The following is a 144,179-nucleotide window of genomic DNA, read 5'->3' as shown; positions in this document are numbered from 1 at the left end:
GCCTTGGACAGGATGGGATCCCCAGGATTTACACTACTGTCTGCTCCCCATCCAAGAGCTCATTTCAAACTTGGCCACCGTTTCTATTTTAATCCCACACAGACATTTTTGGAAACACTTACTAAACCATTAACACATTTATATGAAAGGAAAGATGATGATTAGCATTTCCCCTCCCCCTAAATCCTTTCTTTTTGTGTCAATTTTTTGGCTCACGGGCTGCAGCAGAATGTGGTTACAGCCATGCATACAACTCCAGCGGGTGTGAATTCCTTCATGGCATAAACTTGAGTTACTTCTGCTTTGTTTTGCTCTTCCTCCATTTCTATGCACACTATTTCACCAACACTCCTGTGTTTGTAATAATATGAACATCATGAGCTTTACCCAAAGCTCAGAGGCCAATAAGGGAACTTCATCTGGGTTCAGCATGGGTTTTTTAACAGGCTGTGGTAATGATTCATTAAGACAGTTGATTTGCCTGGTCTGGCCCATATGTATATCCTTTCTACACCTTTTGAGATGTTTTTCTAAGTAAGAATGACTTCCAATACAAAGCAGCAGCAATTAGTGCATTTATTTATTTTACTGAAATTCACACCACAGCACTGGCAGTCTCTGATGGCCAAGGAGCAGAATAAATAAACACAGTCCACTTGAACTGCCCTAAATTTCTCCCATATGATGGGTCAGAGGAAAATCGAGGCTGCTCAGGGATCTCTGGCCACATGAGATCGTGTTATGTGGCTTCCAGGTGGGGTTTGAGCTTTTTTTGATTTTTTTTTGGCACTTAGAATTTCCCCAGCAGAAGTGCAGGCAGGCCATTGGGAATGGATTTCCATGAACAATGTTGTGTCACTCAGCTGCCTCCCATAGTCTGCTTTAAAGCTCCCCAGGTCCTGCAGGACATGGAGCTGGCACAGGCTCAGACCTTTGCTCCCACTGCAAAAGCTTGGCTTTCCTTAGGCTTCTGTCTACAAATGAAACATCTGATAAAACACTATCTACCCACAACACTCGATATTAGCACTTGCCTGAGAAGTCACTACTCTCTGCCACTTCCAGGAGAGGCACACCACACTCAAAAGTGTCACAGATGTTCATGCAAGACAAAAACCATAACTCTGACATGGAAGTTTCATCTGAATAGTCTCTTACAATCCTGAAACATCTTCATTGTTTCCAATTTCCCCCCTGAATTTGATGTACATCAACAGGAGAGTGGGAAAAGGTGTTTCCATATAAAGCCTGCTTCCTCTACTTTCTTCAGGGAAGAATCTAACAATTGCTGAGACAGCAGAGCCATCAGGATGGAGCAGGGAGAGTTACCATTCTCCTTATGGGTCTGTACAACACAGCAGAGCAAACCAATATATTGATTAACAGTTCAAGGCCTTTCCCTTGACTTACAGCAGCTACAAGAATAAATAAAAGCCAACTCATTTTGTAAAAAGCAGCTTTCAACATCTCTCATTTGCTCCTGGCCCTGGAGAGCCTAGGACTCCCCCCTGCATCTATTGAAAAGCTATTCCCATGCTGTTACCCTGGGTACTGTGAGGCTTCCCACCTTCCCCAAGGTCTGTTCCTTGACAATGGGTGAAATTTCACATGTGCCAGTGATCCTCAGAGCTGCACAGGCAAGGAAGGACCATTCCAGAAGCTGAACTCTGAGCAAGAGCTATAAAACTAAGGACCACACAAGAAATTGTAGCTTCTTCAGGTTTGGGGGGTTGAGAGATGGGTCAGCCAAGATGCTGGAGATCAGCTCTGTTTAGAGGAGAGGCAGTAAAGCAGCAGCAAGTGCTGCTGCAGACACGGCTGGCAGAACCTTGTCATAACACATCTCCTAGGCAGAAAGGAGCCAGGCTTCCACTGCTGTTCAGACAAAAAAAACATGGGGAGATGGGGCTGCATGGCCTCCAGGCACAGGTGAGGACCTGGATCACAGGGAGAAATCTCACGAGGTGGAGAACAAAGAGAGGCTGGATTTTGGAGGTGGAAGCCCTTGGTGTGTTACCTCCAGCTCCAGGTGGTCACCACATGAGCCAGGGAGAATGTGCCTGTGAGCAGAGCGATGACAGCGCCACAGCCACGAGCAATTTTCTCCAAGATGCACTTAGGCATCTGCTCTGGATTAACATTGTTTTACTGAAAATGAGCATTTGGGAGATATTTAGGCAGGTAAGTGGCTGCACCCGAGCATAAGGAAGAGGAAAGCAGATGTGGAGACACTTGACAAGTGGGATGAAGTCAGTGCCATCACCAGGACAAACTCCAGAGCAGTTTTTGGGCTGTGTCAGGGGGCATGAAGAGCAGCAGTGGCCCAGGTCAGCAGCACAGGATACAGTCACTGCAATAAAATGCTGAGTAGTGAGGAATTGCAAGAGTTTTGAAGAACTGCAATAAAAAGGCTGAAAGTTGTTGGTCTGCTGCAGCTAGAAACTGTGAACCCCAGGCTTTATCACTTGGAAAGAAGAGTCCTTTGTTTTTATGGCAGGAAAAGAGTGCACATGACTTGTTCTCTGTAGTTAAGAGATATTTGCCAGCTCAGCCTGGCTGGGAAGGGGTCATGAGCCAATGTACTCAGCCCTTGCTTGCCACAATGTTCTGCAATATCTGAGTTTATTTTTAAAGCCCTGTTAAAAAAGCCCAAATTAATAATTACGGCATTCAGTCTCAGATAATACCCAAATACAACCAATAACTGTGCAGATAAATGAACCAGACTCAGGTAGGGGACCGAACAGCTTCAAAGGCTGAGTGGTAGATACATGCAAACACCTAATAAATATGACAAAAAACCCATTAGACCAAGAGGAGCAGACTTGACCTTGAGGCCAAGGAAGCAGGAGGAAGCCACTCACGTGGCTGTGCAAAGGGGATGAGTCTGGACCCACAGAAGGGCACAGAATAGTGTGGCTTGGAAGGGACCTTAAAGACCATCTTGTTTCAATGCCCCTGCCATGGGCAGAGACAGCTTTCACCAGACCAGGCTGCTCAGAGCCCCTGAAGTTTTCACTACCAACTCCCCCCAGCAGTGACACCCCCAAAATGCAAAACCCAGCCTTACAAGCACATGTAGAGCCAGCTACTGCAGTGACAGTGGGTAGCTCCTGCATAATCCCCTACTGCCAGTTTCTGATTTCCCCAGCCTGAACCACTGGACATGGATGACAATCCCAGCCTGCTCTTTCCAGAGGCCAGAGTGCAGGGATTTCACATACATGTTCTAGTTCAGGCTTTCCTCTCATTTCTTTAAGAGACTTAATGCCTCCAATGCTTGGATTCCAGGGTTTTAATGGGTTTAGCTCTGTTTCCTCTTTTCCTGCTCTGCATCTAATACTTCAGTCCATAAATCTCTGCAAGCACACAGCACAAAAACAGATAAGGAAAGCTGTATAGCCATAAAACATGCTGGAAAGGACCAACATAAAACCCACCCAATACAAGGTTTATAACTGAGGGAAGAAGAGGCAAAGAAAGCCAGATTAAGCATTGCTGTCAAAGTTTAAGTAAAGGTGTTATATGACAGCTTAATTAAGCCACAATAGATCTTAATCAATGATATGTCACTCAGCTGATGGAAAAGCTTCAGAAGAGGAGATGAAAACAGGACAAGCTAAGTTTGGGATGTTTTCTGTATATACAGTGCAGAGATTTCCCCCTCCTCATCTCCCACACCCCTGTACACCTCTCCTCTTCCAGGGATGAACATTTAGAAGGGGTCTGATGGACCCATCTCCTTCCAGGGGTATGGAAATGCCCATCCCATTAACCATCCCCTGCTACAGCGTGCATGCAAAACCTCACAGCGCATCGCCCTCGGCATCTGTGCAATGATGACACAATTAACATGAATAACTATTCCACTCCATAGATTTAGTCCTTTTCCTCTGGGTAATTATGATCTTTCTTCCCCTCCCCAACACTCATTTCAAATCCTCGAGGGTAATATGCAGTCAGCTGATTTCACATTTATCTCGGTTCTATTTGTTTGACACATTTCAAGCAAGCTCCACAAAGCCAAAAACCTCCTGCTCGTTAATAACATTCACATCACCTCCTCCTTAGCTTCTTCAACATGCTGCTTTTATTTGGTCTAATTGCAACTCTCAGCGTGATTAATCACAACATTTTTGCGGGGAGCTGGGGAATTTGATATCCCTGTCCTCATATGGATCTGATCAGAGTCATGCTGAGAGTCCAGGCATGCTTCCTGCAGCCTCAGTGTAAAAGCTGAGTGTCAAACAGCCCTTCTTGGCCACTGCACACCAATTACTGGTGCTGCCATATTCACCAGGTCCCAAACATGGATGAAAAGTTGAAGGTAGATAATGTGATCACATCCTGGGAAATAAAGTTTTCCTCTTACAAAAGTCTCCTTTCAGGTAGGCTCTCTTCTTAATTAAACCTCCAGACCTTGACAGTCTACCAGGCTGATTCACAGAATCATTTAGGTTGGAAAAGACCTTTAAGATTATCAAGTCCAACCATAAAAAGTTAGCAGGGATTTTGGAAGTTTAAAGAACTAAAATTACACCCATGAAGGCCCACAATTGAAGGGGCTGAGTCTCTTTGGAGAGAGATTTCAGAGATGCTAAAAGGCACTATGAAGAACAAGCTCAGAATTCATCTGAGTTAATTTTTCTTACATGCAGAACGATAAGCATCGCCAAAACTCCTCAAACCCAAGTCTGATTCTCACAGTAGTTACAGCTTTGAAAATTCTTCCTTTTTTCCATTTTGCAGTGCTACTGAGAAAAAGTTTTAAAATCAGCAATCTTAGATTATCATCTTTGTCTTGTAGAATTCAGTGGCAAAGCTCCCATGGATTTTAAAGAAACATGAAGAGCATCAGTGTACATTTCTGAAGCATCATCTGGAGGTCACACATTAATATTTGATGATGACACAACCTTGCTTCCCACTGCACTGGTAGGAGCAGCACGACTGTGGTTTGCCTCTCCACTCTCCTGGCTCAATCTTTCCCAGGGAACAAGTGATGCAGTGTCTCACCCACTTTCCACCTTACAAGCCCCTCTTCCCACCCCAAAATCACCCAGGGAAAGGGCCCAGGCTGTTTCCTAGGAGTCAATTTTCCTTCCCCCTTTCCTCCCACCGAGGCAGACTGTCAGACCAGATGAAAATCACAGGGACACCAACAGCCTCTCCTACCCACTGCTCTCCCAGGCTGCATATTCTCCACATCATTTGCTTTGTAAAGCCCTTTAATTAATCGGTAAAGGCCCACTGATTATCACCTACTCAGAAAACACCATTTGAAAGCAGGGAATTAACTGCAGGCTCCAACTCTAACCCAGAGCTTCATCTTTTTCCCCATGATCTCCTACAAGTGCTATTCCCCTTTCAGTGCTTGACCAGATGTTATCACTTGGATGCTGAAAGGCTGGGAAAGCCAAGAGCTAAACACGGGATTGAGGATGGTGTGTGAAGGGGGAAAGGACCATTTGACAAGAGGCAGAGGATAAAGCAGGTCGTGTACCCCAGATCACACACACGGAGGGCTTTTGGGGTATCATGGACAGGATTTCATGGGCAGGGAGCTGTGATCTTCCCGTGCATGGAGCTGCCTGGTCACCCCACAAATCATCCCTGCTCCAGCCAGCAATCACTGACAGGGTGAAACCTGCACGACCACACCAGCAGAAGGTGACAAGTGTGTGATAACAGGATGTGATGCTCCTGAAATCCTCCACCTGAAATCTCTGGCTGTTTACTGAGCATTTTTCACACATGCACATCTGCAAGTCTCTGTAGCCCTGACAACAGGCTGCACACAAAACGGTGTCTCTGGGTGAAAGGTATTCACCCAGTGAAGGCCTCCCAAAAGAAAATGGGAATACAGGCTCTGAAAAGCCCCCCCAGAGCACAGGGCAGCCCTGCCAAAACCAACACCTCACAATTTCTCACTTTTCTCAGCTCGTCTCTGTGCCGATGCCTTTTCCATGTGCCCAGAGCCCAAACACCTCCCCACCCCCACTGGTGCCTGAACTGTGACAAACAGCCCTGGAAAAGCACTGCTGCTCTGAAATCACATCATTTTGTTTGTGTGTTCGAGTTCTTTTGGGAAAGAAATACTTTATTCCCCCAAATATTTAAAAAAACCCATCTAAGTCACCATTAGTATTCTAAAAGTCTGTTAAATTGCATTTGCACAGGTACACACGGTCATGCTCTGGGACCATTACTTGGGGAAATGCAAGCTTTATGGATTCTGTCTCATTTCTACCAAAATAAATTCAAAATATCTATAAATATGGTAATCAACATTGTCTGACTATGAGGAAAAAAGGGATCTGTAATTGCAATTTATTATCCAACCATACTCCTCCTCCAAGCTGCCCATTTGGATCTTGAGGCAGGTGATCCAGAGGGGTTGATGGAAGTTTTTGCATTCACATGGAGCACTGCAGGTCAGTGTCTGCACGAGGTTATCTCACCATCCCCATCCCTCATGGCAAAACACACACAGAGGGAAGGGGGAGAACCAGCCAAGGCTGGGAGTTTTCTCGCTGCTGTAACTTTACGCTGTGCACAGTCAGAAAATCTATCAAAGCAGCAGCCTGAGCAGCCTGCTTCAGCTTCTAATGTTGCTTAATATAGACTTCTGAGGAGTCTCTTCAGTTCAGACAGAGCTCACTCGAGAGCACAGCGTGAGCATTACACACACAGCTTTGGATCTCAGCAGTAGGCACAGACCAGCGCAGGGCCCAGCAGGATGGGCACCTCTGCCAGGCAAGTCCCTTGTCTGCCACCTCCCTCTGTCCCCAAAGGGCTCTGTCCCAAAGGAGGGGACACTCGTGTGGGAATGCAGAAGGTCCTTGCTCCTGCCACACACCACACACCCCTTTCTGCTGATTTTTCTCCTCTACTCACTCAACCAAGTGCATTCTCGGGTGAGTTGTGCCTGGAAAGGAGCACAGAGGTGGCAGCAGGACGAACAGCCCTTACAGCACAATGGTGGCAGATTGGGCACCAGGTGAAGGCACCAGATTTGCCCTGCATGCTGCTGGTCAAACAACCCAAACACATCCTAAAGAGACACCAGGAACCATCCTTCCCTGGATAAACAGCAGGGCCAGAACAGATACAGATCACTGAGAGCATTTCCTCATGGAAATGCACAGACCACACACCAAATTTAGCCTTCTTCAGCTCAGCATAAAAAGAACCCAAACAAAACAAAACACCCAACACCTCCTTCCTCACCAGCAGCAACCAGCCCACAGGGCTTCTGGCAGATCTGGGATGAGGAAGCCCATGAGCATCATCTGTGTTTCTCACTGATGGAGATGAGCACCATGCCCAGGGTGACACCAGCATGAGATGAAGTCACTCGTGGGAGGAAAGGATGCTGAGAGAGTAGAACAGTGAAAGGAGCAGAGTACACATGACCCTGTCAGCACAAATGGGGTGGAAACAGGCTGTTATCACCCATCCCAGCACACACCAGAGATTCTTGGGGTTTTATGGAATACAGGGACACAGGCTGTGTTGCCTACAAGTAGGAAAACAAGACAAAACTCCCACAGCAAAAGGAAAGCTCAAACCAAACCCCTCCGATTTTTCCGCACACGCCAGAACTTTTCCAAGCAGCAACAAACACGGGCACTTTTACACCAGTTTGGCCCAGCATTTCAACTGGAGTCCCGAGGGAGCCTGCATTGTTTGCTCCATCCTGGCACACGTTCAGACCATCCATCCACCGTGACTCACCTCCCGCCTCTTCTCTTCCTGGCGAGTTCAAAGGAAGTTGCATCTTCCCCACGATTAGCACACCAGGCAATCCTTTCTGTGCAGCTCCCACTCTTATCTGTAGCTCATTTCCTAAAAACAAGAAGGAGGGGTGGGGGTGGGGGGGGGGGAAGGAAAAACCCATCAGCAAACTACAGTCTGGTTGTTCTCTATTATCCTTAAAATATTAACTAGACAGTGACATACTGGAGTACTTGCAGCATGAAACCTGCTGCGATTGGGGATAACTGGGACATTACCGAGGGCTATGAATCAACTCAACTGCAGAGGCTTCAAGCCCTTTTGCTAGGCAGAAGTGAAATATGCTCCCTTACAACCAAGTGACCATTTCAGTATTTTTCCCGGTTATCTCCGGAACATTTATTAGATTAGGGGGTTTTATTTATGGACTCTGAAACTGTGCTGTTTCCCACTGAAGCGTTTGTTATCTGTTTAATGTTCCTTTTGTTCTTCTGGACATTTGCATTTATTTATTGTGATTCATTGCTGCGCAGGTACCAGGCTCAAATACCTACAGTTTTAAGTACATTCCCAACACACACATCTTTGCCATTTAAAATATCTTTCCTCTAACAGCCTCTCCAGAGCCAGAATATCTCCATTCCCAGGTGAAATCTGAGATCATAGGATCAAAACTGCTTCCACATGACGGGTAACAGTAACCTTCCATAAGCACTTGTGCAACCCTATGCAAGTTACTTCATAGTTTGGCACATTTATGGGAAAGTCAGAACTTGTTACAGCTGCTTTATTTAATGTAAGGCTTCATAAATAGGGCTTGTTTCTCCAGAGCCATATACATATATATATACATATAAATATATATATATATATATATATACACACACACATATATATATGTAAATAATTGGGATGTTATTTATCCCCCACATAGGCCCAGCCCATCCAAAGCTGGCATTGCTAGCAGGCAAATTTCACCTGTTCCTCTGACCATCATCAAAGTTTACAATTTGCCCCTGTGCCTCCAAGTGATTTGAATTTAGGACTGAAAGCAGATTTTTTTGCCCATAGCCAAGCCCTCAAATCCAGATGCAATTTTTCCATGAACTGATTTGTTTAACACTGATGCAAAGCAAAGCCCAAGCTGCAGGCTGGGGATCTGGGCCGTCTGCAGGACCAGGGCCTGAGCAAACAGAGAGCCCACTGTGCTCCTGCCAGAAACAAAAATGAGCATGGAGCAAGTTGCCAAAGGAAACCAGGCATGAAGAGTGTCTCCACCCCAAAATAGCAGATTTCAGCTTTTGCTGGATGAGTGTGTAATGTAGCTCTGAGCATTGGTCACCAACTCCACAGTGCTCAGCAGCTTTCCTTGGAACAGAGGTGGTGAGTGCATTTGCACTCTTATCTTCAGACTTCCTTTGGTGCCAAAGGTGCTGCACTTCTTATAATGTATATTTAACATTTCAGAGATATTTTTAATGCCTCTCTCAATTAAAAGAAATATGGAAGCAAGTAATACATTAGTAAAGGCAACATTTACTACATGGGATTTGCATGCTTTCATGGAATTTGGGTATAAACTCGAGGGACCCTTGAAATCAAAGTTCTTTTAATTAATTAATTCAACCAGTTGATTCGGAGCGGGCCTGCAAAGCAGCTGGAAATTCAATATATCAGGGCTCTTTTGAAGAGTTTTTTTTTCCCTGACATGACTACCTGTGGTTCAACAGATGCTCATTTGAAAAAAACAAGCAGGAAAAGGAAGACACAAAAAGAGCATTTTTTCCCCTCCCCCCAGCCCCGACTCCAACAGCAGGGGAAAGACAACACAAGGACATGGATTTCCAGGAAACTGGGGTGTGCTGGAGGCTGTTGGTCACCACTCACCAACAGGAAAGGCATCTGGGGCAGACAGGGATGCAGGAGGATTCCCTGCAGGGTGAGGCTGGAAAGGGACACACCAGGAGAGCATTCAGAGAGCTGACAGCACGAGGTAGGACTGAGACAGCAGCCTCTGCCTTATGCTAACATCTCCAAGGCATATTATCTACCAAGAATTCCACCTGGAAAACCACTAATAAAGTAAGTCAGGCTATTCCCCAGCAGGGGAATTAGAGCTAATCAGTGAAGGGATGTTTTCCCTGCCCCTTTCAGGCTGCAAGCACAGGCAGAAGATGCTCACTGGAAGTTTTCCCTTCAACACTGAGCTGGTCTCTGAACAAAAAACTGCAGTTCCTCTAATTTCTGTGGCTCTGAGCACCACCCATGGCCTGAGGAGCTGCTGCCCTGACATCAGCCAGTGATGAATTAACCACCAGGAGCTGAGCAGTGGCACTGGGGACCCTAAGTGAGCAGGACACCACAGCAGAGGCACATTAAACCTTAGCGCTTAGTAGCCACCATCCACTTCCCAGAGGACACATCTCCTGCTTTTCAGGCTCTCTCTAGAGCTGCTCCTATCTCCAGCAGCACACCAGGCACTCAGCAGGGCACCTGCTATAAACAAACCCACCCTCAGCTCTGATGATACCGGCTCTGCCTTTGTTGACTCTAAATTCTGCTTTTGAAGACAGCAAGGGAAGAAAACAAGAAGATGCAATCCTGGCTGCCACTCTACAACCATCCTTTTTTTTTTTTTATTTTCCCCTGGCTTATCTCATTTCACATATGTAAAGAACTACAGGCAAGACATCTCTGGAAGTAAACAGGCACCAGAACATCCGTATCCCATCCAAATCAGTGCCCAGCACAGGCAGTTGTCATTCAGTCAGCAGCAAGTTTTTAATCCCTGTCTGAAGCAGAGAAGTTGGAGACAACTTTTGACACTAAGAATCAGGGGGATCTGCTGAGAAGCTTTAGCTCTGTCATGACTGGTGGCTTTGGGATCAGTGCACAGCCCAAGTCCAGTCTGGGAAAGCACTGCTGGTCCTTCAGCATCTCCTGAGCAGGAATGTCACCACCATCTTTCTGACAAGTCCCCAGAGCGGGCATAAAGTCCTCCACTTGAAAAAGAATTTTTTAAAAATAGCCACAATTAAAACAAGGGATCTGCTTTTGAGCCCACATAAAAAAAGAGCAGCTTTTACAATGGTTTTACAGAGAGACCTGCAGGAGGAAGGGTGGGACTGAAGTTGTCAAAGGTGCAGGTGGTGAAGAAAGGAGCCCGGAAATGAACTGTTCTCCATGTTCAACATTTCTCCAATCATTTTCATATTAGCATATCTCTAAGTGCATATAATTTTCACATCAAAGGGTAATTTTTTAGGTATTTAAAAAAAAATAAAAACAACAAAAAAAAAAAACCCTAGGATTGAAGTAGAGGATAATTTCTTTCCTGAAGTCTTTCAAGCAGCTCCTCTCTATGACATGACAGTAAAATTACAGAGGAGACAAGTGTTTAGAAAACTCTTCCCTGGAATTCAGATTATTGTTCAAGCATACAGTAAAAGAGGTTCAGCCAAACTGCTACAGGAAACGTAAAGAAAGTCCTGGGAGCACCAGTCTTACAATTTCTTTGCTCAGGAGCAATCTGCATCCTCTGCACATTGTTTAGGGGCTGAAATAATCAGCATTTCTGAGCTTGTGGTGGGGAAGGGGAACTGGAGATGAGTCTGAACCCTTCTTGTCTCTCACCAGTCCTTAGCCAGGGTGATCCCCATGGAAAAACCATGAGTAACTCTATCCTTTTCCCTCTACACTGTTCATCCTTTGCTCTGCAGTCTAAAAGGCTCTTTTTCTCCTGTGAATCCAGAGAGGAGCAGCACTGATGAGCACCAAGCACTTCTCTCCAACCCTCACTAGACCTTTGCAGGGCCCCTTTTCCTCTCCCCTGCCTCTTGCAGCAGCTCAAAGCTGGTCCTGGTGCTCTGTTCCAGCAATCTCAGGAACCAGGCTCGGGCAGGAGCTCTCCTTTAATGAGATTTTATTAAAAGACTCTATTACAAATAGCCACTTAAGCAAGTGAACCTTTGGAGCCTTCAGTCCATGATGTCAGTGCTGTGGCTGGATGTTTCCTGGGAGTACTAAACCTGATGCTAATATAGTGCTGTTCTATATGACAGCTATAAAACTGCTTGAGCGTACCAGGCAGGAGGCCAGCAGGGCTTTTTGTGGCTATCAGGGCTTGGCTAAAGGTCTCCTGCAACAAGGCAAGAAGAAGCAGAGCCCTAGGCAGGGATTCAGCTTTCCCCCACCTCCTTTGCAAGGCTGAAAAACCCCCTGAGGCTGGAAAAATCCACATAGCAGAGGCTCCTCAGCAAAGTCTTTGCATCCTACCCAGATCTCCTGGGGCTGGAGAGATGATCCCTCTCTGGCCCTGCCTGTGGGGCCCCCAGGGCTGCTCTGCATCATCACCCACATGGGATACACCACACCTCCTCTCCCTCTGCATCCCAGCATTTCCCTAAACCCAGCGGGTTTATTTTCACCCCCAGTGGCACCATTGTCACCAGCCTGGTTTTCAGTCTGCCCTGCACTTCTCTCAGGGAGCAGAGCTGCCTGCCCTCCCCACACAGGCATCCCTGGGGCTCCACGTGTCCCCTGGCAGCTGCCAGCCCACAGCAAACCTCCTGTTTGCAAATCACACCCAAGATACACGAGGAATGCCAGCGATGTTTGCCAACGGCAGCCGGTATTAAAGCTAACAGCAGAACTGGTCTGACCCACCTGTCAGCCGGGGAGAGATAAGCAGAGGGCATAATAATACACATTAATCACGTTTTAATCTGCGGTTTTCCACCAATAGGTGGCACCAGCAAATTTTGGATGTGCTACAACATGGTGCATCTGTTCCTTTGCCACGAGGCATTCAGCCCATGGCGGGGCAGGGAAGATGGATGGACCATCTATTGCCATGGCAGCATCCAGCCCTGGACGGAGGCTCTTTTTCCTTGGAGGAGGGAAAGGTTAAAACTCTCACAAGCCAATTTTTCCTTCCCCAGATAAACTTATTTTTAGGAATAAATCTAACTTGAGTGAGTCTTTCAGGGAATATGAGTGTGGAAGACGTATGCAAATAGATCAGAAAAAATTGCTTGAAATGGAAGCACATACTAAACCTGTGTATTACAACACGCAGCAAAAACACAATTTAACGCACAAACCCCAAAACTTCTTGTAACTGAGGCTGCCACTCATGTGAAAACGTCTAAATCACAGTCTAACACAGATTAAATATATCATATAAATATGTTACCTTGACTAGAGCATCCTGAAGATGAAAACATCACACCACACATGTGCCTGAGACACACGTGCTCGATCTCTGTACACGCAACAAAGGAGAAGTAACCCCAGCACACCTTCACAGGAAAAACTTCCTGGAGCCAAGGAAGGCTGGAAACAGCCTGAGAAGCAAACTCCCATCAGCTGTGCCACACAACTACAGGTGCACAGCATCCAACCACTTCAGCTTACAACTCCACGCAGCTGAATTCAGCCCGTATAAATTATTAAAGAGTCTGCAGAACATTACACAGTTCATGTAGTTAATGATTATAGTTCAGTGTCTAGGTCAGATATAATTAGATGTTACATTAAAATAGCTTCACAGAGCCATTTATTCTGATTTAATTACTTAAAATGATAATATAATGAGCAGTGCTTTCAAAGAAAAAAAGAAATCTTTTAATGAGCCCATTTTAAGTTAATATAAGGCAAATTAATCATTTAACAAAATGCGGTGAAAAGACAAGTTCATATTTTAAAATATGTTGTGCCTTTGTCAAGGAGGCTTGTTTATTACCATGCTGGGAGAGACACAGAAATAGGCTGCTCTTGAAACCACATCACATCCCACTGTACATCTGGAACATCTTTAAACCATATTTTCTTCCTTCCCCAGATATACCTGCGACGTCAAAGCCCTTTGAAATACAACCCGAGCAGCAGATTTATGACCATGAAACTGTGTCTTTATTCCAATGTGAAGCAGAGCGATAGCCGTGCAGAGCAGTCACCCGAGGAGGTGAGCTCCTGATGAAGGGTTAATCGTGGCTTGCTTCATTAATCATTCATTTGCTGGCTCAGAAAATTAGCTTTCACTTGTTTGTTTGCTCAAGAAGCGATAAGCCCATTCCCTCGCTGGTTCATCTATTTTCTTCCCTTCGCATTGTTTTAGAGATTTTAATCCTTTCCAATTTTTGTAATCAGTCATTTTGGTCTTTTAGCAGGAGTGTTTCCAAGCGTGCAGCAATTACTGGAGTGAAAGCAGGCAGCTCTCTGCAGGGAAGGAGCAGGCTCTGGTTCACAACCCTGCCAGCAACCACATCCCTGCTCTCCTTGTCCCCCAGGCCACCTCACACAGACCCCGAGCAAAGGTGTCCCCACAGCCAGGGCCAGAGCCAGAGCCAGCCCATTTCTCTGCAAACAGGACTCCCTGCACTTCCACAGGCATTTAAATAAACATTTATATAGCTACTGAGAGCAAGTCAAGATGTACTGAGTGGTTTGCAGGTCGTCTCCCAACCACCACCTCTTCTATCCTAACCTGGAACTGCAGCCTCACTAAGCCAGCAAGAAAAACCTGGAGATATTTGTGGAGGAGGTAAAAGGGATCCTACACCCCAGGCTGATTTCTTTCTCATGACACAAACCTGTCTCAACGAAATGTTTTCAAATATTTCCATAGCATCACCTGCAGAACGCATGGTCTTCGAGCCCAGGCATCGCTTGGATACCTCAGTGAGGGAGCAGAGCCTGACTGTCACATGGCAGCTGCACTCCTCCCACCAGGAACAGAAATAATTTGGGGCTCCACAGCTCTTCCTCAGCGCGTTGCCTCTGTTCCCAATTAGGCAAAGCCGACGGCTTTCAGCTGCGGCGCTTCCTCAGCAGCAGCACGGGGAGCAGAGCGTGGTGCTATGACAACACTGTGGGTGCCATCCATCTCACAGGTGGCACAGGCAGCCTTGGGTGCACCCACCCGTGACCTCCCCGGCCCCTCCCTCCCAATTACTGGGGCTTAGGTAGGCTGCATCTGGGATATCACTCTCCCTTTGCTTTTTTTTTTAACCCTTATTTAATCTTTGTTCACAGCCCAACCCACCCAGGTTTGGAGCAGCAAAGCCACCGTGGCCAGTTGCCCACATTTGCTTGTGGCAGTGGACCAAAGCAGGATGTGTGCAGCCCAGCGTGGCCTCAAACCCCACTCGCTGCTGCTTCCCCTTTTCTAGTCAGAAACCTGGGTCTTTTGAAGCAAAGCACAACATCTCTGAGCCGCGAGGCCCCAGCGTGAGGCTCGTGTCACACAGTCATTAATAAGGCTTTCCAGACAAATCTGACTGGAGAGATAATAAGCTTAAACAATTAGAAAAAATAATAATAATACAAAAAATCTGTGATGAGGTATTTTGTCGTCCTATTCGCTGTAATTATTTTCTAAATGTAGATCATTTTATACGATGCAGGCAGCAGTGTTCCAGAGCTAATCAGGCCATATGTTTCCACATTTTGAAAAGAAAACTAATTAAAAAGAAATGAAAAATGAAAAAGAAGGGGAAAAAAAGAGAAGGTTTGTAAGGAGGACTGGTAGGTTTGGGTCGGAGAGGAGCGGTGAAGGAATCTTTCAGGAATGTATACATTCACTCCGCTCGGCTCTGCGTTTTGTTTTCAGAATTGTTTCTGGCAGAAACCTAAAGAAAAATATGAACCAGATGTACAAGGAAATAGTTTCTTCATCAGAACGAGAAGAATAGCTCTCTGTCTGCCAGCAGACTTGGAGTCTTTAGGTTTTACCAAGGTGATGTTAAAAATACCCTTCAATGATGGGTTCTCCCTCAGCAGTGCTGGGGGCAACTGGGAACAGGGAGAGCATCTCTGGGAAGGGAAATGTCCCAGGAGAGCATCTGTGAGTCCTCACGAGAGCATCTGTGACTCCCAGGTGCCCTCAGGTCTGGAGTGAGTGGTGGCACATTGTGGTGCCTGCAGGGACCCTGCAGCCCCAGCAGTGCTGGGCAGGCAGCCAGGGCAGGCAGGGCACCTGGCAGGAGGCTGCTGTGGCTGGTTTGGGTTTTTCCAACCACTCCAGAGGATTTACTGTGCCAGGAGCTCAGTCCTGAGCCAGAGCCTTGGGGCATTGGGGCTGCACGGGTCCCAGCTTTCCGTAAGGGTTTGGGGAAAGACCAGCTGGGGTGGGGAAGAGCAGGTTTGAAAGTCTCATCCAAGAACAGCCCATGGCAGGAGGGAGGTGGGAAGAGCTCAGGAACACCCTGCCTGCCCCTTGGCAGAAGAGATGGGAGTCCAAGTGGTTTTTCATTCATTGCCCCCCTCTTTCATTTGCCACATGGAGCAAATCCCCTCCAGCTGCTCCTTTCTCCTCTACTCCAAGGCTGCCAGCACAGGATCTGGGGGGATGGCTGATGCCCCAGCCCTGGTCTGGCCCTGCAGGGTGAATCCTCCAAGCCCTCCTCCCCTGGGCATCTGCACCAACACAGATCCTTCCCCATCATGCTGGAAAGCACAGAAAGGTCCCAGAAGCTGGTCAGCAGCTTCATCACAGCATCTTAGCAGAAGTGTGAGGAGAGCAGGGACTGAGACCAAGTGGTGGGGAGAAGAAATAGTGACAAATTATCCCTCTGCTCCAAATTACTGACTTGTGAGGAAACTAGCCATGGGCAAGAGGTCCTGAATGCTGAAGTGTTTCCATGCCTCATCCTGGGGCTGGGGCTGTGCCTGAAGATTTGCTCCTCTCCTTCTGTGTCCCTGGGGCACCACGGGGTCCTGCTAGGAGAAGGAGGATCCACCACAGAGGGTGACCTTCCTGCAGACACCCTGGGGTCCCACACTGTCCCCCATGGGTGCTGCAGGGGCACAGCCACCTCTCCAACCCAGCAGGGCTCCCACAGGCATCCCCAGGTCGCTGAGCTTGGAATGGGAGTTCAATTGGAAATTAAATAGAATAGGAGCAGAGCAAGAGAGAGCAACCAGGGAACTTTAATCTCATTAAATACACCTCGAGGCTTAAAGTAATTTTGCCAAGAGGAGTCTTTTTCTTGCCTTTAACCTTGCTCCAGCCTCCCTGCACCAAGGAGCAGCCTTCACAAGGACTTGTGCTTCTCTGCTTCAGGCAGGTCAGAAATCTCTCTGAATCCTCCTGTGTGCTGGATTTGAAAGAGGGTGGGAAAAAAGTGCACTGATCTACTGAAGCCAGCCTATTTTGAGGGAACCACGTCAGCTTTGATGAACAGGATTTCTGAAGAGGATCTCCAGCAGCAGTAGCAGGCGGTGGCTCTTCTGTAGGCGTTTGTTGTCCACAGCAGATGAATTTCTGTCTCTCAACAGTTTTTAATTCCAGTAGAAAAAGTTTTCCAAGGTTTCGTAATTAAAGGTAAGGAAACCCAAGGCCTCACTACAGTAGTATTACAGGATCTTTGTTTCCTGGCCAGCACTACTTTAAAACAAACAAATGCTGCAAGCTCTTGGAGTTGGCTCAGCAAGTTGGCTTAGTCCTCATAGGCACTAGCTAATACAAAGAGCAAGAAGTTCAGTTTTTCTGCACTGAAAAAAAACCAGTTTCATCTGTTTGAAAGCCAGCAGCATCAGCTTCCCAGGTCTATCACAACTCCCCATAAATTAAAAAAGCTCAGTTATATTTCACAAAGCATCTAAAGCAGCTGAGATTTCACATGGGACACCCAGGAGAGAATTTTAACAGCGCATGTTTCATGGTGATTGGCAAATTATCAGGTCATTGCTCCAACTTCCACAAACATCAGCAGCCAAAAGCAATAAAAATACAGGTTTTGGTCTCAGGAGCCTTCAAACTGTTTTCCAGAGTTCGACTGCATGACAAGATGCTCACTACAACACTGCAGAAGCACTGAGCTGCTTAATTAGAATAACACAGATGCAGTTCAGTTTTTAAGTCAATCAGAACAACAAATATAGAACCAACAGACTTGCACAAGAATTAACCAAACATTTTTCTTGCTTTTTGTTTTAAATGCAGTTTTTCTATTTTGTCAGTTAGTAGCCCTGAAGATTCACATTTCTTCTTTGGCCAAAGGGCATCACTGTAGGTGGCCACTCTTCAGTTTACCTGGAATTTGTCTCATTCAGTGGTCTCAGCACTAGGAAAAAGCTCCCACACACATTTCTTCCAGCTCTCCCATCTGACAGGCGAGCCAGCATTCATACAGGGCGGATATCTCCAACCTCAACATTTCCCTGACAACGATATCAAGAAAAAAACTCCAGGGGTTTTGTTAATAGAGAGGAACTTCAAACATCCTTTATTCCCGGATTTAAGCGGGCTGTAATCCTATAGGGTTGATTTTTCTCTCACTGGTGAGAACACATACCAACGAGACGTTTCCTGAAACACTCACAACTGCTACTGATGCCTTTTTTTTTTTTTTAACCTTGCTCGAAAAACTTCAAGATCCTCACAGCAACCAGCAGCCAGGCACTCCCTCTCCTTTCTCCCCCAGCTTTGGGAAGGCTGCAGCCTGCACTGGAGGCAACAGAGCACAAGCCTGAGTTGTGTTGTGCCCCGAAAAGAACAGCTGGATGCAGCCCATCTGCTAGAGGAGACTCCAGATGCAGACAGAGCCTCCTGCTCTCCCTGCTCGGTGGTTTGTACCTCTCTCTGGCTCTGCCCTGCCTGCTCCTGCCCTGCTGCTGTGCTCTCCCGGGGCTGAGCAGCACTGCCGAGGGGATAAGGGGCTGCGATTAGGCGCTGCAATTCCCTGCTCGTGTGGGCTGGCAGAAAATTACTGCTCAGCCGGAGAGGAAAATAACATCTTATTTACTGTCTCTCCTGGGACTCGTCTGAGGGCTGAGCAAGTGCTGACTCACAGGCTGCGGAGAGGTGCCGAAATGCAAAGCCCAGCTGCGAGCTGGGAGCTCTCCTCAGCGCTGGCAGAGCCCCACACCAGTACCTGCACCTGTACTGGCACCAGTACCCACACAGCCACCCCTCCTGGCTGTCCCACCGACCAGGATGGGCACCTCCTGCCACCTCAGGCAGCCCAAGGCCCTTTGTGACTGTCCCTCCACAGGCAGCAGGAGTGGGGCTGGCTCAGCAGAGGAGCAGGGGGTGGCAGGGACAGATTAGGAGCCATCGCACACTCCCACCCCACAGAGCTGCCAGGAGAGCCAGGAGCTTTAAAAAAGGACTCTGCCTCCCCATTTCACTTTCCTGCTGGAAACATCTGGTCTGCTTGGCACCTATGCTGCAGCAAATATAGCAGAGCATCTTGCTCACGGGCACGGTGCCACCGCGACAGATGGGTACGAGCACAGGCAGCCAAGAGACCTTGTATCAGCATCAAGTGTGTTTGCTAAGGGCAGGATTCGCAGCCAGAAATGTCAAAATGGCTGAGTTTCCGTGCCTGGAGATACCGGGGAGGCGAGACTGTGCTAAACCAGCTCTGGGCAGGATTAGCTCTGGAATGGTGGGGGGAAGCTCGTTTCTGCAGCTACACAGCATAAGTTTCTGGTCGCGTGGAGCTGGATTAACTTCTGGCTTGGGGATGTTCCCGCTGCCTCATTTCCAGGCGAGAGAGCCCACAGATCGTCCTGGAGCTGGCGGGACACCAGCGAGGCGAGAAAGCCATAATCCCATAGCCGGGAGGGACACGGGCAACAAATTTGTCTTTGCGGAATGGGCTAAGAGACCTGCTCTCAATTAACCCCAGGTCAGCTCGGCAGGCACAGGGCGGTGCCAGCACGTCCCCGCTGCTCACACCCTCTCAGCCCCGGGCAAAGCTACGCCTGGCTTCGGCGGGCCGGCCGCTGCCTTCATTTTCCGTCAGGGAAAGAGCAAAGGACTAATTGCACTAATTAGCGTTGCCCTCATTTCACAGCAATTTTCGGGAGCTCGGCGGAGCGCTGAGCCCCGTGGCGGGTCGGGAAGCGCGGAGGGAATGAGGAGGAGAAGATGTGCGGCAGGGAAGGTGCGGGATGGGCTGTTCCCGGTCACTCCGGGTGGCACATGTCCTCGGAGCGGCCACCGCGACCCTGCCAGCACAGCGCCAGCGGCAGGAGCGCGCCCGAGCATCCTGCATCCCGCAGCTCCTGCATCCCGCAGCATCCTGAATCCCGCAGCTCCTGCATCCCGCAGCTCCTGCATCCCGCAGCATCCTGCACCACCCAGCTCCTGCGTCCCCTGAGAATCCTGAATCCCGCAGCTCCTGCATCCCGCAGCCCCCAGGACCTCTTCCCACCGGGATCCGGAGGGGAACGGAGCAGGGCGGTCACAGGGAGCGAGTGCCCGAGCCACGCTCCCCGCCGGGCACTGCCTGCCCTTCGCCCGCTGCACAAGTGATTGACTGACTCGGCCGTTATGGCAAAAACAAACACCCTCCGTAGAAAAATCTCGGCTTTCTAATCCCAAAGACTCTTCCTGTGGGAAAACGTGGTTGGTTACTTGGAGTGGGACAGAGAGGCATGGGATGAGCTACTCAGAGAGGTTGGGGGGAAATGAGGAGCAGGGCAGGGATGTTTTTTCTCCCGCACTGGTACAGCCTGCCTAGCTCTTTCCTCAGCTGGTGCTTTAAGGAAAAAGTAATGCAACACACGCCCGGAATGGGAAAGGAAGGAGAATTGGCAGGAACCAGCACGTCTGCACTTGTTTTAAATTTTTATATTTATTAAAATACTCTGGAAGTCTCTTGCATTCCAGCAGCCTTTGGAATGGCACTGAAAGAAGTTACATACTGGGGAATGCTTGATTTCCAGCAGCTCCAGACAAACACATCTCCTGAAGGGACCAGTAAGGATGGGCACAGGAATGACTTATCCATGCTTAACCCCATCTGTGAAACGTTCATATTCTCCAGTCTGAGCCCTTCTGGCAGAGGCAGGAGTCAGCAGCAAGTTGGCCTCAAGTCTAACCATGAGGGTGCTTGGATTGAGGTGTTTACAGAAACATGCAGCACCTCCAGGAGCTCTGACATCCTCCAGCAAATGGCTGATCTAAGAAGGATCATAAAGAAAGTAATTAAATACTGAAATGCCACTTGAAAAGACAAGAGATGGAGACAGCTGGCAGTGCCCTGACCCTCTCTGTGGTGCCAAGAAACAGCACAGACCACAGCAAACTCTGGTGAAGAAGGCAAATGCTGCCCAGACAGCACAGTTTTGTGAAAAAAAGAAGTGTAACCAGCTTCCAAATCTGCTCTGAGCCCCTGAACAGGACACCAGAGAGGCACAGGAGAGATATTTCAAAAATCTGGGAGCAAACTCGCTGCCCAGCACCAGTTTTTACCTCTGGGGTCTCTTTCCCCGCAGTGATGCTCATCCTCACTGCCAGGGCACAGGCTGCTCCCTTCACCCCCTAAGCACTAGAGCCTCAGACCTCCAAAATATGGGGATGTTTTTGCCTCCAGCAGCTTGGAATCCACCCAGTGCTGCAGCCGGCAGCAGGGATTGCTGCTGGCTGGATGGGCAGAGCCAAGGCTGGCACAGGGACAGTGGCTGTGGGCACTGCCAGCAGCAGCACCAGGGGCTGAGACCTGCAGACATCTATTTTCACTGGTGCCAGATGGGGCCAGGGGGTGGCTGAGGAAATCAGCTCGGGATCAAAGCAGTGTATTGATGTGAAACCCGCTGGGAAAGTGACCACCCTCCAAAAAATGTTGTTTTGGAAGAAATTCAAGGTGGATCCAAGGGAAAGAGGGAAGATGCAAGTGAAAAAAATGACAGAAAAGAGCAGGAGCTCTCCTGGGCAGGTGAGAAGGAGAGAATGGAGGGAGGGTGAAGTCTGTGCAAATACTGGATGAGGAAGGAATGTTTTGCACAGAGCAGGGTAAGACTGTCCTTACTTGAACCATACAGTTCCTCAAGACCCTCTGATTTGTGACAGTCACATTTTAAAATCTGGAATTCCACCTGGAATGCAAATTCAATGTTCATTTTAAAAGCACCTGGCAGCTTTGAGGACACAAGAGCAAACAAAAGACCTGGCTGCAGGTAGAAAGGGAAATGCACCTTTTGCCTTTCATTTTGGGGACAAAACTCAGATCTGCAGGTCCAGATAGCTGAATTCCTTAGATACACACAGCTGGTTTATACACACCCTGCAGCTCTGGCTGACTGACAAAACTCACTGTGAATGTCTTGAAGTGTCATAAAATACAGAAAGTGTGTATCTGATAACCATGTCCTACAACGAGGACATCCTACAACACAGACATCCTTTATCCCCCTGCAATTACCTTCATGCAGCTCTGTCTTATTCAGCAGCTCTGTGGTCTCCAGACTTTGGAGATTTACCTCTTTACATTTACTTTTTTCCTTTTTTTTTTTTTTCAGTTATGAATATTACAGCTTCTGAGATAAAAAGAGGCTGGGAAGAAAGAGAACTCTTTACCTGTGAGGAATGAACAAGAGAAATAAGAGGACACAAAAAAACCCCAGAGTTTCTCCACATACTTTCTTTGCATCCTTTGTATTCCCCAAGCTGCAATGAAAGTGGTTAATCACAAAACCCTGGTCCAGGACATAGTTCCACAAGGTATCACAATAAGTCTGTGGTGCTCATGGAGCCAACAAATTAAGAGCATCTAGCAAAGATCTAAAATTTATTGCTGGTTACCAGAACAGACCCAAACATGCTGCTGTTAAAAAAAAAAATTAAGGAGAGGCCTGGAAGTGGCTATAATCCCCCCAGCTCAGTGGAAAAGGAATCTAACTCAGCTTCCTCCTGGTGCTAATAATTAGAAGGACTTGTGAGCCTGAGGGGGAAATCAGGTTGTTTACAATTTAGCCTTTACCAGATGAATTCAAATCTATCTGAAGCCAGCAGAGATTTGCCAGGAGGGGTTTGCCTGCTGCTGGGCAGGTTCTCTGTGTTGTCCATGGCAGCAGGAGTGCCCCTTGGACTGAGACAGAAAATGGCTTTCAAAGGATTAAAAAGTGGAAAACAGGCTGAATTAGCCCAAGAAGAAGATCAATATCTGTACACAGCACCTGAATTTATACCAAAGCTCTGCCTGCAGATAAAGAGGGAGACTGGAGTGTCATTCCTGTGTGTGCAATGGAATCACCATGGATGGAATAATCACTGCCCCTCCAGCCAGCTAACTGCCTTTCTGGGAAAGAGGCAGAGGTGAAAACTGCATTGCCTGTTTTAATTCTTCCCTCCCACTTCTGGAGCTTTGTACTGTTTTGTCCTAAATGACACAATATGGGGCTTTGATCAGACAGGCCCTAGGTGAGCTCTTCCCTGAAGATGACAGTTAATGCCAGCTGAAGGGCTGCCCAAAAAGGCTCCTTTGGAAAAGCTCTTTCTGCAGCTAACCTCTCCTCCAATTTAGTGCTTTACATCTGAAATTTTGAAGCCAATTTTCTTTTTACTGGAGCTTTAATGAAAGGAGCAAATTATTTATAATGGCAGTTGTTACTCAGGGAAGAGGCAAGTGAAGCTCTCAGGACTTTTGCCCTAGACCTCATGTCACTTTTTTGCTCTGTTTGAGCAGCAGAGGCACATTTTTTACTCCAGTGGCTCATTTATGCCACGCAAATTAGCACAAAGCCTTCTGACAGCAGTGGAGACTGGGGGGTCACCTTGGTGAGCAGGAGGCATGTGGGATGGTCTCACACAGCTCTGGATGGTCTACAAATGGCCCTTGAGAGCAGCACCACTGGCCCCCATTCCAGTGGGGTTTTCCTCCTTGTCACCACACAGCCCTGCTGGAATTCTGCCTCGTTCCCTGGCTCCAGGCACTTTCTGGTCCTGCTCCATCCTACAGTCCAGGCGTCCAACCCCAGCCAGTGCCTCTGCAGCTCTGGCCCCCAGGCTGACCAAAATGTCTCATTTAATCCATTAGCAGCTTCTAAAATAAAGGTATTTGGGAGCATGAGCAGCTGAGAGTAGAGAATACCCATTGCCTGTGCTTGGGGAGGTGATGAATGCTCCTGGGTTCACCCAAAGAAAGTGACTGAGCCACTGGAGGGGTGTGGTGAGCCTCCAAACATTTCAGCTGCTGTGAAAAGTTTGATTATTATTTTAATTAACTCTGTCCAAGCACTGTCTGGGTCCTGAGAGGGCTGGCCAAGACCTGAGCACACATTTTCTCTCTCACTTGTAACAGCAGCACAAGACCCCTTGCAAAAAAATGGATAGTAAAGCAACCCAAAATGGCAAATTTTTAAAACTTCTGATTTCCATAACAGTCTGTTTATTTTATTAGCTGAGAACTGACAGTAGGGTGAACATTGTTTGAGTCAACTGACACATATAGGTGAAAAAATCCCCTGTGACTTAGGAAAGGGGTCTGAGAAGAGAAAGGCAGGGAGGTGGGAAACGACTTATTGCTTTGCAATAAAGCTTTTAAAGAAAAGAGAAAGGGGTGGGGAGAGGAGGAAAGAAAAGAGCAGCAGGAGGCCATCTAACAAAGCAGATTCTGCCCAAATTGCCAGTGAGAGGCCCACAAGTCAGTGGGGGCTCACGATGGGGGAAGAAAGCTCCAGCAGCCCCGAGGATATTGTGAGAGGTGAAGAAAGTGCTTTGCAAAGTGGGAACAGCCTGCCCTGTCACTAGGGTCCTTTCTTTGTTTTCTCAGCTCTGCAAATCACTGTCTGGATGGTATTTCATAAAGGCAGCCCTTGCCTGGTGGGATGGGCAGGAGCTAGTGTCCTACAGCATCTGCATCCCCTTCTGCTCTGAAATCATTTCAGGACAGCTGCACTCGAAGTTTCTCACCACAATTTTCCCTTTGGACCAGTGGATGTTGAACAAATCTTCATGGCAGAGACAATATCTTGTCTGAATGTCACATCCATATTAGTAAAAAGGCTTTGACTAAACCAACAAGCAAATGCTTCTTGAAAAGCCCCACCAGTTTCTCCTTGCTCAGCGCAAACCTGCAGGATGCTCCAAAGCTCACTGCTGAGGCTGTGCATGAGAGAACAGCCACTGCTCTGACAGACCCTGTGTTAAAAGTAAAACATGTCACTTTTTGGAGCAGTGCCTCACTTTACCAGCCAGTCAAACGGGCAGTAAAAGCTGCCCCACAGACTCCCCATTTCTTGCAGGTGGATGTAAATCCCTGTGACTGGAAAGGACCCCCAGGCAGGACCAGGCTCTGCAGGACAACACCGCCAGGGGACACTTTGAAGTCATGTCCTTTCTTCCCTTTCAGGGGGCGATTTATAGAGGCACTTGCTTCCATGAGATTGATGGACAAAAGGGCTGGATCAGCTACTGTATAGTCAGGGGTGAAAGCCTGGATCTGTCAAGGTCAGTGGCAAAATTCCCATTGACTTCCATGAGGGCAGGAATTCCACCCTGCTCTCTGCTTCGCTGGATGCACTTTCACGTGGAAACCTTGTGTCAAAGCCAGACAGATGTTAAATTCAGCTTTTCCTTCAGCATACACACCACAGGGACCCGCTGAACAAGGCTCTTCAAAGAATCCAGGCTTGCAGTCCCCACACACGTGTGCACACATGAACACACACGCCCTTTCCCAAAGGGTTTGATATCCTGCAGAGCTGCAGGAAAACACAATTTGTGAAAGGAAAGCAGTAAACATTAGCCCAGGCTTGAGCAGCAGTGACCTGCCTTCCTGCCGACGAGCTCCATAGGTTTTATGTGTTAGTTTACTCTGGTGAATAATAAAACATTCGGTACTTGATGGGATTTATCAACCCCTCTGTCCAGGAGAGCACACATCTCCCAGAGACAGAGCAGCAGCATCCTCAGTCACACAGCTGCTGCTCAGGACCTTGTGCAAGGCACTGTGCACACACTGCTGAAGGAGAATCACCCTGTGTTTGCTGCCATTGATAAGAGATTTTGAGATGCCAGATGCTGATGTGAAGCTAAACCAGGTGAGGTTTGAAGGAGCTGCTGTGTGTCCCAGAGGCAGCCTGGTTCCAGGACAGACAAGGCTCAGCCAACTGCGGCACAGCAGGACAGTGCCTGTCACCCAGCCCTGGGAGCCATGCCCATTCCAAGGACCAGGCAGCAAAATCCCAAGTTCACAGAGACTTTGCTGGAGAATTACCTGCTCAAGCTACTCTCTGCCTGTGCTTTTTTACTGACCATATGGTGTCCAGATACACTCCCCCCATGCAAGCACTCATCAGCCCCACACTTATCTGCATCCTGGCCTGTGCTTAGTAGGCATTTTCGAGATGTCACTGGAAGAAACATCTCACACGTGTGCTTCAGCATCCATGGTGTGTGAGAAGCTCCAGGTCCACCAATGTGCTTCCTCCTTCCCCCGTGCTTTTCGTGCGTTTTGCCAAGTAAGCGGTTTTGGACTTCAGTTCTCCTTCACAAACACTTCTTTATGAGCTCATGTGAATACTCAGGAGAGATGCAGTCAGACAGCATGGGAAAGTGGAATTTTCTGCTTCCAGAGGAGATAGCACGTTCCCCAGCAGCAAGCCTGCTCAGGGGATGAGTGGCACAGAAAAGTCTCTTGGACATACCGGCAGAGAAGGGAGCAGTTTTTTCTCTCATTGTCCCATTAAGCCTGTGATGAGGAAGGAGGCAACTCTCCTTCACCATTCCTACTCTCTGAGCCATCCTGCATGGATAGAAACCTTGTGATCAGGTCTTACAGGATGACCAGAGCAGCTTCTGTACATGGAATTTTGCTGAGGGCAGGGAGGAGGGCAGGGGGAGGCAAGAAACCAATGAAGAACAAACCTGTTAGATTTGAAATTCACACAGGATGTCCAGGACCCCTCAAGCTGGACCCTGCAGCAGTTTTGTTTTTCTGCTCATACTGCAGGGCATCCTTGGCACCCCAGGAAGATATCAAGCTCTTGCTGCTGGCAGCAAAGCCCATCCCAGGAGTTGGAGAGACTTTGAAAATCAATTTACAGGCACTGAAGTTTCTGAGCATCTATTGCAGGGCTAAATCCAATGAGTGGGCTGGGTAGCACTCACAAGCTGTGCCTTTCCAGACAGGTCTTCATCAAATGCACAGCCTGTAAAAGGGAAAGCTCTGGGCAGAGAGTTCTGCTAGGCTTGGAGCAAAGCACACTCCAGCCAGATTTGGGTTCAAATTACGTTTTCTAATGTACCACTAGAGATTTTGGCTCTGTTGTTACTGTTCAAAAGGATTTGTAATGGAATGGAGGTTTAATCTGTTATTGATTATTGCATTATTAGAAAAATAAAAATAAAGTCAGTCTCTTTGAAGGACAAAGTAATATATTTTAAAAAACCCCAAAGTTTCATAGTAAACCTTAAAAGTCTTTACTGCTCTTCCCTCTCCCCACTACAAATCTTATCACCAGAGACAAAATTTTACTCCTGTGCTGGTTTATATCTCATAATTTTATCCTGTAGCTGTCCACTACAGCCCCAGCATCACCTACTTTATCTCCCCTTGTCACCTGCCAGCATTCCCCTCTACTTGCATCTGCCTGGGGCCACATCTTCTGCTCCTCCAGGATTCTCCACCTTCAGTCACCAGCTGGAGTTCCTTTTACCCTATTTTCCACCCCAAAAAAACCCCCCAGCCTGAGTCATATATATGTAGAAAACTAATTTTTAACTATGGCTATGAACTATCAGATAAAATCCCCCTAGCCTGGAGACATTTAAAATTCTTTGGGGAAATGACTTTATGCCCAATAACACGGTGTTGCATGACATGGTTTAGTGCTTTGGAACTGTGAAATGGTGAAGACAAAAGGTTGGAGCACCAAACCAAGCCAACTCTGATGCAGTTTTGGAGGCAGGGAGAGGGATGAAGAGAAATCCAGAGAGAATCTACCCACAGGAGGAGGTGGAAGGAGGCAGCATTCCAGCTCAGAGGATGCTCCAAAAATGGGCTGCAGAGCCCTGTCTTGCTCCAGGTGTGGAAAAGGGTCAGGTCCACCTGGCCATGCAAGGCCAGGGATGCTCAGCCAGCTCAGCCCTGTGCTCCCCCACCAGCCAGGCTCTGTGCAGCTCACATTTTGGAGTGAATTTTCACAAGCAACTCAATATTAAACCCAGGGGTCTTTGGTATGATGTGAGTATTGGGGTTCATATCATTAAAAAAATGACACAGTGTATACAAAACAATCAAGCCAACAGTGTTGGAACCTTACCTGTTGGTATCCTTTGTATTTTGTTATTTTAACCACAAATCTAAGGCTACCTAAAAAATCTAAATGCTGCTTTAACAGAGGTTTTATTTTGCATCTTGTACAATTAAGCCTCTCAACAGTGATTTGGGATAAGAGAACATTGGAGATCAAAGTCGTGCAGCTACATTTTCCCTCATCACCTAAGTACCATGAACAAAACTGTGCAGATCACAGAAACCTCATTTAAGGTGAAAAATCCTGTTAGCTGTAATCTGTAGATTCTTAACAGATGTTGTGCTGGAGCCAGCAGCTCCACGCTATGGCATCTATTGTGGAACAACAGTATTTAGTCATGAGGCATTTCTTTCATAGCACATTAAGATGCTTGTACCCCGGGGAAAAAAATAAATAATTTAATTTATAATACATTTAAACGCAACCTTGGACCTGGAGCTGTTAAAAACCGAGCTTGTCACAAAGGCATCTAACTACAGGGCTGTCAAACACCTTCCTGCCTCCCTGTGGGCTGAGAAACCCAGTCCTGGCTGGGGAAGGCAGACTGGGAATGCTGTGAGTCACAGCAATAACGTCACCTCCCTCTGGCCACACAGCCAGAGCAGGGACAGGCAGGAGCACAGGCACAGCTCTCACAGGCTGCTGCTCCTGGATCCCAGTGTGCCAGCTGTGACTGAGCTCTGGCTGCAGCTCCTGTAGATGCTGGAGAGGAGCACCAGAGATGCCTGGGATGTCAAAAAAGCAATTGGCTTAAAGATGTTGATGTAAAAAACCCACAACAATTTAAGTGAGTAGGTTTCTGGCCAGCTGTGAGAAGCGACACGTTTCAGTCAGTCTGTCAGCTGGAGGAAAGTTAAAAAACACTAGAATTAGTATTTTTGTGATGGGGCCATGCTTTCCTAGTCACTCCAGACAACAGAGAGCCTTTAGAATCTTCATTCTTAGAAATGAAGAAACTCCCAAGTGCCACAAATAGCGGAATACTCCTGAGAAGCACATCCTCAGCTCTGACACACAGCGTGCTGGAGCTGATTTCACATCCCTGAAATCCTTCCTTAGGGATGCTCCAGCAGCAGCAGTGCCTGTGCCATCCATCAGAGGCTGCACCCTTGCTTGTTCCCTCTCATTCTCTGTGTTTCAGTCCCCTGGGTGGACCCTGGACCTTCCCCCCAGCCGAATTCCCAAGGCTCCCTGGCTGCAGAGCTGAGCTCCATCCTGCAGGAACAGCACTGAGACACAGATCTTGCTATGCTCCGTGGCTGATAAGCAGCACTCACTTTTAAGATCTCATAAATCACAATGTCAGGCAGCTTTTACGGTCTAATTGAGCCTGGAGTCCTTCAATAATAAGCCCTTGAGAAGTGGGGGCAAAAAGAGTTTCCCAAACTCGAGCTCAGAGGAGGTTTTTACCCTTGCCAAAGATTTTTGCCTCCAAGGCACTCTTTGCTGAGCAGACCCAGCAGAACAGCAACCCCAGGCAGCAGTGATGAGGTGTCAGGTGAGTGTGTCAGGTAAGTGCATGCAGAAGGAACAATGCTCACCACAGTGGAGAGAATAAGTCACCCAAAGGCCAGAGAGATAAAGCAAATCCTGCTCTGGATGTCTTCTCAGCCTCATGTCTCCGGTTTGTGGAAATGAAACATTGCAGCCTGTTAACTCCCCGCAGCCTGGAGAGGGATGGGATCTTATCCCTCAGCAGAGAGGGGATTTACAAGAGGCAGATTACAGGACTGTCTGCTGGGAGTTTGGAGCTCTGCCTTGAGGAGTTGTTGAACTAAGCAAACTCCAGGATGTCTCTGCCACTCTCCACTCTGGTGTAATTCCATGAGGAGAAAAAATCCCATCTTCACATGACCATGCTCACCTGCAGCCACATACCCATCCCCAGCCTGAAGCAATGAGCTCAACAGACAGGCTACCCCCTGTCCCTGGGGGAATCATCCCCAGGAAGGATTTGTGACATCCACAGCAACATGACCTCCTCATCTTCTCTTACAGCCAGACCAGGCTTCACCTCCCATCCACCACGAGTCATCACAGTGATCCAGGAAATTACCTTCCTCCCAAATATGCTCATTAAGCTCTTTACTTAGATAAGGCAGATTGCACTCCTTCGCTTTTCACAGACTTTAAATCAGTTCTGGTGGTTCTGTACACTTTTAAGCATAATTAACTTCCATTTTAAAATCACAGACACTGAAGCTCAACAGTTCATAGCTGATTGACAGCTACAACAAAATCCAGCAGCAATGACCTCTCAGCACCTTCCAAAGAGATCTCAGGAGATGCTCACCTTGGCAAAGGCACTTCCTGGCACAGTGACCACTGTTCTGGATGATCCTGAATTTCCTGCACAAATTAGGATGGACATCACTGTAGACTAAAGTATCCCTTCTAAGGCCCTGCAAGAAGTTATAGTTAGGGGGAAATAGAGGTGGGGGAAGAAGACAAGCTGAATGAACAGAGCAATTGTGTGGAAGTGTGTAAGCAAGTAAGCAGAGGTGCTAGGTTTAAAATGAAGCACACCTTTAAATACTCAATCGGTTAATTGTTAATGTTTGCTTGAAGCATTCTGTTAATTAGTCCATGAATGGCTTCTTTCATCATCTGTAATAAAGGATTTCTCAATCCCAGCATCTTAATTATTTGCCTTCATATTGAATCATTGCAGTGCAGACAGAAAAATTTCTTTCTTAAATAACAAGTCTTTCTCTCTCTCTTCCCCCCCTGCAATATGTAAGTTTGTTTGTCATTCATTGTTCCTTGTCCAAGACTGAATACTTAATGGAACAGTGTTAGGAGTTTTAGACATGAATTTAGGAAATTCAGATTTAAGGGGACACAGAAATATGAACATGGATACCTGAAGAAGGAGAGTATTTTTTCTGTCTTGTGCCTGCATGTTTGGAGGTAAATTTCATTATTTGACCGTTTGCCTGTGAAAATCAGCAGAATTCCTGCAGGTAGAAAAGTCTGCTGCAGAGATAGACTGAAACTGAGCAGTCCAGAAAGCAGAGGCATGGGAATATGGAGGAGTTGGGAAGTGCCACTTGTACCCTGATTATTCTTTCCTTGACATCAGCTCAACACCAGAAGGCAACACAAACATTCAGGCTCTGCAATTAAATCTCTCTCTTAATTTGTCTCCTCCTGAGGAAATGCTTCTCCAGCTGTTAACAGCTGTGTCAGAGTGCCGAGGGCTGAGCCAGGCTCCTGCCAGCACCTCGGGATGCTCGTGTTGGATTTCCAAAAATCCAATTCTTCCATGGACTTTGGTGAAGTCAGTGTGCAAGGGAAGCCTCTGGTCAGACCTCTCCAAACCCCCCAAGCTCAGGCTTGGAAGGAAAGCTCAGCTCAGGCCAGCAAATCTGCTCCCATTCCAGGGAAACCATCCTCGTAACTTCGTGCACATCGAGGAGCAGCAGCATCGATGGCTCTTCTGAGACACATTTAAGGCTGGCCTTGGGCCCAGGGATTTTGCAATCCACTTCTGTTCTGCCTTGAAATATGTTCCCTCAGTAGATATTTACATCATTCTTTTATTCCAGCTTAGGTGCAATCCACAAGGAATACATCCTCTCCTTCCTACCATCCCTCCTCCTTCCTGCCCGCTCAGTCCGCACATTACTCAGAGCCCTGGGTAAAGCTCTTTTCCATGCTAAATATGCATCCAACCACTTAATGAGCTTTGGCCAGCTCGCCAGGAGTTTTGACAGGCCTGTTGAACCGGTGCCAAGCAGAGATGAATGTTTGGCTTGGACCAGCACAATGCTCTGTTTGTCTCATTGTTGCATTGGAAGTGTTAGCAAACTAATGTGACAGGATGGAGACGCATACAACTGAAAAATGACTGAAAATGTAATTCCGTGTCAGCACTGACTCCTGAAGGATTATTTGTCTCCGGTGACTTTCAGGGAACTTTTCTTTGCAGGCTCAGTATAAAGACAGGTCTGTGTGCTGGGGGAAAGCGATCAATTAGTTTTAACCCAGATGTAAGGAGCTGCCCTCTGCTCTTGCTTCCTAAGATTTACTGTAACTCAACCAGGCACTCTACCACAATTATTTTGTTTTACTTATTTTTTTCCTTTCCAAAAAACCCATGTATTTGTCTGCTTGCACAGCCCTGTAAGAGCCTGGACTGTGCTGTGCTCCTGGTGGGGGACAGGCTCCTGCAAATCCCATAGCAGGGACCCTCTGGGTCTACAGTTCAAGAGAAATTCCTGCATGAGAGCAAATGGTGTTTAATCCCAGCCAGAACCAGTGCTTCAAGAGCAGAGCCATGGACCATTCACCATGGACCATTACAGAATTAGACAGAGTACAAGGAGTGAAGAATGATCCTTACCTTTCATTTTCTGGCATTTTACTGTACACAGAGAAACCTGTGGACCTGGATGCCATTTAAACCATTGAGTACTTTTGGGATCTGGCTCCTCACTCCTTCTTCTGGGTTTGGTTGGGGTTTTTTTCTCTCTCTCTTTTGTTAGTTTTGGAGCTGATCTTCATTCTTCTCTCTGCAGCACCATTTTTTCCTTTACATCAGGTAAAGGATGCAATCTTTAAAAAAGCAGAGTTATAGTCAGCCTCATGTTATTCTTCCCCATCAGGAAGACAGGGTCACCCAGGAATCTGTTCAGATTTACCTCACAGTGTGTGTCCTCTCCAGACAGGGAGGAGAAGGTTTCCCAAGCAGCAGTGAGTGACATCCCTGCTCATGGCAGAGGATTGGAACCAGATGATCTTTAAGGTTCCTCCCAACCCAAACCATTTTATAATCCTGATAAACATATATATGTTGCTTTCGAATCTTAAAAAGCTTTATAAATCTGGACCATCAGAGTAGATGACATGGTTCATGTGCAATGAAGGTGGATCCCACCCCCAGAATTATGAACTGTCCCTTTACCCACCCACCTACAGAAATACACAGCTTCACTGGCCATTTTATAGTTTGTTTCTTTCACTTTTATAGCCAACATTGCACTGATAAATATAGCTGTTTAACCAAAGTCAATGTACTGGAGGCAGCAAAGAGATAAACCATGAACATTTATTTGGGTTCCTGCTGCAACAGTGTAAATACTCAAGTTCATTATAAAAATAATATAAAATTGTCTTTGTAGTGTTATGCTGGCTTTGCAAATTCTTTTAATTATATCTATATTTTCAACTGCTTGGATGTCAGAAAGAGATGAGCTGGTGCTAAACATGTCCAGTCTGTTGGGGTTTCATTCAGCTCTTTGTATCACCGAAGGATTTTTCAAATCCTCGGGTCTTCTTACCTTGTCAGGGGCTATTATTTTTTTATTCACATGACAGTTTACTAGCAACAGAAAGTATAAATATATATTTTACTCCTAGGAAAATTGCTAGGATCCCTGTCTGAAACTCTCAAAGGGACTGCCAGGGTTGTCAGGTTGTCTTTTGGAGAATTCCACATGCTGAGTGTGGTTGTAGCTCTTTGGGGATGAAGACTTGGACAGCACAAAGAGGATCCACAATAACCCCCCAGAAAGGACTACAAACACAGAATAGGATTTCATGAAAATTCTTGTTTCCATTTTATAACCTCCTGGTCCACTTCTGTGGACCTTTTCTATGCTCTTCTAATGAAAGCTGATTCCCAGGAGCCACGTGTTTCTGCTGGAGGCTTTGGAGCACAGGAAAAAGTCCTATTGCATGAACAGGACAGTGATGGAAAATTTTAACAGCACTGATTGTTTAGGTTTTCTTCCCTTTTTCAAAATGAAACACTTTCAAAATCAAGCTATTTTTTTCCACTGGCTGCTTTGTGAGCACGTTTTTTCACCTGGTTCCAATCTAGACTTGCAGTGCAAAGAGGGAGAGCATCCAGCACACTTCCAGCACAGCAGGGCTCACTTTTCCCAAATTCCCCACCAAATCCTTTGGCTTATCACAGAGGAGCACAGAATAAATGTGACTCAATACCCAACACAAACCCTCCAAGGCACAGAGAAGCTTGGAGGGGTGGTAGCAAAAGGCCCTCTCTCCAGACTGGTGGTTCAGAGCCTGGAAGGCACTGGAACTTCTTTCTCCCTGCTGATTTCTCAACGGATTTACTCCAAACAAGATGGCAATTGGGGTCCAGCCCTGCTGAAGAAATGACTCCTTCAGCAGCAGCCCAGCAAAATATCACAGAAGCACAGGATTGGCAGGGCAGAGGAGGTGCAGAGCATCACCAGCACCCCTGGAGCAGCAGGGGATTTGCTGAAATGTGTGGGTGATGCAGCATGGAGAGCTGCAGCACACACAGGGCTCGGTGCTTTCTGCAGCTCCTCAGAGGGAGGAGCACCAAAACCACCCCAAAGTCAAACATCCATCAATGGCACAAACCACAAACCCTCGTGGCCAGCAGAAATCGGAATTCCTGGAGGGAAAGAGCAAAGTTTAGATAAACCAAGCCCCTTCTGGCTGCTCTGAATTCCAGAGCCTGGGACCCAAGACACAATTCCTGCCCAGCTCTGCAGCCCTCTCCCCCAGCTTATCAAACCCCGTCTTGAAACAATTTCGTCCTTGAACAGATTTGTTAAGCAGTGCAATATGAAGATCAAGGAATAAAGATGAGGAAAAGCAAAATTAGATTAAGGCTGTAGATAGCGTTTGAGTATAACTAATGCCAAATAGCCAGAGGGCAACATGTCAACAATTTAATGGGGCAAAACGTAAAATAATGTTTTCAAAACAAGCGCTTCATTGGATGCTTCCCCTTTGAATCAGATAAAGTATATCACCACAGAGAGATTTGCTTTGATCTGTTCTGCAGCAGAAGGTCAAGGGTGTCTAAAGCAGCTATTCAGAGCTCGTGAGTAATAGAATTAAACGACTCAGATCACATCTCTGAAGTCTCAGCATCCCCCAGATGTGGGGCCAACCCTTGGGGTGAGGAGCCAAGCCTGTACCCCTGGTTGGCAGCTGAATTGGGTGCTGGTTCTGAGCTTGGCCTGCTCCTTTACAACCTCTCATGGGGTCTCTTGGGGCTAGGGAGAGATCAGAGAGCCAGGATCTCTGCACTCATATCTGTGCAGGAAGCACCTCCATTTCTAGAAAGCCATGGCTTTCTGCAAGCCTCCATACAGGATTTCTCCACACAAATTAATTCATGTTAGTTCCAGGCAGAACCAGATATTTGTGAAACCTGATCATTGTGAGGATGATTTAACCCCAAAGCCATTTTCCACCCAAGCTGATGGTAACAAGCCCAAACTCTGCCATGCCCTTTGCTGTGGCTTGCAGAGAGGCCAGTTTTACCTGCTCCCTTACCCCAGTGGGCGAGGAAGGTGCCAGTGGGGCACAACCCTCCCTTACCCTGCAAACAGAAACACAGGGTGGGGAAGGGAGGCAAATAGCAGGGGAAAAGATTAAAACAGAGCAGCAGGCACGTTTCTGCTGGCTGCAGTGCACAGCTCACCATGGCATCTCCCTGCCTCTGTCCCAGCTGTAAAACCTCAGCAGAGGGAGATGCCACAAAAAACACCCCCGGAAGGGCCAGACACGGATGTTCCCTCCCAGTCCAGGCTTGTTCTTGGTGAAACACAAAGACAGGGCTAGGATTTTCAGAGCTGTGCAGGTTAAGATCCCTCGCAAGCCCCACCTGCACCAGCAGGCAGAGCTGGGAGGATTTGCTGGGAAGAGCCCTGAGCTCCTCAGTCACACTGCCGGGCTGTGCAGGGGCCTCAGGGGACTGCCCGGGAATGAAGGCAATAATGGGAGTCATTCATCTTTAGGATGTCACCCTGATAACAGGCTGCACACGCTGGGGAACTGCTGTGCTCGCTGCTGGTGCTGATGGGAGAGGGCAGCTGGCACAGGGTCCCTCTGCACCCTGGGGGTCGGGTGAATTTTCCAGAATTATAGCCTACCTTATTTCAAAACGTTGGGAGCTTTTTGTTAGCCTAATTTTGTTTATGCTCGTTTTGCTCCTGAAGGGAGAAGCAGGCACACACACTTAATCCACCTCAGCCAGGCAGTTCTTCTCATTCCATTTTCATTTCCCTCAGACACGAGGAGTTCCCCCTTTCTCTGGGTGTTCAGGATTGCTCTCCCATCACCCACTCCTCTTTCCCTCTTGAATCACCTGCTGATCTCTGTTATCTGCCTGCTTCAGGCAGTGCTCTGCAGCCCTTTGGTGCCCTCAGAGGCTTTTTCCAGGAGCCAGCCATCCCACAGCATCCAAGGAAACTCCAAGGCTTTGCCAGATATTTGCCCAAATTCCCTGTCTGCACACAGAAGCACCAGTCCAGTGAAGCCACGGCTGGGATGCATCTCACTCGCTCGTGATGCTGTTCCAGGAGCTTCTCAAAGTGTCAGGTTTTGCATCTGTTCATCAGCTTTGCTTTCTTGACCTCTGAGGAGAAGTTTGCTTTCACAGGCTGTCACGTCTCAATTAGCTCTGTCCCTCTGGCAGGGCAGCGTGTGACACGGGGTCACCAGGTCTCCACAGCTTTGTAGTTTCAGCATGGAAAGGTAAATACATCTGCAGCCCCCAGCAGAGCTTGGAGCTGCCCCTTCCCTGCAAGAGACTGGCCCTGGAGCAGGGACAGGGAGCAGTGAACCTCCCAGATGAAGGCAGAGCCTCTCCTCATCCCAGCTTCCCAGAGGAAAAGAAAATTTGGCAGAGGCAGCTCTCAGCAGTGACCTGCCCTGACCACATCTAATGACAGCCCTGAAGCACAGCAATGAGGTGCTGCAGCCAGGCAGGTCCAAACCCTGCTCCTCACACTCTGTAGTGCTTTCTGCAGGCAGCACAGCCTCTGCCCTGGAGACCAGCATTTCAAAGGAAGCCAAACACCAAGAGGACCTGTAAAATCTCCACCTCCCACTGCTGGAGCAGCCCCAGTTACTGGCAGCAGCTTGTTCCAACTCCCAGCTCATCCCTCCTACAGCCCTGCTCAGCTATCCTGCCTGCATACTGGAATGCTGAACCTCTCCATGTCTCCTTCTCCATCACCAGCAGCAGGTTTACCATTGCCCCAGCAGCTCAGAGAGCCCCACAGCTCTGACCCCAAAACCAGGGATAGAAGAGGGGCAGGAAGAGCCAGGGCAAAGCCACAGAGCTGCTGGCTGCAAGCTCGGGGAAGGAGAACAAATTTAGCCCTGACTCATCCAGGATAAATTTGCCACCTTCAGCAGAGCTTGTCAGGGTGCAGAGCTTGGTGTGGCTCTGGGATGGCAGGGAGGGTTGATTGTCACCCTGCTCTGTGCTCAGTGACCCATCACATCCCAGGAGGGAGCCCCAAGCTGGGATTTTGCTCCCAGTGCAGTACCACGGGGGTTTTGCAGCTGTGAGAGCGAGGGTGGGACTCTGCTGATCACTAATTACTGAAGCTTGTAATCAGCGAGAGGCACTGCTGAGGTTTCTGTACCCAGAGAGCTCCAACTGGCTGTCCTGACATTTTGATGCCAATTACCAAAATGCCCGCACTAGAAATAGCTGTAATTGATAAGGCAGGTCAGCGTGTGTTAATGAAGCTGAAATTGAGACAAAAATGGAAATGAAAGTTTGTGACAATGAGAACAATTTTCCTCTCGCTCTAATAGCTGGATACAACTATGTGTTATTTATGGCTGGGTTTTTTTTCAAATGGGATGCTTCCTGTGAGGCATCCAAAGGAGATGCCATGATTTGCATCCCATGTTTTGGACCAGGTGGTGCCCACAGCTACCCCAAACCCATGAGGACAGAGGGGTCCCATCCTCACCCATCCCACCCCAAGGTGAGTGCTGCAAGTGAAAACAGCCAGGGTGGCTTTTTTCCTCCCACAAACCAGCCGAGAAGCAGATGGAGGGGAAAATCCCTCCTCTCAATTCCTGCTAGACTAACATTTTACCTGCAAAATTGAGGTAGGAGGCTTTTAAATGACTTGTAGGTGGATCTGGTTCTAGAAACAGCTCTGTTTTACAACAAGTCTTTGCTGTTTGAAGAAGGAGGCTGTAGCAGCAAACACAGAAACAGTTAACTGCAGCCTGATGTTCCTGCCTGCTCTCCCCAGGCTGCTGAAATGTAGGGATTGGGGGGTCACAATCACAAATTTACCATTAAAGCAAATGCCCATTCCATCCCTTTCAAGGGTGGGTTTTCTTTAAAGCTTTCATCCTGGCAGAGATGTTTGAGGAGCTAAAAATAGGCAGCAAAGTCACGTGAGAACCTCCGGATGTGAGAAATCACATAAAAGATACGAGCGTGAGTCCCTGTTTCCTTGGAAATAATAGTAGTAGTAATTCTTGAATGTGAGGTTGTAATAGCAAGATCTGAAACCGGCCCCTTGTTCTCTGTGAGCAGCCAGGGCAGGGTAAAACCAGCTGGCTAGAGAATAAACTGCCCCAGAGAGCAGCTCTGTGTGAGGAAAACCTCCCCTGGGGAGCTGCAGGGGATCAGCTGATGCCAGAGATTTCCTTGGGTGCAGATTGGACCTGGAGCCGCTGCATGGAGGAGATGGGAGAGCTGGGGCAGAGGGAATGGCACAAAGATCACATCCAGCATCGGCTGCTGAAATCTTAGTTGAAGGTTTTAGTTTGGGGTGAGCCTAAAGGAAACCTCTCAGTCCCTGCAGCCCCAAAATTTGGATTTAAGTCCACATCTTTAGATGGTGCAGGATCAGAGGGCTGGCTCCAAGCCTGGGGTTTGGGCACGAATTCCTGATTGGGAGTAAAATCAGCAGCACAAGCCATCCCTGGTGGGAGTCGCTGAGCTCAGTGACAGCAGTAAAGGGCTCTCACCCATCCACACGAAATGGCTCACACTTAAATTTTTACATCCCAGCCACTGACCACACTCAGCTCCAGGCTTTTCCCAGGGACCTGGGCAATGCTGGGTATTGTTAACAGGAGCACAGTGACCTGTGGGATGGGACAGCTGTGTCCCCACGGGGTGTGGGCACAGAGCCACCCTCCAGCTGCCACGGGGGGTACAGTGTGACCCTGAGCCCCCAGTCCTGCCCCATCCCTGCCTCGTGCTCCATTTTCCACTCCTGCACTGCCAGCTGGAGCTACACTCTGCCTCCTATAAATCCTTTCTAAATGAGCATCAGCATTTCATTTATTTCAGAAAGACTTACCGCTTTGCCTGTGTGGATTCTGCCTGGGAAACATGGGTAGAGACCAGTGCTCAGATCCCAGAGCCAAATGCTCACCAGTCAGTTAATGCTGGAATTCAGGCTCCATAACCCATCCTGCCAAGTCAGAACTTGGCACTGTAAGACCGTGGTGCTCAAACTTTCCACTAAAGCAGTTCCCAGTGCCAAGCATGTTATTGGGCATCACTGTGAGTCACCTACAGACATGAGAGCAGATGTGGCTAAAATCCTTCCACTGCTGCAATTTGCAAAAGAATCCACTGGCAGTGGAAAGCTGCCAAATTTTTCAAATTTTTTGAGCTGGAGATGTTGTGCCCCTAGGCTAGAGAAATGCCACTCTTTTCCTCACTCCTCTTCTCTTTCCATTTTTTGCTGCCATCACAACCACCAGCAGATTCTCTCATTCCTTTTACCAGGAAACTAGGAGGAAAGCACGAGGAGCAGGAGCACCCTCAGCAGCACCAGGATCATTCCTTAGAGCATTCAGCTCAGATAAGTGATACCCAGCACTCAGCAGAGTGCTGAAAAGCCCTCACCTGAATGTTATACTCAAGCTCACCATAAAAACCTCAACATCAGCCTCAAGCAGGAATTTTGCTGAAATAATCATCCTGCCAGATGCTCCAGCACTCCACCACAGCCTGTCTGTCACTCTGGTTGCCAGATGCCTTCATGAGGTTTTGTTCTGGATGACCAGAAACTGAATTAAGCTGCATCCAAAGAGCCAGTGCAAGGTTGCTAGGAGATTCCTCTGTCTGCGAGGAGCTGACAGTCACAGGAGTTACTGATGGGTGCAGGGTGCAGTGATAAGGTTATCTCCTTCTGCATATGTGACTTGGGCATCTCTGTGCTGACTCCAGACTCTCAGGGCAAGAAGGCTTTGGCTCAACTTTAAAACTGGTGGAGCTTAGGAACAGGGTGGGAAGGGGATGCTGGTGAGGACATCAAGCAGTGCCTGTAAGGAAAAACAAATTGTGGTACAACAGAGGCTTCAAAATCATAACCCACTCCTAAGCTTAGAAAAAAAAATATTAGCTTCCCCCTTTGATGTAAGGTGAATTGCTTTTCTGGCAGGGAAAATGGCATTTCCTCCCCCAGGGCAGTGTTATTTGAGCAAAATCTTTGTTCTGCCTGGCAGCAGATACTGCCCATGACCCGAGGTGATGCCCCAACAGCCAGGGCTGCTCCTCGCCTGGCTGCTCCAGCGGTGCTTCTCATGGCAGGATAGCCACTGTCCCTGTCCCCCACCCTGCTGGCAGGCGCTGGGATGTGTCACAGGTTAATTACACTTGCTCATTAGGGCTGGTGCCAGAGGCCTTTGTGGGGAACAGCAGGGAAATGAAAGCAGCTGCAGGAGTGGTCAGGGTGGGAAAGGGAGAAGGCAGGAGGGGACTGAGCAGCGGGGAAATTCATCTGGGATTCAGGGGGAACTCCTTCGACTTCTCCCTTTTCCTAATAAAATGATGCTATCCAAAAAGGTGAACTCTGAGGCTTTGGCAGACCTGTTTGCTTTACTGAGGCTGGTTACGCAGATTTTGCCCTTAAATGCAGTTAGTACCAGACTGAATCCAAGGGAGTGAGGAGGCTGCTAAGGCAAAGAAGTGGGTAAGGGACATTAACATGAGCTCCTCGACAAGCTGTGATGCTCTGAAGCCTTGAGCACGTGTGCATCTGCAGCTGTTCCAGCTTCAGTGGCTCTGCTGGCTTTTTGGGTCCCTCAGGGACTGTGGAGATGCTGTGGTGCTCAGCAAGCAGCCTCTGTTCCAAAATCCCACACTGATAGCTGTGGCAAAGACAAAGCAAGTCCTAATTCATCACACCCCACTGTACCAGGCACATCCAGCTTCCTCAGACCCCACCTGAGAAGGCAAAAAACCATTCATGTACACATATATTTTTCAGTGATGTCCCTCATTTCATGCACTTTTCGGGTGGAGAAATTTTTACACCAGTTCCTAGGAGGAGAGGTTACAAAGCTCTGCCTTAACTCCCTCTGGAAAGCTCAAATTGTTCCTTTGCCAAGAGAGCACAAGACCAAGCTCTTGAGCATCCCACCAGCAGAGCAAGTGAGCCCAGGGGGCCCTGGAGCATCTGGGGAGCTGTGGAGATCCCATTCTGTGCCCTGAAGCTCAGGCTGCAAGGCAGAGGCTCCAACTGCTGAGGAAGCAGGAATGTGCTGCTCGCTGCCTTGCAGGATCTTGGCTCGCAGCAGCAATTGGCGCAGAGTCATCCTTATCAGCTAGCACATTAATCTTAATTAACAGATCGACAGCAACAGTTCCTCCCTGAAGCTCCCCTGAGCATTCCCAGCCTTTGCTCTGCTGCTGCTCCAGCATCACTGCTGTTCCCAACGTGGGGGAAAAGACCAAATCCTGCACAGAGCTGGGGTGGCTCCACTGGCTCCAGCCCTCCTGGAGACCCAGCTGAGAGGCAGAAGCACATCCACCCATAGCTGGGACCAGCAGCAGGAGCAGCCCCTCCATGCCAGCCCCACAGATCCTGGTTTGGGCTCTGATGTAGCACCCACAGTCCCCCAAGTGTCCCACTTCCTTCATCCAGGACAGACCTGAGAGAGGAAGGGTTTTCCTGTGTTTGCACGTTTCTTGAAAGGAGGATTGTTTAAAAAGAAAAAAGAAAGCAAACACAGAGGGATTAGCTATGAAAATGTGGTAAAATCAATCCAAACCAAACCAAACCCAAACAGCAGGGTCTCTCTCACCTTCCCCTCTCTGCGTCTGTCAGGGCTGGGAAATCAGAGCCAACATTCCCAGGATCAATTCCCACTGTGGTGCCTGAAGCTCATCTGCTCATCGTGCATGGAAAACCCTGAAAGCTGGGGCTCCAGCCAGGAGAGACCCTCCTGCATCCATGGCACCACAGACCCCACAGACCCCACAACCCCGCTGGGGTCAGGGGCACACATGGTCTCCCACACTGGGGTCATGGGGCAGCACAGATTTAAGCAAACCTAAATCCAAAGAGGCAAAGGTTGTAACTGGGGGCACAGGAGTGAAGAGAAGCAATGAGGTGGCTGAGGCTCCAGTGAAGAAGAGAGAAGTAACAACCCCAGGCTGCTGCAGGATGAATTTAGGGCACAGTCATCCCCACCAGGTAATTAAAGGGCACAGGGACAGCATCCTTCACATCTTGTCTGAGGACATCTCAGGTCAGAACCACGACAGCTCAGACCTGGCAGAGCTCAGAAAAGAATGTCATTCTCTTAGAAAAACAAACAAACAAACAAAATGCAATAACAAGAGCACAAAAAAAAAAGTAATTTGCTTGTCCGGGTCAGCAAATCCCATCATCTCTGCCCAGACTGGACCCTGGGGCAGAGATGGCACTCATGGCCACAGCAGCAGCCTTAGAGGACCAAAATCATGACTCTAAGAAGCAGCAGGCTAAGCACTCTGAATAAGCCCTGTGAATTCCCTAAGAAGGTGTCCCAGGATGGTGTGTGCCCCTCTGTACCCTTTGTCCCCCTCTCTTTGGATATCTCCACACCAAACCCTTGGGTGCAGCAGTGGCTGGGATTGGAGATTCCTGCTCCCTAAGGGCACCTGGGAATCTGAAGCTCAGCTTCTCCTCTTGCAGGGATGTTACTAGAAGAGCAGCCTGGTTTGCAGAAGTTCCTTTCCAGGGGCTCTCAGTAATTTCAGGAGTTGGAGCACCACATCAGGCAGAGAGGTCAGCTCCAGGCACTGACTGCTGAGCACACTGATCTAAGTGTTTTTCCAGCAGAGGAGAGGAAAAAACCTCATCTCAGCTAAAATACCAAGGCTTTAAAAATTAGTTGCTGCTCATGTGCAGTAGCTCTTGTTATTGAAAACACCATAAAAGTTTTACTGTGCTGACTTAGGGTGCACGTAAAGAACCTCGCCTGTCTTGACAGGCCATAAAGGAGCTTTTATGACCTATTGGGTCAATGATTTGCAAAGAAGGATTTACACCACTGTCCAGGGCTGGGATGAGCTGCTGGAGGAGGAACACACCAAAAATGGCACGCAGAGCTGAGGGGTGGACCTGCTATGGGATAAACAGTGTATATCCAGCATGACTACATGTATCAGCATGCCTTGCTCTTACACAGATTGTGCGAACTCAGAAGGGCACAGGATTATGTGCTGAGCGAGTTTAACTGATTGACCTTTATTCTCTGGGGGTTACAAGTGGAGTTTTAGGAGAAAAAACCTTAGCCATGCATCAGTTCAGCTGTTCCCCAGGGACAAACCTCAGAAATCCAGGCTGAATCCCCAGTGTTGCAACAGCTTTATCTTTTATCACAAGGTGTCAGGCAAATATCAGCTCCACTGGTCCAAGGTTCACTTTCAACACTCTCCTGGAGTAACTCAAGGGAGAAGAGGCCCTGACTTAGTGAAATATCATCACCTTGGGCTGATGCTGCCAGGTCTGCTCAGGACAGATGAAATGGTGTAAGGAAAGCCCTGCTGTGCCAGCAGTGTCCCATCAGAGTTAAGGCTCATTTACCTTCATAAAACACCAGTGCTGGGCTCTCACAAGGGCAGAGACTGCAGCTGCACACAAAGTTCCAGGGAAATCCAAATGCACACTCCAGCCTCAGGGGCTGGTGAGAGGAGCCCAGGATCATCTGTGAGTGACTGCAACTATCCCAGAAAAGGGACTAAACCCCCAGTATCACATTCCTGGGGGAGCACAAGCCTCACAGCCACTGCTTTCCCTGGATAGAGCAGCTTGTGTCACCCCAGTCCCTCACAGCCCAGGCTTGGCTGCTCACACTCACTGCTGGGCAGCCCCAGGGCTGGGCAGGGATGGGGACAGTCACCCAGAGCAGCAGCCAGGACAGTCCCTGCCCAGGCTGGCCAGCACAGAGGGTGCAGGTTGGTGCCAGCCATGGAGGGAACAGGATGGTGCCAACTTTGGAGGGAACAGGATGGTGCCAGCCTTGTGGGGAGCAGGATGGTGCCAGCCATGGGGGAAACAGGACAATACCCGGCAGACTCAGACCCCAGGGAGCTCTGCTCCTGAGCCCGGCGCCTGCAGGAGGGAAACAGCAGCCCAGAAAGATCAAACGCTTCAAACGTTTCTCTCCCGAGTGCCAGCGTGTGCAGAAAGGAAAACCAGTGAAGCCTTAACGCCTGAGGGTGGAAGGATCTTCCAGCCAGGCACTCGCAGCCGGCGGTGCTGCTCCCTGGGGCCATGTCTGGAGGGTCTCAGGGGGATGAATCCCTCAGCCTCAGCTCACCCAGGTGTCCAGGCTGCCGTGGGGATGCTCAGACACTTGCAGTGGGACCCTTCCAGCCTGTCCAAGGAGCAGCACCCGCTGTCCCTCCTGCAGTTCCCATCCCCAGGCTCACGGCACAGCACAGGCACTGAGGTGGCTGCACTCTGCAGACTTCCCTCCCCAAAGCTCTTTTCCCTCATCCCTCGGCATCCAGATGGATTGAACCAGATTTGCTGCACACGTGGCAACCAAATGAAATGGTTTCTTTGGCAACAATAATGAAAGCTTAGAAAAAAATTTGCTTTCTGTCTCCTGCGACTCCAGCAGCCCAGGTAATGCAGAGAGGGAAGCAGAGCACTGCAAGCATCTGCCTTGAATTACTGCCTCTGATAGGAATCAGACATGCACTCCAGCATGTCTGCTGCACGCTTATTTATTTATTTATCTGGGGCCTGATTGATTTAAAGACTCCCTATTGCCTGAGCAGCAGCATGGCACAGTAATTCACTTGATCTCTGATTTATATTTCATGTTCAAGTGAAGCAGGATGCTTCTGCCCAGCACAAGAGCTGTGTGTGCCAACATTGTGCTCGGCAGCCTCAGAGAACCTGGGCATGGAGAGAAGCAAAAGCTGTGGCTGCAGAAGGGAGTAATGACAAGATAAAAGCTCTGTTACACATCCAAAACTGCATGGCCAGGGTCACAAACTGAAATGAGGACTCACAAATCACTGTCCCTAGTTGCTCCCTTGCACAATGCTCAGTCCCAGGCTGTGTTTTCCAGCCAGGATCCATCTCATCTCACCCTCTTCCCAGAGAACTCCCCTCACCCCACAGCTCTAACAGCAATCCAGGGGTCAATGATGGTCAGTCCTGAGCTCTCCAGCCTTTCCCTGATGCTGGGAGACTTTGAGCCTTTTGCAGCTCAACAGGAGAGAGCACAAAGTCCAAGAGATCTCCCAAAACTCCTCCACTTTGGCCCTGGTGGGCTCTGGATTTCCTCTTTGACCTGATGCCAGCTGGCTGCTCTGGAGGCAGCGGGTGAGGTAACTGCACCTAATTAAGTCCCTCTGCTCTTCTGCCTCCCATATGGGAGAGGATCAAAGCTCTCCCCACCACACTCCAAAGGCGAGGGGGGCCCAGGAGGGGTGAGACAGGAGGAGTCTCTTAGGCTGGGAGGGGGAAACAGTCAAGGAGATCTCCTTTTCCCCCTGCCAGCATCACCTTCCCCGTGGCCCCTCTGAGACATCCCCAGGTGCCTCTAGCTCCAGGGAGGGGCAGGAGCCTCTGAAGCCCATGGGACACAGGGCCAGCAGTGACCCCCATCCCATGCCCCATCACCCTCATTTGCTACCACATCGATGTACCAAAAATAGATACAAGCTCTTTCAAACATTTCTCCCTCCTTTTTACACAAATTGTTACACGGAGCAGAGATAAGATCTGCTATTCTCTGCTCCTCTTCCCACTTGGAAATACCTCCTAGAAATTAAGGAGGATAAAAATAGTAGCATTCAATGGGAACAGGAGCGAGCTCTTCTCTTCAGAAGATGCTGCAATCACGCAGCGCTCACGCCCGAGCCTGGAGCAACCGTGAATAGAGCTGCCAGTTGATCTCCTTCAAAGCACTGCTGAATGAGGTCTTAGCCTCATAATTTAAGGGGATGAAGTCCTTCCTAAGGCTGTGAAGATTTGGGCTTTCCAGATCTATTATTTTATATTAACTCCTCCTGGACAGCCTAATTAGACAAGGGGGAAAGGGCTGTTCCCTCCCCGCTCCGTTATCCAGGGCTATTTCTCCTCCTGCAAGAGATTTTATTTGTGCTGCATGGAAGATTTATCAACTGCCTTTATAGCCCTCCCTGCACTAAATCACACTCCTAATGGATAGCCTGAGGTAAGAGCACCACTGTTTATTTTATTATTTTTTTTTTTAATCCATGGAATAGCAAGGATATATGCACAGAGAGCTGCAGGCTGAGCTCTGCCCCTCTGGACAGCAGTTTTAAAACTCCCAAGTGGAATTACTTGCACTGACCAAAACCCCAAGAGAGAGCTTGTGAAAGCCTCAGCAGGAGCATCTCAAGGTCCAAGCACACGTGACAACCCAGGGATGGCTGGAGCAGAGAGGCAGTTTTCCCTGCTCACACCCTGCTTCCCTTGTCACCAGCTCTGGGCTCCCAAGTCCCTGTAGGGGTAAGTTACCTCCATTTGCCAGAAATGTGGAAATAATCCTGATGCAGAGATAAAGTTAAAAAATCCCCACCGTTTACTCTAGTCCAGATGTCGAGAGTATTGTTAGTGCTAGACAAAGGTGAAAAAAGAGAAATTTCAGTGCTGTTTGAAATTCTCTCCACCATCCCAGCTTTCAGAAATGCCAACAACCTTCTGGCAAACCCAACACAGAGGAGAACCTGATAAGCACCAGGACAGTCATTAACCCACTACAAATAAACTGTTGATCTGCTGTTGGGCAGAACATCTCCTGACGTCCAGCAGGACAAGGCACAAACTCCCTTCCTGTGTAAAATACAACACTCAACACACCAGCAGGAATAACTCCCATGGCTCAGTGCAGGCTCCTCCCCAAGACTAGGAAGAATGGTGGTCTGGCTTTTGGTTTCAGCCAGGAGATCAGGGGTCTGAGAGTTTCACATCCTGCTCCATCCAGATCCTGTTCCTCAGACTGTGTATGGATGTGGGGAGGAAAGGGAGCACTCCAATGAAGTCCTTCTTCAGATAAAACCCTTTTCTCCACTGGTGAAGGTCTCTGGCTGTCAGGGAGAATGCAGTGAGCCCACAACAGCCAGCTCAGGGGAATCCCCAGCTCTCCAGGAGTGAGCATTGGCTCATCACTGCTCTCGGTGGAGTCACCTCCCACTTGTTTTAACTCATTGCCTTTGACTTAATCTTCTGATTGATGAAGACTTTGGATATATAAATCTGTGGGATTTATAACTTGACACAGAAGGAAAATGACTATTGGCATCTTCTAACAGGACTTGCAGAGGATAGATGAGTCCACTAGGATGCAAAAGCAGAGCAGGTCCTGCATGGTAAGATAAACTGATGCAGGAAATGAGTGTAAGGGTGACAGAGCTGTTGGTGAGGAGTGTCCAGCAGGGCCACCACCCCAGGCAAGGCAAAGCAGCATGGAGAAACTGAATGCAGGCTGCTGCCCTGCTGCTCCTGCAGCCTGGCTGCTTCCTGCCAGGGGGGAAGATGGCAGGGGGGATGGCAGGGGGATGGCAGGGGGATGGCAGGGGGGAAGATGGCAGGGGGGATGGCAGGGGCATGGCAGGAGGATGGCAGACCCTCCTGGGAAGGGTGGGAAGGTGGAGGCAGCCAACACAGACAGCAGCCAGGGCTGAGTCAGGCACCAGCCTGCAAGTAATTCCCAAAACCTGGCACCCCTGTCAGCCTCTCCCGCCCCCCGCCAGGCTTTCTCCCCCTCCGAGTGTCATCACAATTCGGGAGCTCTGCAGTCAGGGGAGGTTCCCATCACTCATTTTCCCCGTGCCATTGTAGCACAGCGACTCCCAGTTCGATCCCTGTCACAGGCTGTCACACAGCCATCACATCCCGCGCTGCCGCAACAATTCCTCCCCCCAGGAATCACCGTATTCCTTTTCCAGGGAACGCTTCCGCAGCTCCAGCCCGCATTTTCTCTCGCTAACTTCCCACCAACAAAACTTGGGTTGAATGAGGAGAACAATAGGAGCAGCTGAACGCGTTTCCATCCCCTGTCTCCTGGTAGCCAAGCACAGCTCCTGGGCACGCAGGGATGCTGCCAGGCTCCAGCAGGCTCTGCTATCGAGGCTGTTAATGCCTGCTTGCAGCCCTAACCCTCAGCCAAAGCCTCAGCCTCTCACAAGGGCTGAGCAGAGAGATTTTGAGATTTCACAGGATTCTCCCTGCTGGGACTGAAGGGGAGGGATATGTGCATGTGAGAAAGGTTGAAAGGCAGGAGGGGTTTGCTCCTGGGCAGAGGCATCCCCTGGGCTTCCCCTGGCTGTGGGGTAGATTCTCTCTCCATCCAGGCTCTGTGGAGCCTCTTCAAAGCCTTTGGGAGGCTCAGGGCTGATGGACATCTCTTCAAACCTTTGAAAAAAGTCTGAATGTATAAATAAATTAACCCATCCAGAAAGCAGCATCAGCCTTGAGTCCTAACCAGTTCCTTCTGCTGCTCCATGATTTTGTCTCTCTTGGACCAGAAAGAAATTAATTTAATGGAAAGCTACTTTTTTCCTGCCCTTTCTTCATCTTCTTTTTATAAACCCCATAGGGAAGCAAAGCATATGAACAGAGACAGCCTACTTGCTGTGGAAGCCAATTTACAGACAGTTATAACCACCCAAAAGGGGTGGGAGGGATTGTTGGCCCTATTTATTCTTGGCTTATGCTGGTGATTCCTCAAGAGAGCAAAAAAAAGAGTAAATCCCTAACACAGACAACTTTTGACAAGTTGTGCTTTTAAACTTCACTGAACCTTTAGCCTGTCCCATAGAATATTTCTACAACATAGAATATTTTATAATGTTATATGTAAAAATATACTGTCTATATTTAAGATTATAGATTATATGTATTAGATAGGTATCAATTTCTGGGTGAAGGCAGAATTAAAATTTCAGTGGTTCTGCTTCTCTACTCTGAGCTTTAATCCCTCCTAAAATACACACGGAAAACTCCTCCTGCCAACTCCACACCAAACCTCCCGGGCAACATGAATCAGACAGCACAGCAGGAGGAGGAACAAAAATCAGTTTTCTCCATTCCCATTCTATTTACCTGAGCCACTGCATGCTGTTCCTACAGCATTCCAGCTTCCTCCTGCTCACAGGGATATTTCGTACCCAAATTCATCTCCCACACTTGTTTTTTTTTCAACACTTGAGAGCAACTTAAAGCAGCTTAAACACTTCAGACCTCTTCCCTCAAACTCTGTCCAGCTCCAGATGTTGTGGCCAATTAAAAAGATTCCTAAAGAGCTTTTGATGTGCAGTTATCAAGTGTGTATTACACAGGGAATTTCACAGTATTTAAGGGAATATCAGCTTTGGATGCCTCTGCCTCACCTGCTGGCAGGAGGAAGGGAGAATTGCCAAGGCAGGGATGTGGAGCAGCAGGGATTCTCACACAGGAACTCTCTAGTTGGTACTGTGCAGTTTTCAGTCCTCCTCAGAATGGTTTTGGAGAAGGGGGAAAGTGGAACAGCCTCCAAAGGACATTAGAACACTTTTGACAACTCCTAATGATGAAGGAAAAGAAGTTGGAAATAATTAAGAATATTAGCAAGTAATGAAATCTCCAGTATTCTGGGAATAATGAATAGTCATGGTGGACAGCAATGTCTCTTTTTTTTTTCTTTTTTTCATATGGAGACAGAGGAGAACAAGGGAGTATTTGTTTCTTGATTCCTCATCTAGGAAGCACAACTGGCTCATGCCTTCTGAGTTTCCTGCACAGTCAGGGCTGCCAGATCAGTTCCTGCTGTGCAAGGAGTGATCTCTGCCTGAGGAGCAACAGGGGTCAGGAGGCAAATGCTGAGATGTGCAGCATGGGCTGCAGGATTTTCAGCTTTATCATCAATACTAACAGAAGACCAGAGCTGGGTATAGAGTGCTCCTCACTGTCACAGGCTTCCATGCTCTGCCATGGGGGAGTTTTGTGAGTTTTGTGAGTGGGATAATTGCAGTGGTGTGAAGTGCTTTGATTAGGAATTTCTGAAACAGCTTTTGATGTTATTGGTGATCTCTGCATGTAGGTTTTTCTCTGCTGAGAATAAACAATGAGAAAACATGGCTGAAGTTTCCAGAGTCTTCCTATTAGATGGGTTCAGCTGGAATCAGCATCAGCCCCAGCCCTGTGTGGAAAAAGGCTCCATCCAGGTATCAAGCAATCCATCATTGTAAGGGGAAAACAGCAAACAAGCCTTGCTGTGTCTGCTGACAGCAAAGACAAGCGAGACCTAGGCATGAAAATACTCAAGGAAAAGTCAAGAGAAAGGCAGGCAGAAAGACCTGACATTTCCCTCTCCTTGCTACAACTACAAAAGGCACAAGGGCATCCAGGTGTTACAAAATGCAGCCAGTCTCTCTCTTCCTTCCAGATCTTGCTCATTCTCCAGATCAGGGTTTTTGGGTTTTTTTGATCTAGTCAGTTTGTGAATCACATATGAAATTTCCCAGTTCTACTTTCTTCAAAGCATTGTAGACTCAGGTGTACCTTTAACCAACCAAGAGGGGCTGTAGGAATCCATCCAGCCTGCTGCAAGGCGAGACCCCAGCCTGAAGCTGAGCACGTGCATCCTGGAGGAATCCACAAACCCATGAGTGCAGCAGTGCATCATCTTCATACAGTGACAGCCAGCAGTGGGGACAACTGCAGCTCCAGCACTGGAGGTGGCCCTTGGCTCACACAGTTCCAAGGTGAGGAATTTCCAGACCAATCACCTGAAATCACAGCACAGGGGTGACTGGGCAGGCTCTGAGGGAGACAACCCTGCCATGGAAATCTCTTGCTGGCTCCATTCAAACCTTTGCCTTCACATTCAAGCATCAGGGTGATGAAGATGAGGTTGTCTCCTGCTCTCCCTGCAGCTCTTACACTTTGCCCCCGCCGGCAGTTCTCGCACCTTGAGCTGGTCACAGGTTGAGGACAGGGACTGTACACTCTTCAAGTAAGGACTGTTTCTTTGCTCAGTCCTCAGCATGCCAAGCAAGTGCTTTTCAGGTCTGTAGAACAACCACTACCTTTCCTGTTTCTTCTTATTCTTGGCACAAAGGCACCTGAATGGCTTCCAACTGAGGTTAAAAGCATTTGAGCGTCTGTTTGCACTTGGGGTTTTCTGAAGCGACCTCTATTTGTAACATACACTTCCCCCAGCATAAATAAAAGTATCCAAATGCCTTTCCATTTAGGAACTGCACTCCTATTCCCAGGAAAAAGATTCTGTCCCCTTTGCATTCGTTGCTTTGTTTTCAAATTTCAGCTTCATATTTGAACAGTTACATCACACATCTCCCATCTCGGGTGGTGGAGGGGAAACACGAACTAGAAAGAGCACAGTAATTCACATCACCTCGTTTCCTAGGCAGAGGACCAAAACACTGCTTTGCAAAATACCAGTATTTTTATGCTACAAATATACAATTAGACTCTCAATTACATTTTATTAAATTTACTCCTGGGACTTCGTTAGCGCAAGACAGGCGAAGGAACTCCCAAGGGCTCTCACTAAATCCTCTTCACTAAGCCTCGCCATTCCTGCAGCTACAGAAAGGGGGGAAATTATTATTTCCAGGGACCAGACACCCAAATTCTGCAGACACATCTGCCACAAAGTCTTCCCATCTCGTGAGTCCCAGTGAGCAAACTGGATTTACTCACTTGACCGAGGTTTTCCATGGGCAGAAGCTGTGTTTGCAGAAGTGGGTGCTCAAGTGGTGACTCAAGAACAAGCTGTACACACTGAGGAGCTGCTCCAGCAACAGGACTCTCCACCTTTTCTGAATACTGGCATCTCCCAAAAAAGAGAGCTTTCAGATTTAATTAAATTTTACTATTTTATTTGTGAAAAAACTACAAGCAGAATTCATAAATAGACATTTCTATTTAAAGCAGGAAAATGATAAAGTGGCTTCTAATAACAGTCGTGCACATGCCAGTAACAGGAATATATTAACATCTTTTATTTGCTAGACAAAGAGCAGTGTCCAATATAAATTTCCCAAAAACATTTAAGACCTGTGAATTTCTGACCAGTTCACAAAACCACCATTGACACTTTAGCATGAAGATTAAAACAAAACTAACAGGACTGTCAGCTCTAAAGACTTTACAGAGCGGAAAAACTTTCAGAAGCGTTATACAAGCTGTCTTTCTGGGCAAATGAAAAATAGAGCTCGTATAATACATTAACATAAAAATCCACAAGATAAGATTATGTTTTGACATACTTAAACAAGCATTCTATATTTGTCTCCAACAAACAAAGCTAAGGAAATAATGTAACCATCTTTACACAGTAAATTAAGGTTACAAGTCATACACAAGAACAGAACTGCTTGCGCATTAAAAACTGTTCAGCTCCATTGTCATACTCTAAATGTTGGCTCTTAAAACCATTCGGTTACATACAAGCAAAGGTTATTATATAGTCAGCAATTAATAAATTTTCAATAATTTAAGTTTATGGTAGAGCTTAAAAAAGTAGACTGAGAATGATCTTGGTAAGGCAGGTGAAAACATCTCAGTGGAAATAAACTCAGAAGCTGCTGCCAAATTTTCGATCTGTCCAATTTGAAGCCAAGTTCCAATTGAAATAAATAGCCTGGTGGTGTAAAACGCTGTCACCTTTCCTTTGCAGAACTACGTCAACTGAGCGAGTCAGGCAAGCCGTGTCAGTGTCTGTGTGTGTGTCTGTGTAAGAGTCGAAACTTCGCCATCGCAACACTGTGCTTCACTTACCTGCGTTCTGTGCCACTGAACACCGTGAATCTGGTCCTTCCCTACACTAGTGTTTGCTTGGTTTGCTTCTGGAACACCTTTCCCCACCAAGGGCAGGCTGGCCCACGGTCCTGGTGCAGAGGGAACCCCACCTGCAGTGCTGCAGGGACGCCAACTTGGGGGACTGAGCGTGAAAGCCAATGCTGTCCTTCAAACCCACAACACAACAGCTACCAGGATGAGGCTGGGGGGTTCAATGCTGAGCTAGCACTTCCTAACTGAATGCAGAATTACAGGTCACTTGTTCCAAAGAAATTTTCCCATTTTATTTAGAGCAAGCTACTTCGTCGAGGAGGCACGCCAAAGGGACAGATGTTACCGACTTTACCACGAGTAGCTGGGTACGGCGTTAAAGCTTTTTAACTGATCTACAGGTCTAGTTTCACTTGAAAAAGAAGCGATTTCCTGGTACACACAATGCTTTTGTTTCTTTTTTTGCACAAATTCCCAGATCCAGCGAAGAAGGTGAGCACGTGGTTTGACTTGAAGCACCAGAATGAGTTCTGCTGAGGCCAGCAGGACCTGCCACTCGCTCACCCCCTTGGCTGGATCATGGCCGAGATGCACGCAAGCCTAATTGATAATGGATCATTTATAAAGCAGTGCAAAATATACAAGTTCAGGGGCATCTTCAAAAAATCTCTCTTAAAAAATTATTCCAATACATTTCAGTAAAATAAATAAATATGGCTGACCAGTTTACCCTCCCTGAGACCCTTAAAGGAATAGTAAAAACTGGAAAAGGAATGTCTTTGCAATATCCCACTAATGTTAAAATGTGGATTGAGATATTCATAGTATTTAAAACTATGTATAATAAATTGTCTTGATGCTCATAGGAAGCATCTGTTTTCCTTTGGTTCTTTAATACTTTTAAAAATGCTTACAAAAGACAGCCTATACTGTGAATATAAGCAGAATTAAGTTGGGGTGCACACGTTAACATATTCAGAATAAAACCACTGCTGCCAAGGCACTGCCATTGCATGTGCCTTCAAGCAGGGGCTCTACCAGATCCCTTAACTCACACATTTCTGTTGCCAGTGTGAAAGGAACCTATGTCTGCTACTCAAAACCACACAGATTTTAAAAGAAATCTTAAATCAGTTGCCTCCACAAAGAGAAATTTCTCTTGCCAAGCAAATAATTCACAATGTAACAAGCAGGCACAAAGTTGTCAAAATGTGGCCCTCTTTCATCGTGCCCAAAAGTTATGAATTTGATGTCAGATGAAGCCACAGCTTCTGCACCTGAAATTACTGCAAAGCACCCTGGGGCCACTAAATAAAGATGAAAAGCCAAAGAGGTTTGGGGTTTGTTTCGCTTTTTAAAAAAAAAGTTTGTTTCACCTCTTCGGCCCAGTGTTTTAGCAGGATAATGCATGGAAGGTAAACTGTAAAGCAACACTAACAGGCCAGGAAAAGAAATTATAGTCTGGATAGAGTAAGAATGAAGGAGATGCTGGTCACGAGCATGAGCCACACACCGCTCACTTGCTAGCATGAAAACTTTTCCCTACTTTTGCTCCCACAGCAGGAGACTCGGAAGTGTCCAAACGCTGACAAGCCCATCACTGGACAAGATGCTGTTCAGAAACCACTCTTGGGATACAGATGGACTTGAAGGATAAGAGGCACCCCAAGAGCACGGACAGGACAGATGGACAGGGCTGACAAGCACCGACCCACGCGTGGCTGGAGCGAGCACCAGCTCGGTTCCCGAACTTGGGATTGCTCCCAGGCTTCCTGCTGCCTTCAACCCACAGCAACCACTCCAGCTCTAGGTACCTCAGGCACTGAGGCTGCTGCTGGAATTCAGTACCACCACCAACACGTGTGGGACTGGCCGTGCATGACACCAAACACACGGCTCTGTGGTGTAACCCCAGCAGTCTGGTTGGCAATGCTGATGCTCTAGCTGGGCATGGACCTGCACATCACCAACCCAGTGAACCTAGGGGATACACCAGCTACCTGGAGCAATCCTCTCTCATCTCAGATCCCAAGCTGTAACAATCCAAACCGTGTCCAGTACACTTTAGCCATTGCTTAGGGAAGAAATGGGAAGGGAACAATAGAGAGAACAGGTCCCATCCAGGTTCAAACCTTCAGGAACACTTTTCACCTAAGACCAGTTCCATTTCAGTTTCAGTACTTTCACAGAAGGGGACTGTCCCAGATCTTGAACTGTTCAATTATTTTGTTTTATCACTTCACAGTGTTTCAAGCACCAGCGTTTCCATGTATTGGTTTCAAATAACCCTTTATATATATTTATTTATATATATATTTATATATAATTTATATCAAAACTGATAGTACACAGTATAACTGGAAGAAGAACTGAACTTAAAAAGGATATGTTGAAAGAGGATGGAGTTTGTGAATGCAATAAATAAAGCCCCCTTCCCACCCCACCCACTCCCTACCCCCAAAAAAAAAAGTTGTCATGTTCATGGAAAATTGTGCACAGCAGATATTATAAAAAAGTAGATTCAGGAGCACATCCAATTATAAATGATTGTTAGGAAAATCATATAAAACAATGGAATACATAAAAGTGTCAAAGAGTAATCGCTAGGGTGAGAAATTCCTTGGTGGCCAGATGCCCACGGCAAGCAGAAATTATCCTGGTTGCATCAGTAAGTGGTCGATGTCCGAGAAAGTGTGTTCAAGCACAGAAGAGGCTCTCCAGGATTTGAACAGCGTGGGCAGGTGGAGTGTTTGAATTTCATACCCTGATCCATAGTTTCCACAACTCCATGTGCAATTTTTCAGAAAGATTCGTCATTGACTGCCGACATGTCCCCCTTGGGCGTGGAGGAACGGGACGAGCCCTTGTCTGTGCTCTCAGAGCCCGAGCTGCTCTGATTCTGCTGTTCTGATCCTGCACTGGAGGTCACTGTAGAAGACGATGTGGATGAAGAGCGAGTCTTTTCTTTAAAGTCTGTGATAATTACTGTGACATTTCCCACTGTGACTGCCAGCTGCTGTGCGGTACTTCTGTCCACATTTTTCAGTCTGGGTCTAAAAAGAATGAGAAGACATTTATTAAAAGGATAAAAATACACAAGAAAGGGAAAGTTTATTAGGAAAAGCATTTGAAAACAAACTCGGTGCGACTTGCTCTCCCTGGCCTGAGCAGATGGCAGTGGCTGGGAGGAGAAGCCAGGCAGGCAGTGAGTGCTGCAGAGCAGAAGATGAAGGTGTGACCTGCTCCCTGTGCCAGCCAGGCTCCCTGTGCCTCTGAGGGCTGCAGAGCACACTCAGCCCCAGGGAACAATCTGTCTCACAGAGCTCTGCACAGGGTGTCCCCTGCAGGCTTCTCCCTAATCCAACCCTGCCAGAAAGGAGGACACCACAGCAGAGCCAAGCGGACAGGAGCCAGACTGAGAGAAGGATCTCCTCCCCAAGGGGCAGATGAAAGAGTTCTCTTATCTAAATTCACCATCTCATCATGTGCCCTGATGTTATGAGACAAGGCTGTGACTCTGCAATACAAAACCACATGAAAGCATTCGGCCACGGCTCTTTCATTCCCATGTTGGAACTCTGCAGCTGCAAACAGCACAGGCACTGGGACAACTTGGCTTCTCTTTCAGCTGCTTTGAGCTTATACAAATCAGATGCCCAATCAGCCTATGGATAAAATAGCTCAAAATGTTCCCTCTGGAATCGAGGCTATTGTAAATAAAATCCAGAATGTACAACGGTATTTTTTGCAGCCAGAGCTTTTGGTTAGGGGAAAAAGAAAAGGGGGAGAAAAAATACTAACGACCTGAAAAGAACCCACTGGTATTTATTGCTCAGGATTATCTCGGTAATTTGCATGCTGTGCTATCATTCAATTAGTAATGTAGCTAATAAGGGTCGAAGCTCTAGGAAGCTGACATTCAAGCACATTTCACGGGCTGGTCCAAAGCTCTGCTCCAACAAGCCTTGGACACTCCTCCAGCTACCAGCAAATTCCAAGTCAGCTGCAGCGACTGCTGTAATTTACAGCTTTTGCTCCTAATTAAGGGTCAGGCTTAAGCAGTGGAATATTCCCAATAGGGAAATTAAAAAGGAGAGTCTTTATACATCAGTGAAAAGTAGCTTGCTGAGAGCTGCCTTATTGAGAGGGATGGAGGGAAGGTTAGTTTACTTTGGGATCAAGCTCCAGCTTTTAAACCACTCTGCCTTTTCTCCTCCTTGCTTGCAGCACACAAGGCTAGTGCAGTAAAACAGAAAAAGGAGGAATTAAGCTCATTTTCTATCCGCCATGAATACTCAATGGCTTGCAGTGGTAAGTTAACAAGGAGAAAGTCCTTAAATAGAAGCTATCCAAGTGGTATTCCAGAACCAGACAGAACAGAAAAATGCATTGAGGACGGATGTACAGCTTCCAAAATAGAACAATTGTATTTCTGCAAACTTCCTCACCAAAAATGAAGTTACCGCATCAAAAATAGTATTTTCTTATCCAACCTAGGAGGCTGTTGCAATTTTTAACAAGCACTACAGGAAAAGCATTTTTAACAGACAGAAAGTAAAACAAAAAACCAAAACCCTGCTGCATTGAGCTAACACCGAGTACAACTCCCACATGCAGCAGCCCCTTTACTCCGGGACGCCTTTCCATGCTCTGGATTCCCGGGGCAAGGAGAGGCACCCACACTGCACGGACACACTCCCAGGAGCTGCCAAGCTGCACACGTAACCACAGGCGAGACGAAGCGATGGCACCTCGTTTGTGGCTTCCAAGAAAGGCCAGCTGGCTGGGCAGGTTTTGGGGTTTCCGCTGGCGCTGCGGCACTGTCTCGGCAGATGCCCCCGCACGGCTGCCGGCGTTCCCGGAAGCGTAGCACGAGGACGTATTTTCCTCCCTGAGCCCCGAGTTCCTCTAGGAAACTCAGCTCTTCCTGTAATTTGCCTCGGTCATTTGTTTCCTCTTGTACTGAGAAACAGCCAAAATGCTGGCCCAGATACCGGAACAGACACTGCTGCCTCCACCTTCCTACAGGGTTGGACGTGAGCTCTGGCTATTGGTCGTTAAAAGGCAGCTCTGAGAGTTGTAATTAGTTTTAAAAAAAAAAGAAAAAAATGGAACTGCCAGTGCATCTTTAAACGCTATGATAAAATAATATGGAAGGGCTGTGGGAAGCAGGGCTGAGGTGCAGCATTTCCCCACAGTCCCACTCACAAACATTAACATTGTCAGTTTTAGAACTGAGCGTTCCAACCATTTCTCTGGGAGGATTTCAGGGTTTCCCTGTACAAAGAGCTGATTAAGCACAGATGGAAACCACCAATCTCTTCAGCACATGCATACAATTTTTGCTCCTTATAGAAGGCAAAAGGATTGGCCCACTCGTTATTTTGCAAAATTAAACACCCCGATGCTTCATGTTTATAGTGAAAATGGTTTATGGCCAAATGAGTGAAGTGTTTCAAAACATTCAATCTGAAAGTACACAGGAAGGCATGCAATAAACCAACATATTTTGTCAAAAACAGGCATGGTATCCAAGAAGTTTAAACAGGATTTCTTAAAAATCCAGAGAGCCCTAAAAGACAATTTACAAAAAAGCCCAAAACAACTGTTAAGCAATCTGGGCATGAAAAAAACTTATAATTCTGTAAAAATCAGATCCTTTAAAAAGATTCTTGACAGCACTCCTGAGAACAGCAAATTGTCAGAAAAGTTCCACTAAACACAACACTTAAAGAGACAGTTTAAGAAGTAAAGGAGATGAGGAATCCTTTAAAAATACCCAGCTAGACCTGATATTATTAAGGCTTAATTAAGACTGACAAAAGCTTGCCACAAAACATGGACTAAAAGACTTTGCAGCAGACAGAGTGACTCCTTCAACGAGTAAAAACAATTATTTGATGTAATCTCTCAATTTAATATTATGTCATTAGTCAAGTGCATCAAGTCTCCTGCATCCTAAGTCTCAAAATAAGTACCATTTAAAGAAGAAGAGGACAAGAAAAGAGTCACTGTAATAAAGCTGCCTCTCTGTAATCAAATCAGGAATGGACACTTCAATCTTTGGGGGCTGAGGAAGAGTTAACAGCAGTCCCTGCAAACAGCTCAGTCTTGTGGCACAGCAGATTTCACACTGCCCTCACTACATTCCAGTGGGTTACTATGCAAAGTAAATTCCCTCTTATTAAAGATTTTCATGCTATTATTCAAAAACTTCCAAGACAGGAGTTTTCTGCAGTCATACCTTGCCAACTTGAATGCCAACAGCAGTGCCAACCATATTTCCCATGTGCTTTACAAGTCTTTGCAGCTAATACTGCCTCAGTTCATGGGATTTCACTATAGAACACTTATTACAGCACATTTTAAAGAGAGATACAATTCTTATACAGCCCACACAGGCAAAGAACCCAGTTCAGTTCTGCCTCTTGTAGCTCTCAAGCTCAATAATACAAAAACTGTTCTGTGATGCTGAATTTTTGATTTAAGAAATGGAAGAACAGTATAGGCAAGACTAGGAATAAACTCTCTCCATGCGCTCATTTCAAACTTAGACAAATATCAAACCAGCTATTTATGCATTTTGTTGATAGCAAGATCCCAGCAAATCTGTTCATGTATACTTAGTTCCTGTATACTTGGAGAATTATCTTGACAATTACAGTGACTGAATTACGGATAAGGAAGTAAAAAAAAGTAACCTTTGTTACTGCTATCGAGCCATGATAAGGATTTGATACGATTGCTGGTTAATGTTTTTCCCCCCGCTGTGTTTACAGCCAAAAGCATTACTACCCAACTGACAATACTATTATTTTAGCAGAGAAATGAAAACGGAGTGGACAAGAGAATTAGTATTTCCAAAGTCTGAATCTGTCCTCACTAGCAGAGCGTTTAAGTGCTCGTAGATCAAAAAAAGAAGTGTTTGCTTTTTAACACAGTTCTCAGATACCAAAGGCTCAACTTTAGCATAGAGTTACCTTGAAGTGTGATTTGAGTCGCTGGTCTTTGTTGTAGTATTCCCAGACTGTATGCTGTTTGCTTCACTAGGAGGATCTTTCACAATATCCGACTTTGGTCTGTGAGAATTGGAGGGAAGAGGGAGATTACAATGTTGGTTTAGCTGCACAATTAACCAATGCACAGTGCTACTGAAATCACATCACATTCAATACTGCATCCTTCAAACTTACTTAGTCTTCTTGTTAGTGTTCTTCTTTGTAACACTTGGACTAATTTCCTTCTCTTTGTCAGGTTTTTCTTTTTCTTGTTTTTCCACTTTCTCCTTCTTCTCCTTCTTAGGTGGTGGTGGGGTTGCATATTGCTGGGCAACTTGTTGTGCCACCAACTGAGAGTTTATTCTAGGTTTTCTACAATGACAATGAAAAGAGAGACCTATAGTCAGTTTTACACAGTAAAAATAACTACACTGAGAGCAGTATGAAGACTTATTTCAGCAACCAGGGAAGAACACTCCACTTAAAGAACCAAATGGATATCTTTATTTGATGTGAAGTACTACTGCTGTAATCAAACAAAACAGAAATCTTAGAAAGAAATACTCATAACTGCTGTTTCATCAGGTTTTAGCATCTAACATTCTGAAATATAATATACCCTTTCTTCATCCATGTCGTGAAATCACAGCCAATTTTGGGGGGACAATAGTGAAAAAATAGCTTTCAAGAAGCTGTCAGCCATGCACTGTGGCTACACGTTAAGAAAAGGAACAGAATGTGACCAAAAAAGTTTCCTGATAAACATCAGCCTCTTTCATATCTTTCAATTTAATTTCTCAAATGAGCTTCTGGTTCAGCAGCAGCAAACCTCACACAAATAACAAAGAACAAGAGAAGGTAACTGAGCTGACTTTGTCCCGAGGGCTGGCCAGGGCTGGCAGGAGCACAGGAGACAAGTGGGCATTCAGACTGGCACTGGGCATGGCTGTGCCAGCCTCCGACACACTGTCCTCACACCATTGTCTGCAGTCCCCAGCGTGCTCAGACAAAAAACACAGCAAACTGCCTTTCAAAGGCTGCTTCCACTGCAAATTACAGCTTACACACAGAGGAGCTTTGATGTAACCAATACCTTGGTTCTTGGTCCTCACATGTCCTGCAGGAATTGGTGCCTTTGTCTCTCCTGCATTCCTCATCCAAACTCTAATGCCCTCTCTTGAAAACTCTCCCCCCGGCATATCACAAAGCAATTTATACTCTGAATATTCTGACTATTCATGATTGATTCCATCCCTTCAACATGCCAGAAAGATCTATGCTCCCTGTGTCCACACAGCTTGTGGGAGAGGAACAAAAACAGGTAATCAACTCCATTAGTCGTCCATAATAAACCAAATACTAATTGCAACAATTGCTCAGGCTTGTCCAGAGCTGTTAAATTGTTCATAAATACATTTCAAATTTTGTACATAGATCAGACTACAACAGATTGTCAGTGAAAGCTGCACCCAAATACCAACAGCTGGCACACAGAACCCCAGGGGTTTGTGCTGCAGAGCTCTGTACCTGCACCCAGCTTTTACTACAAACATCTAGAGAGATTTCAAGTACCTACTTAGTGGTTTGATGTGTTGAAAAAAGCTATAAATCATTAATTGCTCACACATAACATCTGCACTGAGAGATGATACAGATAATGGAACACCCAGAGAATTTCTACTCCCTGTCATGGGAAAATCCAACTGTCTGCTAAGTCTCTCTTGGTACTGGTTTCCTGTATAATGGTACCAAGATGTTCTTACTGAAGCCAGATGTACCCAACTATCTCATTTCACTACCAGAGATTATTATAAAGTCTATGCAACAGGTTGTAATCAGGCTCCTGACCCATCTCAACACCTCTGGCGTTTGGACTTTTCACCCAACATAGAAACTTGTAACTCGCTTGATACTACAATCTGCTTACATGTCTGAGTGAACAACGATCTGGTCTTCAGCCTTAAATAACTGTGATACTGAAACGTTTTGTAGATCAGATCAAGCAGCTACCTGTTCCACAGAACAGTGAAGATATTTAGCATCCTTTCAATCCAGTACACGGCAATTTCTGTCTGTATGACTGAGAATGAACACGTAAAAAGAAGTGGTTTGGTTACATGGAAAAGATTTTCAGATTGATGCAACCACACTAAAAGCTGACAACAGTAACTTGTGTCAAGCAACCTGCTCACCGCCTACTGAAAAAAAAGATAAAATGTCAAGAAATCTTCAAAGAGAGGGCAGATACCATCTCCCTGCATGATTATACATGATTAACCTCACTGCTTGAAGCTGCCACTTCTGCCCAGACTTACAGTTATTTGCTGTTTACGCAACCAGCTAAGTCAGAAACCTGAGCCATTCACGGGAAATCCCAATTCATGACTCTGAGAGTCTTTCCCACTCTGCAAGACTCTGACGTGCTGCTTGTGATGTGATTTCCAAGCCTTGTGCCCAACCTGCTGAGCTGCCGAGCTGCCCTTCCTATTGCAGGAGTGCTGCACTGCCTGAGCAAAGGCACACATTTTAAAATGTAAACCAAAATAAAAACCAGACCCACGTAAATATGTCACACTGTGTTTCCCTAGAAAAGGCTGGAATATCAATAGGACCAGCCTTAAAGCACTCCCGTGGAGAAACTGCCCCATGTTCTTCCTCTCCTTCTCCATGTCTGTGACAGCACACTGCATTTATTAGGTTTTACTATCTTCTGGCCAGCCACTGACCTAACCAGCACAAGTTCTCCAAAATCCATATTTCCCTCTTACCCACCAGGATGGCTTGCTGGCAAGGGCAAAGCCCAGTCTGGAAGGGAAGAGGTCAGGAAGCAGGCAGGGACCTTCAGGAAGCAGAGCTGGCCCTGCTCATGGGGTCTCTCCTGCCACGAGGAAAGGACCACAGAGCTGCTGAGACTTTGGTCAACACTGAGCATCTTTCAAGATCTGCTGCACTACTATAACAGATTTTTTTTTAAATAGTGCAAAGAACCCAACAACTTTCCAGTTACTAATCTGACAGTTTCACCCGTGCCAGCAGCAAACACAGAAAAAGGGTAAAAAAAAGGTAATTTAAGTAACTGGCATAGTAATAGTAATAATAATAGCAGTAATAAAATCCTTCAAGTAAACCCACACTGCCACTGCAGCCAGGACACACTGGTTAACAGCCCTTTACTAAAAAGCCAAGCAAAGCAAGTTGAGCAGCACATTTTTAACCACAGCAAACTATAACTATAGGGAACCACAACTGAGTAAAGCAGCTGCAACATCCAAAACTTACTCCAAGTTTCCCTGCCTACCAAAAATGATTTATTTGGCCACCTCCAAAGAGAATGCCTCAATCCAAATACACCATTATTATAATAAAGTAGTTATCACTTAGGCAGAGCAATCTGAACAGGAAGTTCCAACTACTCCTAAATTTTATTTGTAAGAATAAACAGCTACAGAAACAAGTATTAACCATTTTTTATCCCCAATTCTTCTCATCAGTTTACTTTCTGCAACATTAAACTGTTCAGGTGCACAGAGAATACAGTTAAGTGACAAAAATCAAACCCTAACTCAGCCTCTTCAAGCTGAGTAACCAGTACTCATGCTTAAGGAACAACTAGGTTGTAACCTGCTAGAAAGTTGGAAGTATCAACACTACTCACAACCCACAGCTAACAAGCCTCAACTTCCCAAAAATTATCTCAAGAGATGCAATACTTAGTGTTAGACTTAGTTCTTGAATTTTCAATGCAAGTATCTGGAATAGGTGTGCTTTCTCCTACCTGAACTTTGTAACTGTGAAAGTTATGCTTTGCTTGTGCAATTTTCCCTTAATTTAGGTGACAGCCTGAGTAAAGACTGAGAAAGATACAACACCAACATGACAAACAAATGCACATCATCATTTTTCTTTTTACAACATGAAGATGATTGTCTTCTCCCCTTCTAAAACTGAGAGCAATTAAATGAAATTAAACTGTGCTCTCAAAGTTATGTACAGACAAATAAATTGTTTCACATTAATTGAACTGTAGTTTACATCCCAGGAGCAGATATTTGCAAAACAACTCATGACCTCTGCAGCAAGGACACACTGCTGCATGAAAAAGCTGAAATGTATTTGTTCTAAGAATGGCTGTGGCACCTGGGTCTCTTCACCAGCAGCTCCTGTAAACGATGTACACAAATAATCTTTACTACCTATTAGTAAGAGATTTCACAGAAACACTGTGCCTACAAATACATACTATATGCAAATATACAAATATATATATACACACTCTATGCAAATATTGTACCCTCTGATTGCCATATGAAGAGACACTGGGATGTTTGGCTCATGGGAACAGAACAAATACAGGACTTTTCTGAAGGGCTCACTGCCTACATTGCTGTGCTCTTTAAATAAATTAAAAATTAAAAACCAAACTGTAGCTTTAAGGTTCGGGCAAGTAGTATTTCACTACTTGCACTTCCTTCTGTCTCTCAAAGTTTCCCTTTAAAGTCTTTCTCAGGGCCAAACCCACAGCCTGGACACCCAGGAATTCTGCTGCTCCACTCGTAACCTTGCAAGCAGGCTTAGGAGCAGAGCAGCACAAATCACTGCACATCCAACACAGGACTTACTCAGACCTGGATTTCAACAGGGATATAGGAGGATAAATGGCACCTCATTTTTCATGTGACTCTAATTTCTATATTTTGGGATTTCTCTGGCCCCTGTGCCTTGAGAAAAGGGAAGGCACCTGCCTCCTGCAGACACCGTGGAAGTGACTGAGCTTTATCCCTCCAGCAACACAGACCTTGAGGGACCCCGGCAATCCCCAGGAACGTGGATCTAATTACAACTGCTCTGACTTCCCTACATCTGTGTTATCAGAATAATGAAAGTGGCATCGAGTGGGATTTCAGAGTCAAAAGCCTCATGTAACGTGAAGTAGGGAGGATTTGGATAATTTCATGCTGTTCTGGCTTTGATGCACGCGGCGATACCAGCCGACCTCTGCACGGCTCCACGGCTCTTTGAGAAAATGTGTTTCATGCACTGTGCAGTGTGAAGTACATGATTATTTTAATAACCCCAGTCACACATGAATGTATCTTTGCTCAAAGAAAAACAAGAAAACAAGACTGAAAGTATTTACTGTGTTTATAAAAGAGTTAGTGCCAAAATAATAACACGACAAGCATCCTTCTGAGCACAAAGCAGGGTTAGAAACTAACCCATGAGCACAAACTGAATTAACATCTCCTCAAAGGAATTTTACATCCAAAAGAACCAAAGCTTTGGAGAAATTAAGCTATAAACATGATGGGGTGAGCCCCCATTCCTCCATGCATATTTTTCAGCTCATTTGTGATGACCACATGGTCCTTTTTAGCAAGAAGAACAAGGATGAACAGACACATTGTCCTTAGTGTAGAACTGCAAAGCAGTATGGAAGCTGTATACATTTATCTCAAGTTCCCCATGTGATCCAGGAGCACAAAGCAACAACAACAACAGTAAAAGAAGACTAGAAGGACAAACTGCAAGAAATATGAGCAATATTTTGTTCAAAGAACAGATTGTTTCCTTTAACAATGACGTGCTAACACTGTGTTTTTATTTAGAAGACAGATGTTTAAAAATACAGAAGTTAATCTAAGGAACACCCACTTCTGGGCCCCAGGTGCTGGGCACAGCAACATGTTTGAAAGACTACGAGTATAAGTCTGAATATTTTTGAAAAAACATGAAAGAAAATAAAAGTTCCACACAAAGCAAGCAACTGTTTGTCATAAAACAAACTAAGTACATTAAAAAGTGTACAGCCACCTCCAAAAACTGTTCAACTGCTCAATCCTCATTGATCATCCAGCCCTTGTCTTCTACCTCCTCAGAAGAGTCAAGAACAGGCAAGACAGAGATAAAGAAGCCTCAGCTTTGCTGATAACTGTTCCTGGCCATGACAACAAACCTTGAGCTGTTTGCATTTCAGAAGTGTTTTAAACTTTTTGTTTGTCCACCAGAAGTTTTTAGACTTCAAGTCACTTTTCACAGATTGAACAATCCTTACCCTCCCCCACACCCCATCCCATACTTAAGTTTGTAAACTTTAAGAAGTTCAAAATTATTTGCAGTATTTAGTACTTACTGAGCTCACACAAAGCTGCCAGCTCTCTTTGTCTTTTTGGATGAATACCTGCTTTTCTTCCATTTTTTCCCACTTTTCTTTTGAATCAAATAAGAATGAGAAAGTTACTAAATGAAATGCAAGCTGTCACCTGCATACACCGAACAGGACAGGCATTGCTGGTTGCTGGGAAGTGTCTGATCAGTGCTACCAAAGGAAAGTTGAGACTCTGAAGGATGCTGTAAAAATAATACTCAATTCTTGCTCATTACAGAAGCCTCAGCATTACGTATTTTTAAGTATTTGGGCATGTTTACAAATCAAAGTGTATAAAACTCTCAGAGTTGTCACCGCACAGATTCTGCAGCTCACATTTCTGACTTTTTTTTGTGAAAATATGCAAAAACCATTCCAAGAGAGTCCCAGATTTGCTCTATAAACTATTTCACTATGACTGCTCAACAGCACAGTAATAGGTTTAGCAATACTTTTACAGTTCTTTGTTAATATACATTGTTCCATATAATCCCATTACAAAAGTCTGAAGTCAGGGCAGTTAAGATATTTTTGGAAGCAGTTTGACCAGAATTTTGCCACCCCGAAGTGGAGAACTCACAGAATTCCTCAAAACACCCATTCTAACACAGTACAGAACTGGAAACTGCAGATAACATTTGCTGGCACCACCACAAATTCAAACATGAAAGTGAATCTGGACTATTCACCTCCTATCAAATTAAGAAGCATCTTATATGGTGCTTCTTGCACAGCTGGACTTGGGACCTGGTTGGCTGCCAGCAAGAAAGGAACCCTGAGCCAGAGAACAGAGCTATTTGGGAATTTGTTGGAAGATTTTCAGCAGAGAAGCACCACTGCTTGCATTTTTCCAAGTATTTGGTCTCTCTCTTTGTTTTGAGGTTTTTCCCCAGGGAAACGGATAAATCACAGAGCAGGTTTTTTGGTTAAAAAGGGCTGCACCTGAGTGACCACAAACCTGGGTCTGTCCTACCAAGTCCCTTGGGCTCTGCTCCTTGTCCATGCCTATCACACAACACTATAAAAATCACTCAAAAAGAGTTATCTAACACTGTGTGGTGCACATGTTTTGGACCAGAGGTTTATTCTGGTGTGCTTCTGTGGGGGGTTCCTGATACCAAGTAGTTTTAAGACAGCAGCAAACAGCAGATTCTGTACACTCTGGAGAACAGGGAGCCAAAAGCAAGAGTTAAACAGAAGTTGTTCTTCAGGCTTCTTTGCTACCAGAGTGAGGATTGAAAGTAGCAGCGATGATGAGCAACAACGCTGAGTATCAGTTATTGGAACTGAGCCTGACGTTTGCTTAAGTGCTAATACCGTGAAATTTAACTTACTGTGTCTGCAGGAGGCAAAACGAGAGTCATGCTGAAGTTCTGGAAGAAAGGCTGCTGTTCTTCCTTTCAGAGGAAAAGCCTGCCTGGAAGCACAGTCAGTGCTGGCAGCCTCACCTGTCTGCTCACCTGTAGCACCCATCTGAGCAGATCACTTCCTATCTAATCTGCAGCTAATGAGTGCCAGGGAAAGCCCCGAGGCTGCCCAGCAGAGACTCATCCCATAACTGCTGTCTCTGACTAGTCCAAATCCCTGGAAAAAGCTGGTTTGGATGCTCCCAGCCAGGCTCAGCTCCACCCCCCCACCTGTGTGGTGCCCACCTGCACAGCTCCCCTGTCACTGGGCAGGGCAGGAGCTCTGGGTGTGTATAAATAAATATATTCACACACCACACCCAGCAGGACAGTGCTGAAGAGCTGTGTACTCTTGGTAAGGATTGTTCTGTATTCATCTGCTGGAATTAACTTCCAATAGGAACATCTAGAGTGGGGAAATGTGTGAAATAGCTTTTTCTGCTTTCATTTAAAAAATAACATTTCCTTAAGTAAGGAGTTCAACACACTTCTAAATTAGTGCACAATTAGTAAAGAATTGGCAAAACACCAAATTTACCACATTTTAGGACCATTTTTGTCTCATTTGATGGGGAAGCAGAACTGTTCAAGTGATCACAACTTCATGATGCTTACAAATACTATAAAATTACTACTTCTGATTCATGCATATATACTAAATATTCCATCCCTGGGAGTGTTTAAGCCCAGGTCAGATGAGGTCTAGTGAAAGGTGTCCCTGCCCATCACAGGGGCTTGGAACAAGGTGACCTTTAAGGTTCCTTCCAACCCAAACCATTCCAGCATTCTATGACTCTGTAAAACAAAAGTACATAGCCAGAAATACAGTTTTTCAGATGATTTCTTGCTCCATTATTTTACAAAAAAAAAAAAAAAAATTTCTATTAAGATGTTTTAACGGTCCATTTCAAAAAAATCGTAAATTAGGAAAATACAGCACAATACATCTCTTCTGCTTAAAACAAAACTCACAATATGTAATAGATTAAAACGGCATCAATTCCCAATTGCAACATCACCCTAAATTCCAGCTGAACAAAAACAACTTTACAACTCCCCTTCTTGCCCTCTACCACCAGCAGTAGTGAGGTCCATGGCTATGCACTCCAGAAAGAGCATTGCTTCCTATTCCTTTATTGCATTTATAGGGAAGAAGTTCTACAGCAGCAGAAAAATTATGTGAATATACACATAAACCACAACTGAAATGAGATGCAATTGGAAATGTAAAGATCACCCCAAACCCAAATGTGAAAAGATGGCCTTAATATTCCAAAATCATTCTCCTTAGGAATGCAAATTTCCTTGGTCACCAATAATCCTAATTATATGTTGCAAATGCTGCACAAGCTTCATTTCTAGAAACTTACTGCAACTGCCCTGCTCGTGCTATTGACCCACCACAGATCCACTTGGAGCTTCAGTTTAATCCATCACTAAAAAGTCCAATTGGTACTTAGTACACCCAAAGTATAAAATTTATCATGCAGTGTTTCTGGTGTTTTCAGCTGTGGCCATACCTTGCTGCAAAATACCAAATGTTCCATGATTTACAAGGACTTACAAAGTTGTTATGGAAAATCACTGATCTCAGCACAAAATTTACTTGCCTACAAGCACCAGAATGATGATAAAACTAAGGCCATTTTACTTGCTTGACAAAAATAAGCTGCTCTCACTAGCAAAAATTTGAAAACAGTTCATAAAGCTGGCAGCAACCAAGATGTGTATAATAAAATACACAGATTTACAACAAAAACAATTACTTAAAATACTTCTTCCCATTTAACTGTTTATTAAGTTATGTGTAATCTTGAGAAAAGCGAACTGGCTCAAAACTTCCTGTTGAGTAACAAAGTGCAGTTGGCAGCATGAGGGGATAAATGAGTCTGATAAAAATTTAACATGTAGATTCCCCAAAGCAACTGCTCATGGTTATTGTATTATAAATTCAAATAACAAAATTATGAGGAGAAGCACTAAAGCTCGAAACTAGGAATACCAGACTTAGTGTTATAGAAGTGCTTTATCACTGCTGCCAGTATACATATTTCTGTTTCAGACTCTGAAATCCTGACCAATAACGGAAATTGTCACATATAATCCAGCTTGACATGTCCCATCTGTGAGCATCTGCCTCCAGGTTTTGGGACACTCAAATCTCACACTTCAAAATCACAGCAGGAGAGAGACCAAACTTGGAAAACAAGGAACAAAAAGGAGAGATGAAAAGAAAATGAGCTCCCTACCAAAAAAAAGATATGTCAGTTAAATTCTCAAGTTGATCCCCTATCAGTCCAGAATTTGGAGAATAATTTTTAAATACACATAATATTTACTGTTTGAGAAATGCAAATCACTTGGATACCCAACCAGTGCATAGAGAGCTTTTCCTAAAAACAATGAAATAATTTCCACTAAGCAACTCTTGCAAAGTGCCCTCAGAATATGTAGGCTGGTTTATCAGAGCAAAATTCCACTGTGCTTGCATGACACTAGAATACTATGCACTTAAAAATGAAGACTTCTCTATCCTTTGCCATCCAGGATAAGTCCAGATAGAAGCAAAATGAGAAACTAGCATTTGTACAACAGAATCTGAATAAACTTAATAGGCCCTAAATCTCTAGGGATGCCATTAAAAAAAAAAAAAAAAAAAAAAGAAAAAAGAAACAACAATTGAGCAAGACAGCAATTTTCATTCAGCTACATCAGACACTGCAGGCTTTACCTAAATGAGCAAAAACTGAGCTTTTCCTGCAAGCCAAACCTCCTTTTTATTAAAAGAACATCAATGATAGGATTTCCTTTCATATGAAAGCGACATTTCAAGAGCCCTTGAACAACCAGGAATGCAGCTTTATGACAAAGCCCCAGCCTGCAGCAGCTGTGCACTTTGAGAGAGACATCAGGGCTGCTCCAAGGTGGAGCAAACACTGCCCAGGAAGCAGCACAGGCTCCCACTGGTACCAGTAAGTGGTGCCCCACCTACTCCTTCACCTCTGTCCCCACACCATCAGCAGTGAAAAGGTCACTGCCAGGGGTTTAGAGAAAACCCCACTGCTCAATAACCCAGCTTGCTTTTCTAAACACACCAAGAAAGAAAAGCCGCTCTGAAGGACGGGGCAGGCAGACACGCATTTTCAAAAGGCCACCCTGTGCTCAGAGGAGCTCTTTTTCCCCATTGTGTTCAGAGAACACAATGTGATAAGTGAACACAGATGTGGCAGTGACATTTGGGGGTGTCCAGCTCCACGCTGGCGGCTCAGCAATCCTGCACACGCTGCTGCTGCTGCTGGGGAAAGCCGCAGGGAAAGTCAGGCTGCGTCGATAGCTGCTGTGCAGGCACCGTGGGAACACCACAGCCCCACAGCACAGAAACTTTTGCTTTCAGAATTATTACTCCTGGGCGTGAGGAACTGACCCAGATGGTTTCAAAATTTGCCAGGAAACAATATTGCAATATTTAGTTCAAAAGCTCTTCCTCTCACTAGCTAGAAAGCCTTAGAAGCTACTTAGTAAACTTTGGTTCTCACTTGGAGTGCCAGTGTGAGTTACCTGCATGTGCCTAGCACCATGAAGAGCAGGGAAACTCAACTACCTTTGTAAATAAAACTAGCAGAGAGTGCTCTCCTACACAACAAAAACCCAGGAATAACTAATTACAACAACAGAAACATTTCCGAGTTCTCTGCAAGCCAACTTCTGATCTGCGGATAACGATAACTACTTGTCCAGACAAACTGTCATTTTTCAAGAAGGTTCTCAGATAAGATAATCTTGAGCACAAAATGCTGGTTTTATTGTCCTACCACTGTTTTCATCCTGGTGACTCCTATTTTGCAGCTCTGCATACACTCACGTGGCTTGTGTTTATTTGTACATACACGAACACACCCAACCAAAATCCTGAACTGCCATCAATCTGATACGAATCCCAACGAGGGAAAGCAAGTGAATTCAGTGAGTTCTTTTCCCCCCTGCTTCTTAATTCTTCCAAACAACTCTGGTGTTCCATCCCGGAGAAGTGGTTAGTCTCACTGAAAACTACCGGTTACACTGTGATGCTGTGCCAGCGGCAAATCACTCCAACTGCCCTGGCACCATCATTTAAAGTCATTTTCCATTTAAAGACTCTCACATCAGCGCCAGCACAGCCTTTCATTACCCATCCCACTTAATACCCACAATCTCTCCGCAGCTCGCTCGCTCGGTCTCCACTGACCAGGCAGCACACAGAGACTGATGTGCGGATTATTGGGATTCCTAATGCTTCTCTCCCCGCTGGCCGAGCGCGGAGCTCTTGGCAGGCTGCCTGACCCGCAACACGTGTGGGTTTGTCAGCCTAATGCACTCTGTCAGCTGCACAGTCTCGGGGCGAAGCGGGACCGGGCGGCGTGCGCATGGCAACGGCCGGCAGCTCCCAACACTTCCAGCTACTTCACTTCCCAGCACTGGTGGAAAAGGAGGTACAGAAGTGAGTGTCTGGGTGTTTGCCACCGTCTGATTTCCGAGAGGCAAATACATGAGGTAAGAAGAGCACCATCCAGCACGATCCTTGAACCAAAGGCTGGAGAGTCATAACAAGGCATTCTCGTACAAAACATCCGTCCTCGCTTGACTGTTGTCTTGCAATGACTCAAAATCTGCACATCAAGAATATAGATCTGAGTAATTTCTTTTTATATAACCTACCTTCTGTTAAACTAAACAATGACAGTGAAAATTCAACTATATGAGCTCAAAAATTATGTGTGACCAAGGCAGTTGTCACTCATGGGTTTAAGGGGTTGTTGTTGAACTGTCCCTTGTGCCTGGCAATTAGTCAGGGCAGAAAGAAATGAAGCTTGGGCAATTTTCTGTATAAAAGATATACTGAGGTATTTTTAGGTGTGAGACAATGCATCAGCTCTGTAAATCCCGCTGTAAATTCTAACAGGATGAATATACAACAGGAAATACCACACAACATGCAAATAGCAAATAAATGCAAATTTACCATCATGTGTAACTAAGAAGTGTCATGAAAGTGAAACTGGTTTGTAGATGAATGAAATACAGAAGCCAGCAGAGATCTTACTTGGAAATTGAAGAAAAGAGTACACAGAATACAGCTGAAGTTTCACTTCCTCTGTACAACAAAAGAACAGAAAGCTCCAGCACAGCACATGGCACATCCTCTACAACCTCGTCAGACAACACACACTGCCCTGACACTCCAAGATTTTCTACATTATATCTGACGACGTATTACAGATATTTTGTGAATTATGGGAGCAGAGAAAGATAAAACTACTACCTATGTAAATAAATACAGAGATTTTTAGACTACATATTACTAACTTTTTTTGTGCTAATAAACACGTACCAATTATTTTAGAATAGCAAACATGGTAACAAAACAACTAGAGGAAAGACACTACTAAGTTCCATTGGGTTGGGTTCTGGTTTAAGTGAATCATCCAGCTCCCAGCATCACAATACCCAGCCACCTCAATCTCAGGTATATTTATTAAGATACCCCTTGGTTAGGATTTATTTCCATTTAACTACAGGGGAAGTTTTTTTGAGCTCTGGGACTACACCGCACTGGTGATATACATCTAGCAGATTAGAGAAATTACTTGCTTCTGGAGATTTACAAAAATGACTCAGTGGGATTCTACTATGTTATGCTGCTTCCTCCTCTAATTTCTTACTGGATTTGTGCAGCTAAATGCTTATCACTAGAATTTCCAAGTTAAAGCAAGCTAAAAACAGAACCTTGTTTTTACTCAAACGCATTGCAGAAAATGGAGTTGAGCAACCACTTCCTAAGGAGCTCCTAGCCACACTCTGCACAACTGGGGAGTAAAAGAGCACCAGCTTTGGGGTTAACAGAACTTTGTGAGCAATTACACACACATGAACCATTTAGAGGAAAAACAAGAAAACATTTCTCATCACCATCTCTTTTCATAATCTCTGGGGTCACTTAGAGCAGCAGCAAGTGCCAGGATTCAAACCAAACAAACCTTCCCCATCTGTCTGCACTGCCTACATGAGACAGCCCTGCCTGTTCCTGCCATTCCTGCTTCCCAAACCCACCTATTCCCCCTTGATGAACCCACAAAGCCAGAGGGGTTGACACCAGTGCAGCAGCAGTTCCAGCACTCATGGTGAACAGCAAGGAAAGTCCTGAGTACTGAAGCCCCAGCATGAGTACTTACAGCCTGACCTGGAACCCAAAAAGTCTATTTAACATCTTTAAAAGGTGAGTAGCAACTTGGAAAAACATGAAGGCTTAAGCTGACACCTGAAATCGGTCAATTCTACTAAAAACACAGGGGTACGTGAGGCAGGAAAGGTTGAAGCAACCCCTTCATCTGCAATAACACAATTCTTTGATTTTCCACTAAGTTTTCTCAGAAGGAATGGAAAGCAATCAAATACCACAGAAAAACACATGGAAATTATGATTATGGCATAAAAACAAAAGCAGAAAAGTTCTTATGTGCCTCCTTTTAACAAAAGAAAGTCCGCTTGACTGACTTCAGCCCACACCCCGAGGCAGGGGCTTGGTTTGGTTTTGTTTCTGTTTATTTCCCAGTTTCCCTGTTTATTCAGCTTCTTCCCTCTCCTGGTGGCAGCCAGGGCAGCACGGGCAAGCAGCTCCATCCAAAACCAACAAGCAGCCCTTGATCCCGACAGCCACTCCATGCTGCTCTTTGAAACACACATAGCTGTGTCCTTGTGAACCTGGAAAAAGCTTCAAGTCTTCTCTAAAGGAAAAGGTAGCAAATCACCTCAGAGCTTCCTTGAAAAGAATTCCTATTTTTGACCCCAAGTGTCATATTAAGCTCAAAGAAGGTAGCGGAGGTGAAGAGGGAAAAGCCAACAAGTTACACAGTCAAAGCTTGATGTAGTTTAAATGCTACTTACACAGCAGTTAAAAAACTACCAGCGGGAGCTGGAAGAGAATCCTTTGCTCCCTCCCTTGAGGCTGCAGACATTTCCCAGAGATGCTGGTACAGATACCAAATGCTTGGGAAGCATCTGGCTTTTCTGCTCACAGACAAATGCACTTCGGTGGTGTTTCAGACAATACATCCTACACTGAAGTTTAACCTCAGTGACACCAATTCCACCAGCTTCAAGTGAACTTCTTTCGCCTTACACAGGCAATGGACTGACTGAGGGATCAGGGCTGAAGGAAGAGTAACAAGAACCTTTTAAATACACTTGTAGCAGAAACCTGGATACTAAACATCTTTTGCTCGTTTTGACTTTGGCAGTAGTGCTCTTTGCTCTGCTTCCTTTGGAATGGTGTGGTTGCATTAAGGTATAAATCCAGATCTGTCATTCCCCTAATCTCAAGTATACCCAGACAGCAAAAAAAGCAGTGTGCTTGTCCATCACTGTACTGCCCCAACTGTCCCCTTTTCTCTACCGTAGAAGCTAAAACACAAGTTTCACCAAAGCAGACAGACTCCCATCACAGTACTTCGTAAAAAAAGTCACCCAGAAAAGGTGTTTCTCAGGAAAGTGGACTTTTAATTTAAGCAGATGTTGTCTCAAAGTACAGCATCTCAATGACTGACATGTAGTGACATAAAATACCCAATAAACCCATTCAAGAACCTTGAATGATAAAGTCTAAAGAAGCTGACCTGTTAATGGGCAGCATGCACAATGCCCACTGCAAAACCAGGACACAGGCCTTTGACAAGCTATTTCTTCACTGCTTTGAAAACAAAAAGCCACCACAACACCTTCAAACTCACCTGTTTTTATAACACAGGTTCCAGCAACAAAATCTTCTTCTGTATTTCCTTTTTCAGATCATTAAGAACATCAGATCATTTACCCCCCTTTGGTCCACTCACAGGAGAGTGTCATTCCCGTAACACAGGATCTCAGTTTTTTGTCAGAATTTTACAGACCATGAAGTTCTCCACGCAGTTAAACTATGCTAATCCTACATGCACATACCCTCCACACCATGCACAAGTACACAACCAACCTGCCTGGATTACAAGTGATGAGTAAACCTTCTGGATGCTGCAATACATGTAACAAGCATTTTACAGAAAGCAGCAGCAACAGTAGGGCTACGGTTGTGATGATCTGCTGGTTTAAGTTCAATGATATCTTCAGGAAGATAGAAACTTAGTTTGAATCAACCCCATGAAGTTGATTAAAGGAAAACAGGCCCTCAGACTTGCAAGCCTGCTTTCATGGGAACCCACAAAACTGGAAAAGTTATTCTAAATATTTCATTCATTACTGCAATCACAGCATCTCTCAAATTCTTTCAACCTAGGTAAGACATACCAGCTGGACTGATTTTTGTACTGATCTAAACTTCCCCCTTTTCACAACTGTTAGGAACAGCCTACCCACTACACAGGTCTTGGCAGGTAAGGATCATCCAGGTACCTCAGGTCAGAGAAAAATGAATGGTAGGCAAACATTCCTGGAAAAGCAGGAGACAGTCAAAGAGACTGTGAATAACTAATACCTGCCTACCCATTGAAGCACACTAATTATAGAGAATAATTGAACAACTGCTTTCCTTACTCAGAGAGGTGCAGATAAGAGGCATGGGCCTTCTCATACCTCGGATGGGAGTTTAAAGTGCTCTCAGCTGGCAGCAATGCATAGAAAAAAGTCACCGGCTGTGACAATTAACAGCTTCATTTTAAGTCTCTTTTGTTCAAGTGAGTAACTCTTCCACTAAGACATATTACGTGAAACAACCCTTCCTCAACGAAACAGATTTATTCAAGGCACACCTGAAGGTAAAACCCACAACAGCCTTGATGTTGGGAAGCAGCCACAGTGTGTTTTAAGGCTGTGGAGTTAAAGGTGCAGTGGGATGAGGGATCCAGTGTCCTCCTACAACCCCAGCAATATTCCACTGTATCAACTCATTCTTTTTTAAAACCAGATTCTCAGGGAAACTCAGAAACAGAGCCATGCATCAGCCTGCAGAGGAAGAGGAGAGATGTCTACAAAATGAGTTACTTCAGGACATGCACAGGCATGTGAAAAATGACCTACAACTCAGGGTAAGCAGCAAATCCTTAAATGAGATGTAAAGTAAGGTATGGATAGATTTCACTTAAGAAGTTGTTTACAAGCAACATTCCAGGAAAAATGTATTTCAATTAACAGACCTATGTTGATTTTATCCACAGTCTGCCCACTCAATCACCATTTCTCAGAACTGGATGCATGGTGGGAATTGAATCTCTTTGTGGAAACAGGTGTGAACATTTGCTGGAGCTGTTCTGCCTTACCTCTGTTAAAAACACAACACAGCCTTCATTAAAACCTCTCTTCATTAAAACATCTCAGCTGTGAGATTTTTGTGCCACTTGCTGCCTGAATTTGAAAAAAAAACCACTTTTTTTCTATAATACACTTTACACTGAGGCTAAAAAGAGACTGCTTGCATAACAAGTCTTATGCAATTTCCCAAATAAATTTCTACCTTTGTAGGGGGGAAGATTATGATAACTTTAAGATTTTCAAGGCTGCAGATCTGGCTTCAAAAGCTAAGCGTCCACATGCCATTCAAAAATCTTCCTGATAATTATTGCCATCATATCAGCACCCAAAGATCCCATCAGGAACAGTGTCCCATTCTGTAATCACAAAAGACAACCTGACAAAATATAAAATTTACCATGACAGTACATTCTCTAAAGAAAAACAAAACAAAACAAAAAAAAAAATCACTAAAATGGAACTTTAACTTTATGGACCATCTTCAGCCTGGAGTACTTTGCCAGAGCAAACACAGTAGTAGAGTGTCTCGTGGGAAGAAAGAAACCCCACTAAAATACCGTGTGATTATCATGAAGATGTTTAAAAAACAAACAGTCCTCACACTGTAAACAAGCAGGTACTTTAAGTCACAAACAATCCAAGTAACTCCTAGAGAGCAAACACAGAAGTAAAAAATGAAGCCCAAGCAGCAGCACAGAGAAAAATAAGAGAGCAAGGGACTTGTCCAACAGACAAATTTTGACAAATAATTTCACAGGCCTGAAAAAAATTTGCTGCTTCTTTTTTTGTTGTTTTTGTGATGTGGCTTTTTCTCTCCACTGGTGTTTCTCTGATCTCCACTCAGCCTCCATCACACAGGGCTGACAGTGACACTGACCCTGGTGTGGAACAGGAACAGGCTCGTGCACCAACCCCTGCTTCAGCTGCTGCTCCAACCAGGAATCTCAAACCCCACCAGGTGCACAACAGCAGCCTTGTATTTGCACTGGGAATATGCTCAAAGTGTCAGGGATTCAGAAGGCAAAAGAAGCCTTAAGTTCATTTTCATTCAAAACTGAAGAGGTTCACTGCAAGATTCAGATCTTGGAGGCCCAGGGGATTTTCAGCAACAGCTTCAGCTGGGTATCAGGGAGCAGAAGAGGGACAGCAAGCCTGGCAGAGGCAGCATACATCCCACCAGAAACTACGGACATTAAATTACACTTTCACAACTGAGCTAATCAGCCTCGTTCCAAACAGAAGCTGCATTTATCTTCTCAGAACAGCAGACTTACTTCTTAATTATCCAAGGTCAGTGACAGCGAATATTGAGCAAACTGACTCAGGGAAGCAATGTAGCCAGAAAACAGGAGGGCAGGCAGCCTTACATTTGCTTCGCAGTAGTATCACATTTTAAAATAAAGTAGCTCTTTTTAGAGATGAGAATTACTTTCTAATTAATCACCAATCAATCACCAGCCAACCAGTCACCAATCACATTTGATAAAGTATGTTTTTAGAAATAGAAATACTAACTTCTGTACCAGCAGAATTCTCCCCTTTTCACAGAATCTCATAGGTTGGAACAGACCTTTAAGACAGAGTCCAACCCAGCACTGTCAGGTCCACCACTAAACCACGTCTCTGAACACAACCCCTACACGTCAACTAAGAGAGAAAAATATTTTTAAATGTTGGAGCACAAAGGTTTAAAACACCTGAAGTGTTCAGCAGTGAGCTAAAGGAAGAAAATTACATTAATTTTTTATAAACTCACCCAGAATTAGAGCAACACCTCAGAGTTTTGATCACGATCTCTGTGTGTTTAAGATATTCACAGACATTAATATAAAAGACTTGGACGCCTTACACCTCCAACCCAATCCCTACAAGTCAGGAGGTCTGAGGTGCACAGACTCACCTGCTGCCTTGCTGAAATACACAGCTTTGCCTGACAGGTTTAAGCTTGTCACAAAGCAGAAACCACTCTGGAAGGCTCAATAGCCATTTCAGCTCCCCTAAATACACAAGTGGTTAAGGGCTGACAGGTATTGCATAGCAGAAAGGTATTGCATAATTGCCCTGAAATATCTGTTCAAAAACTCCACAACAAAAATGCGTATTATTCTCAGGAGCTGGAGAGTTATTTCATGTGGCACCCATAATTACATAGCAGCTGAAGATTTCTGCAAACACAGAGGCAAAGAATAGTTCCAACAAGCCTAATGTGAGCAGTGTTCTTGGTTTGACCAGAACTTGATGAGAAGGACATCAGAGAAAAAGAAGGGGAAAGGTGCAGAAAGGTGCTTGCATAAGTCTCGTGATGGAACTGACACATCAGCAACAAACCCACCCTGACCACAACAATCCTGGGACAAAAAGCATCACCCTTTAAATGCACAGTGGTCCTCAGGCAATGCAGGGATTGCACAGGGCTGTATTTCTTCCCAAGTCACATCCTGGCTTCCTAAGCTTGTTGGGTACATTATATAACTATTAATTACACCGCTGTTCGGCGTGCTTTTAACTGCAATGATTCAAACTGCTTCCAGGAGCTCACTAATCCAAAGTACAATCCTCTTGACAGCAACTGACAGATTTGGAATATTCAGTTCTAGCTGAAAGGAAGACAAATCAAAGCCCTCATCTGTCTGCTGCAAAAGGAGCCAATATTCCTGCTGACCAGACCCACAGCTCTGTCAGGGGTTGGGACACACTGTCCACGGGACAGCTCTGGGAAGCAGCAGGAGCCAAGCTGTGGTAACACAGCAAAGGAAGACTTCTTCCCAAAGGCCACCTTCAAATTTATAGGGAGAAGAGAAAAATTGGGTCTGGTTTGCATTTCACAGGCACTGAGAGGTTTCAGCCATCAGCTCCTGGACCCAGCAGCCACTCTCCTCAGACACATGCTCTGCTGTGCCCTTCCCAGCCACGGTGCCAGCAGAAATCTTCCCTGCAAGCTCCAACACAATTCTACATGCATTATTTATCCCTCTTGCTAAGTCATGCAGTGGGGTAATTACTTAACTATTGTAATGATATTTTGCAATGGCTGGACTGTTATTCTAACTGATTTTCATGTGCTCACTTTTGCTCCATGTTTTGAGAAAAGAGCTTATTTTCCTGGAGTATAAAAAGGCCCAAGTTTGACACACATTTCAAGCGTAAGAGTTGGATGTCAAAAGTGAATTTTTAGAATTATCAATTATCTCAATTAAAACAATGTTAATATATTACTCCATTTCTGCTAACAACCACAGAAGACATGTTTTTTCATTAGTCTAAGGAAATATAAAAATAGTTATTAATTATTTGTATTTGTTAATGACAAAGTTTTTTTCTTTCAATAGAACGCTGTTTTCCTTTTAAAACTCTCAGAGACTTCAGTTAGCATAATTACCAAACATTTGAAAACTGAGAGACTGGAAACAGTTTTATTAAACTTAAACTCAAGTCAAGACATATTTGCATGTCTTGTTTAACACCACATTAAATTTTACTGGGATAAATGCTCTTCTTCAGACTCAGAGAACTGTTGCAGTAAAGCACAGTTTAGCATCAGTCCTTTCTATATATTCAACATGATATAAGATACACAGCAGAGCAATTAAAGAATTATTTATGTCTCCCTAGCCCTAGGATGCTCTTCAGGCTATGCAGAATTCAAGGTGTACTTGCAGCAGTTTTGCAAATTGATGAACAGCATTTCAAAAAATACAACAGTCCCAGTAGTTCGGAGCTGGTTAGAAAACTTTTTCTGCCTGGAGCCAGCAATTCTTCCTGCAGGAGGAACTTACTTTAAAAGCTGTTAACGATAATACCCTGAACTGGCACAGGCAGGGAAAGCAGCAAGCCACGATAATCGACCTGTCTTACCTACTCATAATCTGCTGGCTATACAAGCAAAGACATGGATACAACTCCAGGGAGAAGGAATATAATCTTTTTGATACAAGTGAGCACATAGATGAGGCTCATTGAAAACTGCAGCTCTGCAAAATTTGCTGAATCTCTTGGGTTTTTCTGGGTATTTTGTTTCATTCTGCTTGAAAACAAGAAAATGTTTAGTCACCAAGATGCTCTCTTCAAAAAAAAAAAAAAATTAAACCAAAACAGAAAAGAACCAGATCCAAAATTGTATCAGTTTCAGGCCCTGTTCAAACTTTAGAGGCTCAAGCAGTCCTCTGCTTACATGGACACAGACCACGCTATTCCCTGATGTCTTTGTTCAGGGCTTTATCCAACACATTTCTCAAATCTTTTTTTATCTGTTAAAAACATCTACCTGAACAGTCTTGGAAAAAAGCAAGATCACAAAAGACAACCGTGTGAGGTTTCATGTCAGCTTATATATTCCCTTTCTTCTCAATGCATCGATCCCGGCGGCCTGATCCAGCCCTTGCAGCTGACAGCAAAGTGCTGCACTGACTTCTGCAGCCTCTGGACATGACTCAAAAAATCAATGCAAGGAGCAAAAGGTCACATTCTCCCCAAGCATCAACTACCTGTTGAACGAAGACAGACTTGCAAATGCCAGCACACTCGGAAATAAAGCGACCAGCTGTTATTAAAGTAATTTCTTAGCACAATGTCCGTATTCCCACACCCGTGACTAAGTAAACCTGCTCTTCATGCTACACCTTTGTGGAAAAAATAAAAAAAATAAACCACTCATGCTTGTGACAGGCTTTTATAAACAAGTAGGTGTAGCATGCAGCTGTACAATTTCAGCGTTTTGAGTTCCAAGTGCCAATGGTAAAGTCAGTCTGGCTTAAAACTCGAAAAAATAGCAAGAGGGGGAAAAGCCAGAGATGGAAATAAACTCAAACTACTGCTCAGTGGTATCCTTCACTCTCCCTGCACATTAGGGAAAACCCTGAGAACTACAACAGGCACGTTATTATGGATCTTTTTCCATTACTTGCTTGACATGCCAGGCCATTGGCAGCAGAAATGCCTCTTTCAGGTACAAGAAGTGAGACTGTCCTCATGTTTTACATCTTTGTAAGTGCACAGGCTGAACATGAAGGTGTGATTTCTCATGCATTCACAGAGCAGGTATGCAGCACATGTGCATGATATTCTACCCATGTTCTGTTTGTCATTGATTTTTCAATTTGTTGATTTGTAATTGGAAAAAAAGCCATCCCCTTCCTAGGGACAAGGCAGCTTTTCCTTACTAGAAAGTTTCACTGCTGCTTCTTTGAATGCTGATTCAGAGTCTCCCAGCCCAGCAGAGTAAATTCATGGTATGCACTTGTACGTTCCCAGCTGATGCAACCCAGGAGCCTCAAGGAACCCTTCACAGGTCTACAATTCAGGATGCAAATGTGTGGTCCCAGCTGGCAGAGGTGCTGCCAAGCTGTCACTGTCAATAAGTCATCTAATGAAGCTCAAAATGACACAGTTTGAGCTCTGCTATTCCAGCCTGTCCCTGTGGACAGCCCCACAGTCCCACGGACACTAACTAAGCATATCTTGGATGCATCAGATCTTTTTGACCTCAGAAGTTAAGCAACTTACAACTAACTTGACTCACATCCGGCAATAAGTACTCCTAATTAATGACTCTTAATTGCTGCCAGAGTCCTGTATTCCCACACCCATGATGAAGCATGTTCCTCGCTCTGCTAACCCCTATGTAAAATTGCATAACTCTGACAACCCCATGCCTTTAGTACCAAACAGCTGAGCCATTCCTCCCACACTTCAGGAGCAAAGACATCACTGCACACGAGAGAAACAAAGGGTACAAAACATTCCCACCACACCATTCCAGCAGCTCACCATCACTTGCTTTCTTGGTGCCCTTGCTCTTTTTTTTTTAACCATTATCTATACAATTAGAGAAAAGAAGATAAACATTGTTTGCTACGTTTGACTTCACAAGAAGTTTTTGAGAAGATATTTCAGAATCTAAAGTGTTTCCCAAAATTGAACCTTAGCTTTTATAAGCCATATGTGGACTTCACAGTACATTTACTTTACAGACAGGTACACCAATGCATGAGTTACCTGTGTAACTGTCTAGATTCACAGTAAGTTAAAACTCTTTTTCCCCTTCAGAACAAACAGCACCTCAGCAGCCAGCCCCCTGCTCACAGTGCTGGAGGGTACAGAAAAACCCACCAGCCACTTGGAACACCTCTTTCCTCCCAACACTTACAGCTTCCTTGTGTGTCCTGCTGGAACTGACCATCTCTGGACAGAGATTCTGCTTACACAAGGTTTGCAGCCCTATATCCTATACCAGAAGCACTCCTGCCCACCCCAAGCTCCTGATGGGATCACTCCTAAGCCTCCACAAGAGCCCAGAAAGGAGCAAAGCAGCCATGGAGGAGCAGCAGTTTGCAGGTTAATCCATCCTCCCCGGGCAAAGCTGGATGATGCCCAGCACACCAAGCTATCTTGAAGCCAAGTCAGTGCTGCTGCCACACACCAGCACAGCCTGAGCTGTCCCTCGGAGGAGCCACCCATCCTCACTGCCTCCTGCTTTGCCTCTTGCTCTGACACAAACCCAGTGCCATCAGACACTGCTGCAGTAACTTCTGCAACCCACAGGCTTCCCTCTCCACACTTCTCCTCCAGCTAAGACCCTCTGTCCTTCACATCACACAGCTGCCATTCTTTTCCACAGAAGTCAAATCACTTGTGTGTAGAACCAGTAAGACACACACAGCTCCCCCAGAATAATTCACCATTTTTATGGGCAGCATTTTTATGCGATGCAGGTTTACCAACTGCCAATACTACGCTGAATCAGAAACATTTCCTACAGCTTATTAAACATTTCTGTTAAATTGATCCACAGCCATAGATAGCAAATGCAAACGGTTTTATTTCTCTGCAAGGCACCTGTAATAACGGAGCAATGGCAGCAAACAGGCACCAACCAGCTCCCTGGCCCTATTAGCATTACAGAGGAAAGCCTCCCCTTCTGCTGCTAATGATGTGCTCTACCCTGTATCCCCAGGAGACAAATGACTGCACTGGCTGATTGACTCCATCACAGGGCCATCATCCATCAATGTATTGCCTCTCTTATTGAAATCTCATCTCAGGAAGAGAAAGTGCTCAGTGCCACTTCCGAAAAAAACAGTGAAAGCACTTTCAGAATAAGAGCTCCAAGATATATAATGAGAGCCAAATATTTCAGCAGAGATACACATTTCCAGCAACCTTAACAGATCAGCATGCTTTGTCCACCCAAGACAAGTAAGATTTACGTCCTTCTGCTAAACTAGATCTTTTTTTTTAATTAAACAAAGGAATGAAGCACATATCATAGACATAAATTTCTTGATCAAATTATAACACAGACAGTGAATATAATCATACAGATTAAAAATGGCATCCCGAGGATATTTAGCTAGCTGACTTGCTAAAGGGTGAATTCCAGCATCTCTTACACAGGCTGAAATCACATTAACATCATACAAGTCCCACTGTCATCTGCAAATAGAAGTAAAAGAAAATATAAATCCTTCCACGTATTTATTTACTATTTAGAAAAAACATTAAAAGGGAGCAATTCTACTCCATTAATAAATACCCCTATAATTTAAAAAATGCTGCACATTTGGGACTGGGGTGCAGAGAGTAACCCACACTCTCCACTCATCAGGCAGTTTTCTGATCAATTTTACATCACTGAAGCCACCAAATCCCAGCAGTTCTGCATCCTCTGTTGTCCCTGAATCGACCACGTGAAGTTGCACATGAATTACCCAGGCACAGTTCCACATGCACAAAAATAATTTAGTTCAGATAAAGTATTTTAGATTATGATCAGTCTCACTTCTGTCTACTCAAAAATATAAATCTGAAGAAGGCAGCTTTATCTCAGGCAAGATATTTTGTCTCACTTAGCACCTCTGCATGTTACAAACAATTCATTATAACTCTGAAATCCCTATGAATAATCTGCTCGAGAAAACATGTCTAAACATTTATTCCTTGTTTGGCCCTAAACAAAATCCAAAACTGACTTGTTTTGCTTCCATTTTATTTAAAGACAACCAATCTGGTAAGATCCTAAAACTAAAGTTTTTGGAACTACTGAACAGAGAATCATAGAATGGTTTGGGCTGGAACAGATTCTAAAGATCACCTTGTTCCAACCACTCTGCCATGGGCAGGGACACCTTCCACCATCCCAGGGTGATCCAAGCTCCGTCCAACCCGGCCTGGAGCAATTCCAGGGGTGGGGCAGCCACAGCTTCTCTGGGCAACCTGTGCCAGGGCCTCACCACCCTCATTATGAAGAATTTCTTCCTAATACCTAATCTAACCCTGCCCTCTGTTCAGTTTGAAGCCATTCCCCTTGTCCTTCAAGCCCTTGTAAAAAGTCCCTCTCCAGATTTTTAGTATTTTGATCCTTGTAGCATAAGGGATCCCAGGCCAGTGCCTCAGGGAAGACCAATACAGTTCAAAATCAGGTCTCTGGTTTCATGATCCATTCTTTAGATCCCTACAAGCCCCTTTCCTTGTGCTTTTCCAGTATTACTTAACAGAAGATTGGTGTACTTTGTCAGAAACACAGACAGAACTTCAGCGACGAAATTTTATCAAAGCAACACCCAAATTAATCAACCAATTTTGAGTTTTGTAGGGAGGGCTTCAGATTCACATGACTTGGAAGACACTGAGTTACTGAACAGCCAAACAAAACTCACTTGGCCAGCAAAGAAAAGTGATGCTTTTCCCTTTCACTTATACTTGAGCCAGTCAGAATTACTATCTTTCCCATGTTTAACAGCCAGTGATTTTGCTGATGTACCAATTAGCACTCTGCTACAAAGAACATGCTCCTAATTAATAGCTGGTTTATGGGAAGAGCAATGTTAAGGATCTGGCTGTACCTCTAGATGTACCAAAAAAGTATGAAAGGAGCTCTGCTTGATGTCAAGGAAATCTGTCTGAACAAAGAGACAATCAATGTATTTAGCATATGTCAGCTGTAAGAGGAACTTACATAAATGTAATGGAGGCATTTCCACATTATTTCTGTTGTATCCTGTAATCCTGGACATCTGCTTAGGGTAGCATGGATGGGCTACTCAGTGTTCCTAGTCTGCTTTTTTTTTGCTGTGCCCTTAATATGAAGTGGCAATAAGAGAAATTTGCCCTTACCTGTCTGCAATACGCACACTTTAAATCAATACTCATAAAAGCTCCTGGAAGACCCCTTCCCTCTGGAAATGCCCACATTTCTCCTTTTAGCTTGTGAACAAAGAGCCCAGTGCAAAGAGACAAAGTACAGCTGCAAAATACAGCCCCAGAAAGAGTCTGTATGAATCTTATTTCAGGTCAGAGCTATGCGTTACGAAACTCCAGCACACCTTGCGAGTGACCTACATTGCAGGACTGGAACCCACTAACCTACAGAACCACCTGAAATCCCACAAAATAGGTCAGTGGGTTTCCTCATAAGAAGAATTCCCCCGACAAGGAGAGACGCACATGAAATAAAGGACAAGCAGAGCACATGCTTTGCCTGACACAGGAGCTGTGTGTCTCGCCCTGCTGCCGTATTCCTGCATGCCAGCAGGACTCCCCAGAAGTGCTGTGAACTTCTGTGTTCCTCACCAAGGGACCCTGAAAGGACCTGGCTGTTTGTTCAAGCCCAGTGGAGCAGGAAGAAAAGGAGCAGTGCCACGGCAAGGAACAGTAAGCCTACCACTAATGCAAAGCAGGTCTCGTAGCAGCTGGAGTACAAGCGACATCTGATTCAAAATCAGCAGTGAACTCGTCTGGAGTTATGGCAGGAGTGCCTAAATTACAGCACAAAAGCCAGGTGTAAACAGCCAAAACAATCCATCTAGCCCACAGCACACTTCTTCACTCCTTTCACTCCTCATGAGGTCTTGGCTCTCATGCACTTTTTAGGGACCTAAGATTCAGCCAAAACAGAGTCCCAGAGTGCTGCACACTGCTGGGGAACACCAGCTGAGCACAGGACACTCAGCCAGGATGCCACAGGAGCAGAGGGTGGCCACAGGGAACCACACCTCACATCCACCACTTCCCTCCTCTCAACTATCACTGCATGCAACACTGCACACTTTCTAATTTCCAGTTCATTCAACTCCACTCACCAGACAAACCCCACATCAGGGTGCAAACACACCCACCAGCCGTGCAAAGGCAGCGGCCCCTCGCAGCAGCTGCTGATGGGAACATGAAACAATCAGGGCAATTAAGAAAGGCATGCAGAGAAAGTTGCTCCACATTCCTCTGCCTACCAGTTCCCCACGAGGACCTGTTGGGAGCCAGAGGTCAGTATCCCAGTGGACTCAACGTCTGTTCACAGCAATAAAAGAGAGTTGCATGCCCTCTCCTCCTACACGCACATACATACTTTGATTTAGATTCCCGTCTCCCAGAAAAGCAGCCTATGGAGGAAGGGAAAAATGAATAATATCCACGCTGCATATTATCAGTGATGTATTAATACGCTCAGTGTCGCAGTTTATCCATTAGATCTTTAGAGAGTCTCCAAGAGAAATCCGAGATTGACATTAAACCCTACCACCCACAATTACTTAACCCAAACGGGTAATCTACATAAATATTATCAACACCTCTTATCCACGCTGAAGATTCTACTCTTTATTTTAACAAAAGGATCTTTTTACCCCAATGAAAAAAAGGGAAAACAACATGTATAGCTATTATTCTTTAGTAGGACACTCAGGAAAAAAAAAAAAAAAAGTGGCTGAAGCAAAGTGAGTCACAGGAACCACCATACTCCCTACTGCATTTGCCACCCACAGCTTCTCAGGTACCCAAATTTGACAACCATAGCACAGGGGTATTGCCTTGGTGCTGCACATCAACACTGAGGAGTCTCCCTGCTGAGAATGATTTCCCAGAGGTGCTGAGATCTAAGAGAAATCCTGGGGTGATGGTAATGAGATCATTAATGCCAGAGCCAAACACTGCAAAGAGCAAATCAGGACACAACTCTCACTTCTTTCAAACAGCCAAAGTACAAGACACAGATCTTATGCCAGGGTTATGCTTGCACCAGGCTGACAGATAATAGCTGATCTGAAGCTGAACAGCTTCATCTGCTCAACTGAAGCCTCACAGACTAACTCCAGGAGAGTTTAAAAAGTAAGTGTAGCATGAATCTGTACCACAAGTCAGTTTCTAATGGATCAATACTCCAAGCCATGTGGCTGAGACACGTGTGGTCCTGCAATACAAGTCACAGAGCCAAACTTGGTGTGCTGTCAAACCACAGCCCCAGAAATTAGAGTTTGCTGTGAACCATCAGCATTGTCTGCTTGTCAGATAGTGTTTGCTCCTGCCCTTGGCTCCTCTGCCCTGGTGGGTTTGCCAGACCTACCAGAAGTACTCCTCAAATCCACAAAGTAACAGCCACTTACTTCTAGGCAGTGCTGGTGAGTAAGGTGTGAGACAACACAGATCCCAAGAACTCCTGGCACGTGGGCAAACATTTTGTAAATAGGTATTTGTGCATTCCAGCACTCAGCAGTACCCAGGCAGAGTTACACTGCACCCTCCATGAACAGAACAGCAGTCCCTGAGGGGATACAGCCTCAGGATGTGGATGGTCCAGTAGAACACTGGCACAACTCCAGGCTAGTACAGCCCATGCTTCACTCCTAATCCAACAGCCATTTAAATTCAGCAATCAACAGGAAAAACAGGGATGATTTAACAATAGATTTAAACAGCCAAATAGTAAAATATTCCAGATTAAAGGCACCAACATCCCTTCCACAATAGCTCTTTTTCTAGACAAGTTACATATTCCATTTTTATAGAAATTAAGCCACTTAAAGACCAGCTATGATGCTAAATAAAACCCACCTTAATGCAGATAAAAGCTATCTAACTTGAGAGAGCCCAATTAAACCACTTGGCTTCCAACCTACACCACAGCTACACATCACCACAAGAATTTTCAGAACAGTCCTGCAAACACATGGCAAATAAGCAGGGCATATATATTAGTTGTATGAAGGTCAGGATCATAAGCCTGATTCCTCATTCCAGGAATAGCAGGACTATCTAGTGCCTATTCCGGTCAGCCCAGCTTGGATGCAGAAGAGAATACTTTTTGGTAACATGGACAGTAGTTTGCATCCTTCGAGGTGCTAGTTCACATCCTGAGAACATGAGAATTTCTGCAGATTTGAAGGGAAACAAAGGCCAGTATCTGAGACATCTACTTCACACATGAGAAATCAGTTTATAAATATAAACAGTTTCAGCATGGCCTCCCCTCAAAAATAAGGATGTCAAAAGGGTGAAGCATTACTGACATCACTCCTTGGGCACTCCACAATGAAGTGTACATTCACATCTCTTGATGCAAACTCCAAACCCTGCACTTCAGGCACACAGGCATTAGCAACAAATAAAACAGAAATGCTTGCTCAATTTATACCTAGCAGAGAACACATTTCAACTCAATTTTGTACTAAAATCTCCCATTGTTTTGTTAATTTGCATGTCAGACATCCAGTTGTTACTTTCAAATTTTCCACTGACTTTAAGTGCATTTCTTTGTACTCAAGGCACATTCATGATAAGAGGATGTGGAGTTTGGAAAAGGAAAACATTCATCCCAATGTTAGAGAAAAATTAACATCAGAGGAGTTCCACCACATCACACCGCTTGCCTGTTCATCCAAAAAGAAAGTTTCAAAAACCAGTTTCTCTGAAATCATAAGGAGGGGAGCAAATATTCTCCTTCACAATGAACTCTGAAAACAATCCCATGTAGAAACACTTCACAACCATGCCTGGGAGGAGAGAGGAAGTTACAGGAGGTGTACAGGAACACAATAGATGTAAACTATCAGAGAACCAAAGGAGAAGAGGAGCAAGAATGCCATTAAGAAAAACAAATAGAAACAGAGAGCCATCACCTACCCCCAAATAGGAACTCACAGGAAATACAAGGCCAAATCCTGCCCTCACATTCTTAGGAAATCCAAAGTAAACTTTCCTTCCGTGTTTGAAGAAGAAATGGATATTGGAAAGGAACATGTGTCTGTGGAGCAAACTTCCCGGCAGAAGTTTCAATTCAACTCTTCTCCTGAGTGCAGGAGCTGATGTTGCTACACCGGAGCAAATCACCAGAAGAGCTGCTGGACACAAGTGAAAGTAGTGACCAGCACCAGTTCCCTGTGCTGAGACACCAATAAAAACCTTCAGGAATGGAATAAAGCACTGCAAACTCCTGCTAAAAGCTCCCCACTGCTCATCCCCAGCCAGCTAAGTCATCATCTCGCCCAGCTGAGCGCTGTGTTGAACAGAGCTGGTGTCTTTGCCATCATCCTCACAGAAGGAAAACAGTAAAAAAATTCAACATACTTGCCAAAAGAGAAAGTAATAAAAGTTTAACCATAAAATAGCAAGAATCCAGGTGAGGAAAGGGAGTTAGTGACATACTGTAACAAATCCAGTATTCAAGTGCTACAGGTTTAATGTAATCTTTGCACAACAATTCTTCAGAGATGGATTTGACCTAATTTTTATTTAAAAGTGCACCTGAAATATTTATAAACAGCTCCTTGAAAAAAAACCAGTTGAGTGCAATTTAACTGTTTAGCCTCTACAATGATTTTGGCTTGGCAGGTCAACTCTATCACTCACTGTTGTTTGAAGCTCCTTTTACAAGATCCTAGGGAAAGGGGATAGCTGGATCTAAAGAGATAAAACTTCTAACTGCTGCCAGCCACCCCTCCCACATGCCAACAGATTATATTGAGTCTGAAAAAAATATACACACAGTGAGAATTAGCTAAGGGCCTCACTGGTTCTTAAATCAGAGAATATTTATCAGCCAAAGTAAATTCCACAACAAATAACTGGCTTCAGAGTGGAGGGAGGGGGGGAAGTAGGTCATACCAGATCTTAAAAAAAACCCTGGGCATGCTGTGATTGTACATAATAATCTGATGAAAACCAGTTGCCTCACCATGTCTTTCACTACTTGGTTGAGGTTTTTTTTTTAAAGTGAGTTTGATAAATTTCCGTAAGTGTTACTGAAGTCACAATGAAGCAAGGCAGTTTTAACTGCGGAAAAGTGTCATCAACTTGTCAAATTGCAACTTAAAAGTCAAGCTCATCAGACACCTTATATTTCAAGTAATAAATTATCAATCATAACTCATTAAGTATCTTTACATCAGTCATTTATTTAAAAAATTCTGAATAATTTCCCAGCACTGACTCGTATGTCTCATACTATAACATTCAAAGTAGCACCACAAATAGCTCTGACCTCCCAGAACTTCCCAACACACAATGCTCTCTCACAACACTCAATCACTCCTGCTTTCTGTTATATTTATTCATAAATTATACAAATATGCAAGAAGACATGATGGGCCATTGAATATTTTAAATACTTTCTCAAATTCTACAAACAAAAGCAATTTTAAAAGCAGCAAAAATGAATAGAAAGCTGATGAATTAAATGAATTAAAATTAGGAGCCATTCATAAGGGTCCATTAAAAGCTAAACAGAATTACAATGTTCTAGACCCGAGGATCACATCTGCAAGTAAGGCTACAGCTCTTAACCTGAAATCATCGACTGCTATCCCTCTTAATGGCCCTTTAAAAGACAAACCATCATACTACCGTAACAAACAGTTTGAAAACCATCTTTGAAGAAAAAAAAAAAAAAAAAAAGAGAAAAGTGAGGGCATGTGAGAACAGGCTGCTGCTCTCCAAATGAACAGCAGCATGGTGGCCAATGAAAATAAGTGTCTGATACAGGATACATCCCATCTGGGCTCCCACATCTCACTAGGGCTCTCCTCCCAGCGACACCCAGACACTGGTGTGACACTGTGGGAGCGCATGGGGACTGCACAGCCACACTCCGGAGGAGAGGCTCAGGACCAGACGACTGCAGGAGCAACACGTTCCACCTGAGCCAACAGGGAAGCCAAGGAAACAGACACCCCCAGGAATCAAGCGTGTTGGGAAGGTTCAGCTGCACGACAAATTGAGGCTGAACGAGTCTGGAATCAGCTCCAGGTGCACACAGAGCACTGCTGTCCCAGAAGCTCGACCTTACTCAGTACTCTAACCATGCTATTTACAACTGGTTTAAGTTCAACACCTCTGTACATTTTGTAAAAAGCACAGATACTTGTAGCTGATGTGCATCACAAAACACACACTGAAGCACTTCAGTGCTCTGTTACTGTAACTCAGAGAGTTTCAATGGCCCGAAAACACGCTCCCTATTAAAAATGTAGGCACTTCACATTGTCTAAAACACAGTGCGAACAATAACAACCCAACACGCTTTCACCTCCTTTGTCAATCAAGCCAAGACAGCCAAGTCATGCAAACAGCCTGCTGATGAGAGCACCTCAATACACAGCTGCACTCAAGGAAAATGACGCTTTTCACAATGGGAACCTCACAGACTATTTCTTTCGCAGAGCACCGCAATGGGAACTCAAATTTGGAAGGCACATTATTAACAAAATCAGAAATCAACGTGGTAGAACAAATCACAAAAAGAAAGGAAAAGCAGAGCACCACATGCCTGTTTTAGCATCAACCGATACCTCCAGGACAAACTTTCTGAGCCCTCTAACTGAGAAATAGCAAGTTTGGGGGCTTTTTGAGATTAAATTAACTATTGCATGTCAGATTCACCATCTCATAAAGACCTCCACAGTTTCTCAGAGCAAGGCAATCAGAGACCTGACAGCTAAAGCTTTCAGAAACCCGCACCATTCCCACACTGAGCACAAAGCCGATTCCTTTCTGATGACAACAGTCACTGAGAGATCAACATCTCAGGGAGGGAGTTGTTCTCACGGCATCTTTAGTTTCAGCCGTTTCCTTTCTCACTCCCTAATCCTCAATCATTTCTGCTCCTGTAGAAAACACAGGTAAGCCTCTAACCAAACCACAGAAAACCATCTGCCACAAACCACAGTCAGAGCGTTGGCTGGGCATCTCCAAAAGGTTCTCTGCACACCAGCAACAACAACAACGAAAAAAAAAAAAGCACAGAACAACAAAAAGATTCAGGTTGCTGCCACATCCCTGAAACATGTCTTCCAGCTCCAATTAAACGCTTGAAAGAGAATTTTTAAAATCCGCAAGCTTTTGAACGGGGACAGAAGGGACTGCACCGGGGGAGAGGGGGAATGCAACCAACCGATATCCAGGCAACAGTGAAAAAAATCAACAAGTCGGCGCAGCCCAGCGTGGAGCGAGAGCCGCGTTGAAAGGTGCGGACGTACCTTGTGGAGGTGCCTTTCCTGACATCGCAGATGCTGCATTTGAAGGCTTCGGCGCTGTTCCTGAAGGTGCACACGCTACAATCCCAAAAGCCTTCGTCGGCTGCAGGTTTGGCTTGCCTTTTCGGCCTTGAGGAGGGGGAGGGAGAGGGGAAGCGTGTGTGTGTACGTGTGTGTTTGGGGAGGAGGAGAGAGGCGGCGGGAGGAGGAGGGAGAGGAGGAGGAGGAGGAGAGAAAGAAAACACACACATGAGAAACCATGTTACAGAGCCCCGAAACCCAGCGCCTGCTCGCACCGCCGCTCTCCCGCGGGGCCGGGAGCAGCCGAAAAACCCGACCGGGGCCAGGCCTGGAGAGGTGCGGGGGGCGCCGCGCTCCGCCCCGGCCCCGCCGGGCCGAACCCGCCGGGCCGGGCCGCCCGCGTCCCCCCGCCCGCGGCGGGAGGGTGGGAGGGTGGGTGGGCGAGTTTGCGGGCTGGGAGGCGCGTTCCCTCCTCCACCTTGTTAAACCTCCCTTTGTCTGGGAGCGGCGAGTGCGCGGAGCGGGGAGTGCGAGCGAGCGGAGCCGCCATGGCTGCGCTCGCACCGCACCAGCCCTGGCACCGGCGGCAGGCTGGGAGACACCGGCACTCCTCCTCCTCCTGCTGCCCTTCCACGCTCCCTCCATCTTAGGAGCCTCCCTCGCTCCCTCCCCGCCCGCGGCCCCCCCCCGCCCCGGCCCCCCGCGTACCTGGCGGGGCGGCGCGGGCTCGCCGCCCCCTCCCCGTTCGCTCCCTCCATCTTAGGCGCCCCTCGCCGCCTCCCCCCGCCGCGGCCGAGCACACGCCGGCGGCTGCCAGCCAGGGCCTACCCGCCGCCATCCCCTCGGCCGGGGCCGGGGCAGAGGCGGCCGCGCCGCGCTCCCTCCATCTTACCGCCTCTCCCCGCCCGCCCCCGCGCCCCCGCTCACCTGGTCGGGCTCTTCTTGTCGCCCATGACCATGGATCGGGGCCGCCCCTGCCCTGCGCACAAAGAAAGAGGCGAGGGGAGGGAGGGCGGGGGGACGGGGCTGCCTCCGTCCAGCAGGCTCCGGCTGCTGCGCACCCCGCGCCGCCGCTCCTGCCGCTGCCAGGCTCCGCTCCGGACTAGCAGCGCAGCGCAGCCCGGCGCCCTCCCTCCTCCTCCTCCTCCTCCCTCTCTCCCTCCCCGCGCCGCGCCGCTCCGGCGGGCGGAGCTGCTGCCGCGCCGCGGCCAATGGGGGCGGCCCCGCCGCCGGCCCTGCCGGGGAGGGAGCGGGGGGAGCCGGGAGCGCCCCCTGCGCCGCCCCGCCGGTCCCACCTCCGCCTCTCCGAGCCCCGCGGGCCGCCCGCCCCGCGCCTCGGCCTCTCCGCGCCGGCAGGGCTCGGGCTCCGCGCAGCCCGCGGGTGGCCACTTCCCTTCCCCTTCCTGCCTCCTCGGAGGCTTCGTCGCTCGCCTGTTCCCCGGGGGAGCGGGGAGCCGCGGGCGGGACGGCGGCGCACGGGGCACGGCAGGCCCGCTCCGTGAGGGGAAGGGCGGCCGGAGCTGGCCCGCCCGCCCGCTGGCTGCGCTGGGAGGACCGGAGGGGCTGGGCAGCGGGAGGCAGCTCCTCTTCCGTGCCCTGACCTCGGGGACCGGCTCCCGCTGCCCTCACGGGTGCCTCGGCTGCCACCTCTGTGACTCCGCTTCAGGCTCGGGGTCAGCGCGCTGGCCCGCACAGAGACGGAGGTGTTTCGACAGCGTTGATGTAGTGCTGCTTCCAGAAATGTTCCTATCAGTCCCTCAGTGATCTACAGACTCCACCAGGCACGAGCTGTGGTTCTGCAAAACTCCTGAGGTGGCAAAACGTGGCGTTCCCAAAAAGTGGTGTTATAAAAAAGTGGTGTTTCCAAAAAGCAGCATTCTCAAAATTGGCATTTCCCAAAGAGCAGCAGTCCTGCCCTGAGATTCCCCACGGCCCCTTGGGGCCTGTGGAAGTGCTGGCATGGCAGGCTGGCATGGTGACACGCCGAGCATGAGCTGTCCCTGTCCTTGCTGAGCCCCTGTCACCTGGGGCTGTTTGCTCTGCAGCAGCAGCAGCCAGAGGAGATGGGTGCCACGAGCAGCAGAGGAAGGATGGCACAAGGGGTGATGAGTGAAGGCAAAAAAGTTGGTACAGCCACACGCCTTGCAGTGTGGACATTCTTTTGCTGTGCTTTTCCACTGTGCTTTTCACTGTGCTTTCCCACTTTCTCAGTGGTGACTAAGCCAAGCAAACATCTCCCATCAGTGAACAGCAAACTTCATCCCCAGGCAAGGCACAGGGCAGAGAGGAGGGATGTGGGCAGCACAGGGCTGTACCTGAGAGAGTGGTGAGTGGGGCTGCAGGGAGAGGATGGAGACAGTCTAAGCAAAGTTAATCTATGGCTGGATACAAGGGAGGGAAACAGAAAATTATTACTTAAAAGCAAACCAATGTAAGCACCTTAAAGCAGGATAGGCACCTACATGGCAGGAGGCAACATAACCACGTCCTGCTCTTTAAAGCTTTAGAAATCTGGACTCACAAGGTGCACAGGTTTTTTACCCTCCACCAATGCCCATTTTAACAGTCAAATCGTGCTGACAGAGTCACCTCCTGTATTTAAAAGCTGTGTGTAATCCACTTACCCTACCCAGCCCCCTCATGCCCACCCAGGTAATTTAATCCCTGCTGGCACCTCCACCAACCACTTAAACTTTCAGACAGACTTCCAATGACTTTTTTCTTCACCACACAACTTCCTGAACAATACAGCAAGATGCAGACATACTCCAAGGGCAGAGTTAAGGTTGCACAATTATCACATGTAGGAAGTGTCATTTTCCCATTGCATCTGCTGTTTTCCAAACATTTTTGCTCTTTTAGATTATAGCAGTAACGTGTGCTTTGGGGATCTGTGTGGGAACAGGAACTCAGCAGGGTTTGTGGGGTTGGTCTGGTAAGCAGAGACCTGGTGTGCAATCACTGCCAGACCTTCATAGCAGTGGAGGGTATGGGGACAAGAACAGCACCAGGTTTGGGGACAAGGTCAGTGGAGAACCTGAGAAGCACAGAAAGGCAGAAAGCACTGAAATTTTGACTCAGTAGGAGGCTTAAGCATGGTCCATCTCTCATTTTGTGCCACAGGTGTTTCCCTCAGCTCCACACTGTCATGTTAAGCAGAGTGACAGCCACCACAGGCTCAGAGTAAGTTTTTGTGGAAACAGCAGGGAGCTGCGGCCCATTTTTAGAAAGCAGTTCATCTCCTCAAAAAAGTTTTAGGGCTGCTGTTTTCATAGCAAAAGTTGTTTTCTTTCCGAAAGCCCACTACATCCTTCGTTATCAATTCCCCTGGAAACCTTCCTTCCTCGACAAATAATGCTTTCAACGTCACATGTTAAAAACTTGGCAATCCAAGCATAGCATGACTTCACTCAATCCCGTACAACCATCAGAAGGTGATCATTCCCAGTTTGTTAAACACCCTTTGAGCCAGAGTTTGGGATCTCTTCCTTCATGGAAGGTTCTGGAGGAGTGCTGTGGCCACTGGTGGGCTGGTCCAGCCTGAGCTTTTGGGATGCTGCATCCTGCAGGCAGCACTTCCCTGTTGACCTCTCCAGACGCCATCACACCAAGACAGGAACCTCTGGCAGCAGTCAGGGCTGAAAATGCAGTCAAACTAAAGGACAAGCACCTTTGTGGGGTATTTCTTTCACACTAGTATTAGCACAGTGAGTTATCCTGCCAGCCTCAAAATTCACCGAGGTGGTTCAGACAGTGCACCCCTCTGAGCATTTGGGGATTTTTAATTGAGTTTGGCTCTCATGTCCTCACAAGGCAGCCTTGGGCAAGTTATTTAGCACTTCTCCTTAACTCTGGCAGTGTGGCTTTCAAAAGTTTAAGGAGTAAACTTTTAGACTCATGCATGGCACAAGTTTTCAAACCAAACTCATTCTAGCTAAATGGTTTGAACTCCACAGTGATGTTCAGCAGGTGCTAAATCCACCTGAAGGAATTCTCCCCCTTGCCTCCAGAAGATGCCACTTTCTCAATGATGCCAAATGTGTGCTGGTTTGACAGCACTCTTGTCTGCAAGAGGATCCTGTTAACCCTCTTCTTTCTACCCTTCCCTCGCCACATGGATTTTTAAATGACAAAAACCTTGTGAAGAGACACTGGTTGCAGGTGTTTCCAGTGCACAAGACACACAGCAGCAGGGCAGGCAGGTTCACAACACAGGCCACAAACCTCTTGGGCCAACCTGGCAGCCAGAGCCTGTGCTGGGAAGTCCAGAGAAACTACTTCAGTACATTCTTCATTTCAGTACAGAGATGTTTGGATGAGACAGATGGAACATTGTTCCCCTCTGCACCAGCTCGGTGTCCCTGTCACCCCAGTGGCATACAGCTGCTCCTGCTTCCCTTCTTCAGCCCTGAAAACAGGCAACGTTCCAAACCCACAGTCCAATACTCCATGCCCTCCCCAGAGCAGCTGGCCTGGGATGCTCTGAGATGCACTCCAGAGATAAACACCCTGTTAGCAGCTTCTTCAGCACAGTGAGACCTCCAAAACCTGGGGTGCCAAGAGGGCAGGGGTAATTCCCTGCACCTGGACCATCTGTATAAACAGATTTAAAAATAAATGGGGAGCTGCACCCAGCCAAAGTCACTATTTGTGGATAGGGTTCAATGCCAAATATAAATATTAACTTGAGCTTCCCAGCCCCCTTGGTCACTGTGGTAAATACACATTTTTGTAATTTTGCATCAGACGTGCGTTACTTCTCAGAAGTGACTGCTGCCCTGAACAGCCCAAAGTCTAACCACTAGTAAATGACTTTTCTGTGGATTTAATAAGGAATTTGTTATATTGGAGTTGGAATCGGGCTCAGGACACAGATCTCTCTATTAGTTTAGCCAGAGCTAAAAGGATCAGAAATGATGCTGCTGCTCTCCGGGGCAGGGAAGTTGCGTATCACCACACAATTAGCACCTTTTAGTAGAAGTGGGTAGAAAGGGAAATTAGCAATTGAGGGTAGAAATGGTGAACCAGCTACACAAGAGCACCTTAACAGCCAGCATTCACTTTGCTGTGTTCTCATGAAGAGGGTTAAACGTGTTTAGCCTCCCCAGGTTTCCAGTATGAGGAGAAACTATCCAGGGGTGGAAGAAAAAGAGGCTGTGTGAAAGCCAGCAGTCTTCAGACAAGGCAGCGAAATGTTTGCAATACAGAAGAGCATCCTTGGCAAGGGAGGCAAGAGCCTGTGCTGAAAAGCCTGGAAGTCTTCACCACAAAATAAAATACCAAACCAGAAAACAAGCATTGCCCAGAGGCACTGGTGGCCAACAAACTGCACCCTCTCTTGCTTTCAAAGCACAGCATCGCTTCGGGTGCCGATGCCAAAGAAAAGTCAGGAGGAAACTGCTCTTGGAATTCTCACTTAGCACTTGACAACATCTTTGAATACGTGGCCCAGTCTGAGTTCATAAGCTTTTTGGAAAAAGTGTTGTGCTAGGCATTGTGTAAACAGAGCTAGCTGATGGATGGCCCTGGTGCAACACAGAGATTTATGCATACTCCAGCAAAACGTGCTGAATTAACAACCATTTTGGATTAATACAGGGACACTCAGATTTTACTGATAATTGGGGGGGTGGGGAAATGATGAGTAGAAGTTACCACACAGTGTTCCGTTTTCCAGACTTCAGGAATGAGTTGGATGCAAAGTCGGGTGGGATATATTTAGCTGCACTGGGAGCACAAGTGTAGCAAAGTGGGCAAGGGGTGAAGCAAGGAGGAGCTGGAGAGATCGTTGGTAGAGGTCCTCTTAAAACTGCCTTGGGACGAGCATTACTTGACACTTCCTTCAGTGACTCTGTTAGGAAAACGAGAGATTGTGCTTATAAACCTGAAGGTGAGAAGCAGAATGTCACATTGGAAGAGAGTAACTTTGAGAGAGCGAAATGGAAATGGGATGAAATACAGTATTACCAACTTTGACAGCTGGCTGCTTGTAATCAGCCTTTCTTACTTGGAGCAGAGCTCATTGGTGTGGCACACAGGAGGGAGAAAACATCTCTCAGGTGCTTGTGTGCCACTGGTGTGACTTAGCTCCTGGAAAGGCCAATGGCAAGCAGGGGTGTCAGAAGAGACAGGGAAGCATTTAATGCCACTGACCAGTGCACAGGCGAGATCTTGTTGGAATTCTCCAGACAATTCTCCACTTGAAGAAAGAAATGCATTCAAGCAGAGTCAAGCATGGAGAAGAGTTTCTAGGATGGTCAGAGGGATGGAAAACCTATTTTATAAGAGGGGTCTTTACAAACTCAACTTGCTCAGCTTGGGGAAACAAAGGAAGAGATGTGACCACTCTAAAATACACTGGAGAAGGAGGCAGCACAGTGCAGCAATGAAAGAGCTCTTAGACAAGAACGAGCACAACTGATCCATGCTGGACATGTGGGATGGAAACTAGACATCTGTTTCTAGCCCTCAGAGGAACAAGGAACAGAAACAGCTCTGCAGTGGGAGGAGCAAAGGCACTCGATGTGAAGATGGACCTTGATCACTTGCAGAAGGAATCACCCAGCAGAGCAGCTCACAGTCCCTCTGCCCCTGTGATCCCACTGAGGTCAGACCCTGCTGCTGTCACCAGAGTCCCGTCTCTCCCTTCTCACCCACCCACACCAAATAACCTCATCTGGCTCGTTCCCAGCCAACAGATTTCAGTAGATGTTTTCTCAAGGGAAGGGGAGACATACAGGGAGAAGAAAACACTTCATCCAACTTTTGTGCCTAGAAAGGGATTTCTCAAACATCCTGGGATTTCCGATTTGCTTCTAAATTTGGTATGTGGGTTTTTTCCTCCCAAAAAACTTAAAACTTCCTGTATTCAGCAAAATAAGGGTATTTTTAAAGTTTTCTTTCCTTTTTTTCTTTTAATCTATTTTTAGATAGTCTTTCATGATTTCTTTGGAAAAAAAAGTTGTAGAACTGAATTAGCAAGTGATCAAATGCCGACTATCAGGAACTTCAAACAGCAAGCCAAAAACTTTCTATCAGAAACAGCCTGCTGAGGAGCAACATAGGAGAAAAAGGATCTGAAAGATGAGGAGCAATATGCAAGCAACAGCCAGTGCCAGGAATCTCCAGGGTCTGTAAACCCTTAAAATGCCAGACAGACTGGAGTGAAAAACAGCCTGAAAGGTAGAGAGGCATAAAACACTCTGCATGCAACAGCGTTAAATATAAAACTCGGCTGAGTAGAAAAGAAAGCCAACAAAAACTAGAGGCTCTAGCTAAGCATCCTGCATGCTGTACTCTACAGATAGCAAAGGCTGTGCAATTTAAATCTGTAATCCCTTCCCAAGCAAAGAGGCTTTTGCAACAGCGCAATCTGGATGTCACCAGCATATGAATAGGCATCTTGGGACTGATCTGGAGAGCAGAGGTCAAAGTTTAGTGATGTATGTACTTGTCTCCCTAATGGGTCTTATTGATCATTATCCACAGAAACAAGCAACATCTCCAAATCTGCCTCCCTCTTTGGGCTAGATGCTGGCAACCAGGAAAAAGCACCTTGGTCTCCTAGGTCCTCGCTGTTTGTAGAACACTGAAGCCTGTGATGAGGAAAGACACAAAGTTGCTGGACAGACTGGTGAAACACAGCAAGTGGAAAATGGTCAGTAGATCTGTGTAACATCTGCATAACAATGATGCATGGGAGCACAGTGTCAATAAAGAACTAATAAAATGTAGTAAAAATATTTGGATAACATGAGGGAGGGAAGAGGAAGTCAACACTGCAATTCAATCACCTAAGTGAATTATGCATTGTGGAAGGGCCTGAAAAGCCCCAGTGAAGGTAAAGCCAAATTCAATCTTGGCCAACCACAGGTATTCCAGCCAAGCATCTTGCAGTGAAATTGTCCTATCTGTGATACAAAATGGTGGCAGTCCAATGGTATCTCCACAGAAGAAGCACAATTTTGTTGTGGTGTCTTCAACAGGAGAGCAAAAATGGAAAAAGCACGGGAGGACAGGACCAGAAGTACCAATGCTGTGTTTTCCTACCACAGTGAGCACTGTGGTGGCAGCCAGCCAGCACGGTGGTGTGAGCAAAGCCAGCTCAGGTAGGGCACAGGGAACGCCCTCGGGTGGAGACTAAGCTGATAAATAAGCAAGGTAAGGGTGATAATCAGACCTCCTCAAACTTCCTGAGCTTGCAAGGTAGAGCCAGAGAAAGCAGGGTCACTCTGGAGACTTTGGTACTCCCACTTCTAGCTGCTGCCAGAAACTGGAATTGGGGAAAAATAACCCCTCAGCTCTGTCTACATTATCTCAGAATCTCAGAAGCCATCCCATTTGGGTTCAGGTTCTGGAACAGCTCAGGCAGCAGGGAGGTCCTGGCTCTCTCTGGAGATGTTTGTCTGCCTCCATATGTAGACACAAAGTCACTAAGGCTGGTTCTGCTGATGTGCTGCCTGAGATCTGAGGTCTGGCTGTCTGCTCTGGCCATCCTCATCCTCACCCATCTCACAGCTTGCAGGCTGAAAAGGGACAGAGGATTTTGGCAGTGCCATTGGGCTCCCCTGGACAGCAGCAGCCATTTCCCACCAGTGACTCCTGCTCCTGGCTCTGTGGGATGTGCACTCTGCATGAAGAGGTCATATAAACCTAATTATCTACCTGCACAGCCTCACTTTGAAAAAGATGGGTCTGCACACCTGAAAAAGAAGAGAATATTGGGAGTATAAAGCAAAGTATAGACTGTGTCATCAATATTGAGGCCAAAGCACAAACCAGAGCAGCAGTAGCTGCATTTACTCCAGTGGAACTGTAACAACATGATCCCAGCCCCTGTCAGGAGTGTTGTTGTTCAATACACATCTAAGTCACAGAACAGCAACAAGGCTGCTGCATGCTCAATTTTCTTCCAGGTACAGCAGATCTGGGTTGCCCTGGGGCATGTGAAGGGACCAGCTCCAGACAGACAGGGATGCTGTGCTCTGTGCAGCTGGCGTTGGGATCACCAGCATCTGGTGGGAGTGCAGCTACTCAGGACTCACCAAAACAGCAACAACAACAACAACAACAAAAAAGCCTCTTTTCTTGCAGAGTACAGCTGATTTCCCTTCCTTCCATTCTCTTAACAGATGTCAGAAAAAAGCATGAATGGCTGCAGCTCTGTGCTCAACTTGCAGCTTTCACACTTGCTGCAGAGCTGGCCTTCTGCTTCTGAACCCAGTTCTGGAAGGTGTTGCTTTTTCAAAAGAAAAATAGAGAGAAAGGAAAAAAAAAACTTAAACACTTAATAGTAAACTCCTTCAAAAGAAAACTTGCTTCAAGCCAAAAATCATTTGCCAAGTTTCAACTAAATGTGAATTTTCACGACGCTGTAATAAACACCTCAATATGGGGGTTTCAAAATGAGAATGCTGAGACAACTTTGCTCCAAGCAGTTGAAAAAAAAAATATATATATAATATATAACTTGTTTTTTTAAAAGAAAAATCCAACAACCCCAAGGAGAGATTTTATGGTGCTTGAGTTACATATACATATAGGAAAAAAAAAACCCAACCAAAATGAAAGCAAAATGAAAAGGTGTGTATTCATGAGCTGCCCATCATTCCAGTCAAGAAGGAGCAGGACTCTCCTCAGAACCAGATCATAGATCTGGATGCTATTGCAGCAGATTAACCTGGGAGCAGTAGAGGAAGGAAATACTTCCAGATTTCAGAACTTACCTGGCCCTTTTACCTCATCTGGACTCCAGCCAGGGCTCCCTTGGACTCTGTGACTCTGAGCCCAACCAGAGCAGTGCTCCAAGTTGTGCCCACTAAGGCTGTAGGTGCCAGAGCAGCTCCAGCAATGCTCTCCAGCAGCATTTTGTGATGGAGTGAGCCGTTAAACATTCCTAGGACTGGAACAGTCTCAGTTCCTGACCACTCAGATGTTGAATGGCTTTTCCTGGTGCATCCCAAGGTGGGATCCCAAGAAAGCAGAGCTCTGGGTGCAAGGCATGAGCACATCCATCTCTCCTCAGGGCCAGGTCTGGCTGTTTTGCAGACAGGCGTTGATTTGGTTTGGAACGTACAAAAATGCCTTTAAATCCAATTTAGGCATTAAAGGGAAGAACCCCCACGAGTGCCGTATGGCAGCTTTGCAGCCCCGAAGGCTCCTACAGCTCGTGGAGGGACAGAGGTGCTGATCCAAACCAATCATGGTGCTGCCAACCACAGCATCCCTGCAGAGATGAGCAGTGGGACTCTGCTGCCAGGGGACCAAAGGCCTCAGGCTGGTTTTAATTCTTGCCAGCTCCCTCGTGCTGTCACACAGAGGATGGATTGGGAAAGCTGCAGCACAATCCACATTTCTGCAGGGAAGAGACTGTAGTTAGGACTGCAGCCATGAGTTAGCTAAACTTGTTCAAATAAAGGGGGGAAAAAGCTACTTATGTTGTTTCCCCAGCCTTGGAGCAATATACTTCCCTAGGATCAATTCATAACAGGTTGTTGTGTTCAGAGCTAAAATTAATCTTACACCAGGAGAATGAATTAAAACAATGAAGAGCTTCCTGCATTCATTGCTAAAAAAATTAATCTGCTGAGAGCTTCCTTTTCTACTTTCCAACTGGCCACCTTGATTTCATTCAAGGAAAGCCTGAGTAAAAAATGTAAAACTGCTTCCAGGTGGTTTTGGTTAAAGCAAACAAAGAGCTGTGAATTGTGTCAGAGCCTGGTTTCAAGGCATGGCAGAAGGTGGAGGGTTAGCCAGAAAGAGAGAACCACCACTGCTGAGATACAGCCACTGGCCTAATTAGGTGGAATAGCTATTAGTGATTCCACCTAATTAGATAATTAGATTAATTATCTAATTAACTGAGATTGTTGTTAGACAAAGGCAGGTAGAGCTTCAGAGGTGATAAGGAAGACATCAGGGCAAGGTTACTCTGATTTATATTGATTTCTTTAACAGTTCAAGAACTCCCCTGATTCCCACATTTATTTACCCAAGTCTTGCTCCTCCAGGGTTGTTTTAAAGTGATTAAAGAAAGGAAGGGGGAGGCTGTTCTTTTAAAAATAGAGAGGGGGAAAAAAAGGGATATTTCACTGCGAGTTTCCCCATACGACTGAAAATCTGTGATTGAGCAGAGTGGAGAAACCAAATGGGGCAGAGGGATGAGAACTACCTGTGCTCCCCCACTTTTTGTGCTTGGATCTTGCTGGGCATCCTCCCCAGAGACCTTTTTGGCTCCACAGAATGTTTGTCTTCGGGGAGAGAGACAACATGTGAGCTAATGATGCACCAACACCGAGCGGGAGCTGCGGCTGGCAGCTTTTCCTCCATCGCTCGCTCTGTGCTGGCAGTGCTGGTGGGAACCACAAGCCAATTAAGGAGGCCTCGTTGTGGTAGACGTGGCGTAAAAGGAGCATTAGAACATCCTGCCCCAGAGACCAGGCAGCCCTGGATACCCAAGGCAGGTTTGCAAGTTTAATAAGCCAAGTCTTCCTCGCTCAGGCGTGAAGATAATATTATGCCAGGCAGGCCTGGGTGGAGGAGGCAGAGCTGGAGCTGCAGCTTCCACAATTTCAGCCACCTGCTTTGAATTTTACCAGCATGGACTCAGGCCCACAGTGCAGCCCAAATTTTAGGAGGCACAGGAGGACATGCAACCGAAGCCACCCTGTCCTTCCTGTCCTACATCTATTGTTAGATGCATCAAGGAATTTGACCCACTTTGGGAGTTTCTGGTGGTTTTTCACATTCCATTTGTCCTTTCTGACTAACATTTTGCACTTGTGTGTCACAGCCCTGGCTCTGCTCCCTGTGGTGGATGCTCAAATTGCTGGAAAAAGATCCAGCTGCTGTTTCCCACTGTGTTTAGAGCTTCTGAGCTCTGAGTGGATCCAGGACACTACCCATACTGGGGTTTGAGGGATCCTTTCTCTCTGAGCTTCCCTCTTCGAGCTGGCTGCTTGAATTCAGACCTTACAGGCTTTGCACACTTGTTCACACCAAAAACACAAGCATTGCAAACTATGACATAATTCTTGCAGGGGCCCATAACAAATGCAATCCCAGGTGGGCTTTTCCCTGAGTTTTGGAGCTTGGTTGGTCCCTGCTCATACTTCAGAGCACAACAGCCTTTAGTGATCTGGTGAGCAGGGTGTCCTCAACACAAGGGCTCTTTGGCTGAGCTCCCTGCAGGAATCCTCACAAATCAGCCATATGGCAGAAGAAAATGGTTTACACACCTTGTCAGGAGCTCAGAGGTGACTTACAGTTTATCTCCTCTAGCTTTGGCTGATCCCACAGCTAAACCAGCCCCTTCCCACAACAAATGCCTCAGTGTTTCTTTCCCTGACTCCTGCTGCACACCTCTGAGGTTTCTCTTTCGTATGCCCTCCTCTCGCTTGACTTCTTCATTCAGCCTTAATACCTGTGTATAATAATAGCTTAATAACTTTATAATAGCTTCAGCCTGTCTCCTGGGAGGTACAGAAATAAGCCTGTCTTTCCTAGTTGCAGACACTCCGTTAACAGATCCGTTATTGGTCATACCAGGACCATTGGAACTCTCAGCACCTATTGCTCCTGCTCCAGTGCATGTGCCTTGGCATCCTTTTTGGAAGATGCTCTTCCAGGACTCAGCAACATCCCATGGAAAAGCTGCAGGGTGTAACTGCTACGCCAGAGCCCTGGGTACCTGGGGGGGGCTGGGCAGGCTGTGCCCTACCAGGTGTGGTATGTGAGGCTCCCACTCTCTCTTCCTGCACCCAAAAAAGCTTTAGAAGCCACAGCCACGATCTCAGGCAGAACTTGCACTTTCCTAACAGAACAGCCACGTCTCCACGGGAGCTAAAGGGTTGCAAACACAGACCAGCCACATCCCTGCGAGCCGTCGGCCATCTGGTAAGAGTATTGGAGCAAGGGACTTTCAAAGCCAACAGACACTTATTTTGCAGAGTTTTTCCACTGTAGAGAAAATCACAAAAATTTCTATTTTGTTGTGTCATAATCCTGGTAGCTAAGAGAGATTTTTATCAGTTTCAACAAACTCTGAAACCCATCACAGGCCTTGGGGAAGGGAAGGGAGCTCTCTTCGTCCATCCGTGGGATGTGCTGCTCAGCCAGAAGACAGGTCCCCAGGAACCTTGGAGGGTTGTGCCCCCTCTGGAAAAACTTTCCCCAATGGTTTTGGTCTCCTTGGAAATCTGTCACCGATGTGCCAAGGCTGTCCCCCATTAGCCAGCAGGACAGAGCGAGACCACAGGCCGAGAGGAATGAATTTAAAGCAGATTTTCAATCCCTATCACAAAATCTGGCTGTTCTGCTACTGTTTTAATACAGCTCAACAAGTTGCAGGAGTCAGGCTGCAAGAAATCAGGCAATAAACCTGGAGTCTGGTCATCCACAGAATCCAGCAGCATTAATGTGCTGATCACACTTGGTGCTGAAGGGCCCAGGTGGGCAATTATTTTATTTTTGGGGGCTTGGAAATGGAGCAGCACATCTCACTGGCATCCCCAGAGCTCAAACCCCAGAGGACAGCAAATCAGGGAACAGTGCACAAGCAGTCCATTGACTCTCCTCAGCATAAATATCAATTTTCACACTGTGGTCAGGTTCTGTAAGTGTGGGGAATTGGTGTGGCAACGGGATTTTAACGAGGTCTGGTTGCGATTAATCCCTTTCTATGCAGTTCCTCTAAAGACTCGATTCCTTGCTCAGGAATTACAAGACTGGAGTGAATTGTAAGGGACCACAGTGAGCACACAAATGAAACTATCCAAGGCTGGAAAACAAAGGTACTTGCTGGAAATTATTAAAACAGCACAAAAACATGGAACTTACCCAAAATGGAAGGTACATTGGAATGAGTAAGAAATATCATGTTGCAATTAATGCAGTACAGGACATGAGAGCAAGACAGAGCCTACCTATGAAAGAGCATTCCAGTACTGGAGCAAAACCCGTGGCCAAGCCTGGCAAGAGTGCTGGGGGACACCCATCCCGGGCTGGGGGAGATAGGAAGCAGCAGCAGCCCCGACAGGGCGAGATAAAGCAGCACTCTGCAAATAAACTGAAATCAGTCACTCAGGCTCCTGCTCTTACATCATGCATCCTCCTGCTTTTACCCCTGCGGCAGAGAAGATTACCTGCCCAGAAGGCAGCCTGGCTGCTGCCAGAGTGCGCTGGGAAAAGGGAGAGCGAGTTTGCTTTGCAGGCAAAGCAAACGCCTTCCTGCAGCCGATCTCCATCGCTCTTTATCTGCCCACAGCTGCTCACAATCTGGCCCCGCAGATAAGGAAGGCAGAGCTCCCCATCCTTCCCGTTCCTCCAGCCGGTGAGGTCTGGCAGCTCCACGTTCTCTGGAGCTGAGGCCGGCAGAGCCACGTGGCAGACGAGAGCGTGGCCAAGTCCCACGGCTTTGGCTGAAGGTGCCATGGAGTGGCAGCTGTCCATGGGGATGGCAGGCATGGCAGAGCAGGCTCCACACACAGCTGCTCCAACCCACAGCCCTCCTGTGCTCTGGGAGGGTGCTGAGGGCAAGGGCTGCTCTGGATCCCTTCCAGACCCATCCCTCCTCTCCATCCTTTTTGCCATCCTCCTTCCCAGCTGTAGCAGTAACTCGGTACCCTCCTTTCTTCCAGCTCTGTCAAGTGCATCCACTGTGAAAGGGCCAAATTCATCCCAGGTGTCCACACAGAGGCTTAACTGGAGGGACACTTGAGATGGATTTAGCCCATTACACAGCGTGTTAATCATATTACTGCAGAAATCTGACGCAGTTCCCAAAGCACAAGCCGATGAATCCTCCTGGAGCCCAACAGGCCTCAGAGCCTCGTTCCAGCATGCCAGAGGTTCTTTTATTCATTAATCATATTTGCTTAATAACCTTGTATCTCTCCAGCGGAGGGAACTGCCAGGCTCACATAAGGTAATTGTGGGATGGCTGTTCTGGAGAGCTGGAAGTATTGGCATTTTCAGACGGGGTGTGTGGCACAGCCCCGGGGTAATTTCCCTCCTCATCCTCAACCACAAGGGCATGGGGAGGGATGCAAAGCCCTGCAGATGCTTCACACCCTTCTGTCAGTGCTTCTCCCTCAATCTGGCAGCAAAGTTTATGACAGCAAATTTATGATGTTCTGGGTCTGATCTGCCTCTTGATTGACAAGCCCCTGCCGAGCAGCAGCAGCACGTTTAGTGCAGGTAATTACTGATGATGTCAAGGAAAAAATTGCAGAGAAGATCCTGTTCGCAGCCTGTTAATTGTAACTGTTCCTCTCGCTAAAAGTTTTGATAGGTGTAATCCATCAAATATGCTTTATGCAACTTTGCAGTGCTTGACTAAAGGCCAATTTTATTGCTTTAGAAATCAATGGGGGCTGCGCTGTTGGAAGCAGAAGATCCCGTTGGTGTTTCCCCATCTCCTGTATCAGCACCCAGTGGAAGAGAGGAAGGTGCTGATTCCAGAGCCTGTTTCTCTCTGCTGCTCACTCTCTCCATAAGGTGTCTGCTGCCGTCGTCCCAGGAGCATTTTTTAGCTCTTGTAGTCTATTAAAGCCTGAGATTAGTGCTCGTGTTGTTCCAGCATGTGGTCTCGCTTTGTAGCTGAGGTTCAGGAACTGCCCTTTGATTAGGCTCACTGAGAATCAAGCCTTTTAAATATCCTGTGATTATATCACTCGAAATCTTTAACTGGCACATTTTCCAAAGTCTGCGCCGTTTGTATGTGGTTTGTTTATCAATCATCCCGGGGTTCTCCATCCCTCAACACACTTGTTTCCACACAGCATTGCCTGGGTGTCAGTCCCAGAGCAAGAGAGGGTGACACCCCACTACAATCCCCAATCCCCAATGCAATTTTTTCCCACTGTTGTTCAGGGAAAGGATTCCCAGCTGGCAAACTCTGTCTGGAGCATGGAAGGATGGTATATTTGCTTACTCATTCCCATTCAGTGCTGTCCACCTCACGCACAACTCAGTTGCACCCCAGCAGATCCCTCTATCCCTCGAAGGGCCAGGGGCTTGTAGGGGACAGGCAGTGCCCTCGGGGAGCATCTGGCAGCTGCTGCTTCCTCTTCTTCCTCCTTTTCCTCCTCCCAGATGAGGAGCAGTCTCACATCAGCAGTCTCATGGATGCAGTTAAACTACAGCCTGGGCCAGTTTTAAATCAATCCCAAATGGGCCCTCTCCTTCTTCCAAGGTAAATCCCTTCCAAATCCCACCAGCCTCAGAGGTGTTGGGGAAATCCCCCAGCCTGGCAAGGTGCAGCTTTTACCTGGCGCTGCCTGTGCTGCCAGCAGTGCCAGCTGCTTGTTTATCCCTCTCGTGATGGACTGCCTTCATTCCCAGTTTACAGCTGGAAAAATGTGAGAGGACAGGCACCCAGGGACAGCCGGGCAGCACACGTGAGGGGTGCTGCTCGGGGCACAGCAAAACCCTCCTCTGCTCCTCCTCCTTGGCTCATCCCACCGGAGCAGCACATCCCGCTCCGGCGCAAAGCAGAAGTGACGCTGACGGAGAACGACGGGAATGTCAATGCTCTTCCCATCAACAGCACGGGGAAAACAGGGAAAGCATATGTGGATGGAGCTGTGTCACTCTTCTTCCTGAAATGCACTACCCCAGTCCCCGTTCTGCAAACAGAAAATCAGGGATCTGCTGGCACTGGGAAAGAACTTGGAAAATTCAATTGAAATGCTTTTAAAAAGCGAAGGGAAAGCCAACACCTTCCCAAGACAAGGAGACTAAAAAGTGCCTCAGCTATTGGGAACAGCCACAAATACAGGCTGGCTCTGGCAGAGTCATGATATTGTTTAATGACATCACTGGAATGCTAATTGCATATTTTAAAAGCAACCTTATTAAGAAGTAACTATAAAAATGTAAGTTCTGAAGTTACAGGATAAGGAGAAAGCAGACTGGTCTGTGCTGTATGTTAATGGCTGAATCAATGTATTGGAGCAAGAATCTGCACTTGGTCTCACTGTATAAACCTGCTCGATATTTCAGCAGCGAGATATTTTTGCCTTGGTTCTCACACAGAAAAATACACTCATTTATTTCCCTGAAATACCATATTATGATGGATGCAACTGCCAAGTTATAGCTAATGGATGTAACATGATGGAAAACATCATTATTTAGGTGTGGGAAATTGTTCTTTAGGAATCTGGTGTCTGTAGCAAACCTGCACTCCTTGAACCTCAATTCCACAACGCATTTCAGATGTGGATTTTAAGTGACTGTTTCTAATTAGTGTGTCACAGAGCCCTGTCAAAATACCTTTTGGTGAATGGCAATAACGTGTGCACAGGATTTTAAATCGCATCTAGAGAGCAGCTGTGGAGCTCGACGCTTGGCTGAGCAGCAAGAACACAAACGTGGTGACCATCCCCAGCACTCGTGGGTGCTGCTGCTCCTGTGGCACTTGTCCCCCCACATCCCCTTACAGGGAAGGCACCTGGGGACACAGCAGCTGGCAGTGCAGATCAGGCTGGTACCATGGCATCTGCAAGATTCCTCTTCCAAGAGCCCTGCAGCTCCCCAGAGCCCTGCAGCTCCCGTCTCCCACAGCTCGGGTACCCAAGGGCCACGCTGCGGGGGTGAGACGCCTGCCACTGCTGAGAGATGTTCCCAGCTGCACAGGGAAATTGGGAGCTCCCCAGTGGCACATGGCACAGGAGTAAGGCGTTTTCTACTATTTCCCACAGGAAAATGAAAAGGAGCGATCAAGGAATGTGAGTGCTGGGTACAGCAACATACCCAAGCATTCCAGCTGCTGTGATGAAAATTCATCCCTGGTTTGGGATTTCCCCTTGCTGCCCAGGGTGATGGAGTCAGCCTGGTGTAACACCTGAGGAGAGCTGCCCTGTGCCCAGTGGGGCTCCAGAATCAGCCTGTGCTGAGCTTTTTTTGGCCATTTATTCACAGCGCAGCACTGAGTCACTGTAATGCCCCATCACACTGCCTGGCCCAGGGACACAGATCACAGATCAGTGGGCTCAGCAGCCCCAGCCCAAGCCCACTCACTTGCAGCCTTGACAGCATTTCCTTGCAGCAGAAGAAGCCCCTCTTTCCTCCCCGGCAAGGGCACACATATAAACATTTGCAGCTGGCTCCCATCAGCCTCACAGAGGCGAATGCTTCAGGTGTTTGATAAATGCTCCTTGCTTCCTATTAATGCTTCTGCTGTGTATCAAAAGAGGCATTAAACCTGCCTCTGCAGCCCTAGCAGGGGCACTCCTGACGGTTTCGGCTCGGCTGGAATAACACGCTTTGCTACTTCAGTGCTCATTTGTGCTCCTGGAGGTGCTCAGGCAACTCCCTCTGAATCCAGGCTGCTCAGGGATGGGTTTGTGAGCACTCTGTGAGTGCCTCAGCCAGTCTGAGAGGTGCCAGCATCCAGAGGCTGGGTGCTCTGGAATGCTGCCAGATCATCCCTGTGCTCAAAAAGGAGCTGCAGTTCATGTGGTCTGAGCCCTTCTGGTCACTCAGGCTCAGCTGGCACCAGAGGAACCACCAGACCTGGCTATTACCAGCTCTGCTAGCACTGAAAAGGCACTGTCAACCCTGCCTCTCATTAGCTGGTTGAGAAATTAGTGCTAATCAGCTTGCACCAAACCTCCATCTCCAGCACTCTTGTGATTGTCACTATCTTGTGTAGCTCTCTTCTGCTTCTCCTAACTGCCCTGAAAATCTTGGTCCATGTGGAGCCTCAATGACCACAGCACAAAAGAATGAAGCAGCAATAATTGGTTTTTTAGCAATCTTAGATAATTTCTAGCACCCACTTTACAGTTTTAAGCATTTGGCAAAGTCCTGACTGTCAGAGGAAAATACACCATGCTGGATCCAGCAGCCCAAAAGGGGAGGCTGCTGCTGCTCCATGCCCTCAGCACAGGCACAGTACAGAGCACACAGAGATATAGATATATCCTTATGTACATGGCTGGACACACACATCACAAATAGGCACTCACACAAACAGGGCCAGCACTGATGGTCTCATCCTGCTCCCCTTTCTGGCTGGACAGAGTGCAATTCCACTCCAGTCAGGTGGCCCATGGACCTCTTCACCTGCACAAACCTTGCCAGGGAAGCTGTCCTGCTGGCACCCAGCAGAACCACAGGGTCACAGAATGGTTTGGATTAGAAGAGACCTTAAAAACCCTCCAGTTCCAACAGCCCTCCATGGGCAGGGACACATTTCAGAAGGCCAGGAATGAGAAGGCTCAGTCAGCTCACGAGCCAGCGCGCAGCCCCTCGAGTTATCCTCATTAGAGCTGTACCTGTTGCAGAGGCAGGCTGGAGGGAATTGCATTAGGCTGTTTATGGATGAGAGCAGAGCTGCAGGGAGGAGGAGGAGGGGAAGGAGGAGGAGGAGAGCTGTGCCGCAGCCACCGCCGCTCGCCGAGCAGGGAAAGCCATCCCAAGGGACAGCTGGGGAGCCACTGCCACCTCCCAGGGGAGCAGCACTCACACGGAGCCCCCTGTGAGCAGCCCTGGTGGAGGATGTCCCTGCCCCAAACCCATGGGGACACCCTAGCCCCAGCACACGGGTCAGGGCATTGTTCTGGCCACGCTTTTCTCCAGCCAGCACAGAGGGCTTGCAGCTGCTGGGGGTTTTGTTTGGCTTTTTCTTTTTTCTCTTTCATGGCTGGGAGCTTATTGTGCATTTCCAAGAGCAACCGGGTGACCCAGGTGATAATTCAGCTGCCACTCGGCCTGGCACCAGCGCGACTTGGACACGTTTCAGACACCTGGCATCACGCAAGGAGGGAGGGAAACAAAGGGATCGATGCCCTCTGCCCCAAAGGCAAACAAATGGCATCGATTAACTCCAGCGGCCATGGAGACTTGCAGGAATTATCTGGGATTCAGCAGGTCTCACGGAGACAAACTCCTCCGCGTGTTTCTCTCTGGAGGGAAGTGGTTTCATCCCCCTGTGCCTCCTCCCCCGAGCAGTGCCGTGGGGTGAGTCCCCATCTGCTCCCACTCTCAGATGTCCCAAACCCTCCAGGAGCACACACAGGGACAAGAGGACCCAGAAACCTGCCAGGCCCCCTGGAATCACTCCTCAGAAACCTGCCAGCCCCCCTGGAATCACTCCTCAAAGGAGACAAACGTTAAGTAGAAAACAGGATTTTTTTGCTGCAAATATGAACAGTGCAGTTAGAGGGTTTGGAGACAGATGTGCAGAGAAGCAATCCTCGCCTGTAGCTGCCAATGCCTCATTTCAGCTCCAAGGCATCCTCTGTGGGAAGCAGCTGAGTGGCTCTTGGGATGCACACAGCTCTCACCATCGTGTCTGGGATCACAGGCTGGGTTCTGCTTCCCTGGAAAGGGTCCTGCTCTGGGGTCTTTACACCTCATTCTCCTCCTGGGGTTCAGCTCAGACTCAGGCTCCCTGCTCTGCCCTCCCCTTCCCCAGCGTTGCTCCCAGCATTTCCTGCAATGCATGACTCCAGGCTTGATGGAGGTCAGGAGTTAACACTTTTCTCGAAACTAGTCCCTCTGAACTGAATTCCCCTCCAAATTTTGGAGGTGCTGATGTTCCCCTGGCAGGGCTTGGTGGACCTCCCAGCCAGGCAATGAGCAAAACTCCCCAAATCCTGTCCCAGCACCAGCCTGTAAACAGGTGACAACCCTCTGCGAGGGGGACACTGCTTTGTGGGACAACACCCCATCCTCAGCAGTGCACTGGCAGCCTGCTGCCACTCTTGGTTTGTCCCAGAGTCTTTTCCCCAGAGCTGCTGTGCTCCTGCTGCTTTTTCCTCTCCTCTCCCTTCACCCTTGCACTGCTCTTCTCGCTGCCCAGCTTGATACTCAGCCAGCGAGGACATAAGCCACTGATAAAAGGCTTTTATTTATTATTCAGCCATCTCCAGGGTTTCGGTGCCACAATGCATTACCCTACTTCCCATATCCATTATTTATTTCCTGGTTCAACACAGGTAAAGCTAAAGTGAATGTGAAAGATGTTTGAAGCCCATACACAAAAGATTAATCCAGCCCAGCTTCCCCAAGCTGAAATCCCTTCTCTGCTCAAAACTCGGACTAAAGATGAAATCCTGCTCCTGCTGAAGTCAAAGAGAGTTTTTAATAATGGATTTCGAGGGCTCAAAGCCTTTACAGATATCTGAAGGAGGAGTGGTCCTGGATGCAGGCTTCCCATCCCAGGCAGCCCAAAGTGGGTCTCTGTTTTGGGGCAGGGCTGCCCTCACCACCTCCCACACAAACGCAGCTGTGACACAAGCTGTGTGACCAAAACATCTTGGGATCTTGCTACTTCTTTCTTTTTTTGCTTTTCCTTTTTTTTTTTTTTTTTGGCATTGAGCTTTCAAAGGGAAGCAAATTCAGGAACCGGAGATGTTCCCGAGCCCTTGGGTCACAGCCTCGCTGCCATCTGCAAAGGAAGCAATCGAGTTTCACCTCAACCCCCGAGAAGCCCAGGGGCCATCCCTGCAGGATGTGTGCCCTGCTGCCACCTCCCCGGGCTGGCCAGGGCTGGCACCTGCTCTGGGCACCAGTGCTGAGCTCCCCTGGACAGCAGTTGTTCCGTGAACAACAGGAATTCTTTCGATAAACCGTGTCTCCAGGAACGAGGAGGAGGAATTTTATCTTCCACACCTCAGTCCCAGGAGGAGAGTGAAGAAAGATCAGCTGAGATTATTCAGGCATTTATATTCTAAGGAAAGCCAGCACTCCAAGAAAAGGAAAAAAATCCTTTAAAAAAGGGGGGGAAAATCCAAGAAAAGGAAATGTTCCTCTTTTTTGGTCAACCCTGGTGCAAAGGATTGAGGTAGTCAGAGCAGGTAAGCTCACAACACACCCTTCAGAAATGTGCTTTGGCACCCCTAGACCTACACACTGGGGCTTGCAAGGGGAACTCCTCAGCACAGGGACATGCTGGCTTCCCTCCCTGCCTTCTCCCACCCCTTCTCACCTCCTGTCCCACCAGGCCCATGCAGCTGGGGCTCCCCAGGCAATGTCCCTGCCAGGCTGGGCTCCAGGGTCTCCACATCTGCATGTCAACTCTGTGCGTCACCCTGTCCCTGCCTCCTTGCTCCAGGGCTAGCTTTAAAATGCAGACTTCAGCTTTTTAGTCCAAGTTTCAGCTGTGCCCAGTGTGTGTGCTCACAGCTGTTTGCATGAGCATCCCAGGACCCTCCAGTCCCCTCCTGCTGGCACCACCTCGCAGGAACGATGCCCCTCAGAGTGTTCAGAGCCAGGAGCCAAATCCCAAATCCAAATCCAGCTCCCAAAATCCGTGTCCCCCTCGATGCCCCTGCAGCTGCTTCTCCAAGGCTTGCTGGGGAAGCATGGTGGAGGATGGAGATGTGCTGGGCTCCTCTGCTCCTCACCTCTCCTGGCTCTGCAAAAGCCGGGTCAGGAGAGGATGCTCCCCCTGCCACTCCCTTCTCTGTGACAGAGGAAAACCTCCTCAGATATGCAAGATCTCCCGGCAGGAGTGTTGATACAATGATTAGCGTGTTTGTTATGTTAAACAGCGCTGCTCAAACACGCGGTGCCCTTCAGCCGGTGGCTGGGAGCCTTGTCACTTGTCAATATTGGCTTGGGAGCACCGCGGCAGATAAGCCGGAGGGGGTGAGGAGTCCTCTCTGCCATGTGCCACAAACAATGCCTTCGCCGCGGCTTTCAGACCTTCTTTGATCACTTCCCGCAATTGTCTTGTCATCAGAAGAGGACTGCAGAGGAGCTTTGATGTGATATCGCTAGGTTTTCTCCTAATAAAATGGCCTCGATTCAGCCCAGCCCTGAGTAAAGCCCATAAATATTGCTTTTCCCTCCTTAAGAGCACTCTTAAGTCCCTCGGAGAGCACGGGAAGGTGCACATATGCCCCGTGTGGGGCGGATTCATCACACGCTGCAATTTAACCGAGCACTTAAGTGATTTGCTGAACCGGAGCATTAAATGGGAAGCAGCGATTTCTTTTAACTGCCTATAAATACCATAAGTTCTTCTCATAGCTGGAGCTACTTTTAATGACTGGTGCTTAGCTGCATCGAAGTTTAAAACCCCGTGGAAAAAAATAAATATAAGCCCTACTTCAGCACATGGCCAACACAAAAGCAACATTTCTTGTCCATATGGAGAACATATTGGCTGAACTCAGCTCCGAGGCGACCTTTATTTTCACTCGTGAGATGAGACCAATTAAGGCGGTGGTGGCAGCGCTGCCGGTGAGTTATCACTCTCCTGCCTCGGGCAGATAAAGGTCAGGAGAGAGGCGATGGGATGCTCCTGCACCACGCTGGCTCTGCTACCTGTTGCCCTGAGATGCTCATAGGCTGCTGCTCCCTATATGGCTAATTTTCAGCTAATTGGGAAATTTTGGACCACTCCAACCTGAGGACAGGGTCTTCAGATGTGTGTGTATACATAACAATATCTAAATGCATAAATATATAAAAATGCATGTATACACGCCCTGTATATATGTGTGTACAATATATATATACATATATATATAGAGTGTGCACGGCAGAGCTGCAGCCTGAGCAGCCTGAAGCAAACCCTTCCCGCACTCCCAGGGGTTTCTCCCCCCGCAGCCAGCCCTGTCCCACCGCGGGGCACAGCTGGGGACCGCGGGGCACACGGTGGCCTTGGAGCCATCCATCAGCCCCGCCGGGTATCACGGCCGGGCCGCAGGGCAGCCACCTCCCCCCGGGGATGAATTACGGAGCAATAAACCACGCTCGTCTCAGCAGGAGCGTTTTATGCCCGCCATCAATCAGGAGGCACAAACAGCTCTGTTCCTCCGGCAGGACTGGCAGCATGGAGGCAGAACTGGGTGCACAGGGATCCTGGGGATTTATGGGGGGTCCCGATCGGGGTGGGAGTGCTGGGCACCTTTGTAGCTGTCTGCCCAAAGCTGCTCGATTGAAAAACTCAAATCACAAAGTAAACTCCCAAATCTGTCAGGAGGAGCTGGGGAGGTTTGGGAGCTGAGCCCGGGGGAGGCTGAGGTGTTGCAGGTGCAGTTTTGCCATCTGCTCATCTGTTTGATCTCTAATTGATAAAAGAGCATAATGTGAGGGAAAAAACCCAACATTTTGGGATTTGAGGTTTTGGAGGAAGGGAGTTGGATATGTGTGTTTGGGGCTCACAAACCCTTCAGTGGCCATTAGATACCTCAGTGCCTTGTTGAATATGGCCCTAAACATCTGCTTCCCCATTACTTACAATTAGGAGAAAGAGCAAAATCCAAGCTGGCACATCCAAATGCCTGTATCCTAGGCACAAACACCTGGACAGGGAGAATACCTCCACCTGATACATGCTCTCTGGTGAATTTGCATTTTCCCATTAGGCTTGTTTCTCCAGTGGAGTGGAATTCTTTCTGAAGCATTCCCGCTCTCCGGGGCAGCCAGCCTCTTGTCCAGACCTTAACCAAAAGGAAAATACGACAAAACTACAGATCCCAGTTCGTTCTTCGTGAGAAATCCTCAGGTCTCGAGCAGCACAAAGTCTGCAAACCTGTTTCCCTGGGGTGCAAAGGTCAAAACGAGCCACACCAGCAGAGTCACACGTTAACCTTGCAGCCCCTCGGGTCGTGGCTCTGCACGCCTTGGGCAGAAGCTCTGCCTCGCAGCTCCTCCTCTCCCGGCTCCCAGTCTGATGTTCCCCTGGCACTGGGAGCACCAGTCTCACTCATCTCCATGGGATCCCAACATGCACCTTGTTTCCTGAAGGAGACACTTCAAGGACAGGAATAACAAGGGGTAACGACCCACCCAAGTGCCATTCGAGTATTTATGAACAGGCTTTTCCCTGCCTCCAGGTAGCTTCTATAAAACCATTGGTTTTAATGAGTGTTTTGTTGTTACCTAATGTTTCAGGATCTAATATTTTTCCCTGCTCTGCTAGGAAAGTTTTCCTTGCTGTTGTATAGATGTTTTTCCAAGCTAAAAATAGGACTATCTTTTTACCAATCAAGTCTGTCTGGGATTATGTATTCAAAGAGCGTGACATAGAGATGTGGAATAAAGGTTTTATGAATCACAAAATTGAATTCTTTAGGGGCTGGCAGCATTTTTCTGAATAAAACAACAACTTAATGTCCTACGTGTTGTACTTTATGAACTGGGACCTAAACTTATCTTGTACAAAGGAAATTACAGAGGCAATCATGGGAGGTCTTTTATTAGTATTTCTTCTCTCCCCAGCACAGAGGAGAATATGAATTGATTGTCAAAGATTTTTTAAGTGCCTTTGATTGAAGAGATGATCTCTGATAAGCTGCTGGAGGAAAATAGAAGCCAACAGCTGCTCCATTTACCATCGCTTAGCCTCCAGATCTGGCGGTTTGCTAAATAACTCTTTTACATTCACAAACACATCTCTGTGTCACAACCCTGCCACACACACCTCCCCGTGCTGTGAGCCTGGTGGGTGCCACACATTCTGTGGGGCTGCAGGAGAAGTGACATTGTGACGCTGGGAACACATCCAGGTCCTTCCCCATCTTCCCAGCCTGCATGCCAGCTTTTTTCCACAGTACTCCATCTCTTCTTGAGCTGGGAGAGAGAATCATTCCTGCTTTAGAACCCAGGAGAGAAAATAAGCCACTAGTTGTCCAGGGCATTGTGTCTAGCAGATAATTAAAACATCAAGGCTGAATCTTCGCTGTTAATGAATTTTGAAGGGGTTGCTGATCTCTGCCTAACTCTGCCACGTGTTCCCCCCTGCATCTTCCCTTGGAGCTTATTACACCAAGCCATTGTCAGACCCATTTCATAACTCTGGTAGCTGCTTATTGCCATAAACCACTTTTGCCCACGCCACACAATTTGTCTGTATTTTAACACCATCACTGTCTACGTCGTTCCCAGGCTGTGCATGGATCCCAGCCCGGAGGTGGCCAGCAGCAGGGCACTGTCAGCTCCCCTCCCTCCCCAGCTGTTGCCTCCCCAGGCTGCCAAATCCGGGCAGATGTGGGTGTGAGCTGCCCCAGCCCGTGCCAGGGTGCTGGGGAAGGAGGCAGCATCAGCCTCTGCTGCTGGGGCTGCTGGGTTTGGGGAGCCACAGCTGGGTTCTGCTCCTGACAGGGAGGATCTCCCAGGGAGAGCCTTTCCTGCTCCATCTCGCTTATCAAATGGATCTAAATGACCTCCAGCTTATCAAACAGTGCCAAATGCAGGGCATACTCCTGCAATATCCACCTTTGCCCATGGAGCAGCCCTAGGTGAGCACAGCTGGAGGAGAAGAAGCCTCTCAGGTTGCAGAGACTCCCCTCCCAGTCCACGACAAACTGCCTTGGGCACAGCATCACCCCGCAGATGGGGAGCAGGACCGGGGCAGTGGCCAGGGCAGCAGCCCCACACTCCCTCCTCCCCCGGCTGCAAACCCTGACCCAACAGCAAAATTTACATCCCACACCTCTCCTGCAAGAGGTGCCTCGAGGCACCAAAAATCAATCCCTCGGTACAGTTTTATTGCTCAGTTCAAAGTGCAGTCAGAAGATGTCCAACGCGGTTGTGCTTTCCTCCTCCTCCTCCCTCCATATAAAGGAGAGGAGGAAAATTAAGTTGCTGGCTGCTGTTGGCCCCATCCCTGCCCCGGGCACTCCCGAGCTGGCTCAGCAGCACTTCCACACGTGTTGCAGCCTGGTTTCTTGGCAGCCTGCATTTGATGCTATCCTGGAAAAAAGGCTCTGAGAAGCTCGCAGGCTCTGCACTTAGCACAAGCAAAGCCTTTTCCAAAGGAAACACTTAAAGGGTTACGCAAGAATAAAGCTAAAAGGGCTTGTAATTAGTCAGAGTTGGGCAGGGGCTAAATTAGCCAAGCAAAGTCATTACCCGCCTGAGATCTTCACTGCAAGGCAGCGGAGGATGCACACACATCTCCTCGAGCTACAGAGACGGTCTGCTAGGAGGCTTTATTTATCCCAGGAAACCCCTGGTGCCCCAAATGAAGCGCAGCTGCAAACCGCTGGCCCTGCGGAGCAGCTGCCTCGTCCTGCTGCAGCACGGCAGGAGTTGATGGGAAGCAGATAAACCTTGTTCCAAACCACCCTGACCCAGCGCGGCCGCATTCTGCAGAGGTTTGCATGCCCTCTGACCTCCCTCACAGCCAGCTGACTGCTCTGGGGCAGAGAGGAATAAAGCAAGAGATAAACTGGGGGAGGTTTTGCCTGCTGCCTGCCTCGTCACCCCAGACGCTGCGGCTGCAAGAATGAGTGGGAAGAAATGGTGGTGGATTTTGGCCATCTCTCCTGAGGGAGCACTTGCCAAGGCAGAATTGACTTTTTCCTTCTGCCACAAGGCTCTTTCTGCTGGAAAAGATCCCTTGGATGATGCCTGGGGTTGAGGGATCAGAGCAGGTTATGCCAAAGATGCCACTTTGGGTCTGTGCCAGAGCATCGTGATCAGACTGTGCTGGGAGCTTGGTTTGCAGGGAAAAGCCCTCCAGCCTGAGGAGAATGGAACTCTGACCCTCTGTGGAGATTCTTGAGCAGCAGCAGCCATGGCAGGGACAGGCAGGGCTCTCCAGGGTGTTTGGGGGCAGTGGGGCTGCAGGAGCAAGGACAGGACTGTCCACACAGGTCAGGTCTGCCCTTACCATGTTTTCCTAACAGACTGGGGGAAGAGCTGTGTTTGTGCTATGGGTAGGTGTGAGATTGTTGAAGAGATGGAGGGAAACTGAGGCAGCACTTTCTGCAAAACAAAATGCTCCCAGGGTGCTGGAGGAGCATCATTCCAGTGCCCTGACCCAGACATCCATCCCTCCTGGAGGATGGACCTGCCTGTTGCTGGAGGGCAGCTCTGCAGCTCAGGGAGGCACTGTAGCAGGGCCAGAGCTGCCAGCATGGTGACACAGCGGCTGTGGGACACCCACAGCTCTGCCAGCATGGTGACACAGCGGCTGTGGGACACCCACAGCTCTGCCAGCCAGCCAGCACCCCAACACTGGAGATCCAATCTCCTCCTGGGGTCTCTGACACACAAACACAAATCTGTCAGAATTTGTTTTCAGAACGCAATTCCACCACAACTGATGCCATAAATATGAAATCAAACAAGCCCTCCTGCTCTCTCCGACTGGGAGTGCTGCTGGCCAGGCAGGATCCTGAGCACTGTAGTTATAGCAACAGGCACCGTCCTGATGGCAGCACTTACACAACTCCCAGCTGCTCCTCAGAGAGTGCAACTCGCTGCACAAACCTCTGAGCAGCAGCAGCAGCCAACAGCCCACAGGCAAGGGAAGGCATCCCTGGAAGTGGCCAAGGCCAGGTTGGACAGGGCTTGGAACAAACTGGTCAGGGGGAAGGTGTTCCTACCCATGGCAAGAGGGATGGAAGGAGATGGTCTGTAAAGTCCCTTCCACCCCAAACCATTCTGTGATTCTATGGCCTGAGCCTGCTTCCAGCAACACACCTGCCTCAGATGCCTTGGGAGCTCCCCAGCCACTGTCACACTGTCACCTGTGGGCACAGACCCCCCAAAAAGCAAGCTTCATGTGCCTCCCTTGCCTGCACAGTGCCCAGACTGTTCAATTCATGTCATACAGAACAACTCCAATGCCTGCTGCTGCCCTGGGAGTAAAGCTCTCCTTGGTACCCAGGCTGTGTGGGGTCAGCAAGGCACACTGGAGTCTGGAAGTGACACTTGCCTGATTTTCTCTTCTTCACCACACGCAGCCAGGCTAAAGAGCAGTTCTCTTGCTTACAGCTCAGACGCCCTGCTAGAAAATCAATAGTCATTTGGTGATACTCTGGCACTTGGCTGGCTGCATTGCAATGCCCTGGGAGGAGCAGCTCCCTTCACCAGTCCCTGGAGCAAGCAGAAACCAGCAAGGGTCAGACTGGCCTTGGGCAGATGCACTTGGGCTATTTGAGCAGCACAGCCTGATAAATCCAGCCAAAACTTCAGGAGTCTCATTTTGTGCCTGTCTGAGGCACTGCCCCAGTCCATCAGATGGCAGAGAGCAGGCTGGAAATGTCCCCTGGGCTCCCCATGTCCTCCCCCAGCAGGGCAGAGCACATCCTGCTACTCCCAGCCCATCCTGAAAGTCCCGGAAAACAGGGAGCACACCTTGCCTCAGCCTCCCTAGAGCCCTGACAGGTTTATATAGCAGATTTATTTTAAACACATCCCAGCCTACACCAGCAACAGGTGGCCCTGGTGTGGAACATGGGCACCTGGAGCCTCTGTGTCAGGAGAGCAGGCAGGGAGCATCCCCGGACCAGGAGCAGCCCACCAGAGAGACTACAGGGCACAAAGTGTCAGTAACAGCTTATTTAACTCCAGGAACAGAACAGGAATTACAGAATTCAGTGCTAGAAACAGGGTTGCTGCTTCAGGGCTGAGAACTGACCCTGGACTGCTGAGCCAGCATGGGACCAGGCTAAAGTAATGTCATCCTGTTCCCTGGCTTGACCAGGGAGCCAGGAACAAAGAAAAGTGGGCACAAGGCACGGTTTTAAAAAAATCAGGAGGCATAAAATAGCTTTGAGCTGCTTGGAACCAAACCCAAAAGCTGATGGAGCGGATGGCATCTTTGTTTAATGAAGACCAGAAATTGCTCTTTTCTGCAAATCCAGGACAGCACCAGCAGGGCCGGATTTCAGCAGGTTTCAAAGGGCAGCAGACAGAGTATTTTCAAATGACAAATAAAATGTAATAGCCCGACCTCAGGAATACAATCGTCTGCTTTCAGTGCACTCCTGTTCCTTTAATTCTTCTCCATCAGGGCAGATATATGAACTGCCACAAATCCCTGCCGCCTCCCCATCTGTGTGGCACAGCCGGCAGCACAGGCCCTGCTCCGGGTTACGGCGGATCGGGAAGCAAATCTCTCCCGGAGAGCAGCAGGGGAAGGACATGACTCTTTCCCCTGGGCGCTGTCTGTGATAAGAGGAGAATTAAGACCGCCAATCTATTTCTAATGGAGAGGTTACGAGAGGGCATTTTGGAAGCAATTGAAAGGTTGGTGAAGGGGGCTCAGCCAGGAAATGTATGGAGTCTCATTACCTTTTATCTTCCGAGCACATAAAGTTTGCAGAATCTCTGTTTAGGTTAGCAGGAAAGCTCTGCAGGAATTATATATGCTGCCCACACGCTTATCAAGGAGAGCGAGCTGTGCTCGATCAGGCAGCTGTGGGGCTCGGCAGAGATGAAGATATTCCCCTGCCCAGCAGGGACTCGGGATAAATCATCCTGTCCTCACTCTGCCATTAGGCCTAACCTCTGCCTGGCCCCTCGCAGCCTCACAGCACTGAGCTGCCAGAGCAGCACCAGGAGCGTGGCTGGGGCTCTTTCCATCGCCCTGTGGCTCTCCCTGCAATGTGGGAAAGCAGGGAGAGCTCGATTTACAGTGCAGCTGGGAGTGCTCTGTTCTGCAGAGGATCGGGACTGCAGCTTCAGTACCTGCACCAGGAAAACCAGTGTTGGGATCAGTTTGGTTTTCAGGCTGTTCCCAAGCCTGGGGTCGGAGGGGCAGCTGGGATAGCTGGGCAATACCCCTTTTTCTGCAGACAGCAATCACCAGCTCCATGGGGTCACTGTCCCTTTTGGCCTTCAGCCTGGCTGCCCATCAGGTCCCACAGATCCCATGTCCATCAACCCCCCCAGTGCCTGCTGCTGCTCCACTGCACTGCTGGACACCATGGAAATCTCTGCCTCCACCACACATTTCCCCCCAAGATCTGTGACAGCCCCAGGCCCTTCGTGAGATGCAGAAAACCATGTGGGACAAATGATTGTGTGGGAAGGTTTAGGTTGAATATCAGGGAAAACTTCTTCACAGAAAGGGTGCTCAGGCAGTGGAATGGGCTGCCCAGGGAAGCAGTGTGGTTGTCATTCATGGACGTGTTCAAAAAATGTGTTGATGTGGCACCATCACTAACTTGATGGGTTAGTGGTGGACACGGTGGTGCTGAGGTGACAGCTGGACTCAATGATTTTAGAGGTCTTTTCCAACCTAAACAATTCTGTGATTCCATGATCCTTCCCTATTTCTACGGCACAGAGGGTTTGCTCCAGCCCAAAGCACTGCCAGCAGGGTTCCACTGTGGTCAGTGTGGAGGAGGGACAGCAGTGACCGTCTGGGCTGTCAGACCAGCCCAGTCCCCACGTGGGCAACATCACCACCAGCGCTTGGGGACAGTCAGAGCTGTGAAGGCAGCACAGAGATGTCCTCAGGTGCCAGAACCTGCTGCAAATCTCAGGATGTGCATCAAGAGAGAGACAGTCACTGCCTGCAGTGCTTGTAGCTCCTCAGCATGGGCCCAGATGGTGCTGAGGGCACTCAGGGCTGCCACGGCCACCCAGGGAAATCTGTCCCTTCCCATTGATCCAGCAGGGCTCAGGAGCTCAAACAGAGCTGGCTGGCACACACAGCCAGTGCCACCAAGTCATGAAAAGTGGTGATGCACATAACCCACATCCCAGAAGACTCATTGGTTTGTTTAAGCACCGTATTTACACCCGGAGAAGAAAACTGCCCGTGTGAAGGAGAACAAATTAAAATTCAATTTCGTCTATACCAAATAAACGCTCTCATCAGTGGGAGGATGGTAGAGATATATTGGTGCTCACATAATTCCTTGGTGGATTTTATGGGCCAATTGATAAAAAATATTCTCATGAGAGCAATGCACATTATTTCTAGAGCTCCAGTATTTTACTAGCGAGGCAAGGCAGAGATGTGTGATTTACACACAGTGTGCAGAGGGCCACCCTGGCGTGGGGAACACAAGCACAAGTGCTCCATGGGGAATTCTCCCCTGGAATCAAGGCACAACGCCTCTGTTTGGCCTGTGGGGAAATGACAATCTGAGGCAGGATTTTTGTGGGTCTGTTGTGGGCCAAGGTGGCACCTGGAGCACACAAGTGGTGCTCATGAAGCCAGAAGATGTGGTCAAACCTCCAGTGCAGTTTCTGTGTACACAAAGCCCTCCCTTACCCCTCTGGTCTCAAGGGCACGAAAAGTTAAATAGAAGCAAACAAACATGGTTTTTCTGAGCTCTGGGTTTCTGTTTTCTTTGAATCCACAAGTCTTGTCTGTGGGGAACAGAGCTCGTTTAGTTAATTAGTGTCATCTACATAGAAAAGGGCACACTGAAGCTCAAACTCTGGAGCACAAACTTGAAGCTCGTAGGAAGTCTACCCTGAAATTTGGAAATCAGGTGCTTGGCTGATAACAGCATTTTTGCATTTTACTACAGCCCTGCAGTCTGCTCCTGCCCTGCAGCCTCTGGCAGACCAGGGAAGCCCAGGAATCCAAGGAAGCTTTTCTGTGGGATTCACCTCACCCAGAGCAAGCTCTTCACCCCAGGCACAGGGAGTTCTGGGGGCACAACCTCTAAAATTAAAATTAAAATCTAATCGATCTGCAGAATAAATAAAGATCCAATTGTAATAGTGAAGTCCAATAAAAGATAAAAATCTGTTGCCGTCTTTCTAGATTGAACTGTCTTCATTTGACTTCACAAATTTGTACTCATGTCAGTCAGCTCATCAGGCTTTTAAAGGCATGTAGATGTTTCCAGGGGAGGGATGGAGGCCCTGGAGAGACACCCTGGTGATGGTGGCATGACCTGAGCACTGCTGGGGCAGGTTCAGGTAAAGAAGCAGTATTTGATTTTGCTGATTCCATCTTGGGTGGCTCGGATCAAATCTAACTTTCCAAAAGGCATTTCCATGGCTTCAGGGTGCTCGCCATGAAGCAGCGATTTCTGGTATTTCTGGGATATTTTCAACAGCAGGAATGGCTGCTGCTGCATCCCTCAGCCAGAGACACCAAATTTAGCATCTCGTGGGAGGCAGCTGGTCACAGTCTGCAGGGCTGCCTTGGGGGCTGCAGCCTCTGTCTGTCACGAGAGAGCTGAATGCTTGCAAGTTGCTAACACTTGGGTCTGTCAGACCTCAGCAAATTGTGCAGCTCCATGTGCAAAGCAGACCCAGCAGGTCAGACACTGAGGATTTCCAGGCTGACCACTCTGTTTGAAATCAGATGCTGCTGCCATGTCAGCTTGGGTCAGCATGCTGTATTCTCCCTCTCACCTCCCATTCCTTTCTTTAAACTGCAGGAATAGCTTCTCAGAGCACCCAAACCAGCCCAAACTGCGAGAAGACACAAGGATGTCACCAGACACTTGCAAATTGCTGCAGTGAGCAGTGACTGGAGCCTCCATGGATCTGCACCGGTTCCCTCCAAAACCATGTGTCTGCTCTGCCTTGCAGGACTGGGGGGCTTCTCTGGCTCCCCAAACTACAACAAACACACATAAAAACACATCCTAATCAATAATTTATTATACTGAGATGGCAGCCTAATTAAGTAACCAGAGGGCTTTGGGCAAATATCTGGTAGCATAAGGTGCGACGTGCTTTTGGCACGAGTTTTATTTAAACACGTTGGATCAATTTGAATCAATCTGACATGTACACACTTCAGGGCATGGCTAGTTTCAAATCAATTAAACTCCTTATGACTTTATGATTAGAAACCTGAGGTTAAAAACATTAATATAAAATCGCAGTTTATAAAGTGAAAAGCAAAATCCCAGCGTAACGTTTCACGAAGATCACAGGAATCATTATGTAAGCTTCATTAAACAAACAAGGTAAGAGTAATTAGGCTGTAAATTGAGTACAGTAGTTAAAAAAAGAGGAAACTATAATTAGGAGGTGATGGCCACTTAGCCAAAGATAAGGAAATATGGAGAACTGTGCAATTTCAAATAAAAACACACCTGATTTCCTCATGGGATGGTGCTTCCTAATGAAACCTTCAATGAGAGAAGCTGGTTATAGCAAAGAGATGCAGGACAGGCAAGCAAAGAAACTGGTCTGAAATTGGCCTGGAAAGAGGAAAAAACAACAAAACAAAACAACCCACTAAGCAACAAGGTACATATAGGGCTGGTATAAAATAGTGAATAAAATCCTGAATCCTAAGCTGATGTTCATGAACAGAAATCCCAGGAGAACAAAATCCTTCCAATGAGCATCCAGAGCATGATGGTTTTGCTGCTTCTCTGGCTTGGCACAAATGATCCAGGCAGATCCAAACCATCCCCAGCCCAACTGCATCCTCAAGCAGATTCAGACCAGCACATCCTTCAAAATACTGTGGGAGAGCCTATAAATGATTCTTCTCCGAAAATATGGGTAATGATGTAGCATGAGCTTTTATCTGCCCTATCCAAAATATATCTGTTCATACAAAAATCTACTGTGGAGGAGAAAATGGAAAGGGCTTCCCAGCAGCTCCCTCTCTTACCCACGGGGCAGGAATCCCTTCTGAGGGCACCCAGCCACCTGTGCCAAAGGGCAGGGTCCAAAGTCCTCCAAGTTATCAGGAAAACTCATCAGCCTCAGCGGGCTTTGCTCTGGGCCTGGTGCCAGCAGATCTGCTTCTCTCTTTGTTTTCATGGGGTTGAACACGGGAGGCCCACACACGGCTGTGGGAACTTAACCTTTGCTCACACCCAAATGGATGTTTCTGTCGGGATGTGGAGGACCTGAAGGGAAGGAATGTAAAATGTAGAATCAAATCCAATCCTTGGGAGGGTTAGAAGGGACCCCAGAGATCCTCTAGGACAATCCTAACTGATTCCAGGCAGAGGAAGGACCTTCAGCAGCCCTGGCTGTGTGGGCAGCCTAGGTCAGGTATTGCCCTCTGTGGTGGTGTCACAGGAACCCCAGTGTGCCCAGTGTGTCCAGCATGCCCAGCATGCCCAGTGTGCCCAGTGTGCCCAGTGTGCCCAGCACAGCCAGGTGAATAATAATCCTCTCCAGGCATTTTCAGGCAGCCCAGTTCTGTGTCCTTTCCCCATCCTCTCCCTGGAGAGCTCGTGCCACCCAGCCAGGCTCACCCAGCCCAGTGTGGGATGTCTGTCTGTCTGTCTGTCTGTGGCCAGATGGTTTCATTTCACACAGAAAGGCAGCTGGCCCCCTCCTCCTCTCTCCTGCCGGCTTGCTGGGGTCTGCAGCACCAGGTCAGGCATCATCCCCTGCCCAGAGGGGTCTGCAGCAAACACAGGACATGTTCCACAGCCTCACACCCAGCCAGGCTGGGAGAGCCTCCCAAAACCACCACAGCATCCCAACAGCTCCGAAAATAAGGTATCAAAGCTTGAAACAAGCCCCGAATCTGCCACTTTGAACTTCTTGGCAAATGGTTCAGAGCCTTTGAAGCTGCATCCTGATCCCACCTCCCTCCTGGTTCAAACACAGCACGGCCAGAGCCTCCCTCAGCTGGCCAACACATCGGGACAGCACATGGATGGGAGGCTGCAGCACCCTGGAAGAACCCCCAGCACCACAACAGACCCACCAGCACCCTAAAAAACCCAAAAACACCTCAGCAGAAGCACCAGCACCCCAGCAGACCCACTGGCACCCGGCAGCATCAGCAAGGAGCTCTGTCTCTAGGGGGATTTGTGGGAAACATATCAGCTGGGGGTTATTGCAGGGAATTAATAAACAGAAAGGAGAGATGGGCCCATGTGGTGAGGCATCAGGCCCCTGGGATTAGCCCCTAGAGGCTGAGGTATGTGAGTCAGGCCCCACAGCCGTGACCTTGGGCTGGGGAAGGAGGTTTGACTGGCTGCCCGAGGCTCGGCTGGCTCCCCGGTGGGTTCTGGCTTGGTTTTCAGGGGTGGGATTGAATCACTTCTCCACGCTTTTCCTCCTGCCTGGAAAGGTGAGAAACTGCTAAAACCCAGAGAAACCCCTGAAGTCGGTGATATTTCCTGTGGCTTTGCTGCAGGCACCAGAAACCATCTGACCCCTGGGGAAAGGGCTGCGTGAGTGCAAACGGGAGGAGAAAAACTGGCTCTGTCACACGAGCGCTGCTGGCCTGGTGACACTGTCCTGCCTCCTCCCTGCAGAGGACGAGGCAATGAGCCTTAAGCAGGACCTGGGGGGCTCACAGAGACCCCCCTAGCTGGCTGTGCCAGCACAGGGATGTGGAGCTGGGAGTGGGATGGGAAGAGGAGCTGGTGAGGGAGGATTTTACGAGCTGGCACAGGGCAAGTGGCCAGGGATGCCTGAGCGCTGGCCAGGAGCCAGCACGACGCTCCTGCATTTATTAGGGGACCCGCTGGCTTGCCAGGAAATTACACAACAGTTAAATACTTTATACTCTGAACTAGTTTATTAAGGAACTGCTTGAGATTTTTCATGGAGGGACTGTTCTGGAAATGATGCTGTGAGCAGGAGCTGGCCCTGCGATGTGGCACAGGCTGTGACATGGCATGTGGCTTGGTGACACGGTGCTGCTGCCTTGCTGCTCGCAGGGAACAGGAGCACAGTGTGCAGGGAAAAGATTCATAAAATGGGAGATCTCTCCCAGGAGCCTGCAAGCAAATCCAGAAGCACAAATCCCAACAGGCAGCTACAGTTACACATCAGCAAAGTCATGGCTGCAGCACAGGCTGGCAAACCCACGTGGGTTTGTAATCTGGGAGTGTGGGCTTTGGTGGACAAAAAACACAGCAGGATAAATCCCACAGGGAATAAATGCTTGTTCCATGCCTGGAAGGGACACGTTTCCAGCAGGGCTCCCTGTGCCCACACCTCTGCCCTGCTGTGCTCCCTGGAGATGGGAGCAGACCCCACTGTGCCTTCTCAGGTCTCTGCTAATTTCCCATGGATGCAAACCCAGCTGTGACTCAGCCTGGCCTCAGCACCAGGCAGGCTGCAGAGGCTGCCAGGATGGTAAATGCCAGCACAGCAAGTAATGAGGAATAATCCCTGCAGGAGAGGAGTGACCCAGGTGCAGACCCTGAGCCTGCAGGTGCCAAAGCCAACACAGATAAATGACAAACAGTAAACCCTGAGACTGGAAATGAAACAATGCACTGAGTGAAAAGGTCACTCAGTATGGACTGATGACAAAAGTCATCAAGGATATTGCAGATGAACAAAGAAAGGAGGAAAAAAATCCCCAAATTTTCTTACGGCAGTGAAGGAGCGCTGGGCTCCTGCCTGACACAATGTGCTGGTGGCAGAGGGACTTTGCAGAGGGACATGACCATAGCCAGGGGGGTTGCAGACTTATTCCTATAACCCACCCAGCCTAGGGAGCACCTAGCTTTTGGTCAGTGGTCTCAGACACAGCAGAAATTTTCTGCAGGGACAGGGAAGGGAGGTCAACCCTTTCTGATTAAGCAGGAAAATCAGGGAGCCTGTAACTGCCAGGGTGTCCCCGACAGAGAGCTCCTCAAAGGAGGGCATGAAAATTAATCTTAAATTGGATATTATATAGGAAATTATCTGAGACTGGCTATTAGGAAAATGTTCTTCACTTGAAGGGCTGTCAAGCCCTGGAACAAGCTGCCCAGGGCAGTGGTGGAGTCATCATCCCTGGAGAGATTTAAAAGACTTGTGGATGTGGCACTTGGAGACTGGCATTGGCAGTGCTGGGATAACAGCTGGACTTAATGACCTCAGAGGTCTTTTCTAGCCTAAATTATTCTGATTCCATGAACACTTTCTCTGCCAACACAAAGCAGAAATGTGGCCCATGGCAGGAGGGGCACAGCCATTGTGGGGTACTGGCAGCAATTCTGCACCTCCCAGTGAGGAGCAGCAGAAAATGAGTTTTCCATGGCCAGAACAACTGTCAGCACAGTGTTTGCATCTCATCCATCACCTCTGGAGAAAACAGGGACGGTGAGTGTGCTGACCTTTCCAGGGAAGCATTGCAGGCTGAGCAGGAACCATGGTGTGGCTGTTACCCTAAAAAAAGGACATGTCTCTCTCCCCCTAGCCTTGAGGGCACAGGAATCATACCCCTCCAGCACTGGAAGGATGGATTTCCACTTGGCTTTGCCCAGAATTCACCTCCTCACTGCACAAGGCCTTTTCCCAGCACTGCTCCCTGCACTTTGCTGTCTGACTTTGAGGACAAGGTTGTGGGATTTGCTCGTGGAGCTCCAGAGTGCTCTGCCCTCAGCCCCCTGTGCTCCTGGACAAGCCAGGCACACGCAGCCCAGTGGGCACTAGATCATGTAAAACTGCCTGAGTGTCACCAGCAAGGATGTGGCAAGCAGCAGCTATGGCCACTCACCCGTGAAATGTAAATTTAATGTAACTATTTGCAATGTAAAGTGCTTTGCACTTTGAAAAATACGCTATTATTTGTGCCTTTTATTGGAGAGAGGGGGGAAAAATATATTCAGAAACAGTCTCTTGTGCATGTTCAGTTCTTTCTGCCTCCAGAGTTATGGAGTTTATATTGAAATTTAGCAGCTGTGGGATCCGTGGACCAACAGTGCCATCACCACTAAATCATCTCTTATTTAGCTAATGCCCTTCATCGCTCGCACTCGCCTGCAAAGCTACATCTAGAATAGAAAATTACCTGCCAGGCTCCCAGCACACTGGTCAGGAAAATTCCTCCTTCCTTCAGTTCCTCCAGAATGCATCATGCCAATAATACCAACAATGTGTTTATAAATATTTCAGGAATAGTGGGTTTATTCTTAGGCAGTAATAATATTTTCCCAAGAGTCGGGTTTTTTTTTTTGTGGTTTTCATTGCCCTTACCAAAAGTGTCCACCTGAAAACAGTGAAATCCATTGTGAAGGAATAAATGCATTAAAGACTTTAATCCACCATAGTCACAATTGCAATATTTTATTCTATTTAAAATTATGATAAAGACTTAACTTTCTAGTTAATATCATAGCAAGGTGCTGGTTTTTTAATTGCACATCTGTAGCTATTAACAAAGAAAAATTGTTCACAAACAGAAATATTTCAATTAATTCAAAATATCACGGGCTGGTTTTGTCATTTCCTGACTTTCAAATTCATAGAATCATAGAATTAGAGAACAGTTTAGGTTAGAAGGTACCTTAAAGGCCATCTAGATCCAGCTCTTGTGGCAGGTGGCTGCAAGGGACAGTGATCAGAACAGAGCCACCCCAGCCCAGCTGACCTGTGGGAGTCCCTGCATCAGCCTGGCAGCACAGAAAATTGAAGATTGATGATGGTGAAGGAGATTTTCATCATTTAGCAAGGTAAGAGGCAGAGATACAGACTCCTGCAGGGTGCAAGGCTGGTGGGAATGCTCCCACACCTCGTTAAGTTTCCAGAAAGCTTCATCTGCTGTCCCTGAGTGCTGCTCTGGCAGGACCTGCTGGTTTTGCAGGGACTTGGTGGCACCAGGAGACACAGCAGAACTCATCCCGAGCACTTCTTGAAGCCACAGCCCTAGTGATGACTGATAGAAAGAAAAAAACAACAGGGAGAAGAGCAAAATGAGGGTCAGTAACAGCTGGAGAGGTGATTCCCATCAATCTGCTGCTCCACAAGGGACAGACAGTGGGAAGGAAGGAAACTCAGCAGAGAAATCCCAAAACCTTATTGCAAGATCTGCAGTGCTTCTGGCATGGGAAGCCAAGGAACAGAGCAGTGTGGGCAGCAGAGAATTATTATGAAACACCATAATTTTCTGGCTTAAATCAGTGAAAATTGGGAGTTACCAAGGGAAAGCCTGAAGTAACAACTAAGCAACAGAAATATCCATCTCAGAAAGCCAGATTGTGCTGAACTGATCCCAGACATGAGGACATTGGTGCAGAGGTGACACATTTGCACCTGCAGGGGTTTTGGGCAGGGCAGGCTGGATTTGGGGACACTCTGCTCATGGTCCCACAGTTCTAACTCCCCAAACACTGCTCCCAGTGCCTCCCAGCAGAGCTGTCTCTGCAGGGACTGGAGGATTCACACATCCAGTGCCCACCAGGACCTTGCAGGTGTCCTGGGAAGCTGTCCCCAAGGATGACCTTGGGCAGTGAATAGGTCAGGCTTGACCCCAGCTCCCCTCACCCTACAGACCCCACAGACCATGAGGTCTCAGCACATCCATCATCTCCTCCCCAAGCTTCTGCCACTTTCCTGCCCTGTTTTCCTTCTCATTCAGCACACACAGGGACGGGTTAAAATCTAAAGCCATTTATAGTAATTATGCTGAAGGTTGTCTACAGATAATGCAGCAAATAACACTGGATTTGGAAAAAAACCCCACTCTTAGCTTTAATAAAAGCATTTCAAAGCCCTGGAAGGTTATTTATAGGGTGTGTAAATGTAACTGGAGGGGAGGCAGAGTAAAGGGAGTTCAAAGGGTGTCTGTGAAAAGAAAAAAAACCCACTGTGTTATTGACACTGCTTCCTGCTTTCTCACACTCAACAACCTTCTTAAAACAAACTAGAGGAAACAACAACAAAAAAAAGCTACTGAGAGCTATTTGAGATTAAATAATACTTTTTGACAGCTGGTAGGAAAGGGACTGGTTCTGCATTCATGCTTACAATAGCATGCTGCTCCCAAGCCTTGCTGGCATTGTGGAAGCATCTGAAAGCCCAGAGGGAGCTGCGGGTCGGGGCTGGCAGGGACACAGGGATGGCAGGGACACAGGGATGGCAGCAGGATGGGGACAGGGATGGCAGCAGGATGGTGGCTGTGGGAAGAGCTGAGCTCTCTCCTGCAGCATCAGTGGGCTGAGATGTTCTCAAAAGGTTCTCCCTTGGACCATCATCCCCCAGCAGCACCCACGGCTCCAGGGGGATCTCTGCAGGAGAAGTGGTTTGCATTCCCCCGGGCTGAGGTCACTGCTCTCCATCTTGTGAGGACCCCAATTATTTTGGGATGCAGCTCTGGCCTCCCTGCCACGCTCTCTGGCACGGGGCTGTGGTGGGAGACAGCACCAGCTGCTGGGGGCTGCCCACGCAGGCTCAGCTCAGGATGAGTGGGAGAAATTTTCCTGGCAGAAACTTGGCTTTAGGCAAAAATAAAATCATGTAGTGCTGTCCTTTCCTCACGGCTTTGGGGCATCTGTAGGCTGAGCAGAGTTAAGAGGAAGGCTCAGGTCTGCCCTGCAGCTCCCAACTTCTCAAGGAGCATCTTCCCACTGCTGATCCTGGCCATGCCTGGCCCTCAGAAAAGCCACCCCCGTGCAGCTACAGAAAACCCTCAGATTGTTCTTTCACCAGCCTCACCTGCAAATTCATCCATTGCATTTTCCTTGCAGGATCTTTCCAAACACAGTGGCTCACCCCCTTTCCTCAGGTCTGTCTGGGGAATGGCCAGAAGATCTTTGGCTGGCAAGAAGCCTGTGTGAGGTTGTAAGAAATGTTCTCCATTGTAGCAGTAAGGAAAAGGGGAAAAAAGAAGTGATAGAGGAGGAGGAAGAGAGTTAAATTCCTTGCAAGAACCAAGGTGGGGAGGGAGGCACACACTTGGATAAGGATTACATCCCCTCTGTTCATCCAGCCCCAAGAGGGAAATGCCCCACTGTGTCCTGAAGTCCCACCTGGAAATCTGCCCCATTCCTCCAGGGTGACCTTCCTGCTTCCAGAAATCTTTGCACTGAGAGCTAATGAAGCCAGGAGGATTGGAATAACAGAACATGAGAGCTTCACAAACACAGATCCTCTAAAGTCTCTTCTTCATCTTTTGCTGCTCCCTTAAAACACAAACCAATCAAACCACATTACACATGGAATTGCTAAATGAGCAGAGAGCCCCAGGGCCCGGAGTGTTCCAAATGAGGAAATGGCTGTGGCTGGCCAGGACCAGCCTGGCAGCCCCGGGCTCTGCTAATGAGCCCTTCCCACCCAGCCAGGCTGCAGCAGGAGCTCACTTTGGGGTCCAAACCTCAGCCCCCTCTCGCCTGGTTTGGGGCAGAGGCATTTTAAACAGTGAGGAGGAGAGTTTGGGTGTGCTTGGCTGAGCAGAGCAGCTCGGACAGGAGGGATGCTGGGTGAAAACAAGGGGATTTGAGGCACTTTCCCTCTCTGCAAAAGGCAGAGTGGAGCAGGAGAGCCATGGGCTCGGCTGGCTGCTCCCCTCCTGCTCCAGGAGGCAGCCAGCGTGGCGGATATTCATTCATTTTGGGTTAACTATCTTTTCCATTTCTGAACAGCTTCAATTTTCCTGATGTCTCGGGGAATGGTTTATGAGGAAATAGAGCCTTGAGGGTGGACAGATGGAGAAAAATCTCCCTTCTCACCGAATTGATCACTCTAATCTTTCATCTGCTCGGCGCAGGCTGGGGCTGCTGGCATGTGGAGGTGCCACAGCTCTACCTGTGGATCAGATCAGGAGCCCCTGGAGCTGGGAGGAGGATGCACAACACAAACCCACACCATTCCACCTGGCAGAAGAAAGAGAGAAGGAGGGTTCAGGTCCTGAGCAGCACAGACAGCACTGGCACAGATTTAATTGCTGCCCTTGCCCCCTTCCTCTGCCACTGCTGTTCTGGGGCATGAAGGAGCTTCACATCACTGCTAATAAGGAGAGAAGAGAAACTCACTGTCCTTGTTGTGCAGCACTTGTACAACAACACAGCCATGCCACAGGCTGCAGCCAAAACTCTAACAGTGCTGGCAGTGACACGCTGTGGCATCTCCAGTGTTGGCAAAGCTCAGGAATGGGTTAAACAAACAGCTTCTGGGGATGATTTTGACACAGATCAGCCTGCCTGAGGGCAGGAAAAGAGACCTTGCAAGGTCTGTTTCCTTCTCATATTCCCTGCTGTCATGACTTCACTGATACATTTTTCCCTGCCCAGTCCTGCAAGGTTCTGGGGTTGCTGAAAACATGACCAGCTGAAGCTGCTGCCAGTGGAAGAATCATCTTCCTTCAATGGGAGAATTTGGTTAGCTGGCATCGAGCAAAATAAATAAGAAAGGAACATGCAAGGGACACTCCTGACACCCAAAATTCAGCCAGGTCTATAGGGATGACCCAGATTTGGGATGGACACATGGCCTGTAGGTCAAGCCATGGGGTGAGGCAGCACCCAGGGAGATCCCCACGTCCTTCCCTCCTGTGACTCTCAATTAACATTTAAGGTTTCACTGAATAGCTGGCTGATTTATTTCATTTCTAGGGCCAGTAATTTATGGAAATGTATTCTTAAAAATCAAACAGAATGCACTTTACTAATAGCTGGGCCATTCTCTGACATTTCACAGGGTAAATGAGCATTTGTGCCCAGTGGCGTGTTGTCCCATGACTGAACCCCTATAAAGGGCTTCAAAAATATCTATTAGCCAAGCTCATTAGCTTAAATATCATTAAAATAAATTATATTTCCCTACACATAGGCCCCAAAGTGAACACTACTCTGGGTGGTTACAGGTCAAATGCTCACTTACTCTAAGGACTCTCTGCTGGAAATAGAAAGGGTGTTAAAATCAGTTTACACAACTGCAGTGGTACAGAAATGATGTGCCCCTGCCTCACTGATCAGTTTAAAAGCATTAACACTGAATATGCAGAATTTTCCAGAAAAAACAACTTTAAGATTTCCTGCTGGTTCTGTGGACATTAAAAAGATCTTTACCTTAATTGTTCAGCCTTTTAGATTTATTCATGTGTCCATTCCTCCTGCTTCGAGACCCAGCTCAAGGGAATAATTTAAGTTGGGTTTACTTTGGTGTAGCTCAGTTTCTCACATTTCGGGTTCCATTTCAGGGGGGTGGCTTGTTTGTTTTCCCATTAATCAGGCACAAAATAAACAGAAGTAGCACCAGCTCCGTTGAAAGCACACCAACTCAATTAGGCTGATTTAAACCACTCCCCATCAGCAGGGCTGATTTACAGCCCCTGCCCGGCGCCGTGCAGACCTCACTGCTGCATCCCGCTGGGCTCGGCGCTGCTCTGCCTCCAGCGCTGCCACCGAGGGATCTGCTGCCCAGCCCAGCCCTTGTCCCCAGCCAGGAGGTGGCAATGGCTCCCTGGTGGCCCACAGAGCCATCCTCTCACGGCAAACACGGCAGGTGTGCACAGAGATACCTGGAGATGGTGCAGCAGCAGGCAATGGACCTTCAGCCCATCAACCAGGGATTTCTGGAGAGCAGAGATGCTGGTTTATTTTGGTTGGCTTTGCTGAGCCCAGGCTGCCAAAAGGGAGCATGTTCTTCTCTTTCCTGCCATGCCTCAACACCAAATTGTTTCCATAACTCCAAATAGTTGCATTTGTGTCATTGTAGGGGCTCAAAAGGCTGGAGAGGAGTTCATAAGGGATGTAGTGACAGGACAGAGGGGAATGGCCTTAAGCTGAAGGAGAGCAGGTTTAGATTTGATATTAAGAAGAAACTCTTCCATGTGAGGGTGGTGAGGCCCTGGCACAGATTCCCAGAGAAGCTGTGGCTGCCCCTGGATCCCTGGCAGTGTCCAAGGCCAGGCTGGACAGGGCTTGGAGCAACCTGGGATAGCAGAAGTTGTCCCTGCCCATGGAATGGGATGGTCCTTAGGATCCCTTCCCACCCATTCTGTGATCCTATGGTTTTTGTTAGCATATGGCAGTTAGCAGGATGCAGTGGCATCACCAAGGGTATACCTGGGCTGTGTGGTTGCAGAGAGGTCACACTTGCTGCTCTCACTGTTCTGGGCACAGATCCGGGGTGGCTCCAACGGCTCTGGGCTGAATTTGCAGAAGTTATAGCTACTGATGAATAACCTCGTCACAGCACAGTGAACACAGCAGCCCACAGAGTGATTTTCACAGCCAGCTCTTGACAGGCTGAAGCAAAGACCTTTTAACCTCAAAAAACACCCTCCCAAAACACTGCTCGGGCTGGTACCTGCACCCCAACCCCGCAGCTGCTCTAACTGCAAACCAGGGCTGCACCTCAGTCACCTCGGCAGAGAACACAGGTTATTACCCAAGCCATTTGTGTGCTGCTATTCCCAAAGCATCCCATGAGCTGTATTTTCCTTGTTAGCAGCACCTCGAGAACATTGCTGCCAGTGTAAGAGAAGCCCAGCGCCGAGGTCCCCCCGTCTGTGACAGATTGCTGGGAGAAACAACGCCGTGATTGAGGAGCTGGACTAATCACGGCAATTGATATAAATTACCGTGTCAGCTACACCGATGCCGCAGTCTGCAGGTTCACACCTCATTAAGCTTCCAAGTGCCAAATGAATCAACAGGGTTCAGCAGAACCGTTCTTAATTAATTGTTGTAGCAATAGGGAAAAAGTAACGGAAAGAGAGAATCAGAAGTGCCGGCCGGGTTTGCACAGACTGAAACTCTGCTCCGGTCGAGCGTTTGAGATTAAAGACACCCACGGACTGATCTCAGCCAGCAAAGAATTGCCAGGGGCTGGTTTTTGGACTAGGGTGGAGTGAAAATGCAGGCTGGCGACTCGGAGACGTTTTCCCTCGAGTTGCGCCGTGTGTTTTGCATAGAGCTCTTGTGTCGCCTGTGAAATCTCCAGGTTTGGATTTCCCACCCCACCCGGGCAGAGGACACCGCCGGGCACCTCGGAGCCTCTTGGAGCTCATGGAAATTGCAGTTCAGCAGCTCATTTTGAAGCCAGATGTGTCCATTTTTTTCCTGTCCATATTCCCCAAAGCAAGATGCAAATTTACCAGCGGGGGACGAGGCCAGGAAAGCTGTGGTCTCACCTCTGGCTGAGCTCCCAGCCTGTTGCTCCATGGATTCTGCCATGCCAGGCTGCTGGAAGGACACAAACTCGGGACAGAACAGCAGCAGCCCCAGCAGAGTCTGAAAGGCAAAGGACTCTGCAGTCATGATGTCCTTGTCCTCGCAGGGGGCTTACCTGCAGCACATGTCAGCACCAAAAGTCTCATCCAAGCCTGGCAGTGCTGGAGCTCAGGGAATGCTGAGGAAAGCCCAGCAGAGCCTGTGGGATCATAGCATCTCCTGTGGTGAGCACAGAGCCAGCTCCACAGGCACTCCTCGAGGCATCTTTAGGATGGATTCAGCACATCCAGCTCCCAGAGTGGAGTTACACCAGCAGGGCTGTGGAGCAGATCCAGCCGGGACCGCGGCGTGAGCTCTCCGGGGAGGTTTGGATATCTTCTCCTGCCTCGCCTCTCGCGTGTTCCACCAGCTTAAAGCCTCCCTGGAGCTCCCATCTGCTCACCACACAGCTTGTAATTGCTGTGTAATGCGAGGGGCAGTTCAGCACTCAAACCACATTCCCAGCGTTGGATGTCTCTGGGTATTTGCACTTTTCCCACTGCTGCCACTCATCCAGCCCTTTTCCCTGATCTGTAAAATATCATTTAATATTGGTATCCAGCTTGTGGCTGCCACTGCTTTGCCCCAGTGTTCAGACCCAGTTACACCAGATCACCCAGTTGCTCTGAGCCACTGACTGACCTGTGATCTCAGGAACTTGCAAGCAAAATGTGAATTGAAGAGAAAAATAGAATGTGAACACAAATTTCACCTCTTTCCGGCTTCTAGCTGGGAGCACCACTGCCTGGCAAGGGAGCTTTCCTGCTGGAATCTGAAGGGCTGTGGGGTGCCAGGAGGGTGAGGGAGGTGCCCCTGGCCACTCAAGGAAACAGTAATGAGTCAAATTCACCCATCCTCGTCCCACATTGTGCCTGGGTGAGATCCAGTGGAAATAGCAGCCAGTTTCAAGGAACTCAGGGCTGTTGTAAAGCAACATCAGCAGCCAGGAAAAGCTGATACTGCAGCTCCAGCCCTTTCTGCAGGGCCTGGTCAGCCAGAAGCCATAGGGAAGGAGGATGTGGATCCCTGAGCAGCCACACACTCAGGGTGGGCATTCCCAGCACAAAGCCTCCTGCATTCCCAAGGACACGTCTGCTTCACATTATCAATGCAAGTATCTTCCCATGACTCGCCAAAATCCAACAAATTCCTTTGATGGACTGGTCTGGGCTTTGCCTGCTTCCTCAGATTACTTTGAATTACTTCTCCTCCTGAGCTAATACCTCACTGTTTTCTTTAGTTACTCTTTTCCCATATAAATCTCTACTAAATTAATAAAGCCAAAATTCTTTAAGCAAAAATTATCTTAAACCATATTTCTAAGCCTTAGAATTACTGCTCTAGCAAACAGCAGTACTAAAATAATATAATTGCAGTTTGATAAAGTGGTTTTGATAAAGTTGGGTCCAAAAATACTTGTATTATAAATATTTATATTATAAATATTTTGTTCTCTTACACTTATTACAGCAAATCAGTGCGATAACATTTCTGCCCTTGTTTTATTTTAAGGGATTTAAGGTGCAAATTGGAGGATTAGCAATCCAAACAGCATAGCAGGAATACAAACAGCCTCCCAAGCCCATTTGGAAAAGCCAATTGCCAAAGAGTCTGTGTTCTCAAGCGAGGAGCCCAACAAGGGAAGGCAGGTTCTTGTGTGGAAAGTCTCTTCACACCTTAATTACAGCTCCTGCCAACCACTTCAGCTCTGGAGAGGGATGTTTTCTCTGGTGAGAGGATACCATTAGCACGAGGAGCAGCATCCAGGGAAATCACCTCGCAGGGGAAATCCTCAGGCTGCTGTTTTTAGCAGCTTTGAAAAGCAGATTGATGATCACACACACACTTGTGCAGGAGCACACATGTCCTTCCCCACCTGGGTTTGCACTGACACACAACAGCTTTGCAGTTTATAAACCAGGTGTGATTTAGGACTTTTCATTAAGGTCGTTAAGAGCAGTTTCAGCTGTCTGAATCAGGGAATATCCTGAGCTGGATGGGACCAACAAGGATTGTCAAAATGCAGCTCCTGGCCCTGCACAGGACACCCCAAGAGTCCCACCCTGTGCCTGAGAGCATTGTCCAAACCAGCTGTGTAATAGGTTCAGGAAAGGCATAGCTCTGCAATTATTCATAACTCAAATCCTCTGGGATTTGAGAGCATAATCATGTTAGCACCAATATCTTCTTGGAATAGGGATTTATCCACGTTTTTAGGCAGTGCTATTCCCCTTACTCTCTGAGGCTCTCCACACCCTCCACCCCTGAGTTTGCTGTTGGACATCTGAAGGTAAAAGGCAACTTTCCACTGGCGCCCCTTGCCAAATCCTTGTCTAATCCTTCACACCGTGGAGAAAGGACTGGAGCTCTGCCAGGCACCTCGGCTCAGTTTCACAGCTCTTTGATACAGCCTGTGTGGATGGAGCTGGGATCCTCCCAGGATCACCTGGACCCAGCCAAGGCTGCACAGACTGTGTGTAACTCCTCACAGCACTGCCCCGTGGGGAAGAAACCCACAAAAAAGTGCTAAGGCAATTTAAAACAGGACAGGATGCACACTATGACTTTAATTTCGATGGTCTGCCCCTCCAAGTGTGTTATTCCCAGGATGTTCCAGTCCCTGTTGCTCGTTATGATGGCACACAACAGGTTCTGGGCAGTTTTTATCCCTCAGATATTTTCCAGTCAGTAACAAACTGATCTGCTGAGTTACCTGCTGGCAGCAGCAGGAACCAGCAGGAGAAGGAACAGCACTTTACCCTGTTGCCACCCCTGATCCTTCAGGGATCCAGGAGCTTGACAGGGAGAAGCAGCTGTGCAGGAACAGAGCTCCTTGTCCAGGACAGCAACTACAGACAGCTCATCCCATGCCCTCCTGGCTCTCCCTGCACTGCCTCCCACAGTCCTGAGCTATTCCTTCCTAAATCCACAGCACAAAGCATCACACTTGGGTTTTTTTTGGAATAGCATCACTGCAATCCAGATTCACAGCTCACACGCTTTGACCTTGTCCGCTGCACTTCCACATTCGGGTTTTAAAATTAATCATCTAATTCCAGGTAAGTGCTTTTAAATTCGGCCGAATGGGGCATGAATCTGGCCGGATGGGAAATGCAGGTCTCTGCAGTGAGATGGATGAGGCACTGCCACGCTCCCCGTTTTGTTTCAAGGCTTCAGTAGCAATTGGCTGCTCTAATTCGAGATGGGAAAGGCTCGCTGTAGGGTAATTAAGCACGTGGGGAGCTCAGGAGAGCCGCCTGCCAGCACCTGGCAGTGGGATTCCCCTTCCAGAGGCACCTGCACTAAATGGTAATTCCTTCCCTCCATTTCCCACTTCACTCCCGACGCTTCTCCCGGCAGCTCGGAGGAACAGATGGAGCAATCACCCTCCTCCTCTCCCCAGCACGGACCCCTGCTGCTACCCAGCGCCTCGTGCAGTTGTAATACACATAATTAGGCAAATCAATGGACAATGCAGCATATTAGAGGAGGCGGAGTTACATCAAGGCAAAACACGAATCCCTATTTATTTGCTGCAGGAAATGGGACATTTCTGCGTGATTGCCAAAAATTGCGGACAGGAGATGAAATGTAATCACAGTCCTGGCAGGTAGGGTGCTGCCAGCAGGTCACTACCTGGATTGTTTGCAGCACAGCTGAGGGGAATTCGGTCTCATCTCGATGTGCTGTTGATTTATGCTTTAAACATCTCATTGCCATTTATGAGTTACACTCCCAAATCTCTCACACGTCCAGAATTAGGCAGAGGGATGTTTGCAGCCATTCCCCCCCAGCACTGCCTCCAGACCGAAAGCACAACTGAAGGTTGCAAAATGCTCGTTGCAAGCAGCAGCCATCGCTGCCCTCCCTGGGAAGCCAAGGCTCCCGTGGCAGAGGCCAAGCACACACAGCTGCTGGCTCCTGACACAAGTGGCTGCTGAACCTTCTCCTGCTGTCACTGCCTTTGTTTAAGGTCAGTGCTCAGTGCTCCCTGCTCAGCAGATTCTCTGCTCTGCTTCTTCAGCCCTTGCAGCTCCCCTGCTGTGGAAAGCAGCACAGGGTGAGGTCTCACCATATCCCAATGGCAGGATAAGAAAATAAAAAATAAGATAAAGTAAGACAAAATATTGACATGAAGAGCAGGTGCGCTGGGGACAAGCAACCTGTGAACAGAGATGGAGCAGAAAAGCACTCAAGAAGGGAGTTCTACATGGAAAAGAGGGGTAAAGCCAAATCAGTGATGAGTGAGAGAGGTTTTTACATGTCTGGGCTCTTCCAGGAAGGTGATCTTCCTGCCAGTAGGACACAGCAGGGGTCTGTTTCCAGTGCTAGAAACACACACACAGTGGGTTTTATCCTGGAGTATGGACTCAAAGCTGTGCCCCAGGACTGCCTGAGAAAAGGATCTGTGCCAGACAACCACCAAAGTGCTGCTCAGGTGGTGCTGAGGCCTCACAGATGCCCTGGGCAGAGGGCTCTGAGGTGTTTTATGGAGGTTTTATACACAGTGGAGCAGAGGCCAAGCCATGAGACATGTTTTTAAAGAGGTTTTTGGGATCTCATTTTGGCCAGCTTTGTCAAATTTTCTGGGATTTAGAGAAGCAGTGACTCCAGCTGGTGTGGGTGAGCCTCACAGATCCAGAGGCACCAATGGCTTTGAGTCACTTGGATACTGATAGACATACAGGTATTTAAGAATACTTAAAAAATAGTAATTTTACCTCATTGTCCTTGCTCAGCACAAGTCAGTGGCAGATAAAGAAGTCTCCACTGTCCGATTTGAGTTCTGCTGCTTTTTACTGTATTTCTGTGTTCCCTTTCCAAAGTCTGGACGTTCCTGGGTGAGGCCAGGTACCTCTGAGAAGCCAGGGAAAATGATTCCCAAAATCACTCAGAACATCAACAGCAGAGAGGAACTGACCACAGAGCTGCTGGGGGAGTAACATGATCACCCACTGACTTGCTGCTTTCTAAACCTCAAACTTTTTGCCCTTTTCCATGCTAATCACTTCTCCCACAGAAATTACCTGCTCTTGGGTCAGAATTGTCCTTCATGGAGCTCTGCCAACATCTCAGTCCTCACCTAAGGGACACTGATCTTGTTTTTGTCTCCAAGCATCCTCAAAGTGCCACCAACTGTGCTCAGTTGGTGCTGCATTGTGGTTTGTGAACATGAGAAAACATTTAATGAAATGCAAACCAACATTACCCAGTGCATTTTGGATCTGATCTCAGTCAGGTCACCGAATTCAGCATCTGTCAAAGCAGGACTGTCACTGCTCCAGAATCTGAGGATATAAAAATAACCTGATTTATGGGTACCACAATACTACAAACCCAAAGTTGTTGTGTCAGTGCAAAATCATGCCTCACATGTGCCCACATAACCACAGGCTGCAGCCCACGTACCACTAAAAAGGGGAGGAACAGATCCACCATGGGCTCAGAACACACTTGGGTGACTCACACAGCCAGCCCTGACACTGTTTGTTTGCTCTGAAGGTACAAACACCATGTACTGGTGAAAGGATGAAGGAAAGGCTGCAAATTCCCACAAAACACTTCCCTGGGTGCTCCCCCTGCAGCCACCCCGGGCTGGGGACCCTCTGTGCTCCCTGTGCCAACGCCCAAGTGCCACCACAGCCTCTCCACATTCATTTTCCTCTCCCGGCTTATCTCCCGCCGGCTTTGGAGTGCATTCTTCCTTATCTTGGAGACAAATAGCCTCCACGGAGAGCTCTAAACAGCAGAGCAATTTATCTGCCTGACATGTGTTTCCCTGTTTGTTTTCTGCAGCCTTGAGCCATCGGCTGGGCTGTGACAACATTCAGCTGTGGCACTGGCGGAGGGTCACCCAGCCCCTTCACTCAGGGCTCTGAATCAATTCTTTTGCCATATTTATCATTTATTGTAGTAAATCAAGCCTAATCGATGCTTTCTTGTTTGGACGCGCAGCAAAGCCTTTACAAGCTCTTCAGAAATCTGTTTGGAATTAAGAAAAGCCAGGGGAAAAGAAGATATTTAATCAATTCAGCTCTAGTTTTTAATTGGGGGAAGGAAAGGAAAGAATTGGCAAAGTGCTGTGGGTCACACTGTAGGTCCCCATGAGAAAATGGAGTA

At 47.3% G+C, this 144,179-nt stretch overlaps 1 protein-coding gene and 2 long non-coding RNA genes across 5 annotated transcripts; 2 read left to right on the top strand and 1 right to left on the bottom strand.

The window, feature by feature from the left end:
• Positions 1 to 13,208: 13,208 nt before the first annotated feature.
• LOC146431541 (uncharacterized) lies at positions 13,209 to 14,599 on the top strand. Of its 2 annotated transcripts, none has more exons than XR_014854620.1 (3): positions 13,209 to 13,248; positions 13,580 to 13,702; positions 13,908 to 14,599. It is a non-coding gene; the product is annotated as an uncharacterized LOC146431541 (long non-coding RNA). The 2 variants fall into 2 exon arrangements; XR_014854621.1 differs by having other exon boundaries at positions 13,905 to 14,599.
• A 40,441-nt stretch (positions 14,600 to 55,040) lies between these two features.
• Positions 55,041 to 93,811, bottom strand: RYBP (RING1 and YY1 binding protein). 2 transcript variants are annotated; one of them, XM_085072277.1, is made up of 5 exons: positions 93,514 to 93,811; positions 92,569 to 92,694; positions 59,702 to 59,878; positions 59,489 to 59,587; positions 55,041 to 55,561 (listed from the first exon to the last, which is right to left on the bottom strand). In XM_085072277.1, exons 1-5 carry the CDS (start codon positions 93,543 to 93,545, stop codon positions 55,309 to 55,311), a joined length of 687 nt encoding a protein of 228 aa, XP_084928403.1. In that variant the 5' UTR covers positions 93,546 to 93,811; the 3' UTR covers positions 55,041 to 55,308. The 2 variants fall into 2 exon arrangements, with proteins under 2 accessions (XP_084928403.1, XP_084928405.1); XM_085072279.1 differs by lacking the exon at positions 93,514 to 93,811 and adding an exon at positions 93,295 to 93,440.
• Positions 93,812 to 98,215: 4,404 nt separating this feature from the next.
• On the top strand, positions 98,216 to 108,162 carry LOC146431539 (uncharacterized). Its single transcript, XR_014854682.1, has 2 exons — positions 98,216 to 100,694; positions 107,945 to 108,162. It is a non-coding gene; the product is annotated as an uncharacterized LOC146431539 (long non-coding RNA).
• Positions 108,163 to 144,179: the final 36,017 nt, after the last annotated feature.

Source organism: Lichenostomus cassidix, chromosome 12 (genome assembly GCF_008360975.1).
Source record: "Lichenostomus cassidix isolate B80296 chromosome 12, HeHo_3.0, whole genome shotgun sequence".
Classification (NCBI taxonomy): Eukaryota; Metazoa; Chordata; class Aves; order Passeriformes; family Meliphagidae; genus Lichenostomus; species Lichenostomus cassidix.
The sequence above is the reverse complement of the archived record's forward strand: the minus strand, read 5'-3'. Positions and strand labels throughout refer to the sequence as shown.

What these genes read in the sequence shown, in the direction of transcription:
- RYBP (XM_085072279.1), bottom strand. Translation starts at nt 93,344, where the DNA reads ATGGAGGGAGCGAACGGGGAGGGGGCGGCGAGCCCGCGCCGCCCCGCC. An exon ending in AGCCCGCGCCGCCCCGCCAG is followed by an intron (nt 92,695 to 93,294) that starts GTACGCGGGGGG and finishes CCCCTCCTCAAG; the next exon opens with GCCGAAAAGGCAAGCCAAAC. An exon ending in GACTCAAATCACACTTCAAG is followed by an intron (nt 55,562 to 59,488) that starts GTAACTCTATGC and finishes CATTCTTTTTAG; the next exon opens with ACCCAGACTGAAAAATGTGG.